This window comes from Glycine soja, chromosome 8, assembly GCF_004193775.1.
Source record: "Glycine soja cultivar W05 chromosome 8, ASM419377v2, whole genome shotgun sequence".
NCBI lineage: Eukaryota > Viridiplantae > Streptophyta > Magnoliopsida > Fabales > Fabaceae > Glycine > Glycine soja.
The window spans coordinates 11,202,018-11,305,147 of NC_041009.1; the positions used below are offsets into that span (position 1 = coordinate 11,202,018).

The 103,130-nt window shown below is 32.4% G+C and overlaps 11 protein-coding genes, 1 long non-coding RNA gene and 1 pseudogene across 18 annotated transcripts; 6 read left to right on the plus strand and 7 right to left on the minus strand.

The window, feature by feature from the left end:
- The first annotated feature begins 4,032 nt into the window (after positions 1–4,032).
- Positions 4,033–6,807, plus strand: LOC114421943 (probable mediator of RNA polymerase II transcription subunit 26c). Of its 2 annotated transcripts, XM_028388085.1 has the most exons (10): positions 4,033–4,148; positions 4,272–4,615; positions 4,713–4,781; positions 4,870–4,952; positions 5,121–5,191; positions 5,310–5,359; positions 5,442–5,475; positions 5,553–5,677; positions 5,884–5,968; positions 6,076–6,807. In XM_028388085.1, the coding sequence occupies exons 2-10, from the start codon at positions 4,298–4,300 to the stop codon at positions 6,183–6,185; spliced, it is 945 nt and encodes a 314-aa protein (XP_028243886.1). In that variant the 5' UTR covers positions 4,033–4,148; positions 4,272–4,297; the 3' UTR covers positions 6,186–6,807. The 2 variants fall into 2 exon arrangements, with proteins under 2 accessions (XP_028243886.1, XP_028243885.1); XM_028388084.1 differs by lacking the exon at positions 4,033–4,148 and having other exon boundaries at positions 4,156–4,615.
- Positions 6,808–18,686: 11,879 nt separating this feature from the next.
- Positions 18,687–23,408, plus strand: LOC114424303 (WAT1-related protein At5g64700-like). Of its 2 annotated transcripts, none has more exons than XM_028391143.1 (7): positions 18,687–19,145; positions 19,251–19,316; positions 19,540–19,656; positions 21,423–21,672; positions 21,784–21,942; positions 22,129–22,280; positions 22,949–23,408. In XM_028391143.1, exons 1-7 carry the CDS (start codon positions 18,970–18,972, stop codon positions 23,058–23,060), a joined length of 1,032 nt encoding a protein of 343 aa, XP_028246944.1. In that variant the 5' UTR covers positions 18,687–18,969; the 3' UTR covers positions 23,061–23,408. The 2 variants fall into 2 exon arrangements, with proteins under 2 accessions (XP_028246944.1, XP_028246945.1); XM_028391144.1 differs by having other exon boundaries at positions 18,688–19,145; positions 19,254–19,316.
- Positions 23,409–25,087: 1,679 nt separating this feature from the next.
- On the minus strand, positions 25,088–29,118 carry LOC114422088 (probable serine/threonine-protein kinase kinX). Its single transcript, XM_028388285.1, has 2 exons — positions 28,640–29,118; positions 25,088–26,487 (listed from the first exon to the last, which is right to left on the minus strand). Exons 1-2 carry the CDS (start codon positions 28,877–28,879, stop codon positions 25,486–25,488), a joined length of 1,242 nt encoding a protein of 413 aa, XP_028244086.1. The 5' UTR covers positions 28,880–29,118; the 3' UTR covers positions 25,088–25,485.
- A 4,345-nt stretch (positions 29,119–33,463) lies between these two features.
- On the minus strand, positions 33,464–36,153 carry LOC114421944 (probable plastid-lipid-associated protein 7, chloroplastic). 2 transcript variants are annotated; one of them, XM_028388086.1, is made up of 7 exons: positions 35,771–36,148; positions 35,559–35,674; positions 35,180–35,302; positions 34,898–34,996; positions 34,755–34,799; positions 34,082–34,155; positions 33,464–33,912 (listed from the first exon to the last, which is right to left on the minus strand). In XM_028388086.1, exons 1-7 carry the CDS (start codon positions 36,030–36,032, stop codon positions 33,825–33,827), a joined length of 807 nt encoding a protein of 268 aa, XP_028243887.1. In that variant the 5' UTR covers positions 36,033–36,148; the 3' UTR covers positions 33,464–33,824. The 2 variants fall into 2 exon arrangements, with proteins under 2 accessions (XP_028243887.1, XP_028243888.1); XM_028388087.1 differs by lacking the exon at positions 34,898–34,996 and having other exon boundaries at positions 35,771–36,153.
- Positions 36,154–36,897: 744 nt separating this feature from the next.
- LOC114421945 (protein BOLA2-like) lies at positions 36,898–39,567 on the minus strand. The gene is made up of 3 exons (XM_028388088.1): positions 39,374–39,567; positions 37,479–37,501; positions 36,898–37,369 (listed from the first exon to the last, which is right to left on the minus strand). Exons 1-3 carry the CDS (start codon positions 39,434–39,436, stop codon positions 37,174–37,176), a joined length of 282 nt encoding a protein of 93 aa, XP_028243889.1. The 5' UTR covers positions 39,437–39,567; the 3' UTR covers positions 36,898–37,173.
- A 3,795-nt stretch (positions 39,568–43,362) lies between these two features.
- On the minus strand, positions 43,363–46,470 carry LOC114421946 (actin-7-like). Its single transcript, XM_028388090.1, has 5 exons — positions 46,247–46,470; positions 45,114–45,184; positions 44,632–45,025; positions 43,938–44,551; positions 43,363–43,858 (listed from the first exon to the last, which is right to left on the minus strand). The coding sequence occupies exons 2-5, from the start codon at positions 45,171–45,173 to the stop codon at positions 43,793–43,795; spliced, it is 1,134 nt and encodes a 377-aa protein (XP_028243891.1). The 5' UTR covers positions 45,174–45,184; positions 46,247–46,470; the 3' UTR covers positions 43,363–43,792.
- Positions 46,471–53,936: 7,466 nt separating this feature from the next.
- LOC114424379 (RING-H2 finger protein ATL78-like) lies at positions 53,937–54,892 on the minus strand. Its single transcript, XM_028391221.1, has one exon. The coding sequence runs from the start codon at positions 54,815–54,817 to the stop codon at positions 54,122–54,124; it is 696 nt and encodes a 231-aa protein (XP_028247022.1). The 5' UTR covers positions 54,818–54,892; the 3' UTR covers positions 53,937–54,121.
- An 8,027-nt stretch (positions 54,893–62,919) lies between these two features.
- Positions 62,920–68,788, plus strand: LOC114421947 (autophagy-related protein 13b-like). Its single transcript, XM_028388091.1, has 4 exons — positions 62,920–63,151; positions 63,441–64,817; positions 64,907–65,088; positions 68,129–68,788. Exons 2-4 carry the CDS (start codon positions 63,492–63,494, stop codon positions 68,490–68,492), a joined length of 1,872 nt encoding a protein of 623 aa, XP_028243892.1. The 5' UTR covers positions 62,920–63,151; positions 63,441–63,491; the 3' UTR covers positions 68,493–68,788.
- An 891-nt stretch (positions 68,789–69,679) lies between these two features.
- On the minus strand, positions 69,680–71,227 carry LOC114422868. The gene is made up of 4 exons (XR_003668756.1): positions 71,148–71,227; positions 70,767–70,800; positions 70,567–70,635; positions 69,680–69,901 (listed from the first exon to the last, which is right to left on the minus strand). It is a non-coding gene; the product is annotated as an uncharacterized LOC114422868 (long non-coding RNA).
- Positions 71,228–82,512: 11,285 nt separating this feature from the next.
- On the plus strand, positions 82,513–84,306 carry LOC114424479 (nodulation-signaling pathway 2 protein-like). The gene has a single exon (XM_028391335.1). The coding sequence runs from the start codon at positions 82,579–82,581 to the stop codon at positions 84,040–84,042; it is 1,464 nt and encodes a 487-aa protein (XP_028247136.1). The 5' UTR covers positions 82,513–82,578; the 3' UTR covers positions 84,043–84,306.
- Positions 84,307–87,265: 2,959 nt separating this feature from the next.
- On the minus strand, positions 87,266–88,013 carry LOC114421001 (transcription factor MAMYB-like; the record flags this gene model as incomplete). Its single annotated transcript, XM_028386741.1, has 1 exon — positions 87,266–88,013. A coding segment is annotated over one exon (546 nt), but the record flags the coding sequence as incomplete, so codon positions are not given.
- A 409-nt stretch (positions 88,014–88,422) lies between these two features.
- Positions 88,423–90,645, plus strand: LOC114421015 (annotated as a pseudogene).
- Positions 90,646–91,012: 367 nt separating this feature from the next.
- LOC114422406 (protein TONSOKU-like) lies at positions 91,013–102,088 on the plus strand. Of its 4 annotated transcripts, none has more exons than XM_028388742.1 (20): positions 91,018–91,484; positions 91,562–92,359; positions 93,013–93,189; positions 94,002–94,093; positions 94,597–94,695; positions 95,258–95,718; positions 95,805–95,836; positions 95,928–96,155; positions 96,270–96,423; positions 97,917–98,033; positions 98,453–98,553; positions 98,700–98,823; positions 99,124–99,236; positions 99,645–99,756; positions 100,169–100,273; positions 100,351–100,417; positions 100,525–100,645; positions 100,742–100,909; positions 101,163–101,280; positions 101,359–102,088. In XM_028388742.1, exons 1-20 carry the CDS (start codon positions 91,221–91,223, stop codon positions 101,862–101,864), a joined length of 3,957 nt encoding a protein of 1,318 aa, XP_028244543.1. In that variant the 5' UTR covers positions 91,018–91,220; the 3' UTR covers positions 101,865–102,088. The 4 variants fall into 4 exon arrangements, 3 of the variants coding, with proteins under 3 accessions (XP_028244545.1, XP_028244543.1, XP_028244544.1); XM_028388743.1 differs by having other exon boundaries at positions 96,276–96,423; XM_028388744.1 differs by lacking the exons at positions 101,163–101,280; positions 101,359–102,088 and having other exon boundaries at positions 91,014–91,484; positions 96,276–96,423; positions 100,742–100,924.
- Positions 102,089–103,130: the final 1,042 nt, after the last annotated feature.

Consider the following 103,130-nt stretch of genomic DNA (forward strand, 5'->3'; position numbering starts at 1 on the left):
CACTTTTATCGTAAAAAACATATTAAATACTAAATTTATAAAACATAAAAAATACTTTGAAAATACTTTTTTATGGGTGAAAGGAACATAATTAATAAGTAAACTAAAAATGGAAATTTAAATTTCATATTCTTTTCAACAAGAAAAATCGAAAATTTTAATTTGATCATCGTAACAAAATATTTTGACTAACTCTAAATTATTTCAATTGATTGTTATTAATTTGATCATGCAACAAAATATCTCATTAATAATTTTTGTTTGAAGCATGATCAGACATTAAATATAAGTATTTTTTCAATAAAAAAATATAAATTATAATTTGTCACGTTGTAGAAAATTAATTTTTTTTCCACTAAAAGAATCGATCTTGTTAAGAGTACCTTAGAATGTGTTTGGTTTGCATTTTCATTTTCTGTTTTCATTTCCTATTTTCATTCTGAAAACTGTTTTTATTTTCAAAAGATTAGAATTTTGAAAATATGTTTTGTTTGACTTTTTGTTTTCTGTTTTAACTGAAATGAGGTTTCTGTTTTCAACTGAAAACGAGAATTTATTGTTTTTATTTTCTAAATGTTTTCAGAAATCCAATCAAACACATTTTCATCACCATTTTATGTTTCCAGTGAAAATGAAAACATAAAACAATTGAAAATGATTACCTTGTTCATTATAGATATTTGTTGCATATAGCTCATAAGTATGCTTGGGTTGCTCCCATGTTTGGGTTGCTGTTTAAAAAGCTTTTGAACATAAGTTTGCACATTCCAGAACAGTTATGTGATTAAATGGGTTTAGGGAGGGAAAGCTTCTCATGTTTTTCACCGTGGGAAAAAATATATATTTGTCGGACGTGCGGGTTTTATATATCGAAAATAATATGTAAGTTGAAATCATAATATAATATTTTATCTGAGTTTCAATGATCTTTTAGTTATTTTTCTTATAATAAAAGATATTTTCTGGTATTAAGATTATATTTTATCTCATGAGTAAGAAATAAAATTTTTCTCTTATCTTATTTAAATAGTCTAGATATTGAGAATCTGAATAGCCCATTCGACCGATCAACCAGATATGGTTGTTATGGAGTCCAAGTCAATAATTAAATTTATTAATTAGTGTTTTTTTTATTAGTATTATAAGTAGTTTATATATTATTGTTATTATATATATATATATATATAGCTAAAACTTTTTTTGGGGGGACGGGGCTAAAGCCCGTGCTAGCCCCCCTTAAATTGGTCGCTGCCCACATTTATGCCCTCTTTTGACATCGGTGGCAACCTAGATATGCATATACAAGCACATGCATTATAACTACTAATTATACCACTATTGAAGATCATAAAAAGGTTTGCTTTACTAATCTTCACTTGGCCACACAATGATCCGTGGGAAGCTTAAACACCACGATGAGGGAATTTAAGTCATGAAATCCTAACTATGATGCTCAAACAATGACGTTTTTATATTTTGAGCTTTGTTTCTTCTATGTAACTTCCACAGGCACAATTGTCTCCTCTTCCAACATTGTCGCTCCTTTAGATCTTTGTTTTCTCACGATCAAAAACATGTTAATTTTTCCCACCCCAAAACTCGTCCTAAATAATGTTAATGTGAGTTACATTCAACGTAATTGTTTTTCAATCACACTCTAATTTTCGGCCTTTTGAAGAAAAATCACAAAGGAAGACAGGGTTATTCTTCTACACCATTCAAAATTCTTCTACACCTAGTATATTTAAAAAAATTTAAACTTTATCTTTTTTTATTTCGCTCATGCAGGTTTCAAATTTGTGACTTTATTAGTAGAACACTTTAACCAATTAAGTTAATATGTCAATTATGTTAAATAACTAACGATATATATAATATTAAAATTTCTAATGTGTATTTAATACATATATAAATTTACATAATAAATTTTATAACAGTTAATTTTGATCTAATAATGTATTTTTTACATATATAATTGAGCTTACGGATCCATATGAAACTTATGGATTACCAATATGTATGAGATTATATGTAAGAATGTTTTTGGTTTTTCCCTTTTACTATTGGATGTATTGGAAAAATAGTGGGTGCAGAAAGAAAATCTCAAGAACGCGGGGGCAGCAATGGCCCAAGTTGAGGGTTAACGCGAGAAGCATGGACCATAAGAAAGACTCAGAGGCATTGTGTTTTTAGCTCTCCGAAGGTGCAATACAAACTGTCATTATTTTGATATTTTCCTTTTATCCTTTTTTATAATTTTTTATGTATATTGCCGGTTACTTAAATGTCATTCTCCATTACTCATTGGACAAAACAAATTCACTTGAATTGAATATGCCTGAAAACAACACTCTTATTATTAAATCCAACATCTTACATTTTTAAAAAAATTATTCTGAAATATAACTTTATATTTTGAAATGAATTTTTCAAAATATAATAAAAGATGCATGATATGTGAGTGTATAAAATAAATGTCCAACACTACACTTAGGGTGGGTAAACAAGCTCAGGTTCATGGATTGTCTGCGCGGGTTACGGACAAATTTTTTTAAACGGTCCATGATTATGTTATATTTTTGGGCCCACCCTGCTTAATTCGCGGACTATGCGGATTTGGCCCATGGAGTCCGCGAGTTATCCGCAACCCGCATTAGATTTGATTTGTGTGACCAAGACCCAATTATATTAGGTTTGATTTTCTCTTTTTCACTTTAAACTTTTCTTTTAAAATAACATATAAAAAAATATATTAGATAAGATAAATATTTAAATTAAAAGATGATAAAGATAAAGAAGGATAAGATAAAAAAATAAAAGATAACAGAAATAAAAGATTAAGATAAAAAAAGATAAGTGATAACATGCTAAAAATCTTTATTTTTAATATTTTCTCGATCTTTTTTTTCTTTTAATCTATCTTTTTCATATGTGTAAGCCATAAATAATAAAAATATCAATTCTTATCATTTAAGCTAAAAATAATTATTAAATAAATATTTTTAAAGATATTTTAATTATAAAAAATAGGTCACGTCAAATTTAACAATTATCATTGTAACAGGCTAATAACACTTTTTCTCTACCACGCAGTCACGCACACGCGCAAGACTGTTTCACTTACAAGGAAAATAAAACTTGACTCACACTCACACAGTCACGTCACGCGACATACAATAGCGGCACAGCTTTGGCCCACCATCGTGCCACCACGCAAAGTACATCTCTTCTCTCCCTAGAATTTGTTTTTATCCTGTTTTTTTGGCCTCATTCATTTTTGTTGTATTCTTAAATGTGGAGATGGAAAAGACTCAAGCTACTTCAAATATGAGAGATGTTCAAATTTCATATTTTAGATTTATTGCTTGAATTTTCTTTTGTTAAGACATTATTTATTTTATTGATGTAATTGATTAATTATTGAAATTTTATTTACATCTGTATTGAATTTAATTTGATTGTATTGTATTTTTATTAAAATTGAAATTCTTTTAAAACTAGACCCGCAGACTGCCTGTTTGACTCGCGGGGTCCACGGGACGGGGGCGAACCAATTTAGTTAGTTCGTGTAAGAAACGGGACAGACTAGACCAATTTGCTGGCAATGCGGGCAGGCCTTACACGGGACGGACCGGCCCACTTACCCACCCCTACCTACAATACACATATCTCAAGATTGCTGCTTGCATCATGTAGACCTGCCCAACCTAAACGGATTTATAAGAAAAAAAAGTTTAATTATTTTAGAATTTTAATTAGATCTCTGATTTATTATTACATCCTTAAATTTGTATTTATTTTTTTAATTAGATCCCTAATGTAGAGATTTAATTAAAAATAAATAAAAATTTACAATCTTGATTAAAAATATTGATAGATATAATTAAAAATTTAGTAAATATTCAGCCCACAGAATAATTAAAAGTAAAAAGAAATAGTTATGACTTGAGGCGATTTTATTCTCATCTCACTTGTGAAATTCTCTTCACCTTTTGTCCGTTCATCTCCTTCCTTTTCTCCTACAGCAAACAAAACAAACAACACACGCATGAAAATAATAATTAATACTACTACTAATTAATATCCTCAACATAAAAAAAAAAAAAGTTTTGCGGAATATACTTTTGCTTTCCTTCTGTTATGTGCTGGTGAGTTTCCCTCATTCAAAAGTTTTCCCAAAAAAAAAAAAAGACCGAAAAAGAGAATAGATATTTGGTTTTGTTTGTTTCTGTGGTGGATCCGCGTTCTCACACCAGTTCGGCATTGGTTAGGTCGATTTCGTTTTTCCGGTTTGGATATGGATTCGGAGGATTTCCGATCCATTCTGGAGAGCGCGGGCGTGGACGTTTGGGCCCTCATGGACGCGGCCATCGCGGTGGCCTCCGCCGACCACGCTCACGAGTTGAAGCGCCGGAGAGATGGAATCGTTGAGCGCCTTTACGCGGCCAGTTCACCGCCGCCGCTGTGTCGGAACTGCGACGCCGGCGACGGGGGAGAAATCAGGACGCAGAGCAGTCCCTCCGCGGAGGAGGAAAAGGATCCCTACGGAGGCTTGTTCGACGACGAGCAACGGAAGATTCTAGACATTAAAGAGCAACTCGAAGACCCTCACCAGGTCTTATTTCTCTTAATTTCACAATTTACGAGTTTTTTCTTAGCTTAATCGTGTTTCTGATTTTGTGTTTTTTTTCTTTTTAATTATCATTTATCAGTCCGAAGATTCGTTGGTGGAGTTGTTGCAGAATCTAGCAGACATGGATATTACATTTCAAGCGTTAGAAGTATAACTTCTTTTATTTCATTCAATTTGCTAATTGTTTTTTGTTTTCGGTTTACTGTTTTTAATTTCGTGTTAATTTAATTCCCTAGGAGACTGACATTGGGAGGCACGTGAATCGGTTGCGGAAGCATTCGTCTAATGATGTTAAGAGATTGGTCAAGTTACTCGTCAGGTTTTGGAACGAGCTACTGTTTTTTTTTTTTTTTTAAATACGAAGAATGAATGTTGATTGATACTGTATTTGTGTGCATTGCATTGCAACAGTTCAGTGGATGAATTTTGCTGGAGATGTTGCGTTTTTTATCGTTGACTCTTAGGTTTTGTGTGTGTGTGTGTGCAGGAAGTGGAAGGAAATTGTAGATGAATGGGTGAAGTTGAAGGCCCCGGGAGAACCGGGTACTGCTGTCATGGGTAATCTTAATCTTCGTTTGGGAAAAATTATTAGGTTTTAAAGTGGAAATTTGAATGTAGGGTTTTGGTTTTTGCTGAATTGAAAATGTTGATGATTCATTTGTTGTTGACATGGCAGCTGATGAGGACTCGCCTCAGCAGAGAATCCTACAAAATGGGCATCGTCAGGTTAAAGAAATCTTATTGACCATATGGAAAGAAGAGGTTTTGCTTGGCAATTTGGGTTTCTAATATTCTATTCCTTTTGCAGATTCCTGATTTTGCATACTCACCAAATCCACACTGTGAGTATAGTATCTCATTCCAAGCTTCTTTTGGTTTGTATTTTGTTGATGTAATAACATGTTTGCTGCTCACACAGATGGGAGTTTTGGGTCAGAGCGCAACAATATTGAAGCAGAACGAAAACCAAAAGCAATTCCTCGCAAAGAAGCTCCTTCAAAACCATCGCCATCAGTCACTACTCCTGCTCCTCCTACTCAAAACGTATGGATATGAATTTATAACCTTTCTGGAGTCTCTGACTTCTAAATGTGGCTCTACTAAAATTTGGAGGTTGTTGCTTCATAATCACCAATAAGTTTGAAACCAATGTACAATAAATGTGGAGCTTAGCTCCATTTTGTAGTGCTTATGCAGGATCATCAGTGTGTGTGAGTGAGTAGTCCTGACTCGTTTTTGAATGATTGCAGAGACAGAGAGAAAGCAATTTTGACCCGGATAGATTTGCTTCAGCCAGAAAACGGCTTCAAGAGAACTACAAAGATGCTGCAAATGGTAAAGTTTTTACTAAATTTAATTTTCATTCTCGTACATAGTATTAGTAGTACTTTGTTCCATGTACTGACTGCTATTTTGTCTATGCTGTGGTGGGGGGTGTCTAGCCAAAAAGCAAAGAACGATTCAAGTGATGGATCTCCATGAGTTACCAAAACCCAAGAATGCCTTCCTTGGAAAAAACAAAGGCGGCACTGGTCAGGGAAGGCACTGGTGAGTGGTGACCCGTAATGTTCGTGCCAAAGTTCCTTGTAAAAAGGCTTTTTTGTGGGAGAGTGATGCCGCATAGTCCTAAAAACCCGGTTGATTCCTTTACAATTTTACTCCCCAACATAAAAATCCGTATGGTTTTATGTTTACTTATTTAATACTATCAACAACCCCCTCCCCCCCCCACACACACACACAAAAAAAAAAAGCATAATATTTTATGTGCCAAACTATGATTTTTATGAAATGTGGGTTAGTTGCGGAGCACGCGTGATGATTTCAGCATCTGAATGAGGATGGAAGGGAGGGGAGATGATTTTTTGGAGATTTAAACCATTGATTTTTTGGGTTGGAACCTGAGGGCATGCTAATGTTTGATTTGGTGCTCCAATAAGGATTGTTTAGCTTGATGTTTGTCTTTGTTCTTATCTTAATGCCACATCCAACAATTCTAGCCAGCCAAGTCAAGAGTTGACTACTTTCTAGCACTATTAATTTGCACGGGTCAGGGTCGTGGGGTAGTTTAATTGGTGCTATAATCAATAATTATTGTTCGGCCTGGGACCCTAGTACTGTAGAAAGTAAACTGATCTCAACAAATGAGTAGAAGAGGAGCGTATTTCAATTAATAATTCATGTGAACATCATGTTCCCTTGCGTCAAAGTGTACGTTTTGGAGGTTTTATTGTTTCGGTTGCTAACGTCACCTGAGTGTGCAACTATTTCTTTTCCTTTAGGAGGAGCATTAGGTTAGGTTGGCATAAATTGGGTAGTTGAGGCCCTATTTTTACTTTTGTGTGATCTCAGAATTTTTTTAAATTTCATTTTCTAAAAAATTAGTAATTTAAAGTCGATACTAAATTAAGAATACTTTTATAAAAATGTATTATTAATTTTCAAATAATATATATTTTAGAAATTAACTGTAATTTACAGCATTAATGATTAATTATTTTATTTAATGAGTATTTTTTAAACAATTTGATTTTATAAATTTAATAGTTGATTTTGCATTATAAAGTACAAGATTACCAATTTTTTTTAATTCAAAAACATATTTTATATATTGCAAAGCTTTTAATATAATTTTTGTTCAAGACTTTAGACTTAAAATAATTCTTAAGCATGTCTTGATCGTGTGGAACTGGGAAAGGAAGTTGTAATTAACATGTATAACCTCTAAAGGGGAAAGTTGTGAAGATGACATTTATGTTCAGTGATAGAAAATGTTGTATGGTTTTGTAAGGTCATTTTATCTTATGATACCCCCAATTATAAACAATTTAGGACGAATCAATTGAACCCGTTAGCTGCAGATTAAAAGATTCTGCTTGATAAAAATGATGTCACTAATAATTTTCAAATTATTTTATTTTATGTTTTGATTCAAACATTCTTTTTCAGACAGTTCACTCTTGCTATCAAATACACTGAAGAGCTTGATTAAAACATTCCAAATTATTATTATCTGTATGGATTATTGTTACCCACAAAATGAAGAGTTGTGGTAAAAGAAAAAGCAAGGTTGCTGCTTGCTGTACTTTCAAGTTGCTTCCTCCATTCATTTCGAAATACTTTTTATCTTTTAGATTGCTTATTCCGAAAATCAAAAAAAGGAGGTGCGGGAAACAACTTGAATGTACAGTAACAACCAAAAAACAATTGGGTCCATATGCTAGAAATTTAAAGCAATTTGCATTTGTAAATATTATAACTCAAAGTCAAAATATGTGTAAATTCCTAGGATGTTACCTCGGAATTTCGGCACTTTATATAGGCATTCGTATTGACGAAAATATAAGCAATATATATACGGCTGCTTTATAGTTGCTTATCAATTTCAGTTTAATAATAAATTTATATATTTTAAAATATTTATTACTATGAATTTTAATTATAATATAATTTATAAATTTAAAAATACTTATCTATTAAAGCATATAATTATATACAGAAAATATTTATTCAGCGTATTACACAACTAAAATACTAGTTTTTAAATATATCATCATACATTGGACTTTTTTTGTTGTTGTAATTTGGTTGATTATCGCCATTTTTATCAGAAGAATGATGGAAGAAATAGGCCACCACAATAATAAATTCTATAACAGAGTAATAAGTATCGAAAATAAATTCCTCCAAATTTGCAAGAATCGGTGAGGAACACCAATGAAATATAGAGTGTAAAATATAAATTAAGGAAAAAATAGAGACACAATTTGTTTAAAGTGAAAACCCCCTCAATGCAAGGGTAAAAATCACGGGTTGTCCAGACCAAAGAAATTACTCCACTGTAATCAATGAAGATATAACAGAACTCTCAACAAGTGCACTAAAACGTGTTACAAACAGTCAAATCAAAACAAACACTCAATTGGTACAATAGAGACTAGAAGATAAAACCCAAAAATATAGAGCAAATAATGCGAAACACTTATCTCTCCCTATAGATATATTTTTCTCGATCCAATCGAAAAATTTAAAGTATCACGTGTATAGAACCTGTAGTCCAAAAATTAGTCTGATCCAACGGTGAACGAATCCGTAGTTGCAATCTAAAAAATATTCTTTAGTGGGTATGCGAAAATCAGAATGATTTTCCTTCTCCTTCGATTTGTAATTGTTTTTCCTCTCAAATAAGTCTCTCTCACTGTATCTCACTCTCTAATTTGACCCCTCTCCACTTACATAAGTGAGGCATACAAGTCTTCTCACCCAACAAATCTCGCTCCCCCCCCCCCAAACCATGTGGAGGTGACCGCCAAACCGACGATATGAGAGTAAGCTTCAAACTTTCCTCTTAGTAATGCTTCAGTCATCATATCAGCACCACTAAAGGATTTCACCTTCAAAGGGCCACAAAAATCTGAATGCACCAATTCAAGCAACTCAGATTTTCTGGAGGGAGGATGCTTCTTGAAGGATACTCTGGTTTGCTTACCAACCATGCAATGAGAACATTTCTCCAAATCTGCATTCTTCAATCCTAGAAGCATATCCTTCTTGGCTAAACAATTCAGCCCCTTCTCACTGATATGACTAAGCCTTCGGTGCCACAAAGATACCTCCATATCCATAGCATTCACACGATCTCTAGCAACCAAAGCTTTTGTCCAATACAACTTTGAAATTTTCTCCCCCTTGGCCACAACCAGGTTACCCTTGGTAAGTTTCCGCTTTTTAGAACCAAAGTGGTTATCATAACCGACATCATCAAGTACATACACAGAAATCAAATTGAAGCTAACATCTGGAGCATGTTTCACTCCTCTAAGTAGCAACTGTATTCCCATGTTGGTTTGCAAGCAAACATCACCAACACCAATCACCTTGGACACGCCATCATTACCCATCTTCAAGACTCCAAAATCACCTGGAGTGTAAGAAGTGAAGAACTCCTTCCTGACTGTAACATGCAGTGTAACACCACTATCAATTATCCACATGCTCTCATCAGATACAAGATTAAGCGAATCAAGGTCATGGAGAATGACAAGATCATCACTGGTAGCAGTAGTCACACGGTCATCATCATGATCCTTCTCTTTTTGCTTACCCTTCTTGTCTTTATTCTCCTTGAATATGTCATGTTCTGTTACAATAATGGCACTCAACATTCTTGTACCGAGACCTGGACTTGCCTTTTGCTTTTGTCTCTATCATCCTTCATATGTGCCTCCATCGTTTAAGCAAGTAGAAAAACAACCCCTTAATCAGGCTCTCATACCACTTTGATGGGGAAAATAGACCAACACAATAAAAAACTCTATAACAGAGTAATAAGTAGCGGAAATAAATTCTTCCAAACTTGCAAGAACATGTGAGGAGGACTAATGAAATATAGAGCGTAAAATAGAAATTAAGGAAAAAACAGAGACACAATTTGTTTAATGTGGAAAATCCATCAATGCAAGGGTAAAAATCACGAATTGTCCAGACCAAAAAAGTAACTTCACTATAATCAATGAAAATACAAGAAAACCTTCAACAAGTACACTAAAATGTGGTACAAACAGTCAAATCAAAACAAATCCTCAATTAATACAATAGAGACAAAAATATAAAATCCCAAAATATAGAGCAGATATTGTGAAACATTTATCTCTCTCTACAAATATATTTTTCCCAATCCAACCAGACAATTTGAAGTATCACACGCGTAAAACTTGATGTCCAAAAAACAATCTAATCCAACAATGAACGAATCTGTGGTTACACGTTCTCTAATGGGTATGCGAAAATGAGTCACTCTCTCTCACTGATATTTTACTCTCTAAACCTCTCTCCACTTAAACAAATAAGTGAGATATACGGACTTTGGGTCTTTACTCCACATACGAAGAGAGTTCAAAAAGACAACAACTAATACATGTACATGTATAATAAAGTTAAAAAAAGTCTTAAAAAAAAATATTTGTATTCTATTACATTCCTCCAAAATTGGATAAAAATAAAAATAATTGTAGATAATGAAAAAAAATGAATTCAATTACATCCTTTTCCGATGAATTTCATGTTAAATTGTAAAATTCAAATAATACTATCACTTATCATTTCCTTTCATTCTCCCCTATTTTATCTTCTTATCACCTATACAAATATTTCCGTAAAAAAAAAGTCACCTATACAAACATAACCTAAGGTAAGTGAAATGAGAAGTGATTTAAAGCTAGATTCTAAATTTGAGCTATGGTCTTCATTAAAAATAGCATTTATTAGTGTATTAAATTTTACACGGAATAAACACGAAAGCGTTACGTCATTGATGCAGTTAAGATTATTCTATTTGTTAATAATGGGCTAAATTAATGTTTATATACTTTTGAAGAATTAAATTGATGTCAACCTTTTTCAGGACCAAATCAATATCACACAAAGGTTATTCGAGGCTGAAATTAATGTTTATTTTTCTTACTATGTTTATTGTGAATTAGTGGAACATCACATGATAACAACGTTTCGATTTCACAAATTCACAAAAAATCAAATAAATTTGTACGTTACTTATTTATTGTAAAGTTTTAGATTCGTATAGTACAATATTTTCCTTATCAAAATACTTTTTTAAAAAAATACTAGTTTTATTTTAGTTTTTTTTTATAAAATAATTAGATTTATTTTAGACGTGGATTATAAATTTATTCCAATTCGGGACATAAGCAAATTAAGATTTAATACACAAATAAATATTATGAAATTAATTAATAAATGTCTCAAGGATGTTAAATTAAGGAATATTGTAATACAACAATTTTATAGTTTGGTTATTTTTAACTCAACATGTTTTTAATTGTTAAATTTGGGTTAAAATAAAAAATGTTAAATTTATTATCTTAATTTAATTTAGTTATGATTTTACTTGCACTTACTAAATACAATTTTAAATTTTTTTATAATATTTTTAATTTTAATCTAAATTTTAGAAGCATTTAATGAAAAGAAATTAAAAGTATATAGAATAATTTAGGAAAATATAAAATAACTTGTATTTTAGCCTATGCATTGCATAAGATAAGTGTTTTCTACTTTTCTTTATATGCTAAGATTTATAATTTAAAATAAGTAAATATTTCTAAATATATAAATTATATTATATTATAATTAAAATCTACAATAGATAATTTTTAACATATAAATAATATTTTAGATTTATGATACATAATTTATGTTGTTATTTTTAATTATTGATAATTTTGTTTAAAAAATATTTAAATTCATGCTATAACTAAAGATGTTAAAAATGATAGTTTAAAAGATAACATATAAGATATATGTTATGAGTATATTTGAATTTTAAAGATAAATAAATATTGAAAATCATATTTTTTTAAAACCGTTTAATTGATATTAAAATTTATAAATATAAGAAAATATATCATATATATGTTAGAAAAGTGAGATTCATGACTTTTTTTTATAGGTAAATATTCATTTTTTTTAGTAGAGATGATTAATTTCACATTTTTTTTCTTTAACTATCCAACCAAGAGAATATTTAAATAAAAGGGAACGAGGGAAAGTAAAGAGAGAGTGAAAGCCTATACAGAGATACTAAAATATAGTTTAGCATGTGAATGAAGAGACTGAGTTTCCATGTTGGAAGTATTAGTCTTAGACTCTTAATTAGTATATTCCGGCCGTTGGTCGGCAGAGATTATGTTTGTAGTCTTTTGGACCACAAATTGTCAATTGCTTATAGGAGAGTGTCCATTAGTACCATACCATCTCTGGTCAAATTCAAAAACAAAAGAAAGGATGTTATGTTCAAAAAGTTTTGAAAGCTTGGCCAAGAAGAGACTACCACATATCCATCCATGCATGGTCATGGTGGTATTGACAGTTGAATTGCCCAATTCATAAATTATACACACCCTACTTTAATTTCTATGTAACGGCTGCAATTGCAAATTCAATACATGTGTCTTTTTACTTTCCAAGACTGAGCTTTTCATGGTATCTTTCTGCATTGAAAATTATTATTTTTAATTTTTTTTTACAGTTTTATAATTCATAAACTAATTCGGTGTACTTAACACCGGAATTCAGTATAATTATTTTAACGAATTGAAATGATTATGGCTAAATTAAGAAAAAACAGAAATGAAGATAAAAAAATAACGTGAGGATGGAGATGGTCATGAATAAAAATTAAAATGAGTCATCATTCATATTAATTTGTTTTTAAAATATCAGTTAAAATATCTCCATTCAAATTAATCGATCAATTTCATTGTGAGACTGAGAGTATAAGACTCACTCTCGACTCTCAAACCATTATGTGGTAAACTAACAAAATGGCTAACTTAGTCACATAAAATGACACTTTTTAAAGAAATCAAAATAAAGTTTTTTAAACTTAGAGATCCAACCGAAATTAAAAATAAATAACATCAAAGAACAAAAATATAATTTATCGAACAGAACATTGTGAGAAGATGTAACTAGCTACAAAAAATCAAATACAACTGGATACTTGTTTTTTGCCCTTGCGTTATTTTTGCCCTTGCATTATTGACGGTTGCCTTCAATCAATGACAATATCAATTTGTCTTGTTTCACCAATTGGGTATGCTTCACAATCTTAATTTGGAATATGGGTTTATTTTCATATCCTACATATATCAATAATTAAATGCATGAAAGAGACCCTCTTATGTCGATGGACTATCTACTATGTAGAGAATGGAGGAAAAGCATATACCATATCCTATAGTTAGGGAGCAAGGATAAAGGACAATGGAGCAATCTAACCTAGAAACCTACTATGTCAAGCACATTGATAATTAATTAATTTGAAAAGGACGAATAGTGTCGGAAGTGCGCAAACTTTGCCTTAAACAATTGGTTAGTGGCCATAATTTGTCGAGTGAAATTATGCATGTTCGTTGAAGCTAGTTGCTATCATCGAGAAACTTTTATATTTTGATGTTAACACCCTACTTAATAATTGAACTCCTCTTTGTTGCATGTGGCTTTGCTTCCATTTTTTTAAATGTGTGTTGAGATGGATTTATAGTTGGACCAAGAAAAATAAACAGGCTACATAAGCAGTTTAGAGATGCCACTTGCGTAGAAGAGAAGAAATGGTGCATGTGGTATAATTCATATATATGGACTATGGACTATGAATATCTTTCGTAGAAAAGGGGTTCTCGATCAACTATGTTCCTATGTAACTACACCATCATTGGTCATGTGCTCAATGTGCTATTTATATATATATGTCACTTTATTCTTTTTTAACAACTCGAATAAATGGCTTGTAATTAACAACGGGTCTTGATGGCTCTTGACTAATTGGCTTTAACCGCGCAGTTTTTAAGTTTGTTTCACACTGGAAAAGCTTTTCAATAAAGCCTTTTATATATAAAAGGTTTTTCATATGTATCATAACTCATAATTCGCTTAAAGCGGGCGTGATACGAGTGAAGGGACGTATCAGGAATCCTAAGTTTCTTTTTCTGGTTATAACTTCTAATCAATTCTCATCAAAGAGACATAGTTAAAGGGGAATGAAACAAGGTTCTTTGATTTAGTTTTTTGAGGGAGAGGGAACTCCATCTACTTTATGTTCAACTAAAAGAATATTATCTTCGTCATAAAACTGATTAGAATTTAAGGGTATAGTAGTCGATATCTCAGCCATTTTTTTATGTTGTTTTCTAATTAAAACTAGAGATTTATCTTGTTAAACATTTTTAATTTATTTTTTTATTGCATATATATAGTTGATTTTTAATTTATAAAAAAACATTTTAAAGGCAGTTGCAACCGAAAATATATTGAATATATCAAATTTGAGTATATAAAACTACAAAATACACGCACAAAATATATCTGCTAGCTTCAGTGCTTAATTCATTATTGATTTAATTTGGTTGGTAGTACTTAATTAAGAGTATATGACATTAGATGTAACCATATTTTTAAAATGCGACATGTAGCCTCCAAATTAAGTATTGCCAAAATATGGATTTAGCCATTTTGGGAATATCCGGTGCTCTATGAAGCGCGTTGCAGCTTTTTCTCCGTTTAATTTTTTCATCAAATCCCATCTGTATCTGCATGGAAAGCAACTAGGCACTTATGACGTATCAGCGTCTCTATGCTTTTTTTCATCTACGTCCAAAAGCTACTTCACAAACGCGTGAAAAAGACTCAAGCACTATAATTTAGACCTCGTTGCCGAATTTGCAAGAAAGTAGCTTCCGTCTTTTTTCCTTTCCTTTTTTCTCGTCTTAGCAAATGTTACACGAGGAAGTAAGGGCCAGTGCCTTTGTGGGGGCTATTAATAAACTACGAGTTAGTTTTTTTTTTTACCCTGATGATTGAAGACAAACATAAAAAAATTTATAATTATTTATACATTACATATGATATTTAATTAATTAAGTTAGACTCTCTTTGTTATGAATTAAACTGAATTAAGATTATCTCACAAATTTTTCAATGAACACTTGAAGGAAAAGAAAATAAAACAAAATAAGTTTTTATTATAAACTAAAAGTAACTTATGCATAATAAGTTAATTTATATAATATTTTCCAATTATTTTTTTTTCAAAATTTGTTTTAATTTATACATGAACTAATTTATAAAAATTAATTAATTTTTATTATTTCCTTTTTCAATAAGTACATACTAAAACATTTATCTAAAATAGCGGGATTCAAATTTAACGTCATGTTATCAAATCGAGAAATGATATTAGTTACTGCAATAACTTCATCTTTTCTTATGTCATGCTTCTAGAAGCAGATTAAAAAGAAGCAGTTTACTTACCCTAATTAGGAGGCAAGGGCTTAACAAGACAAACTTTGCATGTTAGTGCAAGACCTTGGTCAATATATAGTCATACTTAGAGCCATGCCAAACTTTAGTACTTTAAGATTGAGTATTGTTTGTCTGTTAGGTAGGGAATGTGATTTAAATTGTGTAGGCAAAAAATAAAGTAGGTAATGACTAATTTTACATACAAGAATATGAAAAATATACGAATTTTAGTTAATTATCACTTTGACCGATGTGGAGTTATAAACAGCAGATCGAACCTTCAGTTATATATCATTGTATTATTTTATTTTGACAGACATTATGCTAGCTATATATATATATATATACATATATTACGACTCAGTGAGAATATTATATTACATTGAAAAGAACTAATAATAATCATTGAATCTAAATTAAAAATAATAATCATTTAAGATTAAAATATTTAAAATTTTAAACTAAAATATAATACATCATTAAATTTTTAAAAAATTAATCAAACAACAAATAAAATTATAAAAATATTAATTATTAATTTCTAAAATATCTTAATTAATCCATCATTATCATGATTATCACATATTTCATCCCATAATCACTATTACAATCATTATTATAATCGTCATCACTATTATCAATTATCATTACCATCATTATCACTATTATAATTTTATATTATAAAAAAAATTATTAAAAACTTATTAAGTTGTATAAGTACAAAGATATACTTGAAACCAAATGTCAATTGATCCTATTTTTTTTAATCAGCAAAAGTATTATGTACTGGCACCAGTAGTGCCTCAATCAAATCCAATATGTTGAATTCAAAGTTAACAATTATTTAGACTCAAAAGGGGAGACTAAATAAACACTAACTCGAAATCACAATAAAGTACTTCCTACAAAATGAAACCACCCCCTAATAAAGTCCCTGCAATAAAGATACATGCTGGTTTCTCTATCCTATAAGGTAAAAATAAGGCGCAAGGTATCAACTGATCCTATTTTTATGAGAATATTACACAATTAACAATTTTTATATAACTTATGAATTTTATTGATTCAACTATTTGATTACATTTTATAATTATATAGTATTATTTTGATTATTTGTGTTGAAATTTATTAAAATTGAATAATAATAAAAAAGTAATTTTTTTTTGTGTTTTTATATATTTAAAAAACACATATTATGTTAATTATGATATATATGAATGTGATATTAAATAATTTTAAATTAATATAAACTAATAATATATTTAAAAATTAATATAAAATGTGGGTGATTAATTAAACTAAAATATAAAAAATATATACAGAAAGAGAAAAAAGGTATTTTAAATTGTAAAAATCTTAAACTTAATTAATTCAAACAAATTTAAATTTTAAAAAATAAGTTAAAAATGTCACCTGTCTTATTTTAATAAATGTAATTTGGTATTAAACCTAAGACTTTTTTAGACAAATTAAACCTAATACTTTTTTTAGAAAAGACGTTATTTATATAGAGGATTTGACTGTCTGAATTAAGTCCCAACCAGACTAACGACATGTTAGATATGTATTAATTAAGCACTCAAAAGTTATTATAAGAAAAGGTGTTGAAAAAAGACATAATTGTATCTATTTTTGTCATTCCACTTTTTTTTTTGTCATTCGACTAAAGCTAATAACTTGATTAAGAAATACGACCAAAGTTTAAATGTAAACACTAACATTAAAATAAATCAATACTTACCCGTAAAAGATAAATTTTAAGTTGTGACTGATCACTATTAGCAATTACTATCATTTCTTCAAAAACAATTGCTATCATTCTAGGCGACGTACACGTTTATAATTAAAGTGAAAGCCTATCTGTTTTAAAGTTAAAGTTGCATCTAGTTCAATGATTGAACTCATTATGAGTAAAAGTAACAAGATATACTACACTTAATTTCATTCAGAAGAAATCACAAACTCAACATAATTCGTGATAATCTCACTGATCAGTAATATCTAATTTAATATATAAGAAATTAAAGGCCCGTCTTTTGATATATTTCATAATGAAAAACATTTTTTAGTTAATACACAATATTAATTTAATTATGATTTTGGCATATTTTAACTAATTCTTCATTAGCATTTGTCTTTATTTAACTATTATATTTATTTATAATTTTTAGATCTTAATTTTTATAATTCTGTATTATTTTCTTACTTAAAGTATTGGACCTTTTATAAGCAAAAACTGGAAAGGCACACGTGACTATAAAACAAGCAGTTAACGTGACAGTGCGACGCCAATTTTTTATATCAAAATATACTTAATTAACTAAAATTGTTTAATTAAAAGAGTTTATTCAAAGATAATTTATGAAAATATAATTAAAACTTGTTAAATAATTAAAGAGTATAGATGAATCGAAACGTTAATATATTTAATTAAATTTTAGTAAACCAATTTATAAATAATAATAATAACAAATGTAACTATTAGAAAGGAATGTGAATAGGAAAATGTGAGTACAAATATCTCCCCACCCCCACTTTTAATTAGGGTATTAAGCAAGAGCGAATTAGGAAAAATGATGTATGTATACTCCAACATACACCAACGTACATGCACCTTCATAGAAAGATGAATTAAAGAGTGAGTTGGTGTTATGAATGATGTGGAAGGAAAAAAATGAGTTAGAGAAAGTGGAGATAATTTTGAAGTACATAAATACTATAGTTCAAAACAAACATAGTAGTGAACTTTAGACAAACATAATAACCAATACACTATTATAGGCTTATTAGTTATATGGATAATATATTAGATGACAGGTTAATAAAATTAAAATAAAATTTAATATTGTTTTAAAAGTTGGATTTAAGTTAGGTAAATGAAATTGTACAAAATTGGTTGATATATACATTATTTTTAACTTATTTTTTGTTGGATGTTATATTGACCAAATTCGAACTCAGTCCTTTATAAAATTGTTTTAAGACAATACTAATACGGACCAAGAATAATGTCGTTACAATATTTTAAACTTATTACTAATTGACATGAGTTTTTTTTTCCAATAATATTTATATTTTTTTCTGTCTCTTATTAAAGTGTTGAATAGTAGTATTTGAGGTGTAGATAAATCATTTTGGAAAGAAAAATGGCACGTGAGTGAAAAACAAAACAAAGCGACAATAACTTTGTTGATACAAGGTCTATAAGAGTACGCAGTGCACTATACGAAATTAAATGCATGAAAGCTTGGCATCGTCTAAGACGTAGTAGTAGTAGTAGAGATCATAGGAGTGGTCCCCGAACATGTAAAAGCAGCTTATCATCCTCACCACACACGTCCCCATAATACAAAGACAAGAGCCAATGACAATGTGCTCCTCAGTCCTCACACTACTTTCACCAATATCTCCATTGCCCATAAAAAGGTGGAACTTAATTGTGTGTCATCAACTACTGTGAACCATCTTCACAATTCATTAACTTTGGAGCCTAAATTAGGTCATTAATCAAAGCCATGAAAGGAAGCAAGAAGCCTTATCTAGTTGTGATCCTCATAGAAGCCATCTATGCTGCCATGTTTCTGCTCTCAAAAGCTGCATTTGACCATGGCATGAACAATTTCATCTTTGTCTTCTATAGACAGACAACAGCCACCATATTCCTTATCCCTTTTGCTTTCTTCTTTGAATGGTATGCACATCTACAACACAACTTATAGCATCGATCAACATGTATATGCAATATATATATGTACCTAACTAGCAAGCTAACGATATGAATTTTGATTATTAAAAGCAGGAAAACTGCACCTCCTTTGACCTTGGTGACCTTCTGCAAGATCTTTTTCCTTTCTTTCCTGGGGTATGTCCACACGCACACACATATATATTCAATTGCTGCTATTATGAAATTAGATCCTAATATATATACCAAAGTTGGAGAGTACTGCTATAAATATAAAGCTAGGTTTAAACTTTACGTTATATGTTCAATTAAAATGTGATTCACATGATGCTATTGTTTATTTTATTTTTTTTTAAATTCATAAAAACTGTCGGTGGTTGTTATTATAAATTTAATTCAGGATCAGTGCGAGCTTGGACATATATGGTATTGGTCTTATTTACACTTCTGCTACTTTAGCTGCTGCTACCACAAACTGCCTTCCAGTCATCACCTTCTTCTTGGCGCTCATACTCAGGTAGAATATTTGCTCATAAATAATTTATTGCTTCTATTTTATTCAATTCAATTATAGTTAATTAGTTTTCCCTCCCTAGCTCAACCTTAAATTGGACTTTAATTATCCATCTGAAAGCCGCAATTTATCAAAAAGGGTTCGTTTAATTTCTTTTATTGTCATATACTAAAATAAAATATTGCTCGATCACAGTGGAGATTAATGGCTGGTGATTAAGATTCACGGATTCTTAATGAACAATACACTTGAAGCACCTAAAAGCGATTCATAAATCATTACTTTAGTGTAAGCGTCCTCTTATTTTTTCTTTTCGTTTGGATATTAATTAAAGCATAAGATTTAACGGTTGTAGTTGTACTAGACAGGTATATATATATATATAGAGAGAGAGAGCAAAGTATCTTGTGTTACCAAAAATTAAAATGGACGAAAATGTAACCCTTACCTAAAAGGAAGAGATAATTGAAAGATTAATAATATATCAACATCTTTTTATATCAAATACTCTATTAAGACCTATCACTACTCACTTATTATATATTATTACATTTTTTTCCACTTCTCTCTTTCATTCTTTAAATGTTGAATAGAGTTTGATGTCTATCAAATTTTCCCCTGATTGGAATAGAGTTTCCATTCAATTATCTCTCTTAAAGTTTACATGTGATTAAAAACAGACGTGAGATATAGGTGTAGCAAGCGATTAAAATATTCTGGGTGAGAAGGATAATTTTAAAAAATATATGTCAGGAAGAACACTTGTACTTGTACTCTATTAAATTAAAACATCTTCTTTGTCTACTAAAAAAGAAAGTCGCCCATGTTTTACAGAGGAGATTTTTCCTAGCAAAACTCATTATTATGTGGTCACTTCTGTTCTCAGTACTACAAAGCAAAGACTTGAATCCATTAGCCAAAAAAGAAGAAGCAAAGACTTAAATTAATTCAGGTAAATACTAAAGGGAAGACAGGTAGGGGTTAGGAGTTAGACACAGATATAAATTAGACTTTTTGATGGTATCTTCATGTCGGGTGACGAAACTTTCAACTTTCAAGGACAAACGACCCTTGAAATTGAACTACATTTTTCATTGAATGGGTAGGACTTTCTTTGTTTCTTAATTAATATAAAGTTTGGACTTTGGAGTCACGAGGCTAAAATTCAATTTCATGCTAATTTTGTGACAACATTTATTAGTTTAGTACAATATAATTGTGGGCTGCTCTGACTAGGTCTTGGCGTTTCTAACTCTGAAAGTGAATACACTAATTTTCATTGTTCAGCTTTCGGAATGTATTGTGCATGTAGCGGGTTACTTTCAGATTGGACCAGTTAGTAGCAGCTAACAAGCTAGGTCCATGTTTGTGCTCAGGTTTTGCAGCCACAGTATCCTATGATGCATAGTTCTCCAATTATCTGCCTTGTTTTTGTTATCTAGGGAAACGATAAAAAGGTCCATGTTGTGCGTCGACACGTGCGGTTAATTTACATATCTATGTCCATGCAGTACCGAATATATGATAAATAGCCTATTTGGTTTCACATTTTAGATGTAATTTATAGAAGTTAATAATTGTAATTTCTACATCCTAAACATGATTCTTCTATTCTTAAAGCGTTTCCAAACATGCTAAAAGTGGTTAAGTGTCAACCACGTACAGCAAATATGGATCAATTTAAACCGAGGCATTTTATGATTAGGTGTTTCAACCTTCACTAAATCCGTTATTAATTATACCTCACTTAAGAATTTGGTTTATTTCAGGATAGAAAATTTGAAAGTAACGAGTACCTCGGGGGTTGCTAAGTTGGTTGGTGTAGTGGCATGCTTGACGGGATCAGCAATTCTTGCTTTCTATAAAGGTCCTCATTTAGAAGTTTTAAGCCATTATCACGTTTTAGGGTACCATAAAAACCAACAACATCTGGGTCGTGTTGCATCTGGGACATGGATTAAGGGTTGCTTCCTCTTGCTACTCTCCAACACCTTTTGGGGAATGTGGCTTGTGCTACAGGTAATTATTTTTATTTTCTTCTTGCACCTTGTGACTAAATTCATGATTCATATCCTAATTAATATGATTCATATCATTAATTAATATTCTTCTTGTTAATTAATTGACCAGACTTATGTCATAAAAGGATACCCTTCAAAGCTGCTCCTCACAACTCTTCAGTGTTTCTTAAGCTCGATTCAGTCTTTGGGCATTGCCTTGGCCGTAGAAAGAGATATTGAGCAATGGAAGTTGGGATGGAATGTCAGACTCCTTGCCGTAGTATATTGTGTAATCCTCTAATTCTCCATAATTAAATTGATGCTGATATTTTATTTCTAAGTAAATATTTTTTTTTATCAAAACAAAAATCTATATATAAATTTAATTACTTAATGGTTAGGCACTTAGGCCAGCTTAATTAGTTTGTAATTTCTGAACTCATGGCTAATGGGAACTAATAATTTATTGTGCTAGGGAATCATGGTGACCGGTGTAACATATTACTTACAAACATGGGTTATAGAGAAGAAAGGACCGGTGTTTCTAGCCATGGCAACACCACTTGCTTTGATCATGACCATCTTCTCCTCCGCAGTTCTCTTGGGCGAGATCATAACTTTGGGAAGGTTATTCATCAATTACAACGCTGATCCCAATGCTCACTAACTAGCTCCCTTTTTATTTTTTATTTTCCTTTCCCATGCATGTCACCAATCGCATTTAGTAAAAAGATAGTTTAACACTCCTTTTGAGTGCATATACTCCATTAACGAAGAAAAAGACAGGAATGAAAGATAAAGAAACGAGAAATGTGAATAAAAAAAAGGACTGAAGAGTGTTGGGGGTGTAAGGACAACTTCCTCCAAGGTATTTTCAATAATTGCAAAAAATCATTTTACCCTTTCCAGTGATACTTTTTTCACTTTATTATACTTTAAACAACTTTATCCATCAATTTTTCACCTCAACACAACAACTTAAATAAGTTTTTAAAGGAATATGTCTACCTAAGATTTGGTGAGACAACATCACAAAACACATAGGTTAAATGTGTGACTCACAAAAAGTTGTAAAAGTTAAAGTCATCATAGGTAAAAGCCCTCCAATGGTAACTAATTGCTTCTAAAGTTATCTGTACATGTTGTTCACTAATTAAGAGCACATGTATTAATAGTCGGTAGTATTATCCTTTAATTAGTTATGAATAGGAACTTAAAATTTGTTTATTCTATAATTGCACATTGTAAAGTACTACTAGTAATTATGCATGTGGTTGCTTTTGATGTTTGACCAGCCTTTTAGGTGGCATCGCTTTGGTCATTGGACTGTACTGCGTGCTGTGGGGAAAGAGCAGAGAGCAAATGCCAAAAGCCTCGTTAGACTTGGAGGAGGCATCATCGGGTTAGAGTGGAGCTAGTGATTCACAAATCACAATTGTCATGACACGACACCTGATATATAAAGGAACATTAACTGTATGTAGTTTGGAATAGTGCCAAAATTATGTTAATAATATATATAATATATAAGCCTGTGGAGATGTTCGAAAACCCAAAGGCAGAATCTCTGAAGTCCTCCTCTTCTCAAATTATGTCCTTCCGATAATGTTAGGCTTCATATTGTAGGAACTAACTAGGGAGGCTTTTAAATTTTCTCTCTTTTGTACTGGGTTGGTTTCGAAAACAACTTGATATTATAGGGACTAAAGTATATTTAAGATCAACTTATAAAAAATATAGGCTTGTTTACTTTTATTTTTGTTTTTTGTTTTTACTTAAACTATCACCTTTATTTTTTTTATGTTTTTAAAATTATGTACAGAAAAGAGTGGAAATAACTTTTCGTTTGTTTTCACTGTTTCCTGTACAAATTTTTGAAAGCAAAAAATAGATTGAATATAAGGTGATAATTTTGTAATTAAAAATAAAAATAAATTAAGATACATGGGCTTTAAAATTTCAAATGCTGCAAATGTATCGATGCGGAGTTAAAAAAATAAATCTACAGCGAATGTGGGTGTGCGTGTGTGTCTTGAGCCAGTTCTTTGGTCCATTTTTTTTGTAATTTATAACATCATAAATGATAAATTAAATATTGCACATGTTGTTAATGCCTAGTTTAAAGTTAATATTTTGTATACATTGAGTTTTGTTTTTAATTTTAACAGTTGTTTATTGTTATTAAAATATAAGTGCTAGTAATATACTTTTCTCATATTAATTAAAATTGATTGAAAACTATAAAATCATGAGTGAGATTTAATAAATAAAAAATGAGACTCATACAATTTTATAATTTTCAACTGATTTTAATTAATAATGAAGAGTATGTTAAAAATATTTTACTAGCATTTCATAATTCACTCCTTCTATTTCATTTTTATTATTATGTGCTGCATCATGTTTTTATATTTTATAATATAAACAACAACCTATATTTTTTTATTTAATTTACATTGATTAAAAAATATTTTATTAACTTGTTATATAAAAATTATCTTACATGGTTAATATTTTATATTTTTTATATATAAAAAATCTGACCCAATTAGCTAGATGTAATAATTAGATTGGACAAATAATATTTCAGCCTACTGTTAAATCAGTCCAGCCGAAAACAAAAATGTGTTAGTGTGTGATAACTGATAAGCTAATCCCACTTAGCCTAACTAACTAGCTGAGCTGACAGCACTAATTCCATGGTGCCAATTGGTTAACACCTGTCTCCGAAATGGTGCACTAATGGCCGGAAGACTTAGGCTTTTCTTTTTCCAATGATATGACATGAATCCTAATTCTTAGGAGTAATGAGTATAACAACTAGGAGTAGAAAGATAATTGAACCACCACCCAAGGAAAAGAGGGACACGATGGAATTGGAAGTTAAAAAGTTGTTTGTTGCTCCAAAGAAGGCGAAACTACTCTTATATGTCATTAAGTTATCATTCTTCAGAATGAAGAAGTAGCAAAATGGTAAGCATATTGGGAAATATTTAAGAAGTTGCAGATAAATACCCTTTTTTCAAGACAGTTGAACAAATACTTGTGTGTACCAAATTCATGGAAGAGCTTCTGGTCAACAGGAGGAGGCTTAATAGTGCACAATTATCATAAAGGATTTTGTCTCCAAAATTGAAGGACCTTTGAACGAAGTTTATACTTCCCTGTATGCTAATGAACAATGGTAACAGATAATATTTCCAAAATTTTTAAAATTTATAAGGATCAAAACCAACAATTTTAGGACAGGAATCTATATTACTATATTACATATGTTTCTCTATCTTATTCTCATGTAAAAGTGATTAATCTTTTGTTTTAAATTAAAAAAATTAAAATATTCAAAATAAATATTTACTAAACATCTTAATGACATATAAGAGCATTCCTACAAATATTATTCTAGGAAATACAATAAGTCCGTCAAACAAACCTCCTGTAAAGATTGAGATAGGAATTCCTTGTATTTGTAAACCAAAAATAACTAGTTTGATTCATGTACACCATTCGTACACTACTTGTTTTGCACAAAAGATTGAGGTCCTTGGAATTTCCCACTCGCAGACCAGAGATCACAACAAAATTACAATTTACATTGGTGAATTAGACCTACCAATACAGATAACTAGCAATGATAGGATAGAAAAATAAGTGACTTGACAAGAACAAAAATTCGGTTCTTCAAACTAAATATATATATATATAAAAAAATAACACGACGAAAATGTAGTTGGGAAATATCACAGAATGATTCGGATGGGATGAACCGAAGAACAATCTGAAACTCTGCAATGTTTCAAATTGTTGATGGTTCTCATTCAGATTTGAGGTCTTAGTGAATCTCAGTTCCAGCATCAACAACCTTAGGTGCATTCTCCACCCCATTATGGCTTGTCTCTTCTGTGCTTGATGCAGCTTCCTTTGTTTCCTTCTCTACAGACTTTGCAGCAGTTGGAATTTCTTCAATTACTCTCTCCTCAGGCATAGGAGCCACCTCAGTCACAATGGAAGTTTCAGGTTTTTCAGTTTCTGAAGCATTCCTCTCTGATTCCCCACTTGGCTTACCTTCTTCTGATGGTTCAATAGGCACTTCTTTGAGTTTGATGAGTCCATTGCTTTGTGTTTCCTCTGAAAGTATCTCCATGGCCTGTACAAATTCTTCGTTCAGTGGCTTGCTGCTTTCATTGTTTACCTCTGAAGGTTTCTCAGCTTCTGAATCTGGTTTCACTGTTTTCTTAGCTGGTTCATTGATATGAGTTTCCTCTAAAGGTTTCTGAGCTTCTGACTCTACTATCACTGTTTCCTTAGCTGGTTCATTGATAAGAGTTTCCTCTGAAGGTTTCCTAGCTTCTGACTCTACTATCACTGTTTCCTTAGCTGGTTCATTGATAAGAGTTTCCTCTGAAGGTTTCCTAGCTTCTGACTCTACTATCACCGTTTCCTTAGCTGGTTCAACGATTAGAGTTTCCTCTGAAGGTTTCTTAGTTTCTGACTCTATTATCAATGTTTCCTTAGCTGGTTCAATGGCAAGAGTTTCCTCTGAAGGTTTCTGAGCCTCTGGCTCTAGTTTCACTGTTTCCTTAGCTGGTTCATTGACATGAGTTTCCTCAGCATGTGATGTTTCTGTCTTCAAAGTCTCGTTTTCTTGCTTTGATGATTCATTGTTTTTACTCTCCTCAGACAGCTTCTCATCTGGCCTTGGAGATTCTTGCTTAACTATTGGCTCATTGCTTTTAGCATCTTCCGCAGGTTTCTTGACCTCTAACACTTCTTCTTTCACAGATTCCTCAACTGTATTTTTCTCATTTTCTGTGGAACCCTTTTTATCTTCATTCTGCAACACACACACACCAAGTGATAAACCAGAAAAGATCAGAAAGTGCTAAGAAAGGCTTTAATGGATAAGCTTCGAGCTAGAAGAGTTGTTGCCACTAAATAGTCTCTTTAGTTTGGTTGATACAATCAAGTAGGAAAAGATGCAGAAATATTTGATATTCCTTCTTTGCTTCCGCGGCAAGCAGTAATCACATTCTGTTTACTTCCCCTTTTTTTATCTTTTACAAATCAAAATAGATTCTGGGTGTATATGAATAAGTTAAGCACTTAATTCATAAAAAGGTTATGAAATAAAATTTGTGTATGATCTTAAATGTGAAATTTACTGAATTAAATTCAAAAGTTCTGATGTTCTGTATTTATTTTGTTTTCAATGGTTATTATATTACTATGCAGTTTTAGAGCATCTCTGGCTGCAGTGTTTACATGAGTTGTTTAATTTTAAGTATTTATATAAAATTAATAGTATCTTTTCTATTTTTGGAATTATTATTTCTTATATAAACATTTAAATATAGAAAAAGTAAAAACCATACCATTTTTTATGATTAAAAAACAAAATATTTTCTCAAAACTATTTCTTTTAATTTCTCTTGCAATCAAATACCCTCGTAATCAACGTGTAGTACAAAACTCTATCATAAACTTTTGTTTGAAATCATTGATGTTTCTGCTGAATGGACACACTGATTAATTATAATGAAAGCATGAGAACGATGATAGCGGTAAACGTGATCAATTGGATCCAAATGCAGTATTTATATGATAATCTAATCGGTGTACACAGACAGAAGTGAAAAAGAAAAAGTACTAAAACAGAAAGGAGAGAAAAAGTCTATTTAGGATTTGAAGTAAATCCGTTGAATAGAGTGAAAAAAAATGATACGAAAGTTTTAAATTAAAATAAAATTTAAAAGTGTGAGTATCACCTCAATTTATTCTTCATTTCTTCAAATAAATGAGGATCAGAAAAAAAAAATCTGTTAAAAGCATTACATAAAAAATTAATAATACAGTTTTTATTAAAAGTCATATTGTAAAAAGATTAAAAATCAAAGAAGTGCACTGATAACATTTTTTAAGTAATAATTACTTTTAAAATAAATAATATATGTACAGACGTCTAATATGTATACTACATATTGTCATACGATAAATTTGTTGTTATTTTCACAAGTACCTTGAAAATTATATTTATCATGACTTTTTATTTCTGGTTCATTATTTAATTATTTTTTACGCAAACAGTGCATAAATATTAAAGTTTTAAACTCTTGCTTCTAATTCCTCACTTCTGTTATAGGAAAAAAAAAACACCATTGGAGCCAAGTGATGAAAAATATAGAAATGTTATTTCCAAATTAAATAGTTTGGAATATATTGTTGTATCCTTTTGCATGCGCATGATTGGGGATACCTACCAGTTTTACCCCTAAAAATTTGGCCATTAAACCGGGACGACGGTGATTTTGTTGGGTAAAGTCGTGAAGTGGACCAAGAATCAGTACCATAAAGTAGTCAATTCAATAAGTTAAAATGTAAGGATTTCCTTTTCTTTTTTGGATGTAACGGAATGGCACAAGAAAATCTGTTCATCCATCCAGCAAGCCAGAAAAGAAAAGTAGCAAATAACAAAATCCAATAATTGTAGCACTATTCTCCATTTTATCAATTTTTTTTTAAAAAAAAAGAGAGAGAAAGAAAAGTTTAGAACAGGGAGTATTGGAAATGTCTCCATGGAAGGACTCAGAATCATTTTGGGGAAATTTGACTAGCACTTTCTTTTATGCATAAGATGAAGATGATGAGATATACTTTGAAAAATGTTACAACTAAAAAAAAAAGTTAACTTTCTATGGCAGCAGAAAATATTACTTCCAACACAAAAACACTAAAGGTAAAGAGAGAAAGAATGTGTTTTAGTCCTATATTTCTGGTTAAACATGATTAATATTCTTTTTCCAAGTTGAAGAATTTAAAATTCAAATTTTAAAAAATGTGAAAAATCAATCATGTTTATTAACGGTAGAGACCTTAACAACGTTGACCAAATTATAAAAACTAAAAACGCATTTCTTCAATAAATAAACAAAACAAAAGATTGAAAAAGAAAAGGAAAAGTGTTGAGATTGTGGAATTTGAGAGCGTACCTCCTTGAACAAGAAGCTGAGAGAGCGTCGTTTGTTGGCTTGGTCGTCGTCAACAATTTCGTTGACATTAAGGTTGTTGTTGTGAGCAGCAGCAGCTTGTTCCACTTGGGCGGCGGGTGCTTTGGTTTTAAGGGTGTCCTTGTTGGGTTGGTGTTCAGGTTGGGGTTCTGGTTGGGGTGCCTTGGGCTTTCCATCGGGATCGTCCTTGGAGACCTTCGGCTTCGTTGCACATCCTCCCATTGGTTTCGTTTTGTTCCTAAAACAAAATTTCTCTCCGTACGCTTCTTTCTAGTTTTCACCCCAAAAGAACAAGAGTAGCAAAAAAGGAGAGGAACGTGCGGGGAAATCAATGGTAGAGAGAGAGAGAGAGAGAGAGAGGAGCATGCGGTGTCTGTCTGGGCCTTGGCTTAAAAAGGTAAAGCAATTTAAAACGACAATTTGTATGTTGTAGTTCCCTTTCTCTCTTCTGCCCCAAGAAACCAACCACATAACCAAACCCTCAATTATATATTTTCATGCTCTTTTTTAGACCATAGGTTGAAAAAAAAACTATAATAAATGAAACTAATTTCTTAGAGCAATGATATTTTTTGCTATTCACGTGCCACACATGTCTTTCAAATCGTTGAATCAGAAATTAATTTTATTTGTAATGCATATTTATTGTTATACTAAGAAAATTTTACATATCAAAAAAATCATTTGAGTTGATAATCTTCAAGCCGGATAAAACTATAATTGACAATATTGTTACCAGAAAAATTATGAAGGATAATATTCAGGTTAAAATATTATTCACTAAAAACTCAATATTAAAGTCTTAATATTAATAGTATTTCAACTTTTATTTTATTTACAAGTATAGTAAAATAGCTCATTAGTGCATAAAAAAATATAAAAAATAGTAATAATACTAAGAGTTTAGCTGAATGCATTGTTAACATAATAATTTATAATGATTACTTTACATTAATTGAATAATTATTGAAAAATATAGTTATTTTTCCTTGTGTGGTACTAATTCAAGATTATGGAATAATTATTTAGAAAATTCATTAGATTATAATATTGACATTCCCATAAAACAGTTGTACGCATGGATGGACAGTATATAGGACAGCCATGTAGCGGGCCCTTCGGTAGATGTTTGGTATTTTCGATAGACAATAAAATAGTAGTCATTAGTTGGTCTCACGTATTGGTTGCTACTCGACAACCTCAAATGCGGACATTCTTATGAATATATACTTACCCTAGCATTGTAACAAAATCAATATAGCATCTCTCTCTCTCATACACACAAACAAAGCAGGTCTTTCCAATGTGTTGATGAAAAGATTTAATCATTGACTATATTATAACTATGTATCCGAAATGCATGTGGATGGTGTGTTTGAAGTGAATTATATTGTTGTGTGTTTGACATAGATTGTAGGCTTAGGGTTGATCTCTTGAGGAATATTGACTATTGTGCTTCAATGCACCAAGATTCAATTTCTCTTAAGGTCAATTGTTGCTCCAATAATTGATCAGCAACAAGGGGACAATGAGAGAGAGAGAGTGAGAGGCTTCAGGGTAGACCAAGAAGGGGAAGGATGGAAGCCACTCGACGATAAGAGAAGTACGACTAGGTTGGAAGGGGACAACTAAGGTTACCTCATTCTACTTTTCGCATTTTCCTGAAGAATACAAAGAAAGATCTTCAGAAAGAGGGGGAAGGTATGTGACATTTTCATATGAACACGCTAAGCAATTAATTAAAGAGGATGAAGAATGGCCTTTGTCCATGTTTGAAGCTGTTTAGCAGTGGCATCCCTCTATTACAACTAAAAAAGACTGGTTTGGATCCATTGTTGTGGGCTTCCTCTAAATTACTGGGGATATCACTCATTCAAACAATTGGCGAGCACCTTGGGCACACTGATTTCAGAACTAACTTGATCTTCATCAACTTTTTGCTTCTTGTTCCATAATTTAGTGTTTTTCTCTTTTGCTGAAAAAGCAATTTACTCCTCCTCCAATGTATTTAAAGCAAAGCTTTTTTCTTTCATTTTTACTTTGAGAATGTATTTGTCATCGACATCTTTAATCAAACATTTTTTGTTCTCGAACAATACTTTGTAACCTTTCTTAACTAGTTGTCCAACACTCCACAAATTCTAATCAAATTCAAGAAAATACAACACATCAGAAATAAGCTTTGTACCTTTGTTGGTTGAGATTGCTATAGTTCTTTTTTCACTCACAATAATGCACTTGTCATCTCCAACTCCAACCTTCAATGTGCATGATATACTTAGGTCCTTGAATAGATCTTTGTTGTTTGTCATGTGGTTAGTACAACCATTGTCGATAAGTCAATTTTGACTTTATTCAATGCTAGAAAAACATATAACAACAAACTAGTACTCCTCCTCCTCTTGATCAATAGCCCTTGTAGCTTCACCATGTGGTTGATTCTTATTTTTGCAAATAACAGCTTCATGCACCATTTGATTACACTCATTGCACTTAGCATCAGGTCTTCTCCAACATTTAAATGGAGGATGACCTTTCTTTGTGCAGTGCTTGCTAGTGGATAAGATTTCTTCCAATTTCCTTTTGCATTGGTTGATTTTGAATTTGATCATGATCCATCAAAGTTCTTGTATTTGGTCACATTTTGTTGCTTGGCTGCTAAAGCTCATCCGACTATTGATTCTTCTCTCATCAATCTCCTTTGTTCTTGGCTTGCAAGGCTTGTATCACTTCCGCCAAAGAGATCATGGATAGATCCTTTGTATTCTCGAAAGTGGTTATTGGTGCTACATATCTTTTAGGCGTTTAACCAAAAAAATTTCAACAATTTTGGAATCTGCAAATGTAGTACCCAACAATTTAACCTTGTTAGTGATGTCAAACAATATGTTCGAGTAACCTTTAATTGTCTTTGACTCTTTCATTCTTTGCAATTCAAATTTCCTCATCAAGTTTAACACTTTGTGTCAAATCGTCTCATCCCCTTCATATTCTTCCTTCAAATAGTCCCAAATTTCTTTGGATGTCTTCAGAGTCATGATTTTGGTGAGAATCATTTGTGAAACACCAATAAACAAATATGACCTCGCCTTTGCCTTCTTCATTTTTCTATAATAAGGGTTAAAATTTAGAGTAAACTCTTTTAATGGCATTTTCTCCTTTCCATATCTCATTCTTCTTCCTAATTTTTTATTTAATTCATATTATTATTTTGTTTGATTATACTTACAATCATATATATTTTTATCAAACTAAATATTAAAAATTTAACATTGATCATGATAAATGAATTATCAAGAATAGAGAACCTCTAAAGAAAAAATTATCTTCTACCTCAAATTTCTAATAGATTATGTTTACAAAATTTAGGGTCAACACAATGGTGTGGTGAGAAGATGGTGGGCTATGGTTATGACGATTCAAGAGACACTTAGAAGGCGTTGATGCATCTGAGGGTGAGCGAATGACACCTAGAAGATGAGGTGGGAGAGGGAGAGGAGGGTAATGGGGATCCAGCAATGGCGGCATTGAAGATGGTGAGAGAGGGACATGAACACAAGGGAGAGGAATATGAAGAAAAACACACAGAGAGCTTGTGGAGCTCCTTCTTTTGGAGGTCTATGGCACGCTTCTTCTCAAGGGTCTTCTCGAAATGGAGATGGATCAACGCTTCCAAACCTTCTATCTTTTGGTTCTGCTTCCATGGTTTCATTTTCATAGTCAGCCATTGATGAATACACAGAATGAGTAGTGTTTGCTTCTCTTTTTGCAAAAGATGAATAACGTTGGGCCAGGTTATTAATTGTTGCCAACAATAATGTTATTGCCATACTTGTTTGTTTTTTGTTCAACGAGCGCTACCTCATCCCAAGGAGACGAGTGGGAGCTCAAACCTCTGACCTGTGAGATCTGTCTTGCTACACTCGACCAACTCAGTGGGGTTTAAAACCAAAATTCTTTTCTCCTGTCTTTTTACTGTAAAAAATATCAGTTACAATTTAAAAAACAAACAAACAAGCACTTGCTGCAGTTGTCGTTAAATCTGAAGTCCGGATTAATATGGTTTTTGTTATGTTCCGAGTCATAATAGGATCAATATTTTTTTGTGAATAATGGGATAACAAATTTAATGTTGGAATTGTTTGGACCATTATAGAAAAATTATAATGAGATAAATGTATTATCTAATAACTTACTAAGTCATGCCCAGTATAGAATCATGGTCACAGAAGTATGTTAAGTGTTAACTAACTACTACTACTGTACTAAATTTTCACTATGATGCCGTGGGAGAATGTTTCGGCACTAAATGAGGAAATTCTAAGCCCTAGTCCGAAGTAAGAGGGAACATGTTGGAATTAATGGCAGTGAACGGAGACACTCGAATATCGACACATTTAATAATCCAATTAAAAAACCCAACTGTTTCCGCGGAGAAAACAGTACTTTGGGGACACATTTTCGAGGGTGGAAGTTCTAACATTCATTTTTTTATTTTTTTTTATCAAACATTGAATGTGATTTCATTTATGAGGTAATGAAACTTTGTTTTGTTGGTTGTCCCTACTGAAAATGTTCTGTTTCTCTGATTTCTTTGTGAGAGTTCTTCTAGGCATTAGCTTGCTTCACACCATGAAAAATAGGCATTTGTTTCAAGCAAGATTTAGATATTAACCCTATATCTAGTTTGTGATTTCGGTTTGCAGTACATGTCAGTCTCAATACTAATCATATTAGTTTATTTATTTTTTAAAATTACAAATTTCTTTATTAAGACATTAGTCTCTGTCTTTGAAAAACTAAAACTTATGAATAAAAATAAATAAATATTAACATTTAAATAAATACAAAAAAACTCCAATAAGTAAAAATAGAAGAACCAAAACCTTATCTTAACCTAAGAATTTCAAGATACAATACTCTAAGGTACAAACTACTAGTGGCCACTTATGAGAGTAGGAATACAACAGTGATCAGTAATTAATAGCTTCTCATAAGCAACATAGCTTGCTTATTTCTGCCAATAGTAATTTGTATAATAAGAAATTTCTGACATATTTACTAAATGAATCTTGGCCAACAAAATTTTCAAAACAAAAGCATCTGTAAGGATAAAAAATGCCTCGCGTACTAATTAATTTTGAAGATTAAAGTGGAAGGAAAGTGGCTACATGTTATTACTATCATCAAATCTTTCCAGTACAAAGATATTGCTTTTGTCGTCCCTTCCTATTCTCATAGTTTCATCAACATATCTATGGCATAATGGAGTTTAGGAACAACAACAAATTTCATCAATATTAATAGCATGAAAATACAAAGAAAGATATGATTTGGGCTGGTCAAAAAGGGTAGATATGGGTTGGACCTTAAAACTAAACCAATAAAAGAAAAGGAAAAAAAATCTTGAAAGAATTAGGATACGTGATTTCCAGCCATCCCTCTGGATTGAAGATGCCCAACAAAAGATCATAATTTTTCCGAAATACATTCATCAACTGTGCATGCAAGGAGGAAAAACAAATTAACTCTAGGTAAAAATTCTGATTGGCATAGAAAAATAGTCTTAATTACATTTTTAGTTCTTATAATTTAGCCAATGTGATTTTGTTTCTCTTAATTCCAATTGTTCGTTTCTAATCTTAATAACTTTTTAATTATTAAAATCAAGTCTCACACCCCAAATATCGATCAGTAATTAAGATAAATATAACGAATGTGTGACGTGATATTGATTTATAGAAATTGGCAATGGAAATATATATATATATATATATATATATATATATATATATATATATATATATATATATATATATAATATTTGCATAAAAATAAAATGTATAAAATATAATGAAATCCCTTTTTATTTAAAATACATTGTTTTCATTGCCAAATCAATGTCATGTCACGCCTTCATTGTATTCCCATTGTATATTAGAATTTGGAGCATGAAATTTAATTTTAACAATTGGAACACTACGAGTAAATGCGAATAATTAGAAAAAGGAAGATAAGAAAAACACTCATAAGTTAATATATAAGAATTAAAATCAAAATTAAGCCAAAAATGTAATACAGTATATGGCTAACATACCCGGTCAGGAGTGATCGTTGAGTTTTCGAAATTAATGTCAACCCTCTGTCAATTTCAAGCAGTAACCAATTAGGTAGTTATTGGGCAGCCATATTAATGTTTTACAGAGAAATAAGTGACCAAACAAGAAGTGGAGTTTTAACTGTTGAGGAAGAAATCCTGAAAGAGGCCTCAATACTAAGTTGTCCAGACAACAAACTCAATCCCCTTGCACTGAACTTTATCACATTAACTGCTTTGCTCTCCATTTTCAAATCACATTACCAAAAGTTAAAAGTCAGTAGAAAAAGAAAAAAAAAACTTGAAATAGTGGAAACGGTGCATAGCTTTGCATCTTCTGAGGTCCAATGCTACTCAAATAAAGTCTCAATTCAAAGAAAAATAGTCTATATCATACAAAATTGAGAACTACATTGTTTTTGTACCTTGGATATATCAATCGACTGAAAAAAATCATCCAATGAGATAAAATCTCTGAGGCCTAACTTGGTCCTCTTTGATCCCAAAATGGAGATTGTACTGTAAACAAGCCTCCAGCACCCAGCCACCTACCATAATAACAAAATATTATAACAAGAGTTTAATGATTATGTACTGAGTTTAACACTGTCATCTAATCAGTAATCACAAATCATCATTGGTATCATTTACAAGGTAGTTATTGTAAAAATCAATAAACTTACTACACATGTGATTTCCCTGGTTTGTGATGGGATGAATGTGTAAAACTAATTCAGGGCATAACCTTTTTTTTCCTCTTATAACAAAAGCTCCTAAATGCCAATGAGGAAGGCTTGATGTTACCTTCTCCAGTTCTAGAGTTGGGAATGGAGTAGGATTCAGAGATTCTAGCTGCTTCACCAAACTTTCAATTTCAGATTTCTTGGTAGATGGGATTCCGAAAATTCCCCTATTGATTCCTTCAAAACATGTTTTTTTGCAACCCTTTTTCAATCATATTACTCTTTTCAATCATAATAATAAAAGGGAGATGAAAATAACTGGAGAGTGTGTACCTTCCACCGCCTGGTAAAGCTCTCTTTTCTTCTGAGCAAGTGCTTCAAGCTCAACTAAGCCTGAGCCAGAATTGTGTTCTGCAACTTTAATGATTGTAATGGGTCTAAACCATAATGGTCTCTCACCAAATCTTGAGGTGTTTATTCTTGGATGATTTCTAGCTGGGACAAAATTTTGGAGCTTCATGACATTCATGGTTCTATAAATGAGAGGACTCACATGGGAATCTGTCATTGGTGGCTGAACTAGCTTAGTGACCATTGAACCTTCACATGGGATGAGAGACAGAAGGATGAAGCATAGGAGAGGGTCGCTGCAATGCTCTATCTATTTTGCTGATTAGGCTGAAATTTTCGGGCAAAGGGAAACCGTGACACGTTTTGGTTTTTATAACAAAGGTTGTGTGGATAGGTCTATCGAGACATGTGGTTTAGAAGTTCCCATTTGAAGGACACGGGATCCAGTTGATAGATACCTTATGCGTTGCTCTTCTACGTGCCAACCTCAGAAGGCCCATGTTCCAATAGGGAAAGAGAAGACCATTATTTTTTGAAGTTTTGATATAAAAAATGAGAAAAAGAGTTATACACTTCACACAAGTATGATACTGTCATTTAATTTATAATTGAATGAAAATATTTTAGACCGTCAGGTACATAGATATTAAATTCAAAAAAATTACCGTGCAGCTGAGTCTTCATTTCAATAGGGAGGGCGCTCAACACTAGGGTCATGTTCAGAACATTTATGAATTGATCAAGTTCGCATGTGAATCGGATAAGATTAGATAGGATACAAAGAAAAAATGTTCTCAAATATGAAACATGGATAATTGCAACGCAAAAGACGTCCAATTAAATTCCCAAGTGTCTCTAATGAAGTTTAAGATCTGGCAACAATCCCTAAAAACTTAAATAAAACTAATCTGGTAACTGTTAAGTCCTTCAATTGAACTAGATTTTTCAAGTAAACCATTTTCATAGAAAGAGTGCAGTTGGTAAGAAATTAAATCATATAAGAGAGAAAAAAATGAATGTATCTAGACTCGGAAAAAGAAATCCTAGATTCATATTTTACTTCTTTAAAAAAAGGAAGTTAAAGTCGCTATATCTAGTGGCACGAGACGTGGGTGATTTATATTATAAGACCATAAGTTCAAACTCGTGGTGACGTAAAGAAAAGAAAAAGAGAAAAAAGGTCCTACAAGGTATACATGACAAATTATTTGGAAGTTCCTACCTAAAGAGGGTCACATCTTAAACCAGAAATTTTGTAAACAAAATTTAGTAGTACAATTATAAATTGAGTATGATAAAACTACATAGAACTAGAATCCACAAAGAATATCAACAGTCAGCAATACACTGCATGGATTTCTTATTTTATAACCGAAACATATGCTTTAGGCAGCAGGATTTGATTGGTTGGATTCTTGCTGTTGTTTCCACTGGTCTGGGGTAACAGCTTTCTTAATAGAGAGAGCATGGATTTGTTTCATTTCCTCCTCTAAGGCAGCATTCACCATTCGATGCCTCTCAAGTAGCCTTTTGCCTTCAAATTGTTCTGATACAATCTCCACCACAAAACTTGCACCGCACCTAATAGCCACATCATAAGATTGTAAGATAAAAATAAAAAAAAGAGGAAGTAAACAGTGCTACAAAGTAGAGAACACAAGGTCTGTTAGTGGGGAAAAAAAACACTTACCCTCCAGATGTATCAACCACTTCCTGAAACACAAATACAATCAAATCAGAACACGGAATTTGAAGAACGGGAGGGGAGTGTCAAATACAGGGTAAACCCATTTCATGTTTGGTGCATAAAATTTGTTTTGTTATGTGTAACTCCCATAACAGAGGGTTATAATTAACAGACAATGTCTAAACCATTATAAAAAAAAATCCCCTTTAAGTTTTAACAAATTTTCATATTTAATACACATAACACTCCATATTTAACATATTACACACCCCATGTGACATGCAAGTGGAAAGCTCTCCATTAACAATACTGAAATTTTTGTGATGAAGCAAACCACAACTTTGGCAAAAATAAAAAATTTGTAAATGTTTGCAACATTGGACACGTGTGAAAAAATTCAAGAGCCAACACTTAATTCAACGTCACTGCATAATTCACTCAGACTGCCCAGTGTCAAAGGAAATTCCAAAATTGTTATATGGATTTCTGATAGTCATAGATAATAACAGGTACCATATAGCACATGAGAATTTTAGATTGAGTAAAATTCCAATGTATTAACTAAACAACCAAGATCCAATGGATAACTAGAAGCACCATAACCCATGTATTCTCACACAATTAAACAAATAAGAAAGTCAATAATCCATGAAGGAGAAGACAGTTTATGCCAGCAACTCTTTGATATCTACAAATGGTTGCAGTCAGATATGGAAATAACCAACCCACTAAGGTCGGCCAAGTGGTGAGGGCTTGAATATTTTGCACAAGGTATCAAAACTTGTTGCCGCAGATACACCAAAGAAAGAAGATAAGGAAATAACTTGAAACAAAAAAAACTTCAAGCTCATTAAGAGGAGCAAAGCAGTATAACCCAGTCAAACGAAACCAGACAGCCAAAGAGATCAATTCTGGGGGCTTAAGAATTCGCAATACTATCCAGTACATGTTACAGATATGGATATGCCCTGTGCCATCTTTCCAAGTATACAGTACAATGGGATAAGTCAGTATGCAGTGGGTTTGTGGTATGCTTTTGTACTTGCCTTGGGATGCAAGGGTTTCTTTCTCATAGATTCCCACACCCATAAAAAAGAAATACACAAAGCTACTAAGAAATTGAAGATCTATTAGATACACAGACATCACCATCCACAATCATCATCATTTTCAGAGTGCAAATGGGGTTCTTGAGCATTCCCATGCTCACTCTCTTCCTCACAAAAGTGCTGCTACATCTCCACTTCTTATTCCGTTGTCTATCTCATCTTGATGCTACCTTCATAGCCCTGCCTGTCTATCTCGCCTCCTACTGTCATTTTCATGAATTGAAACAAGAATAGGAGTTACCTAACTCACAACTCAACCATGAATTGCTACCCACAAACCAATTCATGGTTCTCTAGATAAACCAACGAATTATGCTTCACTCCTTGTGGAAGCTTAATTTCAACCAAAAGCTATTTCTCATTTAGAAGCTGAAACTTTAGGTTCTATACATGCACTTGCCCAAAAGCTAAAACTAACTTATGATAAAGCTAATACGTAGAAATTCTCTAATTAACTTGTTCAAAAGCTGGTTTTAATTTATGAATAAGCTAATTTTAACTTAGGGAGAAACTTCATTTTTCCTTCCTTCTTGTTTTCTTTTCTTATAAGTGGTTACTGAGAAAAGCAGTTTTAATATACGGAAATCACTTTTGGTAAGTAAGAAGGAGAACTCAATCGAATTTGGACAACTCCGAACACGGAATTAATTAGAAGTAATGGACACACTGGAGGTAAAATTGAAAAATAAATACCTAATAGTTATCACAAAGCACACTAAAACTTTAGGAAAGAAAGTAGAAAACGAAACACATAGCAAAGTGAAAGAGAGAGAAAAAAAAAAAGCTTACAAGATGAGAAGGGTTCAGTTTGGCCTTCAAGGATGATTCAACTTCTTCCTTCGTCACGCCCATCTCTCTTCTCTCAGTCTTCTTTTTCGCCCTTCAATCTCCTGCTCTAGCGGCTACCGCTTTTTCATTAACGGAATATATTCGCGTTGTCGAGACGCTGATAAAAAGAAATAATTCTTGAGTGCAAAAAAGAAATGGATACTCATGAAAAAGTTATTTACCCAAATACTTATCCTCCAAAATATTTATCCGAATGCTTATATTTTTTTTAGAAAAAGGAAAATCGGCATTTGGAAAATTGAATTCCCCACGCCATTTCTTTTTTTATTTTTATTTTTAAATTTAAACAGTTGATTTAGTATGTGGCTTATTTAAATAAATACATTCCATTAATATAAAAATAGGGTTAAGATATATAAAATCTTATAAGAATCATGCCGCCATTGTGGCACCGGACCAAATACTGTAAGCCCTGAGATCTACTACAATAATTAGCAGGTTAACGATCAAGTAATCAGATTAAAATCCATAACGCTATAACAGAATTATTAGCAACATTCTGTACTTGCAAGCACAACTATATAAATTGTGTGGTTAATTTGGTTAAGTCATTGGTTTTCGATAAGGTAAAGCGACTTGTGGATTTAAGTTATATAATTGACATGACATCAAGAAGGTAGAATTCACAATCAGTAGATATGTAATCAAGAGAGTTTTACACTCATTTTCAGGTTTTCTCATAACTGATTGAAAAAGGTTTATTGTTTTAAGATAAAATTAACGCATTTGCTCTGGAGAAAGTGCAAAGAGCTATTAATCGACTAGTCTGTGAAACAGTAATTTATTGGCTGCGTTTATATCGTGTAACTATGATTATGCATTTGAGTTTTTTTTTTTTTAATTTATTTACGTCTTTGTTCGAACTCACATGAACTTGTGGTAAATTTTAAAGCTTAAAATATTGTTATTTTTATTTTTATTATTAATAATAAATCTACCCCCAAAGAAAAGGAGAGTATTTTTCTAAAATAACTAAGAATTATTCACTAATAGTTTTTATTTGAATAATTATTATTTATTCGTAAAATATTTAACGGGAAAAAAACTTGCTACTTTTATCCTATTGTAATAGAATAAAATAAATAATAATACTAACAAAATGATATAACATGGATATATATTATGGATGTTTAATTTGCTTATTTATTAATATCTGTTAACTGTAGGTATCAAGAAATTCTATCTGTGGTGCCATCTACGTGGCCGGCATCAGAAACCTTGAAGATGGAGGAAATCATCCTGTTCGTAACCTTCGAACTGGCCAGGTTTAAATTAGTGCCCAGGTATGTGATTAAATGGACTTTTCTTCTTCTACACTAATTCTTTGATCCAATTGCAATTTAGAACATTGTTTCTGTTTATGGGATTCACATTTTATTTCTTAAATAAATTTTCTAGTGTTCCTTCTCCAGCATATCTTGTGTAATATCCATGAATCTTATAGGTATGCTAGAGAGGAGAAATAAACATTGGTTTTAGATGAATCTTACCCAGAGGCATCCCCAGGACCCCATGATCCTGATTACGATAGATGGCTAAAAGGTCAAACATATAAATAAATAAATAAAATATATTAGTTTGGGAAGATTGAAAGAAAAAAAAATAGTCAGTTACAAATAGTATGTGAAATAGTAATACACATTCAAGAGAGAAAAGAGAGTTAGCATTAAAAATATATAAGTAGAAGAAATGACGTCCCTTTCAATTAAAAAAAATAAAATCGATTGAATGTTTAGAAATGAACAATCAAGTAATGAAGTTCCTTCAAAAGGTGATTTGGGAGCGGGAGCCAGTGTCACTGTCCAAGCAAAAGAAGACAATCAAGTGCAGATGGTACATGCAAAGAAAAGATAGATTTTTAAGAAGAATGATGTTCAATTTAAGGCAAGATTAGTAGATTTTTTCAATTGCTCTTATCCATTCATTAAAACTTCGTCGTCCCTGGTAGCACAATTGGACGTAGAGTTTGTTCAACTTGTTGCAAAAATCGCATTTATACATGAGAATTTGTAAGAGGAAAACTATATACCCAACCACAAGGATTCAAGATTATTGGACAACAGAAGATTGAGTTTGCAAACTGAAGAGATCACTTTATGGAATTAAGCAATATACAAGTGATTTGATCAATCAATGAGAAGTAAGAATTACACACAATAAGTATGGTGATTGTGTTTATGTTTGTAAGCTGAGATGGTACTTAAATTCATTTTGTACGTGGATGATATGTTGAATATTGATTGTATCCAAGAGTCAAAGAAATTTATAAATTTAAGATTCAAATTGTTAGAAAATATCCAAATTTCATATGGATTGCCTCAGTCTTCTTCCGAGGATAATTTATATATCTGTTGAAGAATTTTATTTAATGTCAATTAATTTTAAGATGAAAAGTAAGCTTTTAGTTAAGAAAAGAAGCTCCGTGCTCTTCTGCTACTTTATGAGATGTCACGCGGATTCTTCCTTTTCATTTTAGTTTTGCTTTGGCGCCATCCTAAATTCTAAAGCTTTTCGGTTTCCCGGCTTGTGTCGTTGTTTGAAAATATTATATGTAAGAAGGATTTTACTAGTTTCTGAAATTATTTAAGGTGGTGGATTCAAAGGACTCCAAATTAATTTTGTACTTAAATTGATATTTAAATCAACCGACTGCAGAACTTTTTTTTATGCTACAGAATGTAGGATTTCTTTATTGTTTGAGTTTTTCAAATAAATAAATAAAAAGATGTTTAAAAGATTTATAAAAACTTCGTACCCCATTGCCCAGAGGCTCTTCGCTATGCGAAGGTATGGGGGAGGGATATTGTACACAACCTTACCCTTGCATAAGGTTCTTTCTCTAATCAGTCGTAACTACTGGAGTATTACGATTCTATTGTAAATATTGCTTTAATTAGTTATAAGTATGTCAAACTGTTCTATAGATAGTTAGTTATTCTTTTTTTATTTTTATTGAATCCTTTGCGTATAAATCATTTCTTGTAACACATTCATCAATTAGTTTAATATGTTTTCATTTTTTACTTTGATATGGTATCAGAAATTACTGCTCCCGTACTTATTGTTTTTTCTTAAAGTTTCTCTCTTTGTATTATCTTTTTCTTCATGATTGTTTTCTTTTAAATTGTTTCTTTCTTTCTCTACTTGATCATGATTGTCATTGATAATTCTAACCCCTTAATTATTTATTCATCCAATAATTCTGACATTGTTCTAGTTTGGCATCGCAATGATAGTATTATCTTATCTTGACTCTTAATTCGTCTGATATGGAGAGAAAAAAAACTGTAATTAAAAGAAATAGTTCATTTTTCAAAAGCTTCCCAAAGTTGTTTTAAAAATATTTGTTTAAAATTAAGTTAAAAAAATATGTACCACAAAAATAAAAAAAAGTAAAAGTAAACTAAATCTAATTTAGTATGAAATTACTTTATTGTTTGATTTCCGTGCACTTCATAAATATTTTTAAATGATCAATGAATTAAAAATAAATTAAAATATTATAATTTCAAGACATTAAGGGCATCCCAATCGGGACTTAAGCCATTCATGTTGAATTTCTTAAGCACATAAAAAGTTATATGACTTGTACCCATATTTATACTGATTATTATCCTAACAGTATTTTTTTTATCAGAAGTTGTACATTTTTATCAGATTTCAAACAGTAACATTTTCATTTGATAGGAAACGTTAAAAAATAATTTTGTCAACAAAATTCAACTTAAGATACGGTTTCTTCAACTTAAGCAATCCGAATACACCATCATGGGAGATAACCAATATTTTGGTATTTAGTTTCAACACAAACCAATCCAATAATATGTTTTAGAATAATTGTACAGTGATCTATGCATTCTTCAAATGGACTTAATGCCGCCTCCCAGCATAAGCGCACCCTCAATTTCTCCGAAGCCAGCAATTCAACATACATAAAAACTGCATAATGAATTTACGAGCAAGAACGGGTAATAACAATAATATAAGATTTCTTGATACATATGACTATTAACATCAATGATTCAATGTTCCAAGGGGAAAAAATCCTTCAAATATAAACTTTAAAAATACAAAAAGAAAATGGAGGAAAAAGAGATCATCACAATCACTCCCTTGCTACAAACAACCTACTAAGAAGATATAGATGAACCACGGATAGCCAAACGCAACAAATGCCTTTCTAACTGTCTGGCCCCCACACAAAATATGATGCATCAAGCTAAGAATAGACCCTCTCCTTTAATGATGCTTCCTCACCTCTTTATCCATGGCAATATTGTTAACATGACACGACACAGACCCATAAAAACACCCGGAGCGAAAATAATTCACCATTGAAGCATATTTTGTACTTAGAAGTTAGAAGCACTTCCTGTGGACAATGGATGGGCCAGACTCATCATATTCACCTTTAGAAATCCACATCTGCAAAACCACAACATTTTTTTTAGCATTCAATGAAAATGGCACACACGAAAGAGCTAATTCATGATAAAATAATCACCTGCTGGAAGGTGCTGAGGGATGCAAGGATTGATCCTCCAATCCAGACACTATATTTTCTTTCTGGTGGAGCTACAACCTTAATCTTCATGCTGCTAGGAGCAAGAGCAGTGATCTCCTTGCTCATACGGTCTGCAATACCAGGAAACATAGTTGAGCCACCACTAAGAACAATGTTGCCATATAGATCCTTTCTGATATCCACATCACACTTCATGATAGAATTGTAGGTGGTCTCATGAATTCCAGCAGCTTCCATTCCAATCATAGATGGCTGGAAAAGAACTTCTGGGCAACGGAATCTCTCTGCCCCAATTGTGATAACTTGTCCATCAGGAAGCTCATAGCTTTTCTCAACTGATGAACTGCTTTTTGCAGTCTCGAGTTCTTGCTCATAATCTAGGGCAACATATGCAAGTTTTTCCTTCATGTCACGGACAATTTCTCGCTCAGCAGAGGTGGTGAACATGTATCCTCTCTCAGTGAGGATCTTCATCAAATGATCAGTTAGATCACGACCAGCGAGATCCAAACGAAGGATGGCATGGGGGAGTGCATACCCCTCATAGATTGGTACAGTGTGACTCACACCATCACCAGAGTCCAATACAATACCTGTTTTAAAAGGAATTGATTCAGGGAAAGAACAATGTGATTATAAAAGAATGAATCAAGACAGATGGTGATATACAAACCAGTTGTGCGACCACTTGCATACAAGGAGAGAACAGCCTGGATGGCCACATACATGGCAGGCACATTGAAGGTCTCAAACATGATTTGGGTCATCTTTTCTCTGTTGGCCTTTGGGTTGAGGGGGGCCTCAGTGAGAAGCACTGGGTGCTCCTCGGGAGCAACACGAAGTTCATTATAAAATGTGTGATGCCAGATCTTTTCCATGTCATCCCAGTTGCTGACTATACCATGCTCAATGGGATACTTGAGAGTAAGAATACCTCTTTTGGATTGGGCTTCATCACCAACATAGGCATCCTTTTGACCCATCCCAACCATAACACCAGTATGTCGAGGTCGGCCAACAATACTGGGAAAGACAGCCCTAGGAGCATCGTCACCAGCAAATCCTGCCTGTTCCATATTAAAATAAATTATTCACTTATGAACTCAAGACTTGCATATGCACATGCAACAAAACACAAATCCACGAAGTACTAACCTTGACCATTCCAGTTCCATTGTCGCAAACAAGGGGTTGAATATCCTCGGCATCTGCCATCTTTTACAAACCTACAGAAAGCATAGGGTGCCATGAAGTAAAGTGTCAGTAAGTAACAAAATTGTATTGTATGGACAACCCGTGAAACCAGGACATTTACAGCCAACGAAGACTAGGATACACTTAAAAGACTATATCAGTTTTGAACCAGAAATAGCAAAAGTACATAGCACAAAACACACACACACACACAAGATCAAAGAGGGGAAATCAAACAATTTAGTGCTTGCAAGTTGAAAAATATTTAATTAATAACTGGAAAAGGTGGTGTTGTTTTAAATGGAAAAAGAGAACAGCAGGGTGTACATAAAATTAATAAACAAAAGAGACCATCCTTAACATTATTTATGTTGAACTGCCAACATTTATAAATTAACAGACATTATTCACAATATCATAGAATAAAGGTTCCACACTGCATACACATGATTAGAGCACACGAGACTTATAATCTAAGCTTCACAATAAGGAATAAGCAACAATCACATGTTACCAACTGACTCAGAAATATCACTATCAATTGTCAACACCTTAATTACCTAACGATTTTCCATAATAATAAATAAATAAAATCAGAGATTCTCCCATAAAATCCAGATCAGACCATGAAGTCAGTTAATAAACCAGAAGAATTAAGCAATTGCGGCCATACATACACAACAGATACATAAAAAAAACAAATGGTCTAGCTGTCGCAAGATCCAAGATCTCGCTTCTAGCAGATCAGAACCAGATAGAGTGAGTAGAATGCAAAATAAATCACCAAACCACAGATCAACTACATATAACCATTAATCTAACTTTCATTTCAGCAATAAAGACATTTCCAAGCAATAAAATAAAATGAAGACAAGGTTCTGCTATCGGAGGCAATCTCACGCAGAAAGAAACACTAATAAACAAATCCGAGCTCTAGTGGCTACATTTTCCCAATCGGAGAACCTCGTTCAGAGAATCGGTAAAAGGAAACATAAGTAGCACCGTTTTATGACTTGGAACCAAAATGCGAGAAAAATATTTGACTAAAAATTGAAAATAAAGTGCGATCTAAGGCGGTTTAGACAGAGAAATACCTTGGAATTAGAGAAACGAGAGGAGAGAGAATCGATAAGCAAAGCCAAGCTCCGAGAAGAGAAGACGATTGCTTAGCACTCTCCGTCTCACTCACACCGCGAAGTTGAAAAAGGAAATGGATTAATGGAAGGTGCTAGAACAGAAGTGAGGGGTATATATACAGAGTGAGAGAGAGAGAGTAGAGGGTATATGCGTGTGTTCGTGAGAGCTTAACAACAACGGTTTTCTCTCGCTGTGTACAAAGGCTCATCAAACTTTGTAAACTGAGGGGTCAATGGTAATTAGCAAGGGTCAATTTGTATTATCCTTCTATTTTTTTGTCTAGCTGGGTACAAGGCTCTTCAAACTTGGTAAAACTGAGCGGTAAATGGTAATTATAAAGGTCAATTTTTCTTCCTTTTAACTCTTAAGAAATGGTAAGAAGTTAAGAAGCTTTATTTCTCGAGTCTTCTTTATGTAAATGAAAAAATAAGTGTTATAAAAATTTTATTTCTTTAAATAAATTCACATCACTTGATTAAGATTTATAGATGTATAACATGACTTTAGTTAATCACTTTAATGTTTTAAAAAATAAAAGAGAAATTGGATTAGTTGGTACAAATTGACTGAATCTTTATCATATAATTTCACATTTTAAGATATATTTTTTGTTTTCACGTATATCCTTCTTCAAAATTCAGATCTAATTTTATGCGAGACACAGTGAAATACTAAACAAATATTTTTCTTAGTGTAGAAATTTAAATTTTGATTCATAACATTATGGAGGCCAAGTTTTTTCCGTTAAGTCCAAACCAACAATTTTAAGGCATATTAACTAGTCATTAGTTTTTACCAAAAAGATTGATTGTGACTAATAACTATTTTTTTACACTACATTAAAATAACTAAATAATATTAGAGTTGAGTAATGAAATACTAATGACGTGAATAACACTGTGGTAGATTATATTATACTAATGACGTGAAAAATTGACCCTTTATAATTAGATTACATTAGGACCGAAATTTAAGGATTTGAAGGACAAGAGGAAGAAATGGAATCATTTTATTCACGAGAGGAAAACCATGACAACCTTTCTTGCCTCACGCCTTGGTGTCATTTTTTTAACTTTAACTTCACCCTTTATATAACTACTTGCTAGCTTCGTGTACCAAAGAGAGTTCAAACTATAAATCTCCTTTCAACTTCATAATAATTTGCACCAAGAGAGTTCAAAAATTTCCTTTCAATTTCATAATAAGCAAACTGTTTCTTAGGCAGCATTATTCGACGTCCTTCAATTGATCACTTTAAATAGTTCAGATGTAATTTTGAATTATATTTTTGTAGGTAACTATATTTTTTGAATTTGATTAATACTACATCATAGAGATTTCTTATTTTTCATCTCCTAATCGCAAACTGCTTACTATATATTCTCATTTCTCTAGCTGCCTTGTTTGACTGTCGTTTTGTCCCCACACACCCCCTTATTGTACCTGAAACAAGAAAACAAAATCACAAGATATATTAAGATATCTTTTTTTTTATCATTAGATATATTGACGCATGCTCAGAGATCACAAGATATATACATATTAAGATATTGCGGGGCATTCTCATGTCTTCATCGATGTATTACAGTTATTCTTTTGCATGTCCCCATCATTGTAAGATACTACAGTCGTTCCTTTATTCTCTGAATATTTTTGGCCAAACTGTGACAGCAAAATGAATTGTACGTTAATAAATTATAATTAATGTCCGGGAATTAATCACTTATATCCGTGTTATGTATGCTTGTGCAAATGAATAATATGAATAAAACGGTTTTTTTTAGCTTCTTAAAAGGAATCTCAACTATAATTTGCAGTATTCAAGTTTCAGAAATATAACTTTTCAGCTCAAAATATTGATCCTCTTATTCACGTGGTACCTTTTCCCCATCTTTTTAAAAGCTTGCATGTGCTTACACGTGCTAGGTACAGCCAATCGGTTGATGCTCCAACTATGTGCACATTCAAAAGGTAGCTCGTTTTGTTGACACATTAATATTTGGGAATGAAGGCGCACATATAAAACTACAAAAAATAATCCAAGTTCAGACAGCATGCTTGTATAAAGTTGCATTTTTTATTTATGCAACTCTTTTAAAGAACACGGTGTAATCTTTTCAATTTAAGAAAAATTATTGAAATATATAAAGGATGTTGGTTTAATATTTCTTAAATAATTAGGAGTATCTATATATAATGCATGATTACAGATGATTTATTTTGCATTTGTAAAGCCTGTAATTAATGCATATAAATTTACAATTGATAGAATTAATGAGTGCTTAACACATGAGTAACATTAAATTTTGTGGAAAAAAATATTTTTTTTATTAGAATGAATTAATTAAGAACCAAATATCTTATTTAAACAACTCACTTAAGCAATTTACAAGAATATATGTGGATTCGTCCCCATGGGTTAGGACTTGGGCGATGAGGTGGTGGTTAGAACCAGTGGGGTGTCGGTAGTTGAATTAGGAGAGAGCCTAGCGATGAAAATAAGGGAAGAAAAGGTTAAATGAATTTTTTTTTCTTTCCCTCTATTTCTTTTTTCGCATTATTGAGGAGATTTTTCCGTGTTTTCTCCTATGTCTATGTCCATGCTGTAAAGAAATATATATTTTCTTTCTTTTTTGTTTCTTTCATTGTATTTTTCGTATGACCAACCCAAACTAAATGTTAATAATGTATGCATGGATATCGAGACAAGTTATTTTTGGCCATGAGTAGAATTTTATTCACTCATGTAGTACTAATTAATGCTAATTAACTTTTTGCATGCATATACTGATTGAAGAATTTGTTTTTTTTTTTTTTTTTTTTTTTTTGCGTTACGTTTGATTTGATTAAAATTTGAGGCTTTACAATGGAAGAAGACAAGGGGCTCTGTTCTGTTTGAATCAATCTATCAATATGTATTTATAGGAAAAAATAAAAAATAAAATAAATTAAACATTTTCCATAAGTTTAAATTTATCTACGTACTTTAACTTTTATTTAGGTTCTTTCATCTAATTTCTTTAAAAGTTAAGGTGTCTAATTGATTTTAGATAATGAAATGAATTTGATTTATAAGTGTTTATTGAGATTTATCTAAACATGACCAAATTCATTTTATTTTATATTAATGATATTTAATATCATTTTTATATATCTCACTCACTATAATTAATTAACTGTATTTTATATTTTGTTAAGAATTTATTTCTGTATGATTATATCTTTTTCAAAAATATATTTACAAATATTTGTAAACAATCACTAGATTTTTAGCACGTTGTTTTAATACTATATAAACGAGTTGAAAATTATTCATTATTTAATTAGAAGCTTTATTCTTTTATAATCCGTGAACCGTATAATTTTTTTAACCGTGAATCGTATTATTTTTTTAACCTTTCCTTTTGACGGTATTTATTAATAATTAGTGATAACCTGGAATTTTACATTAAGACCCTTCCTAAACTAGCACCTCAAGTACCGTTCGGCTTAACACATCATTTAATCATTTTCAAAGAATAGAATTATGGTAGAGTTGAAAATGCAAATTACATTTTTTACATTGATGCATTTTAATTCGAAGACGATCAAGAACCGTACGTTTGAGGGGAAAACAAGTGAATTACACGCAAAGATTTAATTATTACTACTCCTCGCTTGAATATAACTCATCGCATACATACACAGTATATCCTACATGTTAGGTGAAGTTTTAATTGGAGTATGATATTGGGTTTGGGTGGTAACTAGTGTGGTACCTGTTGGGTATATCTGGTCGTTTTATCAATCATTAATTCAACATTAGTAGCTTTTAAAAGCACTTATTAACAGCTAGATAAGTAGCTAGGATATGGTGCACACCAAACTTTTGCATCTGTATTTTATCTCAAATCCATGGTCAAAATAGAAACATTCTCAGTAGTCTTACGTTGTTTGATGGGGAAATCACGATCAACACCAAATGAACAAATACGCAGTTGCTGCATGAAGTGGTGGTTGGTGATTCTCTTCACCTATATAACTTAGCGTCTAAGCGCCAATTAATGAGTGGGATACTGATCCATCTCCTCAATTCATCATGAATATCTTTCTATATTGGATTTATATATGTAATATGTAGTGCTACTTATGATAACAAAAAGGTTAAGATCAAGGTGCTTAACTATTATCATATTGTCATCACTTAAAAAAAAAAAAAAACTCTTATACCAATAGTTAAATCTAGAAATTAATTAACATCACTGCAACACAAGTTTCCATATAGCTTGGAAGTAATTAACAAGAACACATAAGAATCCAACAACCTGTGGATCCAATCACTCTGTAATGTAAATGAACAGGATGATGGATGAGTGAAGGGCAGAGTGAGGAATTTTAGGCATGGATGGGACCATTAGCCAGGGGAATCCCCATTCCCCCCACTACATTTCAAAACGCCATTAATATTGCTGTATTCCATGTCAGGATTCTGCAGGTGCACAGAGCTTATTATAGATTCTCGCTGCATTCCATGTTAGGGTACCTCGTCTCACTATCAAACAAGCATTTTAATTTAGAGGTTTACATTTAAAATTACCTAATGTTCTTACACTATCCAGAACAAATTAGCTAAATAACTAAAATGCTTTATATCGTTAAATTGGTCGTTATTCAATTCACTGTAATTTAAAATACTTTTTTTTTCTAACTAGACAAACATGTGTGTTTAGTATAGGTTTTGTTTAATGAAAATTAAACAAATAGTAATATACACGTTCTGAGTCTACATGAATAAATAATATACTCATATTAACATTTATGCTTTGATAATCTATTCTTATATCGTAAATTAAAATATACAATTTAGAGAATGAAACTCTCATTTTCTCCATTATCTTAATTAGATATTTTAATATATTTTCTCTTGTCTCATTTAAACAAGCATTTCAAATGTTATTCCTCATAATTAGTAAAACAATTCTCAAATAATTTACTGTTTTTAATTAAATTTTAATATTTAGTCTTACTAATTTGTGTGCATTTTATTATTTGCATATTTATGCATGTCACTTAAATCTCAAATGTATAATAAGAGACTAAAATGGTCAAAAGGTCCAAAACATGTGGTCAACCCAACTTACGGGGGATTTGGGTTGCCCTAGGTTAAAAAAAAATTAAGTCATTAAAATTATTCAAAAAATTTAACTCGATTTATTGGATTAAACTGATGGTAGCCAAGTTGACCCATAAATTGTCCACCTATTATACTATCTTTCTTTTTGTATTTTTCATTCGAATCAATTGAGATGTCATCTTTCATGATTAGTATTTACATGCATTTTGGTTTTCTTCACACTATTCGAATGGAATTAATTATAACTTGTATTGTAGTTCTAATCCTATTGCTTTATCCCAATGTTTAGTTTGAAATGAAGATTAGCATGAATATAAGTAGAATTATTTTAATTAATTTTTTATTCTTGACAATTGTATGTGACGTTGAGTTATTACTTGCAAGTTATGATATAAAAGTCAATAATCATGATTACTAGAACAATATTTTTTTTCAAAAAAATGATTTTATTTATTTATTTTAAGCGGATCAACCCACCAATCCTATGAGTCGAACCAAGACAATAATTTTAAGACTAACCAAGAGGAGAATCCGATTGAATTGATCCACTTATTAGTATAAAACTGACATGTTTTGACAGCTATAGGAGACTATCACAAAGGCAAGAACTATTAAATGCAAGTGAGTCCAATTACTCTAAAGAATAAAGATGGATCCAACATAAGCGATTTCTGAATCTAGTTTTGGGCTTTTAGTCCTGCTGTACATTTTTTATTTTTCAGCTGATCTATCAGGGACTTTGCTAGTCTCAACCCTTCTTGTTTTTTTCACCCCCATATTTTGTTTGTTAAATTCTTTCCCAACAATATCCTTAACGGAAACACATTTCCGTTGATGCCATTACAAAAAGGAAAAGGTTTCCGAATCCACAACTATAAATTTCAAAAAACAGAACAACAACACAGACAAGAATTGGAACTGCTGGAACAGATGTAATTGGGGTAGGGTTGTATGTTTTGCTGCAACAGATGTTATCAGATTTTATAAAAGCTGTGATGCAGGAGTTTGCCAAGTTTTCAAGGCCAATAAATAGATTACTCGTTGTGCTGAAACTTTCATTTATAAATTATTATTGTTAGCCTTGAAAAAAATTAGGCTATAAATACATATAAAACACTAGGCTATAAATAAAATATTTTCACCCCTAATGTCTAGGATTTCTCGTATAACGTGAAATAAAACAACCTAAAAACGGAAACATAATCCTAAACTATATTTATTTCAAAAGGCAAAAAGTTAAAGCATGTTCACATCCTTTTATTTAATTTAAATTAAATGCACTGTGATCTTAACCAATTAATTTGATCTATCCCTGATTACTTTACAGTTTACACAATCTCACTTAAACCAAGTTGGATACATAAACATTTTTTTAACTGAAAAAGTTATTTAAAAAATCATGTGGAGGTTTGGACGAGTAATTATTATCAAATATAGATGCTTCAGTTTTTTTAGGGGCTGTCTTTAGGTTAAGAAATTATGAATTTATTTGGATAAATTTTTATATAAACACTAATAGAATAAGAAAATAAGTAAAAAAATCAAATAAATTTCTTCATAAACTAACTATTGGAAGTTCCTATATATTATTCCCTTTGAACCCAAACTATAAGAAAAAATGTTCAAGTTTGATGAACTGAAATACAAAGTATTTTTAACTAATTCAACCCCAATTAAGGCCATTATTTTAAAAAAATCTCTTAAGTTAATTTAATTGTAAGCATCATCTCTAATTAATAGTATGATTAAGGGTAGTTTAGAAAATATATTTATTTAATATGAAATCAAGAAATTAAATGAACTTAACTAACATCCTTAATTAGGGTAAAATTAAGAATCTTTACTTATGTTTGGATTCAGATAATTTTTTTAACTTACACATAAATCAATTTTATTTTATAGAAAAAATCATTTCATCTTTTCTTCTTAATTTATTTTGTTAAAAGAGTTTATGTGTTATCCAAACATGCCCAAATTAACCTTTAACCCAGAACTCAATTAATTGCATACGGATCTATTGTTTGTAACGGGAGAAAATCATTTCAGGTGTGAATTATTGGCATATTTAATCTTGGAATTGCTTTTTCCCCGTCTCTCTCTTCTATTATGCGTGAATTTATTTTATTAATATATATATATATATATATATATATATATATATATATATATATATATATAAATGAAGTAGTTAGTGGAGGAGTAATGCAAGTTTTTAAAATGTGCAAAATATTATTAAATTACTCTAATCAGGTAGGCGGCGTATCTTAACTTGGATTAAGCAAATTCTTAGTGAACTTTGGAGTAAGAAAGAGTGCTTAGTTTGTTTTATTCAAAGTGGTCACCTTAGTTATAACATTAAAAATAATAGTTAAGTGGAAATAATAATGATATACACAAGTTGGTGACCACCAAAAAATACACTGATAGTTTGCTTGCTTTGCCCTTATCTTGTTCCGAAATAATTCACTCGCATCTCCATCCAGAGATATCTTTATATTAAATTTGACGAATACACAACAAATTAAAAGCCCTGGTAATTCAATCAATAACTTTAGACTATTATTGAAAAGAATAATATTGCAGTTACAAAAATTGAACTAGTTTATCTTACATCTGAGGTCAAAACAAAAAGCAAGTGAAAATCCCCCAATAACCACCGCATTGTTGATGGTTGATTGGTTTGTCTTACATTCTAGTACTAATTAAAGTAATTAATTAGCTAACATACTTCTCTATAGTTACGCTCCAGACCTTCAGGTTCTAGTGGTTGGATCCTTATAATGGTACTTTCTGGCACAGGTGGCACTGGTTGTATTTGGGATCCAACAATTTTCTTACATGTCTCAATGAGGCACTGTCTGCACTTGGGGCATGATGAGTGTGAACTTAGCCACTTGTCAATGCAGCGAACGTGGAAACCATGGTTGCACTTTGGCAAAATGCGCACTTTATCACCATTGGCAAACTCCGAGAGGCAAATCACACACTCTGTGTCCAAACCGGGAAGTTTCATCTCTGTTGAGTAGCTCACAGTAGGAAAAGTCTTGAGGGCTTTCTTCTTGATTCCTGTGTTGGCCAATCTCGGTGAAGGGTTGTTGTAGCTCACACTTGAAGAAGAAGGGTCATTGTTATTGATGACTATGTTTGAACATCTTAGGACACACTTTATGATGGAGTTCAACCCGAGTGAGCAAATAACAGCACATAACAGGACCGAGAGTATCATGACAACATTTGCATCGAAGTCGCGACCTTTGAAGTATGAGTCTGTTGTGTTGTAACTCATGGCATCTGGGGAGTTGGCTGAGTTCATTGATTGGTGAAGAAGTGGATCTTGAAGGAGTAACTTTCTTGAGTTTGTGTCCATGAGAAGGTCATGGACCATTTGTGAAGTAAAGGAAGTTGAAGCATACATGTTTGATGATGATGGGGGTCTTGAAGAAGAGTTAGTTATAGAACTCGAGGTTGGTTATCTTAGGCCTTAGGCCAATATATGTATATATATAGGGGAAGTTATTAACATATTAGGGTATGATATGATATCTAGCCAGCTAGCTTTGATTAGAATATGAAACTATTATTGTTGTTTGGTGATTGGTTGGTTTGTTAGAATATTCCCAAAAGAGTTTTGGCAAGGATTGAAAATTTAACTTTTTATCTGGTTGTTAGAGATAAATTAGAAAGAAAGCATATGATATGATATGGAACATCCACTGACAAAGCCTTTTGTATATTAATTCGGCTATCTATGATGGGTCCATTTTATTTCCACTTTACACGAAGCAGGACTCACCATGTGTCAACGTGGCAGCTGTTACTCCTTGGGCCTGTGAAGGAATTGTGCAGCTTCCTGAAGGATATGTATAGTATATATGAGTTGAAATATATATGGTTTCAAGGTTGATTCGATTAATGTCCCTTCTTTTGGGTCCCTATGATAAAAAGTTGAACTAAGTGGCCTAATCCGTATTGGCTCACATGAAAATTAAAAGTTCAGGAAATGCTTTTTGTTTTTATTGCCGCCAAATTCCTTTTGGTGAACAAGACGCAACATGCTTCCAATGCGACACGTTGTTTTGAGGTTCAGAATTTGATACAAAAAATTAGAGTTTAATTTCATATATTATTATTATTATTATGTTATTAACTAATTACAAAGTTATATATATATATATATATATATATATATATATATATATATGATTTTCAATAATTAAAATAAGATTAAGATAACCAATAAATTAAAAGTACAAAATTAAAATATGATTCTTTTTAGATATGATTGGGATACACAACGTTTATATATACATCCCTCCACTGTTTAGGACAAAAGTTAATGTCGGGTTATTGTGTAGTGTCGATACTATACTCACACAATGAGATGAAGCCATCAATGCGTGAAGGGGATTGAAAGAGGAAATTTAACCCAACTCCTTCACCAATGTTTGAGGAACCAACAAATTAATTGATTGATTTTTATTTGTCACATGAAAAGCATGTTTAGGTGACTATAAACTCTTATAACTTTTGAATGAGAATCAATTTTACATTCAAAAAGTGGATAAACACTCAGTAATATAATTGTGAAAGAATTTATAACTTATCATATAGAACATAAGGAGGTATTTTAATATTTTTGAATTAGTTAAACAATATAAAGAAATACATTTTAAAGTGTAACTATATAGAGATATTTAAAAAATAATAATCATGAATTATAGTACTGAGAGGCAAGAATATTTTTTTAAAGAAAAAAATCGCATGGCCCACTTGAAATTTTTTTTATCTAAAAAACTTAAACTAAACAAAATAAAATTATAATTGAATTATTATAACCTTTTTCCTTCAAAAGGAATTCTATTTGGTACAGAATTTAAACGGTTTATGAAAGTTGATGCTGTTATATATTGTTTTCTAACACCTCTTTACACTCTGTAAAAAAACACACACACCTCTTTACACGACAGATAGTGATGTTACAAGTGGCATTTAAATTTTATCAAAGAATAATGTTACTTTCCCCCAACATTTTGAATCATAATATTAGCCGGTTAGATAGCTTATATATATGCTTGTGTTTGAATGCGACCGGTTTCAAATAAAACATCTTTACTGTATTTAGCCATTAAATAATCCATCTGTGATTGAAAATTGTTACATTTAATTCTACTTCTGAATATACATTCACTATTTTGGTTTCAATTAAATAAATAGGTAAATATCAAGCCCATATGTTTGATGAGTCAAGTAAAATTCACTTAGCAAAAGCTGGCTTTTCTTTTTTGACATGAGAAGTGGTAAGTGACTTTTCACCAAAGACGCAAAAAATCGGGATTTAACTGTCTAAAGACCCAAAAAGAAGGATAATCATTCATCTAGGTTTTAAAAATGTTATAGCAAGACAAACATTACAGGACAAGGGAGATGAACCGGCAACTGGCTTGCTGAAAGTTTATTTTGTTGGTTATTAAAAATCCAAAAATTATTCCACCTGTAGGGCACAATGAACTTTTTTGTATAGCTCTTATCTCATATGTATGATGTGTCATACCTTGTACACAATTATACGATGTTTGCAATATGTTAATTATTCGCCTGTCGAATCATAATATATGTTTGGATAGAACATGGTCCCAAATCTTTTCCGCCATATGTGAATTTGTTTTCCAATCTTCACGCGATGCAAGTAGATAGATCGCAATCTCATGGATTTAACGAGTTGTGGCTCCTAATTAAAGCAGCGTTGTTAATGATAAAAAATGATCAAATTGGAAAATGTTTAAGCTAAATTTGATCTCCAATCCGATTTTATGTACTTTTTACGCGGAAAGTGCTTGATTAAGGGGTGGGGTATGAAGTAATGTACGAGGAGACAAGTGGAGAGGGCTTCTTTTTCACTTTATAATTAACTTAGCTTTGTATAATAATAATTGAAGTGATTAACAAATTAGAGTCGTGTAGAGTAATTAGCGACGGAAGAGAAGCTATTTTAAAGGCAATGGCAGTACTAGAAGTACCACTACTTGGATCCGTATCTTGGTGGGTTGGATCTCACTACTCTCAGATAAGAGAATTACCGACAGAGACACTGCTCTTTCCAGCACATAACAACTACGCTAATTCAAGAGCTGTGGGTTATAATGTTAAAATTAATTCATTATATATATACATATGTTGTTTTTTTATAACCATTTTTAAGAGTATATTCATCTAACTAAATATATTGAGACACTTAATACAAATAATAATATAGGAAGAGTCTTATTTATTATTTTTTTAATTGAAATAGTATTTAACCCAATTCTTTTGGATTTCCATTCTATTTAGAAGAAGAAGTCAAGCCAAGAACATTTCAAAATATAAAAAAAAATTAAAAGTAATTGTTTTTATGAACAAAAATTGAAAAGATGGACGATCTTTCATGATTTTTTATTTTATTTTAAAGTGAAAAAACTTTAAAATGTAAAGTAAATATTGCCTAATCGTATGAACACGTGGAATAAATAGAAAATAAGACATTACTATGAAAAGAAAAAGGTTAAAATGTATTTTTTTTCTATTTTTTTAAATTTATGGTTTTAGTCTTTTATTTTTTTAATCGAGATATTTCATTCTTACTTTTAAAAAATTCACAATTTTAATTTGTGTGATCAATTCAAACATTGATTTATATATTCTATAACATTGATTGACACTATCTATTTATTATCCTCACAAAAATATTTTTTTTTAAAATTAATTGTTAACAAGCTTAATTTATTAAAATAATATTATTAAGTCTGAAATTAAAAATGAGGACTAAAATCATAATTTTTTTAACAAGTGGGAGACAAAATATCTCAAATAAAAAATATGAAAATTAAAGTTATGAATTTTAAAAAAGTGAAGGAAAAATATATCAATTAAAAAATAAGGAGACTAAAATTAAGGATTTAAAAAAATAGGGGATGAAAATTACATTCTAATCAAAGAGAAAAGATAAATAATTAAAAAATGAATTATGAAATGATTTTTTTGTGTTACCCCTCCAGATTATCAAAGGAAATAGACTCTTACTAATTTGGAATTCAGTCAACAAAATAAATAAAATCCGACTAATAATTATTTTCATCAAAAATCAAATTTAAATAATATGCAAATAATTTAATTCTAATTTTAATATATTAATTACTTGTATTCAATCACTTAATTATAAAATGACATGAATTGATGAGATGTAAAAATTTTGTTAAATATATATATAAAAAGAATAAATTGGTTGTTGGATCACGGTGAATTGATGTAAAAAAGAAATTCATACATGATGAAATGAAGTAATATATATATATATATATATATATATATATATATATATATATAATTGTATTCAAATATTCATGTCTAGGCCGTGGTAACATTAAAATTGCAAAGTATGTGCGATGTTAACCGGACATGCCAAGGACAATATATAATATTCCTGCCAGTAGTAGTTAATGCAACCCGGATTAAATTATCTCGTCCCAAGATCGTATGTTTGATTTTTTTCTAGAGCTCTTTTTGAGTATTGAATTAGTATTTCAATTAGCTTTTTGGCTTTTGCTTGGTTGCTTTTCTTCTTTTTTGTTTCTGTGGTTTGGTCATTGATGTTCGCCTTTATTAGGTCACCCCACTTGATGTATATATTTATATATAGTTTTACTTTACCATGCGTAGATTAAGACCTACAAGGATAAAACTTTCACTTGTTTAATAATTTTTCTCATGAACAATAGTGAATTTGAAGATACATAGACGTACATGTCGATGCCGCATTCGCTATATCCATAAGGAACTTATCATTTTGCATTCTTATCTTAAAACTTAAAAGATACTCAGTTTATGTGAATCTACAATGTGTTCTCAAACCCTAATAGATGACATGAGCTACACATAATCATCGAGTTGTTAATTAAAGTATTATACAGTTAATACATTGCCGTACAATAGACACTAATATTATAAATGCAACTGATGGAAGTAGTAGGATATTTTTTTTTCCAGACAAAACTTGTAATCTCGTACACGGATTCCAATGCAAATCAATCTTCTCCGTAAGAATATCTCCATCAAATATTCTTATCAAGCACCACGTCTTAATAAGAATTTATGGTTGGAGGGGGTCTTGGAAAACACTTAAGTTTTAGTTATTTTTTTTTATCAAACACCATGTGAATTTATAATTGGAGAAGGTTATTGGAAAACACTAATTAAATTTTGTTCTTCTTCTTAGGAGACATTATGTCTCCAATAAGAATTTGTAATTGGAAGAAGTTCTTGAAAAACACTAAATTTTGATCATTTACATATTATAAATTTAAAACTGTATGTTTAGCGAGAAAAAATAACATATGTCCTAAAATAATGGAGCGATTTGAATACCCCTCCTTCACCCTAGATTTTGCATGTACACTCCTAAGATACTTGATATGTATAATCAATGGATTGTTTATTTGAATTATTATTATTTTGTTGTAATTTTTTTTTTTGTTAACAAAGAGATTCAAACTTATGATTTCTCTTTCCTTCTCTTCTTCTTTTATCATCATATGTCAATCTTATATATCTTATGATTTGAATTATTGACGAGTATGTGTGATTTAGTAGAAGTTGATTTATTAATCATTCATATTCTTACTAAAATTAGAATATGTTCATGATCGTTGTATCATAATTACTAGGATTTTATTGAAATAAAATTCCTTAGGGGCATTAATGATGTTGTGAATGGGTTTGTAAATAGTTGCAGGAGAATGTGACATCTGGCAATCTGAAATAATTTCTTTACTATACGGTTGTTTATGCAGAAAAAGAGAGCGGTGAGGTGGTCGGTCTTATTTTTTACTTTGGAATTCCTCTAAGCCAACAGCTTGTCCTCTAACATTGATTAAATACTTGGGGGTACACTAACATACAGAGATCAAAGGTTTAACTTTATGATCCGGAAATTCATTTTCGGAAGTGTTAAACACATTCCAGAAAAGAGTATTTTTGAGGAAAAAATGCCAAAAATTGCTAAGGGAGTGTGCTTAGCAATAAGAAGCATGCATTTAGCAAAAGCTTAACAAGAAAAAAGGAGGGGATCAAGCCCTTCACATTAAAAAAAACAGAGAGAGAAACACGGAAGGAAAAAGACAAATCAGCCAGGCCCAACGAGAAAAAAGAAAAAAAAAACATTCAGAAAAAAAAAAATGGACCAAACCTATCTAAAAGGAAATTAGCACCAGATTAAGAGCTAGGGGCTCAAAAGTAAGGCCTTACTATCTCATATATCAGATGGTACGCACACCTGGGGACAAGATGGTGTTAAGGAAAGGATCAAGGTTTTGTTTTGGCAAGCCACATCAATTATTAAGAGTAAAATGGAACTAAACTTAAAGACCGGATGTTATTAAGGTTTTCAGCTTACAACAAACAAAATTGTAATCAACAAAACTCACTCCAAACATCAGAGAACAATACCTGCAATAGAGAATAACTAAACAACTGAAGTAGCAACTCCCAAAATAGTAACTTCCAAACAACATACATATATAATTGCAGATAAAATTCTCATGTGACATCTTTTGTCCATATATATATTATGTGGAATAATTTTAACCATTAAATTCAATGAAATTAAGGATGACATTTGGTATAAGTCTAGTGTCAACCCATTCTATCCCTACAAGCTACATACACGTAGATGTAAGAATAAAACGTGATTAAAGAAGTTTTTTTTTTTTTTTTTTATCACAAAACTGCAAACTCTGCAGCTTGAAAATTTTGTAGATGTCTAGTTTGGGCCCAAATTACCGTCTCAGGCGCGGAGGTATTTTTTGCTTTTGCATAGTATCCAAATCCGATGTTTGTTTCATAATTCATAGTCTTTGGTCATATTAATTATTTTTATTGAATTAGCGATTTGTTTTAATCAATTTGTGCTATCTGACTATACAGAATGATTTGATGTGAAAGGTCAAACAACAACTGTATGGAGTATGCAATTGGGTTGATAAATTGTAGTGTTTGTGAATTGTGACGTACTCCAATACTGTGTTCTGAAATACTATTTGTCTTGCACATAGAGATATGGCTGCACTGCACAAAGAACAAATGGGATACTGCATGGCAGGGAAATGTGAAGATTCTGAGACCGTTGATCCGCTGAGACGGTATTTCTATTATGCATTGGGTTTGGGGGAATGGAATCAGAGTACAAACCATTCACATTCGCACAAATTCATTTATTTATTTTTTTATAAGAAAAAGTGTACTGTTTATAATCATACAAAAAATACGTACGTTATTTATTATTTTTTTCCTGATTTTAAAAATAGAAACATAAAAAAATGATTTGGTAGGAGTAATATTTTTAAACTGTTTTCAAAAGTAATATACTTTTCAATTTTAATACTAAAAAATCAAAACATCTCTAAATGATATTCATTTTCTTTTCATGAAAACTATTTTACTTTTTTAGAAAGAAAAAAAAAATAAAGGCTCTAAAGATGTGGGGTCCATTCCCCTGGCTTATTGGAATCCTGTAGGACGGATAAACCTTTTTTGGCTGGCTTTAACGTTTTATGAACCCTAGACAAAATTATATAGATAAGATTCTCTTATATATATATATATATATTAAATATAAACACATATTTAGGAGTGTTTATAAATTGTTTTAATTCAAAAAATTGAAAAAATTAATCCAAAAAATCTATTTCTTCGAAGAATATTCAGAGATGAAACAAAATATATTTCTACTCAAAATTATTTATCATTTGCAAAAAAAAATAAAAAATATCATAAAATTTGATTTCTTTAAAGGTTCATTGATGAAAAATCATTAATGATAACATTATACTAGAAGATAGAAGGATACACCTTTTTGTAGTTGTTAATAAATGAATTTAGAACTAAAACAAGTGATTTCAATTTTTGGAATGATGATAATTAAACAAAAATATTTTACATGACCAAAACTAAAATTTACTTATTTTAAAGAAAATAATAATAATAATTTCAAATTTACATGGACTAAATCAAAAGTTACTCATTTAATGAAGACTAAAATCATATTTAAGTTTATATCTTTTTTAATAAATAATAATTTTATGTTAACAAAAATAATAGATTAAATTTACATTTTTTAATTGGTATAAAAATATTGTTTTGTTATCAAATTTATATTCAGTCTCTTTTTGCCCATCCAAACAAAAGGGGAGATATTTTTCCACTCCTTCTCTTATATATTTCTTTTCATTCAAGTAATATATTTTCCCTTTATTTCTAACCTTATTTTCTTTTTCTTAATTTCTCTCTTAATCCAAACAAAGAATTAAAAAACATTTTTAAAAAAAAATGGAGAGTAAATGGGGATAAAGATAATAGTATCAAACAGAACAGAAAAAAGTGAAGAAAAAAACCAGAGAGAATAGAAGCGAAAATGGGTTCCACATAAAAAATAGAAGATCATATCATAGGATTTTGATCTTTAAAATGATGTGGTGTTTCAATCGTGCTATGCATCCGGGTTTAGCCAACAACGGCCTCTGCCAAAGGGTCCCACTCTTCCACTCCTCAACCAGTCCTACTTTCTTTCTTTTGCTTTGCTTCTCTCAACACAACACTTCATTCATTCATTATATTTCGTGTAAACTCACAGAACAGAACATCAAGGTTCTTAGATAGATAAGACCCCCACATCAACCCTTTCAACCACTCCCCATCATCCAACCCTTTCTCACATGCACAGGTAATCTCTCTCTCTCTCTCCCCCACACAATTTCCCCACTTATGATGGTATCGGAGTCTTCAAATATAGAATTCCGTTCCTTTCACCAAAGACGCGCGTTTCTTCTTCAATTGTATAACGGTGCTGTGTTGTTTTTCAAGACAGATTTTTTAGTGAAGAATCGAACACCCTTTTACGTTGTTGTTGTTGTCGTGTTCTTTTTAAACAACCTAGTACTATTAGTAATATAGTTGATGGATCATTTGGTTGCATTTGAATCCTGAAGTTGTTGTGTGTGATGTTGATTTAGTGAAACGCACTGCAATAATTGGGGGTTGTGTTGTGTTGACACCTGAAAGTAATGGCATCGTCTCATGGTAATGCCCACTCGGATGCTGCAAAGATGGAACAAATAATCACCGAGTTCTTCGCCAAGAGCCTGCACATAATACTCGAATCAAGGGCACTCTATGTGTCCTCACGCAATTCCTATGGTGATCAAGCTGTTTCGTCTCCGTGTTCGTCGTCTTCATCTTCGTCGAGTGTGCGGCCGAGGGATAAGTGGTTCAATTTGGCTCTCCGGGAGTGCCCGGCGGCGCTGGAGAACATTGACCTCTGGCGCCAGAACAATCTTGAGTGCATAGTGATAGATGTGATTTTGGTGCAGAGGCCTCTGGATTGGGATCCTGTGACTGTGAGTTTTTCTCCAAAGAGGGTTCTTCCTAGGAGTTCTTCACTGAAGGAAAGATGCCCTTTTGGCTGGAACACTGATCAGGAAGAATTGGGGGTTGTGGGAAGGAGTGAAAAGATTGTGGAGAGGTGGCTTGTGCAGTATGAGAGTAGGAAGACAAGGGATTCTAATTCTGGCAGTAGGAGATCAAGCAATGTTTCTTTACATAACTTGTATAAGAAATCAACTTTGCTTCTGAGGTCTTTGTATGCCACTGTTAGACTTTTACCTGCCTATAAACTTTTCCGAGAGCTTAATTCGTCTGGACAGATTAGGGACTTTACCCTTGGTCACCGTGTGTCTTCTTTTGTTGAGCCCTTCACCCGGAAACAAGAGGCTGAAATGATGAAATTCGGGTTCACCCCTGTGGATACTTCTTCTGGTAGGCTGTGTCTCAGTGTGATGTATTGCCCCTCAGCATCAGATGTGAGTTCTGAACCTTCCACTCCGATGTCCCCACAAGTTATAACTGATTATGTTGGGAGTCCATTGGCTGATCCATTAAGGAGGTTTCCTTCTCTTCCTGTGGCAGGTTTGCCATCTTCAAGGCAGCGTAGTTGGAGTTTCGATCATTATAGAGCCTCACCTCCTTCTTATTTACCTTCGCCTACTCATTCAGAATCACTCTCGTCAGGGTATAATGCATGTTTGCGGCGTTTCCCCCCTGCAAGTTTGCCTCCTCATCCATCTGAGATGTCTTTGATTCAGAAGAAGAATACAAATTTTGATGATTATTATCCCTCTGCATCACCTTCAACCTCTAATTCTGGGCCGTTACCATGCAAACCCCTTTTACGATCTGAAAGTGCTCCAGTCAGCATACCTACTGCTGAAGTTGATAATTCCCCTGGATACTCCAATAGGCATAATTTGCCTCCATCTCCTCCCCTAAGAATTTCGAGGGGCATTGGTAAGATTGATAAAAACCCAATGCAAACAGGAGCAACAGCTGAGAAGGTATGCTGTGTTTGTGCTAACTTCAATGTACTTTTTTCCATAGTTTAAAGTGTATTTGATTTGTTAAGGGTGTCTTCTGCTTTCTGCAGTTGTTTTCTCTTGGAAAAGACGAGTCTCGAAAATATTCTGGAGTGAAGATATCAGCTAACAGCTCGCCCCAGATTTCAATTTCCAGAAGCTCAAGTAGGTCTTATCAGGATGATTTTGATGATACTGATTTTACTTGTCCATTTGATGTGGATGATGATGATATGACAGATCCAGGAAGCAGGTACTTCATAACTGAAATTCACTCGCGTTATTGTTTGCTTATATGCTAATCTTTTACATAAGAATACTATATAAGCTAGATATGCTAATAACAGAATATGGTCTTGTTGGAGAGAGAATAGCAATCTTTATGAATATGACTTGTTGATCCTACAATATATCATGGTGGGTCCTTGCATTAAAATGTGCCTTTCTCTTTGGCCATATTTTTTAATTCAGAAATAAGAGACAATCTAAATCCATAGTGGGGGTAAGCAGGTTGAACAGGTACAGGAACAAGAGTACTTCCATCCCACTGGGATTTCCTGTTTCTGGTCTGGGAAAGTCCAGGTTAATAATACACTTAGGGGTTCTGGGAGGATTGTGCTTCAAATCATGTGTAACAATTTATCTAGGAATGGAACAAAAAATTGACTAACAGGTTAAAAAATAGAAGCAAAATAAGAAATAAGCTCTAGTGTTTTAATTTCATTATTTCTGTCTTCAGCACAGTTTTTTACATGTAGTATCAAAACACACTGTTTATAAATTTTCCACTTTAGAGATTAGCATCTAGACATTAATTGGTAAACACACTTTTGATATGCATAAATATTTGGCTTCACCTATATCTTGGTGAAAGTTTTGTATATTTTTCTTTTCTTCAAAGTATTTTGGGCCTGTTAAATTGCTCCTCAAAATTGTATAAATGTTTATTAAGTGTATGTCAATGACTATACTATTGAAATGTTTTAGACTCACTATTATTTTCTAATTTTATTTTACCCCATCTTTGAAAGTGTATCTTATTGGTATTTAATGCTATACTTTCCAAAAATAAGTGATTGATGTGGCATATTTGGAGTGAATGAATCTGCTGGCCCTGCCTTTTTCTTCTTTAACCATATCTTATAGTATGGCACCTAAAACAATCAACATTAATCTATTTACTGTTGCACCCTCTCATCATGTTTCCCTTCTACAGTCCTATTGATTTTCTGGCTGGCAAAAGTTTGATCTAGTTCAGCTAGTTATGTCTAAAAACCCAGTCGGATGATAGAAGGCTAAATAGACAAAAAACCAGGATCACCAGGATCATATGTATCCTTACTGTTATTTGATTGTAATAAGGGATCCACAGTTCTTTGTCAATGGAGAGGGGGCGTGTGTTTTCTTTCAAGAACATCAGTGCTGTCATACCATTGATTCAAATATAAGATCAATCTATTATGTAAAATGACTAGAGATTTTCTATTGTATGGAGAGGGGGCATATTGGCTTCTAATCCAAGGATAATTCGACTGCCAGTTTGATAGTAGGGAGTCAGTTATTTTGGGAAGGGGCCAGGGGTGTGTGTATAGTTTGTGATTAGATTTCGTTACCAAATTAATAATATTTAGAAAGAAGAGGAATTTTTTTATTTGCATTTCCTATTTTCACAAATATTTTTGAAAGTGCCATCTTATTTTCATTTTAATTTCTGTTTTCAAAGACTTGTACTGGATATAGTGAAAACAATATTTGTTGTTTTCACTTTTCCTATATAAGTCTGTCTGAAAACAAGGTGACATTTTGGTAACTACTTGTGAAATTATGAAGTGAAAATAGAAAATGTTTTCTAAAACCAAACAAGCTATAAGAAATCCTCCAAGAAAGAAAAAGAAAATACACCAGAGTGAATATGAGAAATCCAAGAGTTCTGCTGTGGTCCCCAATCTCTTTGCATATTTGAAACTTCAAATAGAAATTCCTTTGAAACAGCCAGAAGGAGAATACCAAAGAGAGGTCAGTAGGTCACCAACACAACATGGTCCCTGACCTGTTAAGAGGTGGAGAGAAATCCTTGAAGATAGGAGCATTCTGCACTGGATTGGAGGCCATGCTTTTGAGGATCATCCTCATGTCATCCATGGAAGTAGAATGTTAGAACTGAGTTTATCAGTTCAATAGGAGAGTAGAGACAAAAGAAAGTGAAAGAATTAAAAAAGGCTTCTGTTATTATTGAATGCAGATTCAAGGAGTTAACCTCCTCCAAAGGGTCTCCCCTTTACATGAGCAGTTGCTCGGTATTCTAATCCTCCCAAAAAGTCCCCTTCCCTGTATACAATTTACTGTTATCCCTTTAACTGTCTAACTAGCATCTAATTATTCATGTTGTTCCTTTTAGTATACACTTTCCATATTCTCTCTTTTGGCTCATTATTTCCTTTCCTAACAATACCTCCGCATAAAATGTCAACCTTGTCCTCAAGGTTGAGGGTTGGAAAGTGCCGTTTGATTGCCTCCACATGTATGATGGTTTTATACCTGCTGGAGATATGCTTGGGTCCACTTCCAATTGTGTAGGTAGATTAACTTCGATCGAGTGTTTCCCAACTGTTTTTTTTAAGCTGGGAAACACAAAGCACTGGATGGATTTGGGCATGCTCTGGAAGTTGCAACTGAAAAGCAAAAGCCCCAATTTGCTTTAACACCAAATAGGGGTCATAGTATCTTGCAGCCGTGAGTGCATGGAAATCTTACGTTGCAATCTGATTTTGAGTGTGGTTTGAGAGATGACTGAAGGCAAAGACATCTTTGATTGCAGATTATATTGGTTTCATTTATTATTTATAAGAATTAGTTTGTATTTATGGCATCTAGTGTTGCATGCTTGAAAAAGAATTTGTTAGATAAATTAGGATGTTTGCATTTTTTGTGGAACATCCTTCCTGATTTGATGTAATTTAGTCCTGTAAATCTATCAATTGTTTCCTCTTGTGCTATATTTTATTTAATTGATTTGAATGGAAGAGACATATTTCTTCATCCTAATTTTAATTTTAAATAGCTGTTAACTTGTTATCCATCAAGATAGGGGCCTACTTTCAGGTTTGTGACTCAGTTCACAACTTCACCTAGATCCTGTTGCTAATTAATAATTCATGTATAGTTTCTCTATATTGAGTCAAACTTAAAAGAAAATATATAGTCTAGTTACTTTTCCTTTTCTTTAGATGACATAAAATTTGCTAGGCTGTTTTAATTTAGCAATTTTAACATGATTCCTTGTGCATATCCAGAGCTGAATCTCTGGATCACGGTCATATAGCTGAGACGCTTGAAGCTGGAGGATTCTTTCCCATTAGAAAGTCTCAAGATGCTGCTGTTGGTGCGCTTGTACATATGCTGAAGAAAGCGCCACCTCTGCATCAAGATTTCTCCACCTCACAACACCTCTCACAAGGTGCATACCCTGAAACCTGGAAAAATAACACTCAAGGGACCAATCAGATCCTAGAGGCATCATCAAGGCCAGTGAGCATAATGTCTTCTGGGATCATAGCCACTAGGAAAACAACAGCTGATGCATTGGAAGAGTTCCATGGTTACAAAGAGATGAAAAACTTGTTGCTTAGGCGAGGTAGTAGTAAGCACCAGAAATAATAGTACATAACATATAGTATAGTACACTTATGCTTCTGCCAAATGGCGTTTATGCTGATGTTAAATCAGTAAAACACATGTACAGCTTTAAGTCTTTTTTTTTTCCTTGATAAATTGGTCCGTCCAGTTGAAGAATATGTTCTTAGTTTTAAAAAATACGTGTAAATATGATGATTAAGTCTTTATGACTGTTAAGTTTTGATCTATTATCAGGTTTGAGCTGGTTGCCATGGTAGAGCCTTATATTGTGAATAAATAAATACTTGAAACTGCTAATAGTCGCATATTGTATATAACAAGGCAGAAAGCTTCGTCTTCAGGCTGTAGATTCACTACCTTTTATTGTAGTTGTTATGTATATTGTAAAAGATCATCGTTTAGGTAACCATGTATACAACAGCGTTTGGGGGTTGTGGGTATTCTCATTGTATTCCTACAACTTGCAGTCTTTGGACACGCAACTATAGTCCAAGACTTGAACCTTTGTTTTGAAAATGCGCACAAAACATGCATTGAAAAAAAAATTAAGACAGTTAATTTTCTTCTCACCTTTTGGTTTTAAATTCTGCATCATAGTATCATGCTACTCAGTAATTAATTTATTATTTAAAATATATTACATTTTGAAATTTTATTTACAAAACAAGTGTTAAAACTAAAAAAAACATTAAGAGATGTATTTTCATCCTCTTGTTTTGTGTTTCTATCTCAAGGGTGTAAATTTTCTGGAGCGGTGTTACATGTGGTGAAGCATGGAATCGGAGTATATATTTTCTTTTTCTTTTTTTTGAAAAAAAAATAAAAATAGTTGTTAAAATAGATATTATAAAAGGGAATCTCACACACCTAGCATGCATATAGTATACCCTCTTGTGTTTATAAATTTTAATATCATTTGAATGAATTTTGTCATTAAATATCAAAAACCTATTTCAATTCTATATCTTATCTTCAAAAATCAAATATAGTCTTAACATATAGTATGATTTTTAGCATTGAGTGCTAGGCGAAATATTCGTAGGAACCAGTGCTTACGTCAAGTTCTTCCTTTACCCCCGTCAGCACTTAAAGGATAATAATATATCTTCTTGCAATAAATAAGTGGTTATAGCAATAATAATCATATTCGCAATCGCATAATCATCATAACAGGTCAAAAGCACTTTCATACACCAGCACGATGTGTCAAAGTCCTTCTTGATAAAACTCACAAAATAAACTAAATATAATTACCAAGCATTTCTGTAATACAAACCACAAGAATGTTTGCTTGCAGTCAAGTGATATGTTATACGGTACCAACAAGCATTGTATCACACACTCTGGCGTATTTATTCAAATTTCTTAATCAAAGACAAGTCATTTAACATTTTCTCGATTGCTTCATCATCTTGAGCCCGTCCTCTTGACTGCAGGTAAAAGAAATTATGCAATTAACGTAAAAGATTTAATAGCTGTTACGTTTATCATTCAGATATATCATGCAAAATATAAGTTGCTTAGCAGCTTCCCAGAATCCAATGGCCAATAGGGAATGAATAATATTTCAAAGTAGCTGGTTACCTCTCCAGCAAAACCAACGCGTGGCCAGAAGTCAATGAGCATAGTAATTTTAAATAACGAGAAGTCAATGAGCAGAGAAAATTTTTAACCATGTTCAGTGTGTTAAACATAAGCTTGTGAGGGTACAGTAAATAACGAGAACTATATGCTACCAAAGTTTCATGCATTGGGGGAGGATACATAAAGGGAATTGTTTCTGAGATGATTTTAAGGAGTGATACAAATAAGAGATCTCTCTAGTTAACAAAATCCTTCAATTATCTCCACTTCGAGGTGTTTTGCAAACTAAATTACTTTATACACTTTCTGGTGCTTGTCAAAATTGAATTTTAACAGTTATTTGATTAGAAGAGCAGAAATTTATAAAAAAAACATGTCATATTTGCTTTTGTTAAATCCTCTACTTCCTTCCTAGTTCATTTTAACAAGCATCAAAGAGAGAATGGAAATCATCCCCCAAAAAAACCAAACATACCTAATACAAAAAGAGGGAGAAGCAAATTATTTTTACCTCGATAGATGGAACCATAGCAATAGCTTCCTCCACAGTTTCTAGGCAAAGGTTGCCAAGGACACACAACTGCAACATATTCATTTAAACAAAGAATCATATATAGTAATGTGTGAACTGACCTCACTAAACTTTTTTTCAAAACAAAATGCGAACACTTGCTTCCTTAACTCAATTCATGAAGGAAATAGGTGTATTACCTCAAACTCAGCCAATTGATATCTTGCGAGAATTCTGTATGTCAGTTAAGATCACACAATTCTGAAGTATGGCAATAAAATTTCAAGTTTCTTAGCATTTCCTTCCAGGAAAAGAGGAATTAACATAGACAAATTTTTCTCAGAAGACCAAATGAGATACGACAGTCCTTTAATTGATCAAAAGACAGATATTACTTGAACTGAAGGAAAATCCAAAATTAATGTAGACAATAAAAAGCCAATAACAATATGAAAGGAACTTGGGTCAATTTTTCTAAAAGAACAGGACATTGACATTGACATTCAACATAATTAAACTGAAAGTAAAATGTATGGACAAAGAGAAATGACAAATGGGTTATTCAATTCAGTTTAGGATACTCTCAAACTTGTCTCTAACAGCATCGGGATTTTTATAGCGGCTGAAACGCTTTACATACTGCTGTGACTTTTCAAATACCCTGAGAGAGAAAAAGAAGAGAAAAACAATCAGTGCTATAAGGTGGGAATCATACCCAACAACTTTGCTCCTCTTCCATCTCATTATCAATATCAAATATAATTCAGGCAAAAATGTCAATTGGGATCAGGAAGTTTGCACTTTGCAGACATGTGTTATAATATTAATATTATTACATTTAAAGGACACCAAACTGGAACACATTTTCAGCTGTGTAATAAAAGACAAGATCTTGGAGGAATTAAGTGCACGCCAATTGTAACAAAAACTAATTATTCCAACGGCATCAGAAAACATTATACCAGGATCTTTGCGTTAAATAACCATGAACTTGATAAGGCATCTAACTCACTGAGAAACTTGATTCATGGGATCATCAGATGTCTGTTGAAGCTGTCATACTTGTGCTCAGGAATCAATGCAACTTCACAGTTCATTAAGCACTTTGCCTTCAAAAACTCTGGAAAAAAAAACTACTTCATTAGTGTGAAATCAAAAGGTGAAATATCAAACGTAAAAACATGTTCAAGCAATCAAACATGATGCAATACAATAAAACCATACATTGTAGAATCAAACAGATTTCTGATTATGTAGGACAGCTTTGTGCAAGGAGCATGATGCATCTTGCAGATATGGATTTATAAATAAAACACACAAATCATTTGGTTATTAAATTTAATAAATAGCACAGCTCAAACTTCAGAACCATATGAATTAAAGTACAAATTACTAAATTTTTCAGATAATCATATTTTACTTCCAGCATTATCTAAGATTCAAATCTCTACCCATAAATTCTTCCATAATTTTATTAGTGTCTTAAAACATTAATTTTATTTTGTCATATTCAATTCTTTTCTAGGTTGGTTTTTTCTTAATTTGGGATCCATGTCTGTGAAAATGGCACAGTCGAAGGGGAACACTGGCTTGCTACTATAATGGTTACTCCCTCTTTAGTTTTCACGCCACTTCCAAACAACTAGACAAATTGTTAATAGTCACATTTCCATGATGTGAAAACCGAATCACCAACAAGATCTTGTATTTTGAAATTATTTTGGCATTAGCAAAGAAATATATAGCTCAAATCAGGGGAGACTCAGACTCTGAGACAAAACTTGTGCCAAATCGTACATATGGAACTGATCTTAAAACGACCGAAAAAATGCTCACCAATGACTTGGTTTTTAGCATATATACCTGCAGGTTTGTTCACTTTAGTTACAAAATGCCATTAACTCTATCATGATTTCTCCTCATCATTCTACACTATCGTGAATGCCGTATAGTAAAATTACCGACTAAAATGAGAATTTCATAAAGTTGTACAGTAAACATTAAATGACCGACGCTTACGATTTAGGGTTAGGGTTTCCTGAATTCAGATACATGATGTCAGTCCTCATGAAACAAACATTCCCTAATTCATGTTTCGAAATTACAATATGGGGCTTCAAAAGTTGCGTAATGGCATATGGTAAATTAATGTTGCATATTTGAATTTCCTAGAAATTGGAGAGGGTAATCAAATTTTGTTTGGATGGGGTGTCACAGATTGGACCAAAAGATTGGGCCCAAATCTTTTTGTTTGGACAAATAGATTATTTGATCTTTTATTTTATTTTTTCATTTTGGTTCTTTATTTTTTTAAAAGTTCATTTTGATCTTTTATGTTTTAAAAAATGATTCTTTTGTCAATGTAAATTTAGCATCATTAATGAAACTAAGATAATGACGATTAAAAACTGTCAAAAAATATAATTTTTTTCCTCCTTCATTTTTCCTACGTCTTCATCTTCTCTTATCTTCATCTCCAACTCAACAACATACAACAAAAATCTTCAACTCCAAAATATCAATCACACCCACAATCCAAAAAATAAGAATGAATGGTCTCAAAATGGTGGGAAACTAACTCAAAACAAACCCCCTGATTTCCTTAATTAGGGTTAAATCTAATTCTCAACCTCCTCCTTCACCATGATCACCACATCGTCAATGAGATTCAGTTCCTGTTGCACCACTACATCCTTGCGCTCCTAATGTCTGCAAGGAGTTCCTCAAGTGTGTGATCTCGCATCCGAGTTTGTTGTCATGACAACCTTCGCAACACGACAATAATCACAAGCACACGTGTGGCGAAGCTCTACAGTTTTGCTGTTATAGATCTACCTTGTCTCCCCAACCAAAGTCACTCATCAACATGACCATTGGTACAATTTTGTGTCATCACTCCATATTTGAACTTGTTGCGATGAGTGCATTTCAATTGCGTCAATGAACCACTACTAAGCCAAGTTACACAATTTGTGAGATCTAGTTGTGCTGTTGAGAGACATGGATGGGAGGAGGGCAATTGTGAATGTGGGGAATATAATTTTCTTTTTCTTTCAAATTTGTAAATGTTTGATAATGGCAGTTAAAAATCGTCTCTATCTTAGCTTCCCAAACGGTGTTAAGTGTGCATCGACGGAATGCTTATTTTGATCATTTTTTAAAACATAAAAGACTAAAATAATTTTTTTAAAATACAAAGGATCAAAATGAATAAAAAGTTAAGATAAATGACCAAATAGATGTGACGTCTATCTACAAAATGGACATTTCTAGATGTCGCATTAAAAGATAAAAATACATGATTTTTTATTGTAAGAAATGAAAATTGTAAACATTAAACATTATATCATTTGTATGGTTATTATTAAAAGATAAATATACATGATTTTTTAGTGGTCATGTAGCCTCTTATTAACATTTAATCTTGATTATACTGATTGACCTAACTCAGTTAGTTGAACATAATGTGTGAATTGTTATAAATCAGACTTAGTCAACCTTGAACTAAATTTTAGTCAAGTTAAACTCATTTAAAATTGAGTGAATTAATTTTGATTATTTTTTAAATTACATCAACCCACATATATGTCCTTTATAATAATAAAAAAATGAAACTATAGTGATCATATAAAGAAAACCTTTAAGCAAATATATATATATATATATATATATATATATATATATATATATATATATATATAAACCATATTTTTTTAGAGAAAAAAGGTTAACTTATAGGAACCACACTGACCATATTTTTTTTCCAAGTTTCAAAATATTCCTATTGTGCATGCAAAAAGGGTAATAAGGTAATTTCTATCCTCAGTAACTCCTTTTCCAGATTCTTTTACTTCTGGTGACCAGTGCTCGTCGGTAAAAGAAAGGGAGGGATACCCATCAAAGGCATTCCAACGCTTTTAGATTTCGAACAAGAGCAATAAACAAATATTTAATATAATGTGAACGGTCCTCTACCTCAATATTCCTGTATCTATTTGTGTGTATATTTTAATGGGCCCTTGAACTTATGGGCATTGGTATGTTATTACCATTTTAGGTAATGCTGTGGTAAAAGTCATTAAGTTTTACATTTATAGCCTTAATTGTGACACCCTCTACCCTTACAATTATAACTAACTAATTAAATAAATCATACAAAATTTAATTAAAAGATTATAAACACATAATAATAAAAGAAGAAAAAAAAACATGCAAAATTAATTAATAATTTTTCTTTTTAAACACATTTAATTTAAATCAATTCAAAAGGATAAAGGTTCACATCCACTTAGTGAAAACATAATAGAATTTTTTTTTTAATAAAAGGTAAGATTATCCCGACTCAAAACAAGGTCGTTCACTCTAAATAAATAATAGAAAGAAACTAAAGTAAAAAAGTATAACGCAATTATATCATTCAGTAAATCATAACATGTGAAAATCATAATATGCGAAGTAAAATCCTATGCCCCAATGTCACACTTATCAGAGTATCCCTATCACAGACTAAGTCTCTCCATCTCTAGCATGTGACTCATCATATGAAGCCTCACCTGAAACAAAGTGGCAATCAGCCCAAACACAAACACACACCGGGAGTGAATTATCACATTCGTAGAGCATGTGAAACATATAATACTTAAAGCTGAATGTATATAAATAACATTACTGCACAAAATCGCACACATTATTCACACTCATTCAAGTTTATACACTCCATAAAATAACATCAACCACAATTGTTAACTCAATAAAATTCAAACACAAGCGTTATGCAACAATTATACTAAGACTCAAGCCTATATGCAATGTAGTATCATGTCAGTGAAAAACAACACTGGAACGCTTAGGAGTACATGACAAAGCACATCACACAATGGGTATACTCGGTCACTCTCACTAAGTAACATCATAAGGTGACCAGTCAAGGTTACTCTGTTTTGCGAGAATGCCCCAACCACATGGGATCAACATGGGCTTAAAGGAGCACTCAAACCGAGTATCTTTACCCCCAAGGCCTAGACTCCGAAGAATCCGTTTGGGTCTCACCTTCCTGATTCAGGTTCAACCCCTAAAATATTTTTTTTTTACACGCAGACCCTGTTTATGAGTTATATAATACCCACGACCTCACTCTTATATTTCAAACATATTTAACAAATTGCGCTATAGCTTAACCCTTCAGGATCCTAACTAGGAATCCTACAATTTCCTTTAACACTGTGAATAAAAGTTCTTTCAAGGTAAACACTGGTCGGGTTACTATATAACTCATAACTTACATGACAAGTAATATCAATCACACACTCATTCACAACCATATTTCATGTCTAAAGTTTAACATTTCACACTTTAACTAATTACAAAATATACTCAACAATTAAATAACAATGTATCATAATAATAATAACATACAATATTTAACTTCAAGACTTATAAATAAATAACTATAAAATACACATAAAATATATATATAAGTATATTATATTCAATATATATATATATATATATATATATATATATATATATATATATATAACATATAAAAAGTATTAAATATATATTAATATAAAATAATCACAATAATATCAAATATATCATTAAGTAAATACAAATTATATATAACAATAAAATATATATACTCATATTGATTTCTATGAACAACATGTATACCTATATTCTAAATATATTTCAACTAAGTTACCAACATCAAGAAAATGCCTAATTACAATGTGAATACAACTTAAGTTAATTTCTTTAAATGATTTTAGCCAATTCAATTATCCAACAATCCCTACACATATGAATTTCATGACGAGAAATCACCCACGTGAAATAAAATATAAAGTTTGTAAAAAGAAAACAGTATCAATATATATATACACGTATACACTGCGATGTGAAAAAAATAAATAAAAAAAATAAAAAGAACAAGATTGAAAGGCCAACATATCTGGTATAAACAAAATCACCACCACACAATTTTTATGCTAATTATAAAGAATTCTAATTCCTAAGGTACACACCTAACACAGGAACACATCAATCCTACAACAAACTCGCAACAGAACACCAATTGATTCATCAAACACACTCAATCCGCGATTAAACATGAAAACATAATTAAATTCATAAACATCCCAAAATAACCCAAAAATTGACCCTCTAAGGATCCCTACACATGTTCATTCTAATTTCCAAGCGTGAGTAACTCATCACTTACCTCGAGGTAGTCGCTTAAATGTTCTCTGTTAGCAATGGTGGCGTCTCTGGTGCTCTCTAGAGCTCCTCCTCTGATTGCTCTGTTAGGGTTTTTGTGCGTCAGAAAAGAAAAAGGGACAGAAGTGTTTTGTAAAAGCTGCTCTAGGTCAACATTTGATTTATATAGTGGAGATTTATGACCTAATTATATTTTTATTTATTTATTTATTAACTTATTACTGTATTATTTATTTATTAACAATTACGGCTGTTACATTAATGATAATTACTTAATTATCCCTAATGACTTTTACTTATGGTAATCATGCTTTATGGGTATTTGCATTCTCGACCAGGCTGAACACAAATCACACTATCAAGCACCTAGTCGAGGGCCAAAGTGGTTTTTAGGGGATGTTCGGGTATTCAACCTTGACGACTATCATGGCGCCTTAAGCGAGGTTTTAATGAATAAGTTGGCATGCATCTATGTACGTGGTTACACAATTGATCATTAGTGAATGTTTAGGTATTCGGTTGTGTTGAATACCAAAGTACTTGTTTGGTTTGTGAATATTTCTTTGATGCGTATTTGAGTACTCAGCCTACCGAGTACTTGAATATTTTGAGGGGTGTCTTGTGCTGATGAATATCTGAACACTTGTGTGTTCTAAAGATATTTCTTTGATGCGTATTTGAATACTCGACCTAATCGAATACCTAAATACTTTGAGGGGTGACTTGTGCTTCATTGTGTTAAAGGCCAAAGGATATATATAGGCATTTCATTAATCTGAATACCCATACTATATACACCTATAACTTTTAAAATTATAAGACATGCAAATTTGATTCATTAAGTGTGTGTTTGAGTGTGAAGAAATAAAAAAGAAAATAAAAGAAAATTTCTAAATTATTTATAAGTCTCACACATCTTTCTCTCTACTTTAATTCAAATATATATTCTCCATTCTCTTTCATTATTTTTCTTGGACACAACCAAACCCACCTTAATTTAAGAGTTGAAGATTATTTTAGAAAATAAAATAAAAATTACAACTATTAATTTAAAAAAACTATTCCCTCATTACAAATGGAATAAATTTAAAAGCATCACATATTATTATAAGACAAAAACTAATATTAACTGTTTAGTTTATAATCGTGGACTAAAGTGATCTAGTTATCTTTATGTTATCTTCTATTCTTCAAAATAAAATAAAAAACTTATAATTGTGGACCTATACAACAAAGATAAGATCCTCCTTTTCATATGTAGATTCCTTGCATGAATTTACTCTTAACTGTCATCCTTGATTTGGTTGTCAAGAAAAAATTATTATTTAAGAAAAAAATTCAAAAAATAATGTAAATCCTATACTTTTAACATTATTTTATTAAGATATTTGTTCTTAGTTTTTTTTTTCAATTTCTTTTTATTCTAAACAACCAAGCTCCTTTTTGAAGGTTTCACCGGAAATAAAAGCCTTGAGCCTTCAGCAATTAAAAACAAGAATCTACTTTGCCCAAATATTAGGCAGGTGCACGATGTGACAATTGAGAACCCATTACTTTGGCTGGTATTATGATTTTTCATTTTCTATGTCAAGAAAGAACATTAGTGGAGGGTTGGGACCAATGGAGTGACCAACAACCAAAACGTCTCTGTGCTAATTTGTTCTTATTAGGCTACTAGTGCGTTAGTGATGTGACATGTTTACATCTTATTTCAGAAATGGCGCCATCATTGATGTATTATTGACCATAAAATAGAGTCCGTTTGTTTAATAGTGTGGAAAAAAATACGGTGAATGAAAATAACAAAAAATAAAAAATATGAAAAATAATAAATAAATAAATAAGTAAAAATATGTGAAAATTATACCATTTTAAAAAAACATTTTTACTCTTTTTCTCATACATTAAACAACATAATTAATTTCATCCCATCTCTCCCTTTCAATCTCCTCCTACCAGGGTTAAGAAGGCCTGAGAAATAAGAAAAGGTGACCCTGAAATTATAGTTCAACTTGCAAAATGTCACTTTCCATGCATATAATACTGAAAAATATAGCTGAATCACACACATTTTGTGTAGCTTAACGGCGCATATCTAGTCTCGTTTTGAGGGAGTCAAGGAATCGTATTTTAAATTAAATCTGTTAAATAATTTCGCAATTGAATATTATGCATAAAAAGCTGTAATTATCATTGTGGATTTATTCCATATGTTTTGATGTTTCTTTTTTAGTAAGAGGGGAGCTTATTATTAAGCTTACCTTGAAAGTGTATACACTATACAATCTACACTTGTACAGGTTCCTCATCACATTCGCTTTTATGATTTTACATATAAATACAGTCTACAGGTTCTTCATACAATCATAATACATATAACACAATATTATATATATATATATATAACACATCCTTTTTAACACAATTTTACGTATCATCTAATGACTTCTACCCGAGTACAAAATACTTCCTCTATATGTTTAACATTAAATCTTATGCCACTTAGTCTAAAAGATGGTAGGATAAAGTATGACATTAGATAATTAAGCAAATAGCTAGGCAGATCGAATTGGACAAAATTAGACGTACTCACTTCGGAGTGTATTGGACTCAATTATTTTTGTGGGCACTATTTGGACACATTACTAACGCCAACTTAAGAGATTAACAAATACCTGAGCAGCTAATGTGCTAGTGATCAAATCAGTAATTGATGATAGAATGCTAGCTCATGCATGATTTATTAAATAGTTAAAACCTAGTGTATGTGGCAAGAAGCAAATAATAAATGTTATTGGTACAATCTATAGCTGAATCGCTGATTTATATATTAAATTATCACTTGATCAATTAGAATTTAAAGATCCATCACCCATTAAAGGAGGAGAATATTCGCACATGGGTCTGATTCCCCACCCAAGTAAACAAACACATATCATGGCAAATTGGCTTATATGGCTCAGGATGTTGTCTTGTCCTGTTACCAAAAGTTTGGGATGCATGGCCAATGTTACATGAGAGGAAACGAACCGTAAGCAAGTTATTTCTCATCAAAGTTAGGCAGCAGTATGCTGCTGGCAAACTTTTATTTTTTAACTTTTATATAAGGTTTAATCTACTTTGAGTTCTTTTATCATGATTAATAACGTGTGATTTTATCCTTTTAATGACTATTTAAATTTAATTTATTATTCTTTATTGTTATGATGAAGTTTTTTGTTATCTATTTCTTTCTTTTATATAAAACACTAGTTTACTAATGCTGATTTTGAATTTTGTATAAGACACTAGTTCCTAAAAATGTGATGAATCAATGTTTAAATTTTTTATGAAGAGAATTTGTCTTTTATAATTTATTTTCTTCTCATATATGTCTCTCAACTCACTTTGGATCATAAACTAATCTCATTCATCTGATAAGAATGTCACTCATGACTCAAATTTATTTTGATATAGTAAAAAATTAAACATAATAAATAGATTATTCTTATTCATGTTAATATAACAAAACCTTATACAGTTTGAGTTACATGTCTTTTATATAAATATTTGTTTGAAATATTAAAAAAATGATTTATAAAAATCATTGAAGAGCCAAAATTACATATATTGACCATAATAAACAAGCTAAAATTATAATAACACCCCATGATATGTAAACAAAGGTAGCCAACTACACTAACGACACTATTATGCTCACTTGTTTGCGTAAGTAACTATGTTTAATTAATAGGATCCACCAATCCAATTGTCTGAACTCTTGGCTGTAACTTTCACGTCCTGATCAACTTCAGTCTCAGTGGTTGTGGGTTTGTAATCATGGATTTGTAACTACGTACTTTTTGGTTTTGCGTAAGCTCAGTCAGAATCTAGTTTTGGACTCAGCAAACAAATTGGAGGAGACAACATCACACCAATAAACTAATCGTTAAAGTAATATGGTGCAAAGAATATACTGAAAATCTTCATTTGATATTTTGCAACTTTCCATTCAAAATTTCCGAAAACTCCAAAGAGTGAATTATTAAAAGCTTCGAAACCCTAATGATAAATTCATCATCTTTTTTTTTTTACTGAATAAATTCATCTTCTTTTTTTATTTACTGAATAAATTCATCATCTTTTGTTGCCTTTCGATACGCCTAAAATTATTTGGTTTGTTTTGCGTTGTTTTGATTAGACTCACTCTTACCAACGTTCCTCATCCACGTGTCCTATTGTTATTTATCATATATTATTATTATTATTATTATTATTTCCAGACACTTATGATATACACAGAATAGTTGCATGTTTTTATACTTTTTTTTTTGGCTTAACATGTTTTTATACTTGATTATTGATTATATTGGTCCCACTTCCACTAACAATAAATTTAGTAAGTGTATCGTTTTTTATATATACTAACTAGCTGGTTGTGGATTCCTTGCAATTGTAAAAATACTGCAGGGGTGTGAGGGGTACAGTTTCGCATCTTAACATTCGAAATGATTTAGTCATATTTTTTTATTGCTGTTTTACTAAATTTAAAATAAATTTTAAGGGACGAGATCCTGCAGTAAACAAACTGCAGTTTGATCACTAATTTAGCTACACTTTGACAGTTGTCATCATACCTAAGAAAACTTATATATATATATATTGGTGGGGGTTATGTAATAGGATTCTTCAAATTACATGCATGTATAGCTAATTTTTTAAAATTTTAAAATAAATCTCAATTTTGTGAATGAGAGCTTTGTTTTTTTTTTTTTTATCGGCAAAGTGAATGAGAACTTTGTTGCTCAAAGATAAACAATAATACAAATTTTATTTTTATTTAAGTAGGTTTTATTTACAATTTTATGATTTCTAATAAATATAAGTTAAAAATAAAATGTATGTAAAAAAGTGTGTTTAAGAATATATGATTAACATTCATTCTTTAATATCTGTAATTATTTTCAAAAAAATAAAAGTACATGATTCACTCAACAGAATCATTTTATTATTGAATTTCATGAATTAAATTTGAATTTATATTTTTAGGATTTAAATATCTTTTTAGCTCCTACAAATTACTCTTTATATTTTTTTTTAAAAGGACCAATCTTCATCTATTATACAAGTGTGACATGGTTACAATATGATTGTTATGTGCTCAAGTGTTTTTCACGTCAATTTAAAAATGTTTTTCATCCCAAGAAAATTCTCAAATTTTGATTTTAGTTCTAACAAAGTTCAAAATTTTGATTTTCAGTCTTTAATTATTTTTTTAACTCCCAGTTTCGTTTTCATCCCCTCTCACTTTTATCTTATTACCCTGATCATTCAATCCCATGTAAATTGATTCCCGCTCTCGTTAGTGATTGGACACAGAGACTTTAAAAGTACACTCCTAAACATCCTTCAATAGATAGCAATTTCCATTACTTACAAAGTATAATTCAAAAACATATGCAAGTATACTAATTTGACAAAACTAATATTAGGATAAGCCTGGAGTTTCTTTGCTATTGATACTCTCATATAAAGTAGTTTTTTCACCAGATAAATTTTCATACATACATACATTTTTCTCATATATTCCCGTATACATTATCCACACAAATATTTTGGGCTTTCAACTTTCTGATACTAACCTTACTCCATTCCTATCATTTAAGCTACTTCTCGAGGGCAGTTTTGTCAACCTCCAATACGAATCATAATTAAAGATTAGGTTGTCTATTTATAAGAGTGCTCGAATTAAGTTTCTACCCATGTGTGCCTTGTTTAAGCCACTTTATATTTTTATTTTTTTCACCATCTGCGATGAAAACGATGGATTTTGAGCAATTTTATTACTCATTTGGCCCTCCTTACATGAATCAACTCCATGAGTGTATCTCAGAAAATGCATTTCCATTTCAAACAGAAAATCTCTTATCTCCAAATACTTTCCTAGATGAAATGTTTGATCAAGAGTACTCCATGGAAGGATTGCTGCAGCAACATGCAAACAACCAGGAGGACTTTGGTTTCTTGAAGCATGATGATCCACTAGAGACTGAATTTTGTCATGGATTTAGCCCTAGTGCTGAGGAAAATATGCATGTTTCAATGGAAGAAGGGGATTCTTGTTTGAAGGGAATCCAAGCAGAGCTAATGGAAGAGACTAGTTTAGCTGATCTGTTGCTAACAGGAGCTGAAGCTGTTGAAGCACAAAACTGGCCCCTTGCTTCAGATATAATTGAGAAACTTAACAATGCCTCATCTTTAGAAAATGGTGATGGTTTATTGAACAGGTTGGCTCTTTTCTTTACTCAGAGTCTCTATTATAAAAGCACAAATGCCCCTGAATTGCTACAGTGTGGTGCTGTTTCTACGCACACAAATGCTTTCTGTGTGTTTCAGGTTCTCCAAGAACTCTCTCCCTATGTAAAATTTGCTCATTTCACTGCAAACCAAGCAATCTTAGAGGCCACAGAAGGTGCTGAAGATCTTCACATCATTGATTTTGATATCATGGAGGGGATTCAGTGGCCACCCTTGATGGTTGACCTTGCAATGAAGAAAAGTGTTAATTCCCTTAGAGTAACAGCCATCACAGTGAACCAAAGAGGTGCAGATTCTGTTCAACAAACAGGAAGAAGGCTCAAAGAGTTTGCAGCTTCTATCAACTTTCCATTCATGTTTGACCAGTTAATGATGGAAAGGGAAGAAGATTTTCAAGGAATTGAACTTGGTCAAACACTCATAGTCAACTGCATGATACACCAGTGGATGCCTAATAGGAGCTTCTCATTGGTCAAAACATTCTTGGATGGTGTGACCAAATTGTCCCCAAGGCTTGTTGTTTTAGTGGAAGAAGAACTATTTAATTTTCCTAGGCTCAAGTCCATGTCCTTTGTGGAGTTCTTCTGTGAGGCTTTGCATCACTACACTGCACTTTGTGATTCACTTGCTAGTAATCTATGGGGTAGCCACAAGATGGAGTTGAGCCTGATAGAAAAAGAGGTTATTGGGCTCAGAATATTGGACAGTGTGAGGCAGTTTCCTTGTGAGAGAAAGGAGAGAATGGTGTGGGAGGAAGGGTTTTATTCCTTGAAAGGGTTTAAACGTGTACCTATGAGTACATGTAACATTTCACAAGCCAAATTCTTGGTAAGCCTCTTTGGTGGAGGGTATTGGGTCCAATACGAGAAGGGTAGGTTGGCCTTGTGTTGGAAGTCAAGGCCTTTGACTGTGGCTTCAATCTGGGAACCAATGGCTTATCTGGATGACAAGGTCAAATAGCTAGATAGATTGGTTCTTTGTTTTTGTTTTTTTTTAATTGTCAATCTTATTTTTCATTTTTCTTTACTATTGAGCTGTTAATATAGGTTAAGTGGCTTTTGTGTTGTTTCTTCATTCATTATGGTGAATGGGATATCGATATGATATGACTATAGGAATTTCAATGTATTTTGTACAAATTTATTTGTTAAGGCTCTGTAAATTATTTTAATATGTTTATAATTCAATTATATATATGTATTTTGAAAAAAAATATAATTAAATTTAATCATTTATTAGTTGAGCTAAATAACCTTTTTCTTCCTTTCATCAGTGAGGCTGTTGATCCATTGTGTGTAAACTCTGTCAACATTACAAGAAGACGAGAGAATGCATTCCCATGTTGGGAATCCCAGCGGTCAAAATAAGACACATTTAAGTCAATCACGTAGCGTATTCTATATTACACTTTCAAAGTTTTACATGATAATGAGATGATGCTTGATAGTAGTATTGTATTGGTTTTACACCCAGAAACGGAATAATACGATTAAAACTTTTTTCGGCATTATTCATAGGATAGTAGAAAAAGATTAGGAACTTGGTTAACCTACATATACTTTTCCACCAGAGACTGTTCTCCGTTGCTGCAAAAAATTATGTACTCATGTAAAACGCAGTGCATGTGAAAGTTTCCATTCTTCATTAATTTTGCAATGTAAGATATCCTAATAAGGGAGTGCTAACGGTTGATAGCATAAGAGAACGAAAGAGTACCTTCTAACAAAACTTGCAAAGAAAGCTGAACATTATTAAATAGTCTTAACTATATTTTTGATTTCTAATAAATATTTGATTTTATATTTATTTTTTAATAATATTTTTTTTGTGATGAGTTTTCAATAGAATAATGATTTTATTTTTGGTCCTTAACACCTATTTTTAGCTCCATGGTAAATATTTTTCATTTGTTATTAATACATATACTAAAACAAAATTTATTAATTTATTAGGAAACAAATAAATTTTTTTAATTTATTCGGGACTAAAACAAAAATTTCAAAGATAAAAAATAAAAATATTATTTTATTAGGGACGCAAAATAAAAATTTATTAAGGAATAAAGTCAAATGAGATCAAATATATATTTAAGCCTATTAAATATGATTAAATATGATTATAAACAACTGTTAAATATTGTTCGTATTATACACTAGGTAATTAATGAATATATTAAAACTCAATTTAATAAAATTTCTCCACACATACTTGTAAGAAAAGAAATATAAAGATAAAGACAAATCAAATTTCTTCCAAAAGTTAAAATTAAGTTATACATTTAAACCTAGATAAGAAAATTTTTAAAATGTTAAGATGTGTAAATTGATTTTAACTTAAGAAAGAAAATCCTGAACATAAACAAAAACTTAAGAAAGAAATTTAATTCATTTCACTTTCTTAATTTTATTTTATTACAAATGCTTGCTGAGAAGCTAACTAATAACAATAATTACAGTGTTTAACTTTTGGGACTGGCGTAATAACTAATAACTATAGTACCTTATTTCATATAACTAGTTTCTTAGTGCCTCAAATCTAGAAACAGTAACCATCTAATATAAAGTTCTAACATTTAGGGCCTAAAAACAAAATTGGGATTCCAACATTCCTAACCCCAGTTATATGAGAAAAAGGGTTTAGTGTAATGAATGTCAATTCAAGATCTGAATTTGGATCGGCGAGAACATGTCACAAAGAAATCATGCACCAAGGTTTGGTGTGATGAATGCCAATTCAAAGAAAGAATTTAGGTGCATAAAAACTAAAAATTACTGTCTTTAGAGTGAAAACTGTGAGTATTTGTCCTGCAATGCACTGTGCTTCTTTCCAATTCCCTTGTCTCCTAGTCCCCATCCTCTTTGTAAGATGTATTATGAGACTTCCCTTAGACCCAAAATTAAAAAAAGAATTCCGGATAAAACAAACTAATCGTTTTCTTAGCTTAAAAAAAAGGTGTTTTTTCAATATGAAAAACCAAAGTTAAGTCAAACATTACAAGCTGTCAGTCAGAAGCACCATGCAAACTAAAGATGAGATGATGTTTATCTCCCTTTGCCCTGAGTGCCATTCAGTGTCCATGACAAGTAAAGTTCCAGGAGCCTAACGTAACCAACCTATCTAAGCAATCATGGACTACAACACTGTAAAGTAAAAGGATGCAACTTTTCAATAGCCAAATACACTGACCAAGTTTCAGAACTGTGGTTGACATATTACTATTAATTATATTATAGTAGTATATACTAAAATCAAAATTTTAAACCCAGTTGTACCAACACGCAACTGGTTCCAAGATAAGATCATCTGACATAAAGGATTAATAACATATACCTCCCTTAAGGTTAGCACTAAATACACTTGCACCTTGCTTGTTTGAACTTACCTCCCTTGTTTTATATATGATCCTTACACATCAACACTCATTATTTTTAAAAAATTACACACATCTACCTCACTTTTATTTACAGAGTATGGACTATGCACACAATCCCCTTAAAATAACAAAGCATGGGAGGTTAGTGCAATTTTCTAAATAAGCAGAGTGCAAGTGGAATAATCCCTAAATCCATAATGCAAGAACGAAAACAATGGACCCCTTCTTGTTGAAGACCAGGCAATTAGATGTGGAACACTTAACTGAAATTTAGCGACAGAAAAGAAGGCAATCCCCACATCCCACTTAAAGATTAGTAATGTTAGAAGGGTTAGTAATGCTAGCAACCAGCTGATAAAACACAACATGGCCAAACTTTTGTCTAACCCAAGCAAATCAACACAAATTACTCAGGAATTGGCCATGTTTGAAACAGTAGGCTCCTTGCACAAAACAAAAGTAATTGAAAGTCCAATTGCCCAATCTATCACTAGCCAATAGAGATGCATTTCATAAATCAGAACTTAACAGTTAATACAATAGGATGCTAAAATGAAAGGGTCTATGTAACGAACATGCTCAAAATCCAAAACCCCAAGACAGTAGGAAGAGTAAAATCAAAGTTCCACAAACTAAACTAGGGAAATGGTTGGCAGCAAGGTGAGCCTAAATAACAAAAACCTGGCACCTAGAATCTAAACCCATTCGGCATAAAAAGTACAAAAGTAAAGACTTGAGAGAATAGGCACAGCTTCACCAAGCTGAAAGCCTGAAAAAGAAATCAACAAGCAAACCAGAAAAGTTCCAAGATTGAAGCCGAAATATTAAATATTTATGCTCACTGTAAGAGATTACGAATACACAATCTCGGTCAGTTCAATGCATTATATAAAGTTACAGAACCAGAACTTCAACATAAATAATAACTGAAATAGCTAGAAACAAAAAAATGTGTTCAAAGTTACAAGTCGAAGAATCCATTTAGCTCAACAATTAAACAAAAAAAATGATCCTACTCGGCTGCAGCTTTTGCAGTCAGAAAGCCTTTCTTCAATTCGGCGAATCTCTTCATGCAAGCAGGCTTGGATCTCCCGGGAAAAGCAGCAGCAACCTTCTCCCACCTCATGGAAGCTTCCTTAGGAAACGCTTTCAAAGCATTCAGCAATGCAATATCCTCAGCAGAACTCCAACCATTATCAACTGCTTTCCCCTCACTTTCACCCTCATTCTCCTCCACAACCCTCTTATCCAACGCCTTCCTCTTCTTCAAAAACTGCGCATACGATTCCGAATCATCCACTCTCTTCTCCCCCAATTCCTTCGCTTTTTTTATCACACTCTCCACCCTGTGCCTCCCCCCGAACGCCGCCGCTATCGCCTCCCACCTCCCCGGCTTCCCGACCGAACTCCATTCTCTCGCAAACACTTGAAAGGGAATCGCCAAGAAACTTAAAACGTCATCGTTTGTGTGTGAAATGTGAATGACTGAGAGATAAGAAAATGAGAAAATAAACAATGATTGAGATTCGTGAGAGTGGTGAATTCTGATTTTACTCTTTTAGAGAGTGTGGATAGAATCATTGTGACGTGGTTCATTCATTCCTGACATTCTGCATCTCTAATTTCAATTAGAGTTCTGTAACTTGACTAACTTCTTATTCCTTCTCACAAACCAAGTTCTCAAGGGCCTACTCATTAGATAAAAAGTGAAATTGAGCAGAATTCCTTTTTCTTCTTCTTGAAGTTTTAGGTAATTTTATGACTGGAACTAGATGCATTGTTGAAATTCATCTTTCTTCCTGGTGCTTTTGGATTTGACTTTCTTATATTTATTAATTAACATGTTTAATTATGCATGCCATTATTTGTTGAAATTTTGTTACCTAACGAACTGTCATTTATTATTGATTTTTTATTCTAAAGGTAATTTCAAATTGAATGTTGATTTGGATTATAGTGCACTTTAGATGAGTTTGACGGCTAAAGAAAGCTCTAAAGAGGGTTCAAGATATTTGGAGCCCCCTGACCCTGATGTCCTTGAAAATGATCCAACTTATCGCTACATCAACATAATATGATTGTTTCTTCTCTCTTTATTTTTTTCACTTTGGGACAAAATTCTCAATGCAGTAAACTAATTATGCTTTTTGCATTCGTGACAATACATACAAAAAAGTGATCGGCAAACGAGCCTTCAAAACTGTGTATCCATTGTTTTTGCTTTCTTAACATACATGTTTCTTTATTAATTTTGATTATTTGCCAGCATCATTGTTTACAAGATGATACTTTTACTTGATCATGAATTGTTTTTGCGATGCTGAAATTAAAACATTTTTTTTTTTACTGTCAAGCACCTATAGGATATAATGCAATGTGTTTTGTGGTTACATCGAAAAATAATTTTATGATTGGAGTTAACCTTGTTTGCTTCTAGCTATATATGTTTTTTCCATAATTCTTGATTAATCAGTTACAAAACATTTGATGAAGTCAATGGAATTGAAGTTGCCTGGAGCCAGGTTCAGATTGACGAGGTGTAACAATCAGCAGCTGACTTAGAGAGACGGTACTCAGAAGTGCATCTCCTGAGATCACTAAAGCACAATAACATAGTCAGGTTCTACAATTTCTGGATTGATGATAAGCACAATAACAGTTAATATGATTACAGAGTTGTTTACTTCGGGTAGCCTCAAACAGTATGTTGACCATCCCTTTTATACATATTGTTAATTTCTCTGTGTCATTTATTGTGAAATCAACCTTTCTGTTAGTGGATGCAATGCGTGATTTATAGGTTTAGTAAAAAACACAAGAATGCTAACTTGAAGACCGTTAAAGGATGGGCAAGACACATTTTAATGGGTTTAAACTATCTCCACAGTCACAACCCACCCGTTATGCATAGGGACCTGAAATGTGATAATATATTTATTAATGGTCAACAAGGAGAAGTTAGAATTGGGGATTTGTGCCTGGCAACTTTCTTGGAGCGAAGTAATAATGCCAAGAGTGTAATTGGTATACCCTTTTGTTTCCCTGCACTTTTTATTTTTTATTTTTTATATATTCTGTGTTGATCCTTTGAATGGTTAAAATGTTAACCAAATTTTTTTATCATTTTCTCATCTAATAGCTATAGGAATAGTAGAAGACCTTTATTCCCAATTATGTTTGATGTCCCTACTTGTTCTATTTACGCATTTATCCTGGTAGGAACCCGGAGTTTATGGCACCTGAGCTGTGTGATGAAAATTACAATGAATTAGTTGACATATATTCATTTGGTATGTGCTGGCTGGAGTTGGTGACTTCTGAATATCCTTATAGTGAATGCAGAAACTCTGCCCAAATATCCAAGAAAGTTTCATCTGTAAGTATTACATAATTAATAACTTCCTTTTTTCTGTAAGAGATTATTGGGTCCAACAATATTTGACTTTGCAGGGTATAAAACCTGTTGCTCGCTCTTTCTAAAGTAATAGATCCAGAAATCAAATTGAGAAATGTCTAGTCCCAGCATCCAAAAGATTGCCAGCCAAGGAGCTTCTGATGGACCCCTTTCTTCAAATGAATGGTTCTTTTCCCTTGTTAGATATTGTTCTAACCAAATTGGGAGCCTTTGAAAGTAATTGTATGCTTCCTGCAAGTGCATTTCAGTGGATCTTGGTGACACCAGTGAGCTTCCTGTAATCACTGTATTTGATAAATCTGCTGTTGATGCATCATGTTCTACATGTGTTGAGATACATATGCAAAAGAGAGGTGATATATTCTTTCTAAAAGGGGAAGGACATGATGAGAATTCTGTATCGTTAGTTCTGTGGATAGCTAATCACTGCGGTCAGTACAACTCATAGCTCATTTACACTATTGTTACAACCGTGTCTTAAATTTATTGATGGAAAGTTATCTCGGCATTTATGTGCAGGACGAGCTAGAAATATCCATTTCATATTCTACCTTGAGAGTGATACTGCTGTCTTGGTATCAAGTGAAATGGTTGAGCAACTTGAACTTGCGTACATCATGTTAAATTCATAACTGAGTTAATAGATTTATTATTCATGAATTTGGTTCCTGATTGGAAACCTTATGTTGCAATTGATCATTTGGTTTCTCCAAACAAAAAACGAACTCAGGTTAGAGCCAACAGAGAAAGTTGGAGTTGGCAGAAGTCTTGTTAAATCTTCTTATTTGTTTGTATAGTTTTCTTTTTCATTGTCTCACCTATTTGAATGATTTCCTTGTTTATTTACATAATTTTTCCTTTCTTTTTTGCTTATTTTTTTGTTAATTTTTCTAGTCATGTGATTTTTTATTAATTTTTCCATGGTCTGTTTTTTTATTTTGTTTCTTCTTGTGAATAAATATTTTTGCTAATTGTGTCAAAACAAATAATTTTTGCTAATTATTATTATTTCACTAAAAAATTACATAAACAGTCAACGTATAAAACAAAGTTTATCCACATCAATAATAGTAAATTAGTAACAATAACGAACTACTATTAAACTAGTTTTAAAAAAATAACGAAAAAAAGGTACTAAAAAAGAAGAAGGAAAAAACAGAGAGAGAAAAACAAAAAGAAAGTGTTTTTGGCGGGACACAGCAAATTCATTCGAACCTTGAATAGACGTCGCGCGGGCATAGTTAACATCTGCCTTTGTCTTTGCAAATCGCACCCTACAAAGAAGAGAAGAGAAAAGAGTTCCAGAATTCAGATAGAACCCACGACGACATCTTTCGCCGTCGTTTCGAGATGGACGCGGATCTGAAGTCGGCGAAGGCGGCGTACCGGAACGCCAAGGCGGAGGGAAACCACCGAGAGGAGGCGCGGTGGGCCAACGTCATCGGCGACATACTCAAAAACCGAGGAGAGTACGTCCAAGCCCTCAAATGGCTCCGAATCGATTACGAAATTTCGCTCAAACACTTACCGGAAAAGCATTTGCTCCCAACTTGTCAATCCCTTGGCGAAATGTATCTCCGCCTCGAACACTTCTCCGATGCCCTAATTTATCAGGTCAGCGCTTCACTTCTTCCTCCCAAAACCCTAATTGACACTTTCCTTTTCAAGACTGAGAGTTTTTTCGGTTACAGAAAAAGCATTTAGATCTTGCGAGGGACGCTGGCGACGTCGTTGAGCAACAGCGGGCGAGCACGCAACTCGGTCGCACTTACCACGAGCTCTTCTCGCGATCGGAGCACGACCACAACTCAATTCGCAACGCGAAGAAGTACTTCAAGTCCGCGATGGATCTCGCGGTGAAGCTCCAGGAGAATCCTCCAAACAGCAAGTCCTCTTTTCTCAAGGAGTACATCGACGCGCACAACAACATAGGCATGCTGGAGATGGATCTCGACAACTTGCATGAGGCGCGGAAGATTTTAACTAGAGGATTGGAGATTTGTAATGACGAGGAGGTCGCTGAATTCGATGATGGCCGCAGTAGACTCCACCACAACCTTGGGAATGTGTATATGGAACTTAGGGATTGGGATAAAGCTAGGAAACACATTAGAACGGATATTGTGATTTGTAACAGAATTGGACATGTTCAAGGGGAAGCCAAGGGGTATATTAATCTTGGTGAAGTGAATTACAGGACTCAGAAGTATGAAGATGCAAGTGCTTATTACGAGAAGGCGCTTGGTTTGGCAAAGAGCTTGGAGGATGAGGATGCTTTGGTAAGGCAAATCGAGCAGAATATTGAAACTGTGAGAGAAGCTGTTAAGGTAATGGCTGATATAAAGAAAGAGGAGCAGAGCCTTAAGAAGCTCAAAAGAGATATAGCCACTGCCAGAGGGACACCAAATGAGCGCAAATTCTTGCTGCAGCAGAATGCAGTTCTTGAGCGTTTGGTTGAGAAAGCAAGGATGATCTCTGCGTGGGAGAAGGTATTGGTTCTATCTTTGGGTTCGCTTATCATGATTCTGTTAACCAAATGATGTCTGTCTTGGAATGGCTATTTTGTCTGGAATTTTTTCAGATTTGATGAGGCAATTCATAATTTTTCCGATACACCGAGCGTGTTTCATTTCTTTAGTATGATCAATTTTTATTTACCATGTTTAGGACACAAATGCTTAACCTGCATGGCTTATGTTCTATCGTATTAATTTCTCCATTTGACCTTCTACTACTCCCTTTTGTTTCACTTGAAAAAGTCTTCTAGGTTTTGTCTATTAATGTTGCTTTAAGGAACAGATGTACACATGCTCACGGTTTGTTAGTTATGGATTAAGCATAGATTCATTGAAGTTGTTTCAAGCATGGTTTATTTCATTGCGCATTTTATTCAATTGAAAAGCCTTTCGTGATTTACTTTAAGGAAAATGTAAGACTTTGTTCAGTAATATATTGAAGTTTGAGATTCATGCACATGCACGTATTTCTCTCAAATCAGTAGGTATAATTATATGATGTTTTCCTCCCCATTTGATAATTTAATGACCTATATTATGTGGTGAATGCAGAGACTTTTTCAAGCTATGGTATGTTTAGTAATTCCTTAAGTGTGACCTTTCTTACTAAACAATGTTTTGTTTAGCATTGTGAATTTGCAAAGGAGAAGAAGAAAATAGCAAGTGAACTCTGTGATAGGCAGAGACTGGCTGATTCATATCTGGATGTTGCAGAATCATACCATAAACTCAGAAAATTCAACAAAGCAATCAAGTGGTACAAAAAGAGTTGGGAAATGTACAAAAATATTGGTAACTTAGAGGTAACCTTTTCATCATTCTATGACATTTTTAACACTTTCTTTTTTCCTCCTTTTCAACCTAACCTTATTCAATATATCACAAATCTGAATTTAGAAACATCCAAGATTATTTCAAATAATTGGTAATATGAATTCATGTTTGATTAATTGATTCTACTTATTTTTGGAGAAACAATCACTTGTTTCTTTTAGCTTCTTGAAAGAGCTTTTGAAAAATAAGCAATTATTTTTCTAGAATTAAGCTGAGCAAAATATGCTTTGAGTATATTGCAAAATGAGGGTTTAAAGACTCCAAGCCACTAATCATACATTCAATCTTCAAAATCTATATGATTCAGCCTATAATTTATATACAAAATCAAGAGAAAGTAACTTTGAATACATCCATTATCCATACACACAAAACATGAAAATTCTGAGATTTAGTTGCCTGCTATCAATGAAACATGGACACTTCAAAAGAGGAGCATTGTACATGTCAGGAGAAATTAAGTAATAGAGCAATCAAACTAAAACATAGCTTGTGACACTGAAATTAAGTCTATGCAGTAAGATTTATTTTGGAAATGCTTAATAATAAAATCGTGGTAAATGAATGTATTATACTCACTGTACATAAGAATTTCTTCCTTGTTATGTTAGTCTGACATGACATTTCAAATCCTGATAGAACACTTAAATTTTTGTATGCATGTCAATATCCTAGGTTACTTAGTATCCAAAGATAAATGTAGGTGAAATAGTTTGTTTCATTGTTTTGTGTGTGTGTTGTCACTTGGTTAATTCTTATGCTTTGCTAATAATGATTATAGGGGCAAGCAATGGTGAAAATTAATATTGGTAATGTTTATGATTCTACTGAAAGTTGGAGAAAAGCATTGGATGCATTTCAAGAGAGCTACAGGTAATAATATCCATATAACTTTACTGGATGATTTTATTTCTTGAAATTAGTGAACTTATGGAAGACGAAATAGTTTGTAATTATAACGGAATCTCCAAGTAGCTGAATTTATGTTGAACACAATAGTTTCCTCATGCTTGATGCAACCTGGTTGGGGGTACCGCTATTGTTTTGTGAATCATGAAAGAAAATTATTAGAACAAGATTTTTCTCATCATGTAATTTCCATTCATTCCTGTGTTGATGACCTAGTCATACTGGTTTCTTTACAATTTTCAGAAGTCATGTCTTTGATAAAATATGTTGGCTGTTATAATGTTATTATCAAAAGTCAATGCTGCTTGCAGTTGCAGTCAATACTAGAATGAAACTTGGCAACCTACTTGTCTAATACTTATATGACTTAACCTTGATGGGACTTTCTTAAAAAATACATCCATGTTGGCATCCTTTTGATGGCCTTATATGAACTGCATCATTGATTTGATTCCATCATATTGCAGTATCGCTGTTGAAGCAGACCTCCCTGATGTGCAACTCGCTGCCTTGGAAAATATGCATTATAGCAACATGATAAGATTTGATGATGAGGATGAGACAAGGTAACTGATCCATGGAAGTCTGTTTCCTTATATATACATTACTTGCAGTTTCATTGAATTATTCACGGATATCCATCTTGTATTCAAACCTCTGGTGGCCAAAATCTCATATCCTGCAAACTGAATCCATTATATTGTTTACATTATTCTTAGAATGTGGGCTTGACCCTAACTCCCTAAAAGCTAGCTCATAGGATAAGGGTTGTCTTCCACTTATATACTCTATCTTGACACTATTTCTAGCCGATGTAAGACTTGATTTTTTTCCAATACACCCCCTCACACCCAACACTTTTGGGCTTGATGCGTGGATAATATGGTGGGTGATCCTTTTAATGGATCTAGGATAGGCTCTGATACTATCTTAGAATGTGAATTTGTGTCTAACTCAAACTCAAAACTAGCTCATAGGGTGAAGTCGGTGAGGGTGGTCCTCTACTTATATACACTATCTTGGCACTATTTATTGTCGATGTGAGACTTGGATTTTTTTTCAATAATTATCACGGGTTCTTTTGATGGACATGTAATATTAATGCTGATCAATTGTGATCTTTTATAGGAGGTTGAATCTTCTAATTGATAAGCTGAAGAAATTAGAAGAAAAAGAGGCAGAAGCTAAAAGTATGCCAGAGGATTTTTGCTCTGAAACTGATACTGAAGCAGATGAGTGTCTGTCAAACAGTGGGTCTGATGATTTTTGCTTTCCAAAGACAATTTCTCGATCAAAAACTCTGACTACTGGAGAAGAATTGAAAGAGGACGCACCTCTTATGTCACTCTATCAGTCCTTAAAAGGCTCATCCAAAAAGAAAGCAGGCCACAAAGAAAGTCTTGCCAACTCTACCAAGCAAGATGAGCATTCACCCAGTAGTCTGAAAAATCAAACCAGTGATCATCAGACAGTTGTTGGTCGTAAACGTGTCCGTGTAATTCTTTCTGATGATGATGATGATGAAGTCGAGTGTTCAAGCAGAAAGGATCATAATTGCCCGGTAGAGGACTTGCCCACTTATGATGCCAGTATGTTTTCTTTGTTATTTGCTTTGCTCTGTCCCAAAGATTCCCTTATAGTTATTATATATTGATTGATGCTTGCCTGATTGCAGTTAAGAGTAAAGCCAGTCCTTGTAAATTTCAGGTAAAGAAATCTCCACTTAGTTGTGTGTGTGTGAGCTCTGCTCAAATATCACCGTGTGAATGGCTAGCCTTTTTGGTTTTTGCGATGGCAGGTTATCTCAGAAAATGGATCCAAGACTGCAATTAATGTTGAAGAAAGTAGTAGTTCTTTCAAATGTTGGAGTCCACATAGGGCCACAAAATCTGGCAGACATTCCAGGTCTTTTAGCAATGATATAGTTGCTGAACCTGATTTTCCTGGTGGTTCTAAATGTGACACTGATGTCTCTGGCAAACAAAATGATATTACCCAGCCTATGTTGCATCATTCCCAAAATGACGTGAGTTCTACTGTTATGACGTGAACATGAATATATTTGGGGTTTGTGCTTTTGCCAAATTGTCATGATCATCTAATGGATATCATCCTAACTTGCTGCCTGTAAATTTTCTAGCTCCAGCAATATGTTACATGCCGGATTGGGAATGACCTAATACGTGTAGAAGCATCCTTGTGTACCACTGGTGACCAGTTGAACATTGACTCTTTGAAGGCTGTAGTTGCTTGCTTATATTATCTACAATTTCCAACTGAAAAGAGATCAGAGGGTATGCAGTTCCTACTTTTAAGTTTTTCGGTCAGTTAATAATATTAGCATAGATCTCCAGTTGACTTGAAAATTAATTTGGTATGAATTGTATAAAAAATAAGAAGGAAGTTGGTTTGGGTTATTCTGGCTTTGCATATAAATGGTGACAGATGCTCCGTGTTGTAATAAATAAAAGAGCAGTGCTCCTCTGTTCAAAAATCTCAATTAGGGAAAAAAATAATCAAAGCCAGGATTTACGGTTAATTTCTTGTATGTTTTTCATTACGTATTCTTCAGGCATGGATTAAACTTTACTTTCAACATGGATTGGTTAATTCTTTATAATTCTTGTTTTCTTTGATTGCATGTCTGAATTTTTTCTTAATTCGTATCTAGATGAAAAATTTAAATGTTTTTTTTTTAAATACAAATGCTTCTACCAGGATTTTGGATTAAATAGTTTTGGTAAAGCAATTGGTTGGCCAAACTCAGATATTGAGGTATAGTAGATAAGTACACAAGTGACAGCATAAGTTTGCCTATGTATTGACTGTAGTTGTTAGGGACCAAACAAACAGTAGACAACTTACACAGAACAAGAGAAGAAAATGTAACGAGTGAGAATTATTCTTGCTCAAAAGAAAAATGAGCACAGGAGGAATCATAATTCCCCTGCCCAGAGCTCAGCTCCTACAAAGAGGGAAATCCTCTCTGCCCCTAACAGAATGATGATTTCTCCCCATACCCTCTCTCTCCTCTCACCTCCCTCTAAATACTCAAAGTCCACTAACTATCACTCGAGCATTCTGTTACACCCAAAGCCACCTCATCAGCACTCTTCACACCCCTATTCACACCTCGAGCCCTATCGGTTGTGTACTTATCTCTTTCATGATTTTAAGTTTCCTATGGATCAAATTTTGTGCTCTAGCAATTAGGCTTGGATGGAGGCACCAAACATGAGACACTGCTTGAGACTTGCATTGTCACACTGCAAGATCCAACATATAGATGTTTGAAAAATGTTGCTATATATAAACTGGTTGTGTCTTGTACTGCATAGGAGTTAACTTTTTCCAACACTAGCAGCGGGCACAGGAAGCATTTATATTGCATAGATTAGATACTGGTGTCCAACATGTGAAACAATATCAAACTATCAAGCAACTGATTCCATTCTTCAGTATTTGATTATTAAGTTGCAGTTTTATCAACTCCCTTGTTATATCAACTTTTTATTTATTTATTACAGTTTTCCTTCAGTTGATTTTTTTTCGTGCCAACTGTACTTACTGTAGAAGTGTCTACTGGAATTGTGTGTCATTCAGCACACACACACAACTCTTATTTATAATCAGAAATATTTACAAATAAGGGAAACTTATCTAATCTCTAATATTAAGGAAACTAATCTGATCTTGTAATCCCTAATGATTAGCTAAGATATGATTTGATTTAATCAACCTTAATAGATCTCCACAATATCTTTAACACTTACAAATTGATACATAGGTTTGTTGCCCATTATTGAGCATATAAAATGTGCTGGAAGAGATCTAGAATCCCTGGAAACTGTTGAACATCTTAAGGAAGTTTTGGGAAATGACATGGTTGAAGCTTCCGTTGATGGTATGTGATACTCATGCTTTATGTTAATTCAGTGGTATCGCCATTTAATTTTTTTATGCCATGTCCTTGATCTTTTTTTCTTATTGGCTTCTTTTCAAGGACTTTTATCTTCAATATAAAACTACTTGCACATATGTTGACATAAATATTTGAATCTCTAGACTAGTTGCAGCATGGTTGATGGTTGTTATCTATAGAGAAAAATTAAAATTAATTTGACTCATCACTTGATATTCATTGATCTTGCAAATTGCAATTTATGTAAGCAATAGGCATAGGAAGTTGACAGCTGAAGATGCATGAATCATTTGGAAAGGCAGTTATAGGCTTCTGCTGTATTGAAGCTGTATTCAACATCAATTTTTAGCTTTCCACTATCTATGTCCAAGTGAGACGCAAATGATTTTTATCCTTTACAGGATGGATTCACAAGGGCCTGATAAAAATGTATGTAGACCACTGCAAGGAGTTGTCAGAGGTACCGAACATCAAGGTATTGAAGAAGCTTTACAATTTAGAGGTAAGGGGGATCTTAGCTGTATCAATTCTTTCATAGCCACTGCACAGTCAGTGACAAATAAGCCTTCTCATTTTCAGATGTTGGACTGAATTTGTTTCTTAATTTTTTAATATACAACTGCTTTTGGCTTTTATTATTGTCAACAGGTTTCAGATGACGAAATTGTTGTGTCTGACTGCGACCTTCAAGACTTGTCTATTACACCATTGATAAATGCACTGCATTCTCAAAAGTCATTTGCAATGCTTGACCTCTCTCACAATTTGTTAGGTACATACATTTTTTTTATTCTTTTTTCTGGTTTGTGGTCTTTTTTGCTATAGATTCTGCTGTATTTGTCTTGTCAGAAAATCATCTAGTAGTTGCCTTTTCTTTTCTTATGCTTCCTCTAGAGGAACCGTTTTTTATGGTTCTCAAATTTCATCGACTACGTCTGTTAATCAGTACTTTTGTTGGTGATTAATGAAAGGTTTGAAAACTAAAACCATGAAAAGAATTAAAATAGATAAAAATATAATGTGGGAATCTATTGAATAGTTTTAGCCTTTTATTGAGTTGATAATATTTTAGGAAATGGAACAATCGAGAAACTGCAAAAGGTGTTCACAGCATCAGGACAATCTTATGGTGGCTTAACTCTGGATTTGCATTGCAATCGATTTGGCCCAACATCATTGTTTCAGGTATGATACTACTTGCAACCATTTTGATGTTTACTTGTTTCTCTTCCCCTTGTTTTATGTTTCTAACTTTGAGGTTTAAAATGATGGTTGCTCTATACCTTCTATTACCAAAAAATATCTCAAATATAAATTCATAAATATAATGGATGCATACATTTGATGTTAATTGTGATATTTTCTGAAAAAGAAAATGAATTATCAGGTCTTAAATCACCAAAATATCAGCTAAGTTCACCTGCCTTGTCCCAACCAAAGCATTTTTTCAATAACTTTCAAACTATAAACTATCTAGTATGTACACAAGGGTAATCTATTTATACAATTCTTGATTAATAGAATAAAAGAATGCTTATCTATTTTTGCACGATGAATCTCAAATTTGCTAATATATTAACTTGTTCCTGTCAGATTTGTGAATGTTCACTGCTATTTGATCGACTAGAAGTGCTTAACATTTCTGGAAACCGTCTTACTGATGCATGTGGATCTTATCTTTCAACAATATTAAAAAACTGTACAGGTAAGCTGCATGACATGAAGCTCTGCCAATTTGAATATTGTTTTTCTTATTTTCTGAAGAATGCTGATTTCCATGTCCTTCCCTTCTCTTCTTTCTATTACAATGTTGTTAAATGGTGATGCCATGGAGGAATGGTGTGGCGAAATTTTTGCCTACTGCCATAGGAAATTTGTGAAGGGTGACCTGCCATGGCGGTGCCATAGGCCACAATGGCTTGTTTATATGGCGGAATTTATGCTTTCTGCCATCCACCATTGACAACACTGTTCTAGTATAAATGGTCTCACTCTGAGCTATGAAAATGTTTATATGAAATTTATGCTATGATGCACTTATGGTCTCTCAAATGTGCTTGTATGTGGATTCCTGCTGTAGATATCTCCCTACTATTTACTTACTTTCTGTTGTGTAGCTCTTTGTAGCTTGAATATAGAGAACTGTTGTGTCACATCCAGAACTATTCAAAAAGTTGCGGATGCATTGGACTCTACATCTGTTCTTGCCCATCTATGTATAGGTATGATGAATCTATCATTCTCTTCAAATCCCTGATACAAGTAATCTTACAATTTATGGGTAATCTAATTTTGACAGGATACAACAGCCCTGTATCTGGAAATGCTATAGTTAATCTTGTGTCCAAGCTTTCTACTCTGAAAAGGTAAAATCAATTGTACCAACGTCACCATCCATCTCCATGTATCATCTTTACATAAATTGTATTTTCTTAGAGCATACATAAATTTAAATTGAATTTGCCCATTATAGGTTTTCTGAGTTGAATATGAGTGGTCTAAAACTAGGCAAACCAGTTGTCGATACCCTTTGCAAGCTTGCAGGGACCTTAAATTTGTCAGGACTAATACTTGGAGGCACGGGTGTTGGAACTGTGAGTAAAACCTATCGCCAACTGTGTTCACGTATTATGGTTTATTCTAGCATGCTTTGACTTCCTGGTCTTCTGATGAGAGGTAATATTCTGCAGGAAGGGGCAATTAAATTAGCAGAATCATTGCTCCAAGGGACTGAAGAGCTTGTGAAACTTGACCTATCATATTGTGGTCTAACATTTAACTTTGTTTTAAACACCAGTGTTAATTTTTTTTGTTCCATCCTAGAGCTGAACCTGGAAGGAAATCCTATCATGCCTGAGGTTTGTTGCCTCTAACTGGATTTCTATTGCTAATATTATTGTAATGCATGTTTCCTTGGCTGGTTTTATTTGAGTGTCACTATGTATTGCCGTAACACTCAGAATAGAATCTGGCTTCTCATACCATTTCTTTACCCTTAAAAACACTAGTTTGCAGTTTATAGATTTAGGTATAGCTGTGGTGTTTTAGTGAAAATTTTGAGCTTAACCAGTTTCTTATCCATGGTTTGTTTAAATTCTGTAATGAATGCAGGGCAGCAATACTTTATTTTCTCTTCTTGTAAACCCACAGTGCTGTCTCAAAGTTTTGGTCCTTAAAAAGTGTCAACTTGGGCTTGCAGGAATTCTTCACATAATCGAGGCTCTGGCAGGTAGGCATTAAATTATATTTGGTTGTTAGTTCATTTTTTACGACTACTATTGTTTGATGATGTTGTTTCTTTTATCAGAGAACAGCTGCCTTGAGGAACTTAATGTTGCTAATAATTCTATTCCGAAGGAAGTTTCTGCTCTACAATATGATTTATCGGTAAAAAGCTGCTCACAAAACCAGGAGCAGAAACTTGATACTATGAAAGTTGATGATAATCAAGAGGTCCTTGGCTCTCTAAACAGTGCCGACCATCTACTGGAAGTTGCTGATAGTGAAGATGTTCCAGTAGAAACAGCTGCTTCTGGATTTGACGACAGCTGTGCCAGTTCATGTCAAAGAAATTCATCTCCCGAGTGCCATTTCACGCAACAGTTTTCAATTGCTATTGGTAAGGCAAAGAACTTGCAATTACTAGACCTTAGCAATAACGGTTTTTCTGCACAAGCTGCGGAAGCATTCTATGGTTCATGGGCGACTTTACGGCCCCTTTCAAGTCAAAACCACATTACTGAGCAGATAATTCACTTCTCAACGAGGGAAAATAAGTGCTGTAGAGTGAAACCTTGCTGCAAGAAAGTTTGATGTTCCCGATCAAAAAAATAAGAGGCAGTTCATCAATCAATGTTCGAGAGCATTTTTATGAATAATAAAAAGGCGATTGCTGCTTTATCTATAACTGTGATATCAACAGCTGAATTTATGCATGTCACACTTTGTAGTGATATAGCACAGGTCCTCCAGTGTCATTTATCATGTAAAGGCTAAAACAATATTCGTGTATATATTATCATGCAGATTGGACTGGCTGACTGTCTTCCCATTTTGATCTGTCATGTTTAATCCATCAAGAAAACAGGTTGTGATGGATAAATTTATCTATAAAATTAAATTTACTAAATTTTATTAGTAAGATTTGAAACTCTGGCCGCGTAGTTCATTTTAAAAGTATAGGATAGCCGAATTAACTATACCCTTAAAGGTAAAAATGATTCTCTCACCTCCGAACGGAAGGATTTGAGATAAATACCAAAGGAAGAGAGAAAACAAATCAGAAAGTTGATAAAAACAAAAGGAGATAAAAAAAAAATAGCGTTAAAAGAATATAAGAGAAATAAAATGTGAAAAAACTAAAACCTTTTTAAAAGTACAGAAAGATGAGTAAAAAAGTTTAGCTAAAATTAAAATTAAATTAATTATAATGTGCATGCTTGGTACCTTATGATAACTTATTCAGTGATCCGCGCGATGGTGGCACTGCAACCACAGTGATTATCCCAATGATATACAAGACCACACATAATGAACAATGATATTTGTTGTCCAAAAAATTAAGCAACGGTGGAAAATAAAATTAAAACATCTCAAATTAATGAAGTAGAGGAAGTAACAAAGGAGAAAATACATTCCCCTAATTACTGAATAGCTCCCCGTGTGGGCAGCAAAAAGAATTACTGAAGAATTAACGCATCTTGATGATGAAACTCATAAATACCAATCAATTATACTCTCTGATCATTCCATACGCTGAAATAATGCTGCACATTAAGCGTGGGTGGGTATCATTCAAAAGTTCCTTTCTAGTATTTACTTCTACCGAATAAGAATCACGAATATTTTGAGTATGAGAAATGATAAATCTCAAAATTAAAAATTAATGATTGGGAATATTCTAAAAATTAAATCTATGTGGAATTATACACATGAAATAATAACATAACAGTTTTTTTTTTTACTGAATAGTAACAGTTATAACTCTCTTTTTTACATAACAGTTATAACATTCATTGTTATATAATAAATTAAAGAATTAATTGTGAATTTGGTTCCTATAATTTATCAAATGAGTAA

Bases quoted from the DNA above. Each gene is read 5' to 3' on its own strand.
- LOC114421943 (XM_028388085.1), top strand. From the start codon at position 4,298: ATGGATTCGGAGGATTTCCGATCCATTCTGGAGAGCGCGGGCGTGGAC. The intron at 4,782-4,869 runs GTATAACTTCTT...TTAATTCCCTAG, and splicing joins TTACATTTCAAGCGTTAGAA to GAGACTGACATTGGGAGGCA. The intron at 5,360-5,441 runs GTTAAAGAAATC...TTCCTTTTGCAG, and splicing joins TACAAAATGGGCATCGTCAG to ATTCCTGATTTTGCATACTC.
- LOC114424479 (XM_028391335.1), top strand. From the start codon at position 82,579: ATGAAAACGATGGATTTTGAGCAATTTTATTACTCATTTGGCCCTCCT.
- LOC114421947 (XM_028388091.1), top strand. From the start codon at position 63,492: ATGGCATCGTCTCATGGTAATGCCCACTCGGATGCTGCAAAGATGGAA. The intron at 64,818-64,906 runs GTATGCTGTGTT...TGCTTTCTGCAG, and splicing joins CAGGAGCAACAGCTGAGAAG to TTGTTTTCTCTTGGAAAAGA. The intron at 65,089-68,128 runs GTACTTCATAAC...GTGCATATCCAG, and splicing joins ATGACAGATCCAGGAAGCAG to AGCTGAATCTCTGGATCACG.
- LOC114422406 (XM_028388742.1), top strand. From the start codon at position 91,221: ATGGACGCGGATCTGAAGTCGGCGAAGGCGGCGTACCGGAACGCCAAG. The intron at 99,237-99,644 runs GTATGATACTAC...TGTTCCTGTCAG, and splicing joins GCCCAACATCATTGTTTCAG to ATTTGTGAATGTTCACTGCT. The intron at 101,281-101,358 runs GTAGGCATTAAA...TTCTTTTATCAG, and splicing joins CATAATCGAGGCTCTGGCAG to AGAACAGCTGCCTTGAGGAA.
- LOC114424379 (XM_028391221.1), bottom strand. From the start codon at position 54,817: ATGTATGCTTCAACTTCCTTTACTTCACAAATGGTCCATGACCTTCTC.
- LOC114424303 (XM_028391143.1), top strand. From the start codon at position 18,970: ATGAAAGGAAGCAAGAAGCCTTATCTAGTTGTGATCCTCATAGAAGCC. The intron at 19,657-21,422 runs GTAGAATATTTG...GGTTTATTTCAG, and splicing joins TTCTTGGCGCTCATACTCAG to GATAGAAAATTTGAAAGTAA. The intron at 22,281-22,948 runs GTTATTCATCAA...ATGTTTGACCAG, and splicing joins GAGATCATAACTTTGGGAAG to CCTTTTAGGTGGCATCGCTT.
- LOC114421944 (XM_028388086.1), bottom strand. From the start codon at position 36,032: ATGGTCACTAAGCTAGTTCAGCCACCAATGACAGATTCCCATGTGAGT. The intron at 35,303-35,558 runs GTAACATCAAGC...TTATTATGGTAG, and splicing joins CAACTCTAGAACTGGAGAAG to GTGGCTGGGTGCTGGAGGCT. The intron at 34,156-34,754 runs GTATGTTAGCCA...TTGCATGCACAG, and splicing joins CAACGATCACTCCTGACCGG to TTGATGAATGTATTTCGGAA.
- LOC114421945 (XM_028388088.1), bottom strand. From the start codon at position 39,436: ATGGGCGTGACGAAGGAAGAAGTTGAATCATCCTTGAAGGCCAAACTG. The intron at 37,502-39,373 runs GTAAGCTTTTTT...TTTGTGTTTCAG, and splicing joins AACTGAACCCTTCTCATCTT to GAAGTGGTTGATACATCTGG. The intron at 37,370-37,478 runs GTAAGTGTTTTT...TGTGGCTATTAG, and splicing joins GTGGTTGATACATCTGGAGG to GTGCGGTGCAAGTTTTGTGG.
- LOC114422088 (XM_028388285.1), bottom strand. From the start codon at position 28,879: ATGGGAGGATGTGCAACGAAGCCGAAGGTCTCCAAGGACGATCCCGAT. The intron at 26,488-28,639 runs GTACGCTCTCAA...TGTGTGTTGCAG, and splicing joins TCAGCTTCTTGTTCAAGGAG to AATGAAGATAAAAAGGGTTC.
- LOC114421946 (XM_028388090.1), bottom strand. From the start codon at position 45,173: ATGGCAGATGCCGAGGATATTCAACCCCTTGTTTGCGACAATGGAACT. The intron at 44,552-44,631 runs GTTTGTATATCA...CTTTTAAAACAG, and splicing joins TGCAAGTGGTCGCACAACTG to GTATTGTATTGGACTCTGGT. The intron at 43,859-43,937 runs GTGATTATTTTA...GTGGTTTTGCAG, and splicing joins CCCTCAGCACCTTCCAGCAG to ATGTGGATTTCTAAAGGTGA.